Here is a 144,179-nt window from a genome sequence, read left to right as displayed (position 1 = left end):
AACAAATTTTCGATGTGCGAAAGGAGAACAGGAGAAGACAGACGATATCAGTCTCCAAATAGGTGTCCTGGGAATTTGTTAGATAAAATGCTCAACTTCATCCTTGGAAGTGACATACGATTTGTTGTCCAGGAAAGCGTGAAATCCTCAGGGAAAACCTCTTCCCCCTGTCTGGTCACCACATTAATCACAAACAGGAAAAGACCAGCAGGAGGCAGGACTCAAAGTCCCACTCTCCCCATACCACTGAGTGGCTCACACTGTGGTCTATGCCTGCTGCTTCAAAGGGGGAAGTGAATAAAGCTCAAGAGCTTTGTTATTCCTTAAGGCTGTAAAAAACTCTTCCCCAGCCTTGCAGATGAGCAGCAGAGCACTGAAGCGTGGAATTAATTCTATACAGTAATTATTTATTTTGACAGAGCAACAAAGACCTGATAGCAAAGGCTTTATTCAGTCAGTTGAGCTTTTTGAAAGGTGCTACTGCATTCACTGAGCTCTATCTTGAAATAAAAAAGGTTTCTTACTACTACCCCAATTAAAAAGCAGCTCTAGAACCTTCACTACTGGGATGACTTGAGCCTCCTGATACCAGCCTAGATTCACTCATACTTGTCACATACTCCTGTGATGCTGCATAAAAACTGCCCTTAAATTGAAACAAAACCTTTTCTTTCTATTGATACGTGTTTCCCTGGGATGTGTTTAGAGAACTCTCTTCAGTCTCTTTTGCTAAGTTGGCTTGACATTTTGCAAATGGCAGACATCAGCACAGACAATCATCCTACCAACCCTTTTCTCTTCGTGTTTGAATCAATGTTTTCTGAGCACAGATGTCCCTCACAACCTGCTTTCATGGAGGAGGGAGATGGGGCATGGCTATCCCAAAGAAACAGAAAGGTTGTTTGACTCTCTGTTTCTTTTCAGTCCTACTTTTACGTGTGCAGAGCACTCCTATAGCAGAACAGGAGTGTCTGGTGCCCTTTCTATGGAGAAACTGCAAGGCAATGGAAAAACGCCCTGCACATACGAAAGAGGCTATTCACAAGAACATGTAGGGGACAAGGGAGAATGGCTTCAAACTGACAGAGGTTTTGATGAGATATTAGGAAAAGATTTTATACTGTGAGAGTGATGAGGCACTGGAATTGGTTACCCTGAGGAGTTGTGGATGCCCCATCCCTGGAAGTGTTCAAGGTCAGGTTGGATGAGGTCTTGAGCAACCTGGTCTAGTGGAAGGTTTCCCTTTCCTAGGTGGGGGAGGTAGAACTAGATAATCTTTAAGGTCCCTTTCAACCCAAGCCATTCCATGATTCTATGATACAGTATAGATTAACCTGTTACAGGTCCAAGATTTACACTAAGCACAGGAACAATTGGGGTTTTCTGCTGGTCTTTTCTATAAGCATGAAATTATACTTTTTTTTTCTCTCTTTGCAGAGAACTAGTACTTATAAAAAGGCAAGTAACTAAAATTAATCATGTTGCTGTTGTTCGTACTTCAGAAAAAAATCCATTTTTAAAAAAGTTTGAATTGAAAGAAAAATATGGAAAATATGGAAAAGGCATGGTCTTGATTACATCAGTATAAATCTATTCCATCTGTAACAGTGTCTGTGGAGTTTGTTGAAGGGTTATGTTCTTCTGACCTCATATTTCTGATGACCCCAATGTGTGCATCCTTCCGTTCTGGCTGGTCTCTCTCTCTCACCTGACCTATTCTGCCTTTCTGTCTCTCACATTCTGCTCTCTTCCTTTTTTCCAGTGTGCCTTTCCCTATGGTTTCCTGACTGTAACTTCTAAGAAGCTAAAAAATTTTAAATGTAAGCATGTTGTAAAGTTGCCCTAGTATAGAAGGTTACTCTAAAATATGTCCAAGGAAAAAGAGACTATAATATCCTAAGGTAATTTGTCCCAGGATTTTACCACTATAGATCCATGGTGTCACACTCAGTCTTCTTTTTTTCTGAAATTCAGAAAATTTCTTTTCTTTGGTTGTCAAGAATTTTGGGGGCTAATACTGTTAAACAGTGTATATACAACAAGTTTACACAGTGTATACTGTAAAGGTGGATCATGTAAGAATAGTAACATCATGTGTTCACTGGATCCAGTGAACTCCTTTGTTGTGTGAGCACTTTCACACAAGCATCTTCTGTCAAGCAGATCACCCTATATTTATCTCCTAGTTGGAATAAAGGTAAATTGGCCCATGTCTTCAGAAAAATAACCACCAATCTGCTTCAACTAGAATCCACAGACCTCTGTGTTTATAATCTACTGTGTTAATTCCCTCTTGATGTCAAAATATTTGAAATCAATTTTTACCACCAGATCCTATCTTATAGGAGTACATTAGTGTTCAAGAAGACATTCTCATACACAGAAATGCTTTTTCAGAGGTTTTTTCACCTTTTTGTTTTCTAGGAACCACTTATGTCATATGCTCATCTGCATGCCATAGCATGAAGTTTTCTTGGAAGTTTCTAAAAGAATAAAGGAAGATTCCTCCTATAAACCCATTGGCACACCATAGCTTATAGATAATTTTATGTTTTGTGTAGTGATAAAGCAGGAAGTGTTGGTTTCATTTAGCCATGGTGATTAGTCAGCAAGTATCCGCAATGTCACCGAGCAAACACCTAAGTGGAACAGAAATGTCTATTCTGACTAAAGTATGAATACTAAGATGCAGTAATTTCACCATTAAATGCAACATGTGTGTTTAACAATTTCCCAGAAAAGTAAAACCATTGGGGTAAATGATTTTTGTGAGGAGAGGGTTTTTTTCTTGATTTTAGTGGGCTTGTCAGTACTCTAGTGAGGGTCTACCTTAGCAGAGACACCACATACATGAGCAGTGTTCACTGCCCTTCAATGAGAAATTAAAATAAAGCAAAATCAGGCTTGCAAGATGAATTGTTCTCTTATGAGAGTGTTACTGTTAGTAGGTCTTTCATAATGTGTTTTTTAACATGCAAGCAAGGAAACTTATCTGCTTCACAATAAGGAGGGAATTTGTACGAGACAGTTTGTGACATATTTACCCATGAAGAAACTTCTCTCATCTCATCAGATGAAGAGCAGAGTGGCAAATGTCGTAAATGGATGCTTTTGATTTGAATCCTTTTCTTAATGTATGATTTCTGAGAATACAATCAGATCTGTTATAAAATAACACTCAAGAATATAGGAATTGTTTGGGAGTGAAAAATCAACTCAGACAGTCATGGAGCTTACAAGTAAATGTTTTTCCTGATATTTCAAAGTTTCTGACTCTGTGATGAGCTTCTCCATCTAGTTAAGATATTCGTAAATTTATTATTAAATAAATGTTATATATTTACATTTCTGACTACTAAATATATCAATTACTTTATCCAATGGTTAAAAATTTTGTAATGTAGTGGGTTTGTGTACGTAGTTTTGGCCATTCAAGTAATTTCACAGAGCTCTACTGTGTCTTCACAAAATGTTTTTATCTAGAATCTCCAAAAATTCTTGTCAGAGAAAGATGCATATAAAGCACCATCAGGTTGATGGTTATCTTTCAGCTGCAGTCAGAACTGAACTAATTTCTGCTGGAAAGCAGAAATTTTCTTCCTGGACAGCTTATTTTCACTGGATTATTAATTTTCTGTAAAAGGACAAGGGTTATGCAGCTGGATTGCTTGCTCCAGTGGGAATACAATGGTTTAATGGTCATGTAGCAGGCAAATTTGATTTTTCTATTACATTCAATTATTTTTTCCTTCCATATATTTCATCAGATTTCTTTATCAGCTCAAACTCTTTGCTACACTGTTAATAAATACACTGTTCAAATAAATCTCCAACTCTGGAAATGAAAACTGACTCTAAATTTGTTCTTTAATTTGCCTCTTCACCTGAGCCACATATTTGCTAGAAAATGCAAAAAAATACTCAGTCGTACATAAATTCCTCCCATCTCTCTACCTTGAAATTCTGTCTGCTGATGAACAGAGATTCCTGCAACCAGGTTGAATCCAAGCCAAGACTGGCGGTTTCCTCTCTTGCCAGAGTCTGAGGAGCGCTGTCCCCGTATGCTCCCAACTTCTGACAATACTACAGTGACTTTCTAATGTCACTAAGTCAGGCTCTCAGCCAGGGGAGGTTCGTGCACACCTTGATGTACTGCACATTATCTGCTAGCCTTTCATCCCTTCAGTCAAAGCATTTCCTTGGAAAATTTTTTTCTTTTTTTGAAACTGAAAGATAGCTTACACTTTTTTTTATTCCTGTGTGTCTACAGAAATAGTGCTGCAATTGCATTTTCATGACTTAATATGCATGCCTTAATTGACTTAACTTGGTGAAAGTACATCTAAATTCAAAAGATTACGAGACTGAGTAGTCAAATGCAGCAATTGTGGGAATTTTTACTTCCTTCAGGTGTAGATACTGTAGCATTGAGCAGATGACCTTGCAAGTTAGGTCTGTGTACAGATCTGTGTGGCTGGGACCACGAGCTCAAGAGCAGAGATGGTCACACAGACACTGCAGAAGAAAATCTCTGCAAGACACTTGGGAGCTTTTTATTTACTGACAGCTTTAATTTAAATTTTTTGAAGAACAATGATGAAATTTACTGAACCCAAATCACAACTAACTCATCTGTGTGTTCATTTTAAAAGTGATGTAGTTTAAACACTATATTTTCCATATTTTTAAACCCCAATTATTGTTTAAAGCATTGAAAATATCTTTCATTTCTGAACATATCACATATGTTTCGGTTCAGTGTTCAAGTTTCAGAGCTGATGTTTGCAACCCTAGCTCTCAGAAGGCTCTCTGAGGTCCATTTATTTCATTTATTCAAATAAGACCTATGAAATACTGGGCAGTGAATAGAGATGTGGAATAGAAAAGCAAGCACAGCACAGTAAGGAAATAATGGATGTATCAATGTGTTTTAATCCTAGATACTAGCCAATTAGTTTGTGCTGCTCAAATATCAATTTTGTAGCTGAAAATCTTAGAACCTCCCCATATCGTCATCTTCTTTTTTCTCTAAAAAATAAAGTTAAATGAATTTTAGTAGCAACAGTTTTATCTCAAGTGATAGCTTCCTCTGAAAAATATAAACTACTTAGCAGAAAAATTTTCGCAACTTAGCATCTCTGGAACTTAAAAGATGTTCAGGAGACTAATAAAATTACTATGTGGGAAAGCCACAGCTGGTATCATGTTCTTTCAGTCTGATAGATTTTGAAATTTTCAGAAATGTGAAAATTAGCTTGCTTTGTCCTTTATTTTTCAGATCACTACATTTAGGAAAAATTAAAGTCTTGATCAACCCTTTTGTATTCATGAGTAATGTCTTGATAGCATTTAAAAGTAAAATTTCTATTGCTATTTTTATTTCAAAATACTTTCCCCATTAACTCTTTGGAAAATATTTACTTTCTGCTTTATGAAAACACACTTGAAGGTCGAAGCACAAATAAACTCAGTCAGGGTTGAAATCCCTCCATCACTCTCTCATCACTCCTGATGGCATTAAGCAAGGGACAAAAAGGCAAATGTTAATAATGTTGTGTCAGCCTGGATATTTGTCACTAATGTTGAATGTCCTTGCTCTTGTGTGTGTACTTTTATTAGTGCCCTTACATTATTTTAAAACATTCTCTAGGAGAACAAAACAAAACAAAAAAAAACCAACTGAGAAAAACAGCACAATGTCATCAAACAGTGTAATCATTTTGAGTTCTTTGTGAGGACTCTGAGGATCTCTTCAGATCTTTAATCAAGCTCCAAGGTTGCATTCATCTGTCCTTGATAAACCCCTCCCTAAAGTTGGACAATTCCTTGATGGAGATGACACTAAAAGGACAACACCAAAGGAAAAACTAGGGAATTTATGACTTATATGTTTTTCTGGAAACCATCAGAGATACTGGACATTTTCACTGAAAAGGTCCATGTCCCTACTAATTTTTGTGGAGGTCAGAAGGGGCTCATCCAACAGCTATCAGTGCACTTCCACTGATGGCTTTTTTCATTTGCTGTTTAAAATTTCACCACCAAGTTCACAAAAATAAAATATGACTAACAAGCAGTAGTGGGGATGAGTTCATCAGATCATAGCAACCTGGTCAAATCACTACACTAGTCATGTCACTTAACTAGTCAGCCCAATTGCAGCTGTCATCAGACCTCAGATTCTGCGTACCAGATGGGTCCCAGGGGTGCCAAGAGCAGAGAGCAGCTTGTCATTTCTCCGAGCCACTGCTTCAGGTCTGCTCCTTGCCTCTCCTATGATGAGCCAGTTGTCTCACAGCCCAATCTCACTTCTGCATGCTTCTCAGTCCAGACAAAATCCCCTGCCTAGAGTGGGTGGGCAGCTGAGCTGACACACTTTGCTACAGGGTGGGATCCTTTGAGGAAATGTTCTGGCCTGCACAAGGCCTTCAAAGATTTTGGCCACTGGGACAGGGAACAAATTGACACTGGCCATATTTCTCTATTAAATGCCGTACTGGGGGTCAAACAAGTTAGTCTCTTCTGCTGAGCCTGTTAGGGATTGTCCCATAGAAAGGACACTACTGGAAAAGGGTATCCAGACATGCCCAGCATTTCCTCCATCCCATTAGACTTATAAAATCAGTGTCTACGTAGTTGTCTACAAAGCATTCCTCTTACAATACAAGCAACCTCAGAGAAAAAGTTTTACACAAAGAGAAACTGCACTTGTGGGAATGGTAGTGCTACTGGAGACAAACTTAAGTTTTAGAGTGTGTTAAAGAATTACCATACGTTGTGTCATTGTCCTATCTTGGAGTATGGTAGAGATTTAGGGTTTAGAGTTGCTACTGCTACTGCAGCTTTGATGAGCTGGCCATGGGTTTTGTTTGTTTATCTCTTTGTTTCTGTGTGCTTGCACTGGCTGATTATTTTTATTTATTGTTTTTAATGTACTTCTCCAATCTGTCTCCATCAGATTAACAGAAACAAACTGACCTATGAATAGCACATGATAGAAGAAAGGAAAAACATTTTCCTTAAAATTCAGAAGAAAGTGGATTGTTTCTTAATGTGTAATAGACTTTTGAAATGTGGAATGGTCAGTGCAGTCTATGGTACATTATGGACTAATATGACAGAAAACTCTATGAGGTGAAATGAATCTATGGGAGAAGAACAAGTGTGCAGTTGTGGAACAAACCTGTTCAGTCTGGATGCAAAATGGTCCAAAGATAAACACAGACACGGACTCTGCTTTGAACGAGGGTTGAAAGCTCCAAAACTTCCCAGCCCATGCTGCGATCCCATTCTGTGCATGTGTCAGTTATCTCAGAAATTTCTGTCACTGGGAATCCCTGGGATGCAGCTGTGGGGTCTCCCACCACAAGCACCAGATGTGTTTATTGAGGGACACAGAAGGAGCTGGGGGGCTCCCACACGTGTGGAAGGGCACAGCAAACTTTGTCCTGTGGGAGCAGCACTGATCAATGCGGCTGAGGTTCTGATGTGAGTACTGATTCCTGTGGGTGCTTTTTTACTTCAATATCATAAAACTAAAGGATAATCGAAAGACAGTTAAGAAGAATGAAACTAGAAAAAAAGAATGTGTCACAGTCCCTTATTACTGGTGGAGAAAAATCCTAATCACTGCTATGATTCTGGAGTCAGAGATGGAAAGAGATGAATGGGGCCATTAGTATTTTCAAAAGAAATTACAGTTCCTGCAGCTGTATGGCTGAGTAGGATAAATTTATTCAAATATTTCAGTCATTTTTTACACAGGTATTTACTCTTCTGAACCATTCATCTAAGTACTTCTGTTCAGCAAGTTCTACAAATGAAAGAGGGGAAAGGAGTAAAATCGAACTGGAAAAACTATTTGTTTGGTTAATCATTTTTAACCCCCAACATTTCAGCCTCAAAATCTGTTCTTGTTCTACTAACGTTTTACGATCTCAAACCTTTACTAAAGAGAATATTTTTCTTCTTTTTTTCATCTTACTTTTGGATTCACACTACAGCAAATCAATTTTCACATTAAAGGCATATTAACCATCCCAGGCTCCATTCTCCTCCATGTTGTAATCACATGTTCTTTAAATTGTCCTGACCTGGAGACAAATTAATTTATTATTTGATTGTCAAGCATTTTTCTAATGCTGTATACTTGTTTTTGCTTCAGCAGCATATTTATGACAGGAAATCCTCCTGACTGTTTTCTTTCATGACCAGCAGAGCAGTTACAGGCAGCACTAATGAGAGTTCATACCACATGTTTTCTGATTAGTTTGTGGAGAACAGCCTGGTTCATTACTCATGATTTTACTGTGATTTCTGTGTTTTGGACATCTTTCTCATTTTATATGGTGGCATTTCTTTTTTAAAAATGATGGCTGTTAAAATGCCTTAAAATATACAAGCACTTAGTTTATTTCAAAGTTTTAAAGTAATTGAAAAAAAAAATCAGAGGCTTTTCATTATGTGACTTCCTTAAAGTTCACTGAAATCGTTGTAGATGACTAATGATTCCACCAACCTTCTTATTATGTCATATCTCCAGGATAAAATAGGTGGTAATGGTACAGGCAAGCACCAGTATTCTGAGAGGTCCTAGTGAAACTTGCACTGATTACCATGTAAGTGTCTATCAACCTGTCAAAACTCATGAGCCAAGAAGGTTTGCAAAACCATATCTGAGTAACTACAGATGGGGGGGGAAAAGGTGAAAACTCTGGCAGAACTAGTTAAAGATAGCACTGAAATATCTCAGACTATGAATAATTTATTTTTTAAGGCATGGGGATTTTAAGCAACACAGTTTAGAGATTTACCATCACTTTGCTGCCATGGAAACATCAAGTAATTAGTGTCCAAATGAAGTCATCATCACAACAATGTTGTTAAGCAGATTTCACCTCAACACAATGCTGACTATGTACACAGTGTAAATATAAACAATTTGGGAGGGGGATATGTATTACACCTTTCTTAGAAACAGAACAGGTTTCTGTCTTGAAGTAATAACTCCTGAGGAATGAAGAACCCAGAAAAGCAAGATTCGGATCAGCATGGGAAGAGGTCTTCTATTTAGCTTTCTGACTTTCCCATTTGGAGAGCAGATACAAAGGTTATTGCATTGTAAACTGTCTCTATGGCATTATAATAAGATGAACAAAATTTGTTCAGAAGAAAATATATTCATGGATCTCTTCATGACTTTCTTTCTTCACAGTGAAAACAAATGATCTTCACCTTCCAAGAGCTGCCAGCATAGTGAGTTACTGGATTACTCCTGAGTCCATACTGAAGAATATAGTACATTGTGAAGATTTTCATCTGCTTTTGCAACTATACCAAGAAGTCTTTTTTTTTTCTTTTTCTTTTTTGATTGTTTAATTGAAACCACACTGTGTCCCATCATGTGGTAGGTTGAGGTAAGGCTCACGGGTTGAGGAAAGGACAGAGATCACTCAGCAATTACTGTCATAGGCAATACAGACTGGACTTGGGGAAAACAATTAATTTATTAGCAATCAAGTCAGCATAGGAAAAATGATAAGTAGAAACCAAATCATAAAATACCTTCCCCCCACCCTCCCTTCTTTCTGGGCTTAGCTTCATTCCCCTTTTTCTCTACCTTCTTTCTGCAGCAGTGCAGGGGGATGGCAAAGGGGACTGTAGTCATTTCATCACACATTGTCTCCTTCTGCTCCTTCCTCCTCAGGGGGAGGAGGGCTCACACTCTTCCCCTACTCCAGCATGGGGTCCCACCCATGGAAGCCACCCCTCTCCATGTTGAATGTCTCCAACATGAGTCCCTCCCACGGGCTGCAGTTCTTCAATAACTGCTCCACCTTGATTCCCTTCCTTGGGGTGCACTCCTTCAGGAACACATTGTTCCAGTGTGGGTCACACAGAGGGTTACAAGTCCTGCCAGCAAACCTGCTCCAGTGTGGCCTCCTCTCTCAATGGGGCCACAGGTCCTGCCAGGAGCCCGCTCCAGCATGGAGGGTCACAGATTCCTTAGAGCACATCCAGCATGGGCTGGATTCTAGATTTTGTGGTTAGTGCAAGCTCTTAAAAAAAAAAAAAAAAAAAAGAAAAAAAAAAGGTAAAATGGATATTATTAACTGTGAGAACTCACTCTCTTTGTCATGGTTTGATTTGGCCGCTGCCTCTCTGGGCAGTCTCTGCCCGCATTCTCCACCAAAAATGTTGTGGGTTTGCTCTGGGTCAAATTTCCTCACCCCCCACACAATTGCTATTAGTTGAGAGAAGGTTTATGCAAAAAAAGAGACCTGATTGGGGAGAATAATATTAAGATTTATTACTAGCAAGATAAAACTAAAGAACTATATCTACAACAATTCTAATTACGTAAAAGTACTATGTATTTACAAAAATACCCCTTCCCCTTTGTATCAGTTCAGGAGGAGAAGCAGGATCTTCACCACAGGGTCACAGGGAATAAGGGACTCCACCCCTGTTTCCTGTGGGATCCCTTCCCATGGAGAACAGTCCTTGATAGACCTCTCCGACGTGGGTTCATCTCTTGGGTAACAGTTCTTCCATTCTCTGCTGTCCCTCTGGGGTCACAAATTCAGTTACACCAGCATGGATTCCTCACCAAAATCCTAAACCTACCTGGGCCGTCTCACTCCAGGGAAGGTCTCTCTCAGGGTCACAAATTTAGCTGCACCAGCATGGATCTCTCACTGAGATCCGAAAACTACCCAGGCTGTCTCGCTCCAGCATAGGACTCTCTCTTTCCTTCATGCATTGCTCTGCTTCGGCAAGGGTGCTTTCATGAGCTGCAGAGGGTAGTCTCCGCTCCCCAACAGTTTTCCACAGGTGGCAGGGATTTTAGTTTTCAGCCTCTTCCCTACTGAAGGAAGAGAGAGTAAGAGGGGGAGAAGAGTTCCCCCACCCTTAGCAACTTCTCTCCTCTCTCCTGCTGCTGCCAGCTTTGACCTTGGATACTTCCTTATCTCTGCCTAGAATTCTTCTGCAGCACTCTTGTCCAGGCAGTCAGTCCTTCTCTAAAGTTTTTTTTTCTCTACTCTCTTACAGGAGAGAAGGGGGGCTTCAGTGCCACACCTGCCCCCGGCCCAGGGCCGGGGAGGAGGAAGGCCTGACCCCACTTGGGACCTGTCTCTCTCTCCCTACATGGCTCCTAATTTTATCTGCGCCATCACCTTCTCTTCCATTTTCTTAAATATGTAATTGGCAGAGGTGTTACTAAAACTTTTGATTGGCTTTTTCTCTGGAAATCCACCTGGGCAAAACCATCCTCAGCCCCAGGGGCTGGCTGGGGGGCAAACCCATGACGCTCTTCTTCATTGTTGTCAGTTAATCTCATAAGAGACTAAATCAGAAAGAACTGTTTTTCTCCTAATTTTTATATTTTTGTTTAATCATGAAGCAAAAAAATCAGTGTTATTCATTAATATTTTGTTTCCACAGAAACATTCAAGAAAACTAAACTGAATTACCTAATAATTTAAATTTAACACATTCAGAACAACTTACCCTAGACCCCAGTGTGGCAATGTTCAGAAACAGCTTTCATTTATGAAAATTTAATTTGTTTCTGAGCAAGTCAGACTATTTCATGTTGAGTGAAATTTTCTGAGCAGAAGTCTAACGTAGTTTAACATGTGCCTCATATTCATACCTTCGGGTAAAAAGACTTTTCTTTCTTAAAGAAGTCCTGAGAGATTAGATCTTCACAGAAAAGTTTAGGTTATTTCTGTGTCATAGCACAGCTTCATGTCACATTCTTTATTTTAATATATCCTCTGAGTGATATATTTTAATATATAGTTCAACAAGGGAAATACTAGTGAAAATGCTACATGTGCCCAACATCATTGGGTTAAAAATTCACAGAAAGAAATAATCTCATTAATACTACATGGGTAATATGTTTTACGAAACACTGGGGGATGAAACATAAGACGTTTTAGTTAAGGATTTACTTTACAATTTCTGTATGGGGTAAAGCAGCATTAGAACTCCTTTGGGAGATTTCTCTTGAATTTTTTAGCATTTCATGAGTTATGTAAAAAGTAAACTGAATAAGTTTATAAGGATTAGTAATAACGATTTTTATGTACCTCTTGCAGCAGGACAATGATCACATTTTTACAGCCATATGAAAAATTTAACTACTAGTGAGACACTAAGTGAGAAAATGGAAATGGAGTAGGATGGACAAGCAGAAATGATAGTCAAAACCATGACTGCTCGTGTGCTAGAAAGTATGAAGAACTGAAGAGCACTCAGAAGGCCTTGCATAGCATAGGTCTTATAACTCAGCAGTCTTTTAATTTCTCTCCTCCCAGTGAAGAATATTTTGCTTGGAAACTACAGAGAGATTTTAAAGCAAGATGGTGATATTTTCTTTTTGAAGAACTGGTTTTTCTTAATGACTATTTGTTGAATATACAAGGGGAAGATGTCATTATGTTGAACTCTTAATTTTAAAACATTTGAAAATTAGGAAGATAGTCTTAATGAAAACAGGTTTTCTGCACAACCTACTACACAGCACCAAAACAATTTCTTAGGAATGTATTATGAAAACTGCACAAAAAGCAACTATTTCCCAAAGTCTTGGGGCCCGTTTTGAGGACAGTAGGACATAATTCTCTGAAAATCTCATGGTCTAATTTTTTTATGTGAAAGGAGGAAGAGATGAAGAGGCACTCCCTTCTTCGACAGCAATTAAAAGTTTTTACACAAGAATGGAAAACAATGTAAATGGGTGGGGTTTCACCTATGATTTATATAGATATATATCTTTACATCCATTATCCAACATCTGTTTTAACAAGAAACACTTTACTTATTAAGGTGTAAAATGAATGGGTGATTGTCTATATTTGCCACAGGAGAATTTCCCTTGTGTTGGGAAAATCATTAAAGACGGAGTACAGATTTTTCAGCTGATTTAAGGAAGGAAAGGGTTGCTACTTCTCTGTCAACTGCTAACATCAAAAGCCAAAATGAAGCTCATGAACATGGTAAAACTTCTGCATTTTTTGAAAAAGGGTATTCACAGCTGTGGATATCCTGCAACACAATGATCAGTAAGGTTCTTATTCTCTGTGTAATGGTGTGCTCCTTTCACCCCAAACCTGACCTTTGTTTCCCATATATCTGCTCAAATGAAAACCACCAATGGTTGTTGGAATGGATGCCAATGGATGGTGGACTCAAAATGGAATGTTGGCGGCATCTGACTCAGTGGATCCATGAGAGACAGATAACAACACAGTAGCCAAGGACTAAGCTGAACAATGCACTGCTCCTCCCCAACCACCCCCCCAACTATAGTATTGCTCAAGGTCTAACTCGAGTTTGGAAGAAACAAACTTCTGTAGTGGGCATGCAAATATGGCTATAAATCAATTATCTCATCCATAAACAGTGGATAACTGTCACTGCCAGAATGGAAACTTTGGACAAAGTTTGTCAGGAAAGCCCTCCTGTTGAGTCAAAAGGTTCAGAATGGGTTCCCTTTCTTTGTAAAGCCTTTCTCAAGGAGGAGTCCAGGCATGCTTGGATCCAGTCTTAGTCTCAGATTTGGACAAAGATTTATTTCCAAAGGATTACACTGGTGTAGTTAATCCTTTATACTACTTTGTCCCACAGGATTAAGGACAGCAAACCAGAGGTATTTATAAAGGCAAAAGAAACTTTGTATTTCAGTTGATCATGGTAATGACAATTATTAGACTGAAGAACTTCAGAGTTATCCACTACAGAGTATAGACAGTTATAGGTGCTATTAGATGGTACTATTTATTAAAAGCATAGTTTTAAAGCTAGCTTCATAATTGTTCAATAGAGATTGATGTTACTCACCCATACTGATGATTATAGGCAAATATTTTTTGCTAATTCCTCGAGGAGTGTCCCCATTCAAGGAAGGAATCTTGATACACTCTCCCAGAAGCGGTGTGCTAGAAATCCTTGCCAGTAAAAAGTGGCACTGAGCTTTTGTATTATAAAGTGATTGGTTGTCAGTCATATGTTGCTAGAATAGCTGTGCTAGCTCAGCAGAACATAATTCATCTTTAAATAAGTTATCAGTGCTATCACTTATCGGTTCCTCTATCAGGAAGTGTCTGTCTTTCACATCCCTGCCAGCACAAGTTTCTGCCAGGAAACACATGTTCTTCACATTCTTGTGATGTTTAATTTTGGCATTCTTGAGGAAGGCTGGTCTCAGCATTCTCTAACATGCGAACCAGCGTGACCTCCCCCTCCATCACTGGTAATCTGAGCAATTAAGGTGAAGTTCCAGCTGTTCCACCCCCACTTAGACAGAGTGTCCTACTGCAACAGTCCGAGGCCCATTGAACCCTGCTGCACAGGAGCAGGCAGTACATCTGGATCTCCCCTAGAGGAGGGATGCCTCTCAACGCTACTCCTCCAGGCTGAGCAATTCCTTGTCACAATGGATTCGTGGTAAGTGATTAATTTCATGTTTAACTTTGAAATCTTAGCTAAGTGGTATAAAGGATTGATTGCGTACATATAATTCTTTAGACATAAACCATGAACCAATTTTGTGGCTAAGTTTGTATCCAACTGCACCTAAACTCCTCTCTGGGAAGCAGTTTAGAATGCAGGAATTTCACCATGCATCTGTTCCTGTAGGACATTGTAATGTAAACTGGCAGCGGTTTTGGTTTGTTTTGCTTCAATGGCTGTGACACTGGACAGCTCTGGAGCTGACAGACCTTCTGGTGTTAACAGTGTTAACAGTGTTAAGGTGGCAGCTCTCAGAGACAGGCTGTGTGGGCAGGTTGAATAAGTTAGCCCATCACCTGGTCCAGTTTAATCCACACTGTATTCAAGGAGATACAATAGAATCACTCAGTACTGCTTCCTTAGCTGCACAAAGTCATGTTGACTTTAGCAAAACTTTTGCAGGCAAGACCCCTATCATGTTCATCTGAAATAGGTTGATTCTGCACACTGAAGCTTAGGATGTTTGAAAAAAATATGAATGTTATCACTGGCAGAGACCGAAGGACAAATGAGAGCTGAAATTGTGTGCTGACAGACAGTAACTAGCTGAAAATGGAACTTCTTTGCTTCACTTCTCTTCATTTATTCACATAATACAGATCATACATTTTTCATGAGAAGCAAGTGCCTATGCAGATGAATGTCTGCTGAGAGTGCAACTGGGATGAAAGTACCCACTTTGAACTCATATATGAGTAACCTTTTGAAGCTATTGACTATAATACAATATTGTAATGGTTTGGAAGCTATATATGGGTTCTGCATCCTGAGTCTCTAAAGATACACCAACCTATTGACTCAAATGGGAAAATAGATCAAGAACAGAGAAAGGCATTTCTCATTTAATCTGATCCTTTGACTGATACTTTCAAAATTACAGTAAACTTCACTTTTTAGCATATTTTACTGGTTTTATGTTTGCATTTCCTATTTCTACAACAGAACAATGAAGAGTAAAGCAAGTGGCTTTAAATGTCAAGGGTAAGTTCAAAAGCTTTATTTACTTCTGTTCATGTCAATCTTCCGTCCATTTTTTTGAAGATATGTCCCATGTTCCCACAGAAATGGTTGCAATTTTCAGTGTAGTACAGAGTATTCATATCGCTTGGATTTATATATGAGCTATAAGCACAGGTGACAGAAACTGTCAGCCTCCAAAGAACACAACAAAATCTCCTATGAATTTAAATAATATAATAAATCTACTTAAAATTTAAAATAATATTCATAAACATTCCATTATATCTTGACAGCAGTTTCTCAAAAGGAAGGGATAAAACTTGTTTACAAAATACTCCCAGAGTTTTGAGAAAAATTGCCAGCTCCTCCTGTGCTCCTCACTGTAGAGACAGACACTTGTCTGGCACTGTGGACTTAAAGTGCATGATTTTCCAGGTTTGAGCACACAAAATCCATTTCTGAGACAAGTCAATTTATTATTGGAATATTCAGTTAGGGAAAGAGGAAGGGAATAGGGATTAAAAGTTTATTTGCTTGGTCCTGATATTGATCAGAGTGATTGTCAACATAATTTAGGGAAACCTAACACAATATTTGAATCTTCCCTTATGCTCAATCACCATCAGTCTTGCAAATATTTCCTTCCAACAGTGCTTCTATTGGTGATTAAAATGGGCCTAAAAATCAGCCCATGCAGAATCAGGTCACTGAATTCAGAGGCAGGATTTCGCTGCAGTACTAGGCTGGACACAAAATGGATTCCCTCATACTTCCCAAGCATTTCAGATTTTTATTATTATTATTATTATTATTATTATTATTATTATTATTATGTTTTCCCTCTTATTATGCTTTTTCACATTACAAAGATGGCATAAATGCAGGACAGAATAAGATTAATAAGATTGTTGTTCTTAAGTAATCATATTTTAAGATTGTGTGTGCAAGGATACATAATCAGAGGGAAAATAAGAGAAGCCATTGAAACCTTCCAGGTCTATTAGTTATTACAGCAGGCTGAAATCTCTTTAATTTTCAAAATTACTTCTAGAGCATGGAAAAAACAATAGAAAACAAAAAGAAAACAGTCTATAGGACCTGTGTAATATGTGAAGGAGTGTGATAACCTTCCAAGAGTTTTAGAATCATATAATGGGTTGGGTTGGAAGGAACCTTAAAGATCATCTAGTTCCAATCCCTCTGTCATGGGCAGGGACAGCATTACCAGACCAGGTTGCTCAAAGCCCCATCCAATCTGTCCTTGAAAACTTCCAGGACGGGGCACCCAAAACTTCTCTGGGGAACCTGAGTCAGTGCTACAGTAGCCTCTGAGTAAAGAATTTCTTCCTAATATCTAACGTAAATATCTCCTCTTTTAGTTTAGAACCATTCCCCCTTGCCCTATCTGCCCATAAACAGTCTACCTCCAGCTTTTTTGTAGGCTCCCTCTAAGTACTGAAAGGCTGCAATAATGTTTTCTCCTTCTCTTCTCCAGGCTGAACAACGCCAACTCTCTAAGCCTTTCCTCATAGGAGAGGGGTAGTTCCAGAAGCCTTGATATTCAGTGGGTATCACCATGGTTATTGCTCTCAGACAAAGTTTTGTCTTCACTTTATTCTCTGACCATAAAAGGAGGTAATGTGCATTGCATCAGTATTTATTTGCTGTGGTCCCCTGGAAACTTTTGTAGGAAATATAACAAATCAGCACTCCAAGAAAATTCATGCATTCAGCATCCAAATTATATGCATTCACTTAACGCAAAATAAGATCAAGAAAAGGAATGCAATTTCTGGATTTTAGTTTTGCCTCTTTTTGATTGTAGAGCTTTAAAATCTGCTCCTTGAAATAACAGGAGAGAGCAGTTCCCAAATGATGAGAATTACACTATTTCATCTAAGAAACGTTTTGAAAACGTGTCCACAGGAATACTCCCAGCTCCAGGACTCCTAAATGCTCCATGGAGCATTTACTTTGGCAAGATTCAGAGAGGGCTGTAGCTCAATGCTGCAATAGCTCTGATGTATAAAATGGTGGGATGCAAAATAATTCCAGGCATGCTTAGAATGAGGGTGCTATGAAGCCACAGGTCAGAAATATGCCAGGAGACCAGGAGGTCAGCAGAGACCTTTCTGCACCATACAATAACATGATGGCAGCCAAAAAGTGCCTTGGTAGTAGTGTCACTGGCTGATTGAGCTTTCCTTGGATACAATCACCTTTTTTTTCATCAGGAAATTTTGTCTAGGAGGAATTATTTGGGGCTCCTGAGCATCCTGTAGCATCAGTGGGATGGTGTCCCTGACTAAGTTCAGAATATCAAGAAATTGATATCATGAAATCACAGAGCAATATCCCTGGTGTGTGCCCATGAGGTCCAGTGTATTCTGTGCATGTTTAAATAATTTGTGCAGCACATGCATGGTTAGGCAAACATTAGGAACATCCCAAGTTTCTAATTTGTATATCTTCATGTTTAGAGTTATATATGTACGTGTGTGTGTGTGTGTGTGTGTGTGTGTGTGTATGTGCACACATGTATACGTAGGTACAGGCCTTATTGGTGCAGAACTCGGGATGTTTTGCACAAAATCCTTGTTCCCTAGTAGGTGCCCATGTCCCTGAGTGCATTGATCCTGTAACAAGCTGAATGATTTCACCCAATAAAGCAGGGCAGGCTGATGAAGGAGGTTGTTATGCAGCTAAAGATAATGCAGGAGAAATACTATTAGCCTAAACTCAGCCTTCATGCCCAAGCAATTCTTCGAACCATCTATGAGTCAAGATTTCATTCAGATCTGATTATTTCTAAATGAAAATCAGGTCTCTACTAGACCTGATTGAGCCAGAGTCATAAATTGTTCTGTGTTTCTTCAGCTAAAATTGACCTGCTTTGCTCTACTTTATTTGTGTCATCTTTTGTAATTCAAAGCACTTTACCTATAGGCTCCATGATCTGTGAAACCTTTTGTGTCTGGGCTCCAGTAATTCTTTTTCCAGCACCTCTTAATGCATATTTCTTGCCAGGGTACTTTATTGCAAGATGCCTGGGAATAAGTGGGTACAAAATAATATCAGTTCCATAGAAAAGTCCGTGCAAAAGCATAAGACATTTGTTGTAGTATTTAAATTACCAAAATTATTGAGTTAATAAATCACTTGTGACGTAGAAAGAACAAAAAAAGATTATGGTCCACTTGAAACTTCTCCTTTTTTCCCCCCTACTCCTTTGAGATAAATATCTTTTCACTCTTCTGAGCTGTTCTTTTATTCAGGACTGACTAAACACAGTATGATTAGCTCCTTTCAGCTCAGGGGTTACGTATTTTGCATCCTTTTTGAGGAAAAAAATAATAAGCCACTCAGACTTTCCAATATTAGCCAGAGAGCACAGAACATGGTTTGCAAGTGCTACTGAGATTGAAACAGAATGTAATTTCCAAATGCTCATTTTGGCTTTGCAATTAACAGAAGATTTTTTAATTATGTTATTTAGTGATATAGGGTTTTTTATCAGAGCTTTTCCCAAGACTCTCTTTTGTTTTAACACATTGGTTTTAAAGGATACAAGACTTTCTTGCTCTGACTGAAGTTTTTACTTTGTCAATAATTTAAAATAAACTGCATGTTTATTGTAATCAAGATATTTACAAATTATTGATGAAATTCTATGCTTACCCATTTTTACCTTGTTTTCTTTCAAGATTTCTGTAGGAAATATCAGTGACTGAGGTTTAATAGCACATTCAATCACCTCATAGCTATTAAAAACAAACATACTATGCCTCTTATATCAGACATGGAGTCTGACACTGAGCCATTTAACTTCGGACTGAATTATTTCTGCTTTCTGGTTTCACACGTTTGCTAAATAGCAGATTCAGACCATGAGCCTTTATTGTATTGGACACAGTCCCTATAATAAATATACAAAGTGCTGTGGACTTAAACAGAAACTTTCTTTTAAGTTCCAGATCTAAATAAAACTGAGTAATAAGGGAATGTAAATGTTCTTTCTTAATGTTAACTGAGAGGAATTGATCAGCAGTTAATCAAGATGAAGTGTAATTGCAGTGGCTCAGGTTGGGAAAAAGGTCGGTTTCATTTTAGGGGATTAATTTTTGTTGTACTTTTCTTCATCAAACGTCTTCCTAACCTGAGTACTGTGGGTCCTTTACTATTTCTGGTAGAACAGGGTGGTGCTCTTAATGATGCTTGAAGGTAGAGCTTATATTACTAATATATGTGTATCACCTTTTCCCGTCACTGAATATGTTCCGCTCTGGACTGAGAAACACCAATAAAAGTATAATTGCCAGCTGAAGACTCTGGTTCAGTCTTCCACTCCTGGGAATAGAGAGGTTAAAGGCATGACAGAATCACATACCGTTCCCATGGAAACTTTTTTTTTTTGCATTGGTGATTCTAGGCAAATGACAATACCGGTGAATATTTAAAGATCAGGATTTCAAATGTCTGTTTGAAACCTCTTGTTGCCTCAGAGAGAAAAATAACAATTAAAAAAATACTGGTATTAATAATAATAATAATTTTCTCACTCCTGCACATTGTGTTTAGTTCAATTTTTAAAGGACTTGATATCGGTTTAAATGAATGTCTGGATTAATTTTGAACTGGGCACTATAACTGCGTCTGGTAAAGGCTAGAAGGATGGTTTTTCAGGAGTATTTTTGGTTTGTTTTGTTTAACTTTCAGTATTTATTTTAAAATCACAAAACTGTTGCTTTATATCTGGAGACTGCCGCTTGCCATAGATTATTCTGCTAGCCTTCATCAGCCTGTGACAGAGAAAGAGGGGTGTTATTTCTTCCTAAGGTGTGTGTTCCAACACATGGCATTAGATAACCCCTTCTTGTGTCCATCCTTACAAGTGTTCAGGTCCAGCTTTTTAGGATTTGTAGTGATCTCCTGGGGAAAGCTGGAATGTGCTTCTTGTCACTGAGGCTGGAGCATGGAGGGAGAAGAATTTTCTCTGGCACTGAAGCATCATCTATTCACTTGCAGGTCACTAAGTGAAAATCCCTAAAAGTCTGCCCCCAAAGAGCAGACTCAGGTTTTGCAGGATTATAAGGAGAAGCATTTCTACCCTGTTTTCTTAGAAATCCTACAAAATTGGACAAGGACCCTACATCCTTGGAGGTCAGTGGGAAAAACTAGCTCCTTCCCTATGCTTCTGGGCAGTCCTGCTGCCCAGCCTGGGATGAGCACCCAGTGCAGAACCCTACCTGCAGCTCTTCATGCTGATGGAATACACAAGGGCCACTACACCAGCAGCATTTTTTTGTGGCCTGTTCTTTACTGAATTAATGCTTATTATCTTTTGTACTGCTTACTTGCTAGCCTTATTAGAGAAACTTCACTGATGTGTTACCTGTCCTCCTTGAATATCACAAATTACTTTTCAGTTCATAAGTTATTCTCCTCCAAGAGTATAAATGACCACTTTTCTCCAACAACATTGGATGCTGCACAGAAAAAAAAAAAAAAAAATCCCACAAAAACCTTACAGTTTTTCCTCTTCTAAAAATATCCCAAAATACAGAAAGATAAGCAAATCTAAAAGAGCAATACTTAAGAAATTAAAATGTGCATTAAAGCAAAGAATAGAAAGAAAATTAGAGCTAAATTGTAAGGAACGGGGAGTTACACAATTCTGGGGCTCCTCCAGTAAGAAGTTTGCCACCCATGGACGTGGAGCTGATGCCAAACTCCCCACAGCCAAGCAAAAAGTGACAGCCAAGGTCTAAAAAATAAACAGTGTTAGTTCTCACTGAACATTTGTACCAGCAGTGAAAATGACAGAGACAATTTTGTACTCTTTTTTTAAAAAAGAAGACAATATATAGTATTTTTTTTAATATACCCTTTTTGTTCTCCCAGTGCTGTTCTTAATTGGTGACTCCAAGTGGCAGAGAAATGAACATTACCAACTAAAATGGCATCTGTGAAACAGAATGTCTGGCACAGTGGGCAGATAAAAATGTGTTTTGTCAAACCCCGTGGTTGCTTCTAACACTGCTTAAGAAAAGGCTGTGGGGAGATAACAGCATATTAAAGGAGGTAGTTCTGAAGAGGGCTCTCAGTTACATATTTTAAACTGGACAATTCACCGCACTATCTTCCCTTTCTGAATCCAAGGTGTTTCCTCTGTAAATGTGGAAAAGAGAAAAGGGTTATTCTTATAGATAGAGAGCACGTTGATCCTTCTGGGAAGTAGCGTGATTACAAGACAGGTTTTGCTGGACATTGAACCAAAACCTGTGCTACCAAAGGAGCAGAAACTGCTAATTATTGCTCAGCTTTCTGAAATTGTTTCACAAATGAAAGTAAGTGCTGAATTGATCAAGGGCTAAAGTGATATGTGAAGGAACATGGTACTGTGCTGTATCACTAAAGAAGCATACCAGCAAGCTTCCAAATATTTTGACATCTTGACCAAGCATACATACAAACGTGTCAGTTTGAAATCACTGCATTAATACAGTCCCTGGGCAAAGGTGACAGGTAATACTGAAGCAAAAATACTAATTAGTAATACTTTCATGCAGTAAACAAATACATATAAAACATTGTTATTTTTTCCAGTCCCAGAGCCACTCTTTTGCATTCTAACAAAGGCAAAGTCACCGTTCTGGTGCATCTAAGCTGAAAAGGGGTAATAATATATTATTTATGGCAGGTAGATTGGATGTCAAGGACATTGTTTTCCAACAGGCATTCCACAGCATCACATGGTATGGCATTTTTGTTTTAACACACCCTTGTCACCTCGAACTAGGATTAAATCTATCTGAGATCTGGATGTTATGTCACCTGTTCTGCTAGAAATGGCTGATAAAGAAAAGAAACAGAAACTCAATAACTGACACACAACAATGAAAGTTTTCTGTACTTTGAATTAGAATCATAATGAAACTAAGAAGATTCAAACTAAATATTATCATCTGTATTTTAACACTTTCATAAAATACTTAATAAACACTGATATATGCTATTTTTTGGAATCACAGTTATTTAAAACTCCTGTCTTTGTGGTAATTTTACTTTAGGAAGTGCATGAGATTTCCTGTACTGTACAAGGAGTTGATTTTACATTCTCTTTTTTACACAAATGTTCTGCTAACAGCTCGCCTGCATAAAGAAAAATTTTAAAATATCAAACTAAAGGAGTGAAGTTTAATACTATTGAATAAAATTTCTTCATTTTAGGCAAAGACCATCATGACCCAAGCTCCCCCCAAAACCAAAAACTTTCACACACTATGACTAAATTATTCTATTAAAATAATCTTCACTGTTTTCTGAGTAAAAATGAAACACAAGTCTCTATTTCTGAAGGTCTGTGGGATTTTTTAAGCACTTTTCAAATCCTTGCAAACTTCTGTGTTAGAGTTTGGGCAAGAAGCAATCAAGGAAAGCTGAAATTACAAGAGATTGGCCTCACTCCAGCTGAGTGGACAATTGCATCAGCAGAACAATCTTTCCTAATTGAAGAAGAAGATGAGAGCTTGGTCAAGCAGCAAGAAAGAAGAAGACATCACAAACCCAAAATGTTAATTCCAAATCCAGTGATACAGCTCTGATTCCGTAGAAAGTGAGGAGAGGGGAAAGTCATCCAAGGGTAGCGTTCATGGCATCTTGAAAATTATCACAGAAAAGGAATGAAAATAAAAGGTGATTACTATTCCTGCCTTTGCCATGAAACCATATTCCATCACACACACAAAGTGGGCACCTGCTGAATGAAACCATAATGGAAGAGGTTACAGCAAGGATGGGTTGCAGGGTGATAATAAGACATGACTCTGTTTCTGCAGAAAACCGGTCTCTGATCTTGTAATTATTATGTAAGTACCAGATCTTATTCATGATATGTGTCTATATTCACAGAGAATGAGAGGGACCTTACATTTGAACCTGGTGCTAAAACAGGGAAACAATAGTCATAGATGGGTTTCTAGGTGGACCATACATCTGAAATATTACTACAATTATCAGACTTCTAAATAAATAAGAAAGTGCATGTTGATCACTACAGAAGCCTGTGGTTGTCTTTCAGTTACAAACATTATTTATTTAGCATTTCTGGTATTAGATGTTTAGATGTGTCTCTTTTCTTAGAGTAAATATGTGTATTTTCAGGAGTTTTTGTCTGTACCCAAGCAAAGGAAAAGAAGCTTTGGGGTGGAGACTCCTTGTCTTAATCCATCTCCTCCAGGAAAGTAAATAACCTTTTAGTTTATAAGCTTATAAGTTTCTCTGGCTGAATAGGGAATATCTCTCAGCACAAAGTGATTCTCTTCTAGAGAATGTGGATGATGAAGGTTTTTCCCTTTCTCTTTAAGCAGGCAGACCTGATTCTGCAGAGTTTTTCTGAGTTATGGGTATATGGGCAACACACAGCTGTTGGCAGTAGTCAGATTGTAAGGACAATTCGTTATGGTTCATTTACAATGTTACATGGGGAATTAAATGGACTCTCTGAAACTCCTGGAAGTAGCTGGATAGCTGGCAGAGACAGTATGGACTTGCCAGGGTGCAGGTGTGGGTATGTGCACAAGTATAGATGTGGCACAAGTCCCAGTACTTTTCCTGTACAAGGACATGGTGCCTGGCAGAGGAAATTCATTTTTGTCCACAGATGAGCAATTTCCACACCCAAAGGGAGCTGCAACACCAGTGCTGTAGTGCACACTGCCACAGAAATACCCATTATCCTGGGAAATCCCCTTGAGAGAGGTGTGAACATGGGCTGAATGCACTTGTTACAGTAGTGAAAAGCGAGCCAATTAGAGTGATTGAAAAAGGTAAACTTAACATCTCTGAGGCCTGTAGGTCAGCAACGACGATGCCCACAGGTTTTCACTGAATGATACAGCCATTTCACTCTTAGGATACCCTTGGGATTACAGGAATAGATCCTGCTTCTTGCATCTGAGATAGAAAACCTCAATCCTGACCAGGTGCTCAGATCTGCCACCAGACCCTGTCCTGTATCCTGGTTGGGAAAAGAATCCAGCTCAAATCAAGCAACTGGGTGATACAGTCCTCGGGGCTCCAAGGCTGCAGTACAGTTCATCTGCTGTCTCACTATTGCAGATACTGTGTTCTAACTTCTTTCTACAATTTGATACCAGTCAGGAAGAAGAAACAAAGTAATTAATGCCTTACCCAGATCAACATTTGGGTTTTTCTCATTAGCCTTCACCAGACAGCAAATTATGAAACAGAAGTTTCAGAGAAAGCTTTTGATGCATATTAGCAAACCCCACAGCAGCATGCCTGAATCAGAGGACACTGTCCTGCCATGTTAACATCTGTGCAAAAACCAGTCCCTTCCACTCGCTTCAGTGGGGACAATTTTCCCAATGAGATTTTCTTTAGGCTGCAGCAGGGTTTGTGTTATATTTATCTGAAAGCACATGACAGTCCCTACAGAGGCAGTGGGGATATTATTAGCTTTCTGTGTCGATACATGTGTAATTCTAAAAGAATAATAATATTAATCTGATGGCGTCAGTAAATCTGATGGCATTAGTAGGACCTAATTTCCAAATTCAGCTTCCTCCTAGCAGAGACAGCTTGAAATAACTTATGCCATTTTTATCTTTTCTTTTCACCTCTCTTGCCATATTTATTTGTCTGTAGTCTCCTCTTCTTTGCAAAAGGCAAACGAGCTCCATGCAAACAGTTTGCAACCTTCCAGACTGTTAACATCCCCCATGATTTTCAGTCTCTCTGAAGCATGCACACAAACATTAGAAATGAAAAGCAACAAGCCCACACACTCCTAGAACCCAACACCCTTAAATACCCTTTGTGCATCATTAAGCTGCAGGAACTTTCAGGTTCCTCCAGTATTTAGAGATATCCTCAAACAAAGCTCTGCATGGAGAGAGCTTGGTCTGGGTCATGTTCACCTCTGTAGATGACTGTTCTAGAAAATACTCACTCAAACATCTGACTATAAAAACCCACCATGCACTAATGCAGTCACGATTGACAGCCTGTTTGTGTGACGTTAATGATGCTTTGCGATGTTCCACTGACATTAAACTTCTTCATTTCTTGTCAGCCATTTCGGTGAAAAGACACCTGCTTAACACCCAGTCGTTATGTTCTAAAATAATTGTTCTCATTTTAAGACAGAATCCTGACATCCCACCCCAAGGTTAGGGAGGTTTTTCTGAAGCCAAACAGTATATTACAGTCCAGAAGGGAACCAACATGTGAGAATCCTGTTTCAAGGTAGTTTGTCATCATTCAAAGTAAATATTAAGGAGAGAGAAACATTGCAAAATTTAAGATTTACAATGCAGAAGAGCAAAAATTTTATATTCTTTCGTCTAAATTAAAAAAAAAAAGAAGAACAAAAAAAGGTTGGTGCAGGAAAGAGTTCAAAATTTCAGCTTTTACTAACAGTGTTTTTTATCTCATCAGAAAGCTGGAGCTGCTGCTTGCACCAGCATGGATTTACAATGATGCTCTGCTTCCCCTCTGTGGTAGAATTTGGTAGCTCACCAGTCATGCAGTGACTTAGAATGCATGGAATGGAGGAGGTTTGTACTTCTGCTTATTAAAGATTTTGAATGAAGAAAAGAAAAAGGAAAATTAGGAATAATTATCAAGAAAATTTTCAGTGGCGTTCATCCTTTCAGTACAGTCATTCATTTTTATTCCCATCTTCTGCCTGTTTCAAAACTATTTTTGTCACCATATATTGCACTTCAAGGCATTCTTTTTAAAATCTTCCTGCTACTGTACTTCCAGACTTCAGGCTCGCAGCTGTGTGTAAGAGGAAGAAGGGCAGGGAGGAGGCTTTGCCCTGTGGGTGGGGGTCTGCAGCACCCCCATCTTGCACCAGGGCACGTGTAGGTCTGAAAGGGCCTCACTGCCACTGTGGGGCTTGTTGATTTGTGCACTGCTGTAGCTGTGTGGCACCGCCGTGGAGCCCAGTCGAGTTCATCCGTGCGACATCCCACCGCGACATGTTGCTGTACCAGCATGATGGGACAGCTGGACCCGCGTGGTGGGACAGGCCCACTCAGGGCTCTGTGCCCTGTGGCAGCCGGGTGCAGCAGACACGCTCCTCAGCTCAGCTCTGTGTCAAAGCCATAAGGAATAAAATGTAGGAGGCAGCCCCAGGGATCCTCTCCAGGGTCTGTGCTGAAGTGTTTAATAGGAGGTCCACCCAGGTGTGCAATTTCCTCTTCACATAAGGAAACCAGATCCCAGGATTACAACTCAATGGAATCCAGGGACAGAGAGTCACAGTTAAGTCTTTCCAACAACCAATTCTTCTCTATAAGAAAAACCCCAACAACCCACAGACAGAAGGCAGAGTAAAAGCTTATGACTAAAACTACTCTAATTACTAATTACTAAAGCAACTCCATACAAACACATTGGCAACCACTATCTCCTTATTTTACATTATTGCTAGAAGACAGTGTTAAACTTTAGGTAAATAAATGTTGCATTTGTATAATCTCTATTTATTTCTTTTACAGGCAAAAAGAATGGTATTCTAATTTCACTACTTTTTTTCAGGCTCTGAGTCTGTAACTCTTTTTGGAGGGGCAGATTCTCATAATTTATTAAATCAAATTTCTCTAACTAATCTGAAAGCATTTTATGGCTTCAGACAATGTATATGACCATAGCCTAAAAGCTAATTATTACAATATCTCTAGAAACATAATACATTGGTATTTTAATAATGCAATCATATAATTAAAAATTAGGCTGCATCAGTTTTTAAATTAATGACCAGTGAATCACAGAAATTGTATTGCCTTTATTACAGTAATTTACAGAATGGTTTTGTTGCTCCATATACCATTTCTTAATTTCTTACTCTTCTGTATCTTCTATTTACACACTTTTCTTTTTTTTTTTTTTTGGTCTAATCTACACTAGATTCAGTATTTCCAAAATAAGATGTGTCCTGAGAACCCAGAATGGACCAGTCAGACCAGAATGGATCATATTTTCATTGCCATTGCAACAGATGAGGCAGCTGTCGTACCTGGCTAAGGAAATCATTAACTTATGTGAAAGGCAAGGAGAAGAGTTTGATTTTTATCAGTATGTGGTGGGAAATGAGCTTGAGAAAATACAGTGGACATGTTTGTACGGCCTACTCAGAAATTAACAAATCTGAGACATCGGAAATACTCTGTTTTAACAATCTCTTAACTGAAAGGTGTCATTTGGGGATATTCCTGGCTAGTCTCCTGTGGAAAACTTTCTTTTTGGATCCACCTGTATATAAGGAGTGTGTCAGGATGGTACTCTGCACATTCTCAGAATATGGATGGATTTAAAATGAGTACTTAAATTTGACTGTCATGGAACAGAGGGGTAAAGATTTGTACACATCAGCAACAGTAAAATGTAGAAAATATCCTGACAAAATGTGGGCAGCCTGATTGATGCAATGTTGGGAGGGGTGAACTGGAAACTGCTACTGGTTGTACTGCATAGCAAACTTGCCCAAAGTCCAAAGTAGAGGCAGGAGTTTGAATCTCTAGAACTGCAACTCATTGCATTCAAGTTTTTGATTTCTCTGGGAAAGTCAGAATTTTTGTCAGTACCCAGGATCATATCAGTATTACAGCTGAAGCTGAGGGGCAGTCCAAGCTTCTTTTTCTGATCCTTCAGACACCAATGCTGCCAAATCACCATAAAAAACTTGAAACAACAGAACAGCACACTCAAGGAACAGACAGCAAGCCTAGGATTTTTCAAGATGAGCACTGTGTGAGGACTGCAGAAGACTCCTCACACAATCATCTTCCATAAGTCTTTCTATGAGACTAGTTATGAAGCTATAAAAATGATCTACGATCCTTTCCTAATTTCAGTGTATTGAACTCTTCTGTCAAGCAATATAAAGGTGAAACATTTTCCAAGACTGACATAACATAGATGCCAGAACATACATTGCTTCTTCACTTCACTGGAACTAGAAAAGTAATATAATTGTACAATTGCATTGCAGGAGCTATGAGCACAAAGTGACAGTGGGTCAGAGTCGTGAAGCCAGTTTTGTGTCAAGGAAATGAAATTCAGCTGATGACAACAACAGCAGAATCCACAGCAGAGCAGTGCCTGATACCAAGGGTAGGGTAAGGGATGGAGGGGAGAAGTTTCAGCAACTGAAAGGAAAAGGAGTGGTCTGAAAGCATCCTTTTCTCTAAGTGGCTGGGAGCTGACCTGAAGCCTTTGGAGGTATCTCTGAGGACATTTTCCTGAAGCTTTTCTCTGTTACATCTGCCTCCTAGAAATGGAGAAAGAATAAACAGAGCAAATATTCCTATGAACACTATCCTTGCAGCTTCTCAGCTACAGGGACAAACCACGTTTTTCTTCCTAAGCCTGTGCCTGAACAACTGGAGCTATTTCTGCCCAGGACATGTTCCATGCATATCTCAAAAAGGTCTCTTAAATGTCATTCTTTTCCTCTAAGAAACAGCTGAATTTGAAAGTAGTACCAGTTTTGCCTGTTCTCTTTTCTCAGTAATTTGTTTGCTGTGCTTGACTTGGCTTGGTTAGTTTAAGGAAGTAACTGGTGCTACAGAGACTGTAAGTAAAGGGTCTACCTGTGTAAAAGACTGAAGTTCATCTATAGTGATCCCAGTCATGTTTTTTATGAATGGTTTAAATAACTGATGAGAAATTTGCATCAAACAAGGGAAATAATAATCCAGTGAAAAATCAGTAAAAAATACTGGAATTCAGGTCTCCCTTGAAGTTTTATTTCAGACCTATTTTTTTTGCCTTGCATTAAGGTACAAGCATCTACTTCCACAGTCATCCTCTGTTGATCCAGGTGTATACTTCCACAGTAATCTTCTGCTGATCTAACCTGATTCTCAGAAATGCTAAATGTTTATGGCTTTAAAGAGAGCAGTGAGATCTGTGCTTTAACAATGTGAAATCTTCTGTAATACTAGGGGATCCAAAACCCTGGCAGAGGGCTTCCCCACAGCTAGCTGGAACTTTTCAAACTTAATCTCACACGCTTAAGAAATTCTGAGAGGAAGGGATTTCTGAATGTTGCTAGTTCAACCTCCTCAGAGGGTGCTCAAACACCACTGTAACCAGCTCTAGATCTGTTTGCTTATGGGTTTGTCAAGCCTGATGCTGAAAACCTCCCAGTCTGGAAACTCCACTACCACATCCTACGCACATAGTGAGGAAGCTTCTGCAGAAGCCTTTTGTTGCACCATCTGCCACTTTCAAGAAGGCTGTAACCCTGATATCTCTGTAGATATGCTTCAACTGCACTTTAGCCTTCTCTTCTCCATGCTATAAGCCCAAGTAACAGTAATAGTAACAAGGACAGTAATAATTTCCCTTGATCTACTGGCCATGGTACACCTTGCATGTGTCTTGCCTTTTTTGCAATGAGACAGTGATCCTGGTTCATATTAAGGAGTCCACCACAAGTGTACTTTTCCATAAAAGGGATCATTCTTTCACCTCAAAAGAAAAAAAAGAGGTATTGGAACACTGATTTTCTTTAAACGACTCCTTAGCACTCATTGAGTGACTGTGTGATACTTTAGAAATCTCAAAAAGAATAAATTGCAACAGGAAAAATGTAGGTAAAGCTTAATCACATTGCCAGGGCACTGGAACGAGCTTAGCCAAATTGATAAAGATATAAATTCATGCTTGTTTTTATTTAAAGTTGCCATTATACTGCATTCTGAAAGGAATTTTCTAAACATATTTCAAAATTTTCTAAATCAAAATGCAAGCAGGGAAGAACAAATTGCTGTCTGAGCTCAGAAGCCAAGTCAGTCCTAGAGTCCAGGCTTATAGCCCAAAAAGGAAAAGCTGCTAATTCCCTGCAATTTAGACCTTTCAGTGCTAAGTGAAGGACACTCTGTACCTCTAGATAAATGCACTCCTGACTCTGCTTCTACTGTCTACAGCACAGAGGGAAGAAGCTGAAAGTTTATTGAACTGCTCAAATTCACCTAACATCTGTCTACTCCTTTCCCAATTAATTTTCTCCCACCACAAGTTTCTGCTTTACTAGCATGCGGGAATATACCTCTAACTGAGAACAAAAGAGGAAGTGGCAATTTGGAAATGTTCTGATTTTTAGATCAGATATAAATCATTTAATGCCTTACAACAAGAGAGAAATTGAAAACAGATTTTGTCTTCAAATCGACTTACACCGTCATAGAAATTGTTCCACAGACTTGTTCCTTTTGTTTTTTATGCACAAAGTATTTGAGTCAACTAAGGCCTCCTAGAGAAAATAGAAAATTAGGATTGTCTCTGAAGTTTCAGATGTCTAACAGCTTTATTAATAAAAAAAGACTCAGAAATATACGTTTTATACCATCCACACAAAGAAGGGAAACTCAAAAATTACTCTTGACAAAACCATTCATACATCTGGGACAAAACCTGGAACTTTGTGATTTAATCTTCCTTTAAATTCCTATCCCGAATTTTCTTCTGAGGAACTTCTTTATGAATCCACCCCGGAAGGGTTTTTGAAGTGCTCAAGCATTTTTAGTTCTCATTAAACACTCACAAACCCTTCCACTGTAGCAAACACCTGAATATCACAGTTTTGATTTAAGTCAGACCCCATAAAATGCTTTGGGGAGTCTTCAAGACATAAAAAACCCCTATTGTCACCTGCATAAACACCAAGGCTTTCCACTTCCGAATATATGGAGGAAATAGCGTCTGAGCCCACTGCATGTCTTTACACAGAGGATCATCTGATTTTCTATCTATAGCAATACAATTACACCCTTTGATTAATGTTCAGAACTTTCAGCAAAAACAAATTACTGAGACAGTGGGAAATGGATGCAATTGATCATCTCCAGAGCCTCAGATGTTCTGTCCCCTCTGTAACCAAGGGCACCATAATCGTGACATAGGAAAGCTCAAGTCTCTCTGTCTTTTCTGTCTGGGCAGAAGATTGTCAACACCAAGATGCCAAGTCCCTGTATTTTAAATTATTTATTGTCAAGGCAGCAGTTTAAAAGGATTACTACAATGAACCACTTAAAACTTAAAGGTTATGATCATATTGTTCTCAGGTAGCCCCTTGCCCATTTCTATTCCATACTTGTTGAAGGCAGAAGTGTTAACAAAAGGCACAGAATACGATATTTTTAATGTTGTTCAGATCTTTGCATTTGAAAAGGTAAAGAAAACTCAAAATCCCTTAGTGGTTAAAAAAAGGGAGGATATGAGAATATCTGTACTTGTCAAGAATTTTAATATTTAATACAGTGAAATAAAAGGTTTTTCCATTAAGAGAAAAATACTTCTAGAGGTGCAGCAAAGACTGAACCGTTGATCCTAAAGATCTTTATTTTATATATTTGTTGAATTTTTTAATAGTGTCACTCACAAACTAGGACATGGCAGACAAATACAGATGAGTGGGTTCTCCAACACTGAAAAACATCTTTGAAGCATTAATTGCTCATTACCATTTCAAGCAAATTCCCTGTGCTTTCTCTATTATGCATTTACAATATAATACTGAAATATTGAAGCATATGAGAGTTTTTTATTTTTAAATAATTTCTGTGCTAATGGATGTTAGTTCAAGTGAAAAAACCAACCAACCAACCAAAAAAAAAAAAGCAAACAAACAAACAAAACCCCACAAACAAAACCAACAACCAACCAACCAACAAACAACAAACCAACTAATAAAAAACACAAACCAAAACAAAACCTAAGTAACCCATCTATGCAATTTTGCAGTTTTGTTTTAAAAGCTGTATGAAATACCAATGACAGACATTTTCTTCTGGGTTGTCAGTGTGTCGTAACCATGATTTTTCATCTCATCTATGAAATTAGCAGACTAAATATTTTATCTGAGTGACCTTTGACACAGTCCCCCACATCATCCTTCTCTCTAAGCTGGAGAAGTATGGAATTGATGGGTGGACTATTCAGTAGATGAGGAATTGGCTGAATGTTCCCATCCAGAGGGTAGAGGTCAGTGACTCAGTGTCCAGATAGAGCTCAGTGATGAGTGATGTCCAAAGGACAGGATACTACCCAGAAGGACCAACAAGTGGATCCACTCAAACCTCAACAAGGTTCTACCACACAACAAGGCCAAGTGCAAGGTCCTTCACCTGGGTTGGGGCAATCCCTGATATCAGTACGGCTGGGGGATGAACAGATTGAGAGCAGCCCTGCCAAGAAGACTTGGGGGTGCTGGTGGATGAAAAGTTGGACATGTGCTGACAAACCATGCTTGCAGTCCAGGAAGTCAGCTGTATCCTGGGGCTGCATCAAAAGCAGCATGGCCAGCAGGTCGAGGGAGGTCACTATCCCACTCTACTCCACTCTGGTGAGACCCCACCTGGAGTGCTGCAAACAGCTCTGGGATCCTCAGCACAGGATAGTGGACCTGTTGGAGCAGGCCCAGAGAAGGACGACAGAAATGATCATAGGGATAGAGCACCTCCCCAACAAGGAATGGCTGAGAGAGTTGGGGTTGTTCAGCCTGGAGAACAGAAGGCTCTGGAAAGAACTTCTTGCAGCTTTTCAGTCTTTTAAGTGGGCTTGAAAGAATGATGGAGACAGACTTTTTAGCAGGGTTGGGTGCAATAGGACAAGGGGTGATGGTTTTAAAGTGAGAGGGAAGATTTAGACTAGATATATGGAAGAAATTTTTTCATTGTGAGAGTGGTAAGACACTACCACAGGTTGTCCAGAGAGGAGGTACATTCAAGGTCAGGTTGGTCAGGGGGCTGAGCAACCTGATCTTGTTGAAGTTGTCTTGCTCACTGCAGGAGGGTTGGACTAGATGATACTTTAAAGGTCCCTTCCAATACAAACTATTTTATGATTCTATGACATGAAGTAATCTCAATTTCATTTCCAATTGGATCCCCCTCTGTCTCTCTTCTTTTCCCAGTGCCCTGGACATGTGATGCAAGCCACAGAAATTCAAATCACATTCCACAAGTGATTAGGGTGATAGAGTTTAGGAATTATTCATGCACTTTTCATGCCTTGACCGCAATTTTAGTAAGAAGGCTGAATCTCAGTGCAGTTTCAAAAATGGGTAGAAAATCTTCTTATTTTTGTTTTTCAAGTGACCCAGCAGATGAGGATTGAGGAGAATCACTTCTGTCTTTCCCACAGAAATGGTGATAAACTGGAGGCAGCAGCAGCATCCTAACAGTTTTTTGTAGGATATTTTTTGCCCTAATTCAGTTTCTGTCTGTGAAAGTGTTAAACATGGAAACAGAAATCCAGAGGCTGTTATTCAGTAAGGATTTGCCTCTGATGACCCCAATAACATGTATGATGATGAAACACCTCCTTTAGCCCAATTCCAGAGTAAGAAGATAGACACACAGAAAAGCTCAGCCTAGTCCTGATGCAGACAGTCACCAGTGCAGGAAGTGCCTGTGATGAACGTGGACCAAGAAAGAATCAGTGATTCAAAGCATTTCAATTTATATTGAGGACAGCTGTCCAAACAGACAATCTTTTCTTTTAAAGAAAAAAACAAACTCCCCAAACTTAACACTAGCTTTATTTTCTTAACTTCTCTTCATCTCCCAAAGCAGCTAAGGAAGTTAATTTTCATTGCACTATAAGTATTGCACTTAAATAGGTGGCTATATATAATTAACAGAAGGAATTACTTGCACACATAAATAACAACTCTCAAATTAGCTCTCACTTTAAAATTAGGATGCCTGTCTCTCTCCAGCTCTTTTTTTCTGCTGCTGTTGTTAGACCTTCTGGTATCTGGCAAGCAAGGACACATTTACGTTAGCTTTCACAATGGGAGTAATTAACAATCCCTGCAGCAGAAGACTGAAGGTCGGACTGTAGCAAACAGATATTCTTCAGAACTCCTTGCTTTCATTTTGCCTCAGGTTTGAGTAAAGGGAAGTGTAGAGAGCAGCGCACGCCTGCTTTGTCTGCACAGCTGGAATGTTGGGGACACGGACATTTCTTTTTTTTTCTCTGCTCCACAGGCAGGAAAGTGACAGTTACTAGAAGTCCATGTGGTACAAATTAAAGGCAATGCAAAGAAAGCAATAATATTACATTTTAATACTGTACTGGAAGACAGTTGTGGAGAAAAGCACTGCAAGTTACCTGCAAAAGGCTGAAAATCACTTTTTTTTCCTCCGTATGAGAAATGAACACAAAGGACAACAACTGCCAGTGACAGAAATAAGAAAAGTAAACCACAAACAACTTCAGTACCAAGAAGCTGATAAAATATTTGTGTGCTCTCTTTTTGTGGCACAGTGGCCAGAAAGAGCCTGCAAAGGTATGATGGAGCTACTTCAAGGGGTCCCAACATGTTGCTGCAAGACATAATGTTTCCAGGTAGAGATGGAACAGCTCTCATGTGCAAGAAAAGTCAAGACAGAAACCTGTTCTTTGTTATCTTGAAGGAAGATCAAATTATATCAAAATACATGTAAATTTATATTAGCTAGAAGACAAGTCTTGGTATTTTAACAGGAGTGCATTTCAATTACCTAAGCAATAGTAAAAGCTTTTTGATTTGTTAAACTAAACTGATAAAAATTTGTCTGGTGGTAGATCTACATTTTAAGAAAGAACAGAAAATGGTGGTGTTGGGGGAGGGTGCATAACAGAGGGCCTCAAGTCATGCTTAGGGTAGGTGAAAACAAATATATTATTTCCATGAGACTGAAATGTACAAGCTGTTGAGCTGATAGAAGTGAAGGAGTTGCTCCTCTACCAGTATCAGTCATGAGCAAATAACCTGAAGTAGCAGGTGGTTATATACTTAAAAGCACACAAAGTTTGAACATACAGGTGTCAGAACTGACCTTATTCATATGACTTACAGACGCAAAACCTCCATGAAATGAACATGCACAGAGACATCATGGGAAGTTCACACCATGCCTTTCCAAGCTCGTTACAGATGTCCACAAATTCATGGGATAAATTTCAAGGAGCCTGAAAAGTGCTACTTAACAGAAAGTACATCACCAGTAGCTTAAACCCCTTGCACAGAAGTGTGCAGTTTGAATGCAGTATTATACAAAATTAAAAATACAAGAGGAAGTGTGCATTAGAATAATGGAATCATTTAAGGTGGAAATGACCTATAAGATTGAGTCCAGAAATTCAAGAGTGTTATAACAAGCTCTCAAACTGCACAGGAGCAACTAAGTGCAGCCCTCTGGACCAGAACCTAGAACTCTGTGGGCACCCTGTTAACTAAGGACCTGTGGCAAAAATGGGTGGAAAAAAGGTGAAAGACTTTGATTGTGAAAAATGAAACAGGCATGTAAATTCAGTCACCAAGCTCCTTTTAGCTCTTCAGGGCATTCATGAAAAGACAAAGCCCTCTACTGGCCTCGCTTCCACCTGCACCAGGCCCTTTGGTACTACAGATCCAAGTGGCAATGCTAAAAGCTTTTCTGGCATATGTCATGTTCTTGATATAAATCTACTAGGATGGAGTGCAATTTAGGTTCTAAAAGCCATTGTTAAACATGCATAAAACTATTCTGTAAAAGAAGATGAGAAGCTTATCAGAATAGTAAACAGATCTGGGTCAGTTCAGTCCTGTAGAAAATACATGTATACAAGAAATACTTTTGCTAAAATAAATAAAAATCTTTACTGCTGATACAAATATTTCCAAAAGATTTAGGTATTATTCCAGCAAATTATGGGAAGCAGGTTAAGGCACTTGCCTTTCCCCTAGTACAGATTTCATACATATTTGATCCCTTTATTTTAGTTGAACACTATCCCCTGGCTGAAGTAGAATGTGCGCTACATTCTTTGCCCTCTGCAAATACAAACACACCATACCCACCCAGCCTGGGTGGAGTTCAGATAAGAGGAGTGCAAACATGACACATTCTTAACTCTATAATAAATAAATCCCTTTGGAAGAAAAATGAGTGGTTTTAAAATGTAAAAGCCAAATCTGTGAAGTTTCTTCTCTGACCATTGCCCTAACAGAACTATTTATTAGCATGTTTGGTTTTCATTTAAATCACAGCACTTAATTTGGAAGAATTCCTGTAACTTGGAGTAATTTTACTCAAGATGTATGATGAGTAAAGAGCCACCAAGCTTAGCCCTACAGCAGAAGCGATGGGCACCCACTTTGCAAGATGGGAAGAATTGCTGCTCCTCTGGGTTATGTCTTCCCCAAGACACCCTTCAGAGCATTGTGACAGACAGCCCTCTCCAAATTCCTTACCTGGTTAGATCACATATGATAAGGGGTTTCAAAACATTTGTGTACAGCTCCTGTGGCATATATTGCTTAAGCCATACAAGTCACACCATCCTGAATGATCCTGAACTGTCCAGCACATCAGACAGTATAATGGCATGATCCCCAGCTTGTTTTTTGGCCTAAGCAAACCAGATCATCCCAAATTATTTCCCAGGCACAGTTCAGTAGCCTGCACAACCCCAGGACAATTCTTAATGAGCAGTCCACGAGCAGCTACCCTGTTTTAGTCTGAAAGTGTTTAGCAGCAGATACAGTGTTAGTGCCAGAGCACAACTCCAGGCACGCTAAAATGTAGCTTGTGTGAATACTGACTGGACTGTACTGGCACAGAGGCTGCTTCGTAATTTTGGTTTCTACCTGGGAAAAGATGAGAATCAGCAAAGCACATCAAGGCCAGCATTACCAGGATGACACACAACTTCATTGTACGTCCAGCTCTGCACATATTAAAGCATCTTTCAACTTATTCCATGGTTTCACTTATGAAGAGTGGTCCATTATTAGAAAAGGGGCTCATAATGGTACAGTTAAATACCCTACTCATACTATTCTCACGGAAATGTGAGACTTGAACGGAATGAATTAACATAATTAGGAAGAGACCTGGAGATGATGGTGGAAAGAAAACTACTTCAGATCCAAGGAATAATACTGTACAGGGGATTTCTAAGCACTCCTTTTCACAAACTGACCAACTTTCAGAGTAACACACCTATAAAAACAAAACTGGTGGAGATCTTGAATTATATTTTTCATGAACTTGGGCTGGACCTGTCAATAATGATAATCCCTCAAGTAGAAACTCCACAGACATATGGACATAGCACAGCTGAAGCAACCTGACAGGCATTACTGGAAAAAGAAAAAAAAAAAAAAATCACACAAAGATATTTGGTTCACAAAGAAACAAGAAATACCCAACAAAAAGACAAAACATATAAAACCACCACCACAGACCAGTATTTTCAGAGAATTTATTTATAGAATTATTTCAATTTGGCACACATTTGGAAAATGCTAATACAATTTGGTGGGACAACAGGAAAAATGCTGGAGTGCTGCTGGTCCTTTTGAGAGAAAAAAATGAAATGTGAATTACAAATAAGGAACAATTGGGTTAGGAAATAAGATTATCTGAAAGTGGGGTAAAGCAACTGTAGATCATAAAAAACTGAAAGACTCAGAATATCTGGGATGATGTTTCAAATGTAGATTGAAGCGGCCAGACGCAAGTTTAACACAACCCAGGTTGTTTGCTCTATTAAAAGTTGAGCTTTTTAGAACTTAATTTGATTTACTGTTTCTGTTTTATCTGGCTTGTTTCTGCTCACAGTGAGTTCAGTGGGAATGCTGCTACTGAGTTCAACAAAATCAGGCCTTTCACAGAGGGTCAATGCAGCCTCTCTAATAACCAGTGAAGCTCTACACCCAGGAGGCCACAAATGTCAAATGCTTGTAACATTACAATGAAAAATTGTTTTATCTTCTTTTTGTGTGTTTAACTTCCCATTAGTCCATTTGCATCTTCTCTGCATGTCCAGTACCACTAATCACATGAACCCCTCTAGGTTGCCATTATTGTGTTGGCAACTATTGCCCTTGTGGTAGAATCAGCACATTGGATGTTGGTCCCAAACATTAACAGCTCCAGGATGAACTGGATAGTTTACTGTTGGGGCCCTCTCATTCTGTGATTGTCTTCACCTTTGATCTCTCACTTTTCCATATTGACTAAGGAAGGGGTAAGGATCAGAAAGGAGCAGAGAGGAAGAGCAAAGAGGGAAAACTGGCCACTAATTACCAGCTCCAGAGGGAGCTCCAGTAGGAAATCAGATGAGCACTTTCAAACTTCTCCCAGAAGAGCTGAAAGAGCTGATTGATGTGGCATCTGAAAACCATGAAGTGTAAGGCTTCATCAGCTTCTCAATATGAACCATGAGTAGCACGACCTGCTTGTAGGGTGGGAAGACACTTCCAGCAGGTGCCAGCATTTTGTTGTAAGAGCTGCAAACAGAAGTTGTGGTTCACAAGTCAAGCAACTGAGTCCTGAGAGTTGGCACATTCATGTCTCATTGAGTTACATTACGGTGAAGGGGCTATAGTGCAGTTTTATCATTGAGGATAGCAGATCAGAAGATACTACTATCAATGACATTTTGGCAAAGTCAAATCTGTAACTGTTTGTGTGAAAGGGCCTAAACATCTAAAACAAAGCATTGAAGAAAGGCTCAGCATGAGTGGCCCGACAGAAAACCATCCATTCAGGCTCACTTGATTACAGGCAGTCCCTTGCACTCTCACCAAGCTTGGGTTTAAAATCCCACAGGCATTTATTTATGGTTCATTGAATCTTAACTGTATTACTATCTAACCCCTGAAAGACAAGGGAAATTAAATGATCAATGCAATTTAAAAATCAAGGAACAGAAATAAGTGTTCTGTGCTATAATTTCTTCAGCACAGCCATCTGCTTCTTTTCTCTCCACTTCTCTAGTTTGCTCAGGAAACAGATCTGTGAAGAGGTTGGGCATAACTGGGGAAACAGTACCCTAGAAAAGCAGTTTTGCTCTGGGAGAAACTGCAACTGGAATGACATGTATGAGACAATGAAGCAGCCAGTCTCTGCTGGCATAACACAGCAGAAGTGCAGCACAACACTCAGTCACTTCTCATTGCACTGTTCTTGGGGGATATGGACTCCTGGTTTTACACTGCTAACCCACGAGTATACAAAATTGCACCACTGTTGTACAGTTCCAACAGACAACAGGATGCTACAAAGATATTGGAATACATGTATTGATAAAAAAACCAGCAGAGATAAATTCCAGTGCTGACTCCACCCTCCCCTCCCCTGAGCTCCAGCCACTGGCCATTTAAAAAAAACAACAAACAATAAACCTCTTCTCCACCTCTGAAGCCAATTAGAAAAATCTTCCCACTCTAACAACCATGAAGTAAAAGCAAATGTACGAACCAACATCACTAGATGACTGCAGCTTCACCTATACGGTTAATTCATTACCCATGTAAGCCATTTCTGCTAAGTATTTTCATTATTATTATGTGCTCTGTAGATTGGAACAGCTCTTATATAAGTCCATCTGTAAAACTCTGCCAAACAGGTTAATCTCAAAACCAGTTAAGTACAATATTCAACCCTTTTATTTCCATGTCCATTTATTTAGAAAACATTCATTCAAGGAATGAAAGCTAGGACTCTTGGTACAGTACTAGGTATCATTTATGCTACCATACACTCTTTTTAGCAGAATGAAAAAGAGAAAATACATATGGTTTTAGAATAATTTCACTTTCAATTACCTTAACCATAATAGCCACTCAAAAATATCCATCACTGGAAAATCAATACTAAAATAATACATTCTCTTACTTCTCTTATTTGGAACCAGGATGATACCACGATTTTTAGAAAATATATACTTGTGTAGGACCCACCTAAACCATGCAATTGTTTTAAGTAGCATCCCTAAAAATTGAATGACAGCTTTATGTGGAAATGGTTAGGATGCAAAGAACAATGTTCTAGCCTAGCAGTGAAATACAGGTATGGTATGATTTCCTATCCCTCTGGGCATAAGCTTAAGTCACATCCACACTGCTGAGACCAAACAAGTATTTAAGCTAGAATTGCAAAATGTTTTAGAAATGAGTGTAAACATAGTCAAAGAAATAGGACATACTAAGCATTAACGCTATACAAATAACACAGTGCACTGGCACACGTGCACTAAGCCAGCACTTCTGAATACCTGCTGGTCTGTGTAAGAGTTACATTTATTGCAAAATGACATCAGAAACTGACAGTCACCAGCTGTTTACCTATTCTCATACCAAAGCAGCTACTTTTTCAACTAGACTCAGAGACCCCAAGCACCACATAAAACCTCAGCTGTGGGAAAGCTCTATGAGTTCAGGCTCTGCTGGAAGTAATCAACTGGGCACTGCACTCTCACCTTCTCTTCAATTTCACAGGAAGTGAGATTAGGCCAAAAAGGGTCTCCTGTGAAAGGTACTGAATGCTGTGATCCATTGCAACAGAGCAATTTAGGACATAAATGGGTCCAAACAAGCACAAGTCTTACTAATGGAAGACTAGGCTCTTTTAGCTAGCACATGGGAGGAAGGGAAGGGCTTTTCCTAAGGTATCCTCTTTTCCCTCAACTAAGATGCAAGTAAGCCCTGACACATTACATAACAGCTATTTTTCATTTCCCATACAGAAGCTAAGTCTGATCACAGCTTATGCAAGAAAGTGACAGAAGCATACCCAAAATAAAAGCAGTCACATTTTCACAAGGTAAGTTTACACATGATTTCAGTCTGAATCTAAAACCACAACCTGCCACAGCCTTTGTCTTAATTGCCTATTTAAATATTGTGCATTCAATCCCTGTGACACAATTAGGTTTTTATACTAGGCTAACTAGGGCTATTTCTCATATTTAAATTTTAATCTGTCTTCTTAAATAAACAGAAGAGCTTATTTTTTTTTTTTAATTAGGCTCTAAGACATTTAAATCAGCCTTAAAAAGCTGCAGTCTTCTTGTGTATTACTAAACCCTTGATAAACATCTGGCTTTTTATTCTTCACTGAGCTTTGGAAACTAAACAAGTTTTTTGAAATAGATCAGATCCTTTTAAAAAAAAGGGTATAATCACTTAATTGTCCTAGCATATAGCAGTTCATTAAATTTAAGAACTGGAAGTAAAGTTGCTTTGTGTATTATCTACATATGTAAAACCTATTTTCAAAGAGCAGCAATAGTGTTAACATTAGAAAAAACATTTCCTAAACAAACTACCCGTACCAAAAGGTTAGTAGAACTAAGCTTCAGTCTACTTTGCCAGTAAGATTGAGAAATAAAAGGCTGTATCTGTAGTGCTGCAACAAATGAGAAGATCTTCTGGAAATGTGAACTTCAGCTAGAAGTTAAAATCAATGTCTAGACACGCTCCACTACCGATCTAGGGTGAAAAACCTCTTTTTACTCAGAACTGCAGTTCTGATCAAAAGCATGAAAGAAGTCACTAAGAATAAGGTTTAAACAACCCAAGCTTATACTGATTAAACTTCAAATAGAAAACATCTGTAATTAAAAATTTTAGTTTTCTTGAGGAGAGAGGGAAGCTTCTTTACTGATAATTCAAAAAACGGGTACATTTTAACCTTCTGAAACCCCTGACGGGCTGCAGAGAACAACAATGCAGATGGTTACGTTTTTGCAGGTAGAAGTCCAGAGGTTTTAGAGGTGCAACAATTTGTCACTTGATATCAAAGAACTCACATTCTGTTGTGTATACACTGGATTGAAAAGAACATTTTTCAGTAAAGTTTTGCAGACCCTGCTGTACTTCAAGTGCCCCATGTTCTTCAAACTTTCTTACATGTTCTTCAAACTTTCTTAAACAGATTCAAGTTCTGATGCTCTCTCTCTCTATACAGATTATCACAATGCACAAGCTGTTTGGGATGGCTCAAGAGCTTTCTGCAGAAAAGAGTGCACCTTAAGCTAAAAAGACAAAAAGTTATTTCCCGGGCTGTTGAAAAATTGCTGGTTTATATCTCATGTTGTAAACAGAAATAACCAGTCAACTTACTAGTTCTGTTAAACCCATTCTCTACAACTCTGTTCAATTGAAAAAAAAAACAAACCCACAACAAAACAAACAAAACAACAGGTACTGAAGGAAGAGGCTGCTTCTATCGGCACAAACACCAAATGATGAACAAGTCCTACATTAGAGAAAAATCTAGCATGCATCTTCAACACTGTACACAGAAAACAAGGACAAGAAGTAACTGCTAAAAACTATACAAGGAAATGCTGCCCTCTTTTAAAAAGCTATATGGAAATAATTACACTGATTAATAAAACACCAATATTCACAACCCATCTGAACTAAAACTGGTTTACATCTCCGGGAAAGAAGTCAAAATAGTACAGAACAATTTTTTTTTCCTCTTAAAAAGCAGGAGTGCCACACTGTCAAAGATAAACTGTTGCTGCATATAGATTTGAATCAGCCTTGTGCTTTCCATTCAGGGGATACAGAACATGAGGTCATGTTTCCTGATCAACTGTTCAGAGTTATCAGAAGCCTAATTCATCATGGAGTTTCTACAACTATAGTGAGATGTAAAAGGTTTCAAGAAATTCCTGTGAGAAATACTTAAGTTACTTTATGAAAAAATTTGGATTTTTCTTTAGTTCACCTACGTTCACTAATATATATGGTATATGCACCTTAAGTATGAGAACTGCATGAAAACAGTCTGAAAAAAATAAAACATAGAAACTGATGTGTGACGCCATCCGTCCCCTTCCTACTTCTGATTATTTTATTTTATTCTTTTTTAAATACCACCACTGACGAAACCCGATGCAGGATATAGTCCCCAAACCCACACCAAGCTGCTTTGCTTTGCTGTGCATCTTCCCCAGCAGGTTTTCATACCTGCTTCTTCAGACAGAGCATCTGGAAGCTACAAAAGCACAACTTGGTACTTCTCCATCAGTCATGTTTATTTGTGTGATGTTTTTTCCAGATCTGGAAGTTTTTCAATTAGTGCTTTATGGTTCATGTTGATACTGGCTATAAGTCCTCCCTCATTGCCATCTGAGCCAGTGTAACTGATTTCTTCACCAGTCAGGGTAGTCATATGGCCACCCAACGCTCTCAACACTGCATTTCCAGCACATATGTCCCACTTCTTAATGTAGGTGACATGGATATACACGTCAGCTTCTTCTTGGTTCTTCTCAGGCACATCAAGGAGGGCCAACACTTTATAACCTAGAAGAAATGGGCAGAAGTAAAAAAGAAAAAAAAAATTAAACCAAGTTTTCCTGTAGAGACACATTAAAAGAACAAGACCAGACACTCAAATATAGTTCTGCTCTTATATTTATGCACTTATCTCTCAATCCCTGTATCATGCTGAAGTCTACCTTTTTCTTCCTGGTTTTTATTACAATTGAAAGAAGAGGCATGCACCACTCTAATAAAGCAACTCAGTACAGGGCATTCCTCTTTATCATTCATTATGCAGTACAAAGCCATTGCTCAAAACAGTATTCTATCTTTTATGGAATATTTTTAGTTTTTCAGTCTTTGACCAATATTCTTGTTTCATTAAACTGTTCCTTTCTTTATCTCATACAGAGTCAAACCCCAAAGAAGATCTGCTATGATCAAATACACTTACACTTTCTTTGTCATAAGAAGACTTGCTCAGATTCAATAAAGAACCAATGCAAGATATTCTTGACTAAAGAATCTCTAGGGGAACTCTGGCTTTCCACATTAAAGACACAGTAAGATACATTTCTGTAAAATTCAAATTTTGCGTGGCTTTTCTCAGACTTTAAAACTGCTAATGCTTCACACTAGTGCCTCACATATTTGCATTCTGTCAGTAACACGTGCAAAGATATTGTGTAAGTCAAAAGTATGCTAAAAATCTTTTTGAATTCAGTATGAGGCAGATAAAAACGGACTATAGTGACACTAGTTTTCTCTTTTGACATAAGCGCAAGAAATAGCACCAAACTTTCATGGGTTTTTTCTTAGTGTTTTTTTAAACAAACATACTAATAGTTAACTGTTAACAACCAAGAGATTCTCTTCCGTGATTCTGTCTGTGGTCACACAACCCTTTTTCTCCCACTGAGGCATCAGTGACTTCAAAGAACACACATTAGTCTGTTCAATAAAAGGACCACAACAATATCACTGGTCCAGGCTAAGAGTCACTAACATGCTGACTTGTGAATAGCCTGAAGCCTAAACTAAGGTTGCATCTAGGTCCCTAGACACAGGAAAAACTGTGTCCCTTTTGTCAAGTGCTTGCTTTTAGGGATGTGAAGGTCAAAAGGCAAGAGGAAAAAGAGGAGATGCCACAGATACATCCTTCTCTCTGGTAACAGCTACAGTGTTAAAACATTCAGAAGCAATAAAATGGATAGGATGCTTAAAGAATCAAACCTGCTCCACCAGCGGGGATTATCACAGTTTTATTTCCAAATGTCTGACGTGCAACCTGCTCAACTTTTCCTGCATGGGAGCGGGACACAATAATCCTTGGAGTTTTCTCATTGTAGGAGGAACGAGCTTTTATATTCGATCCACCATCCACCATTGCCCATGCTACAAAAGAAACACAAATTCTGCTAAGATTTACAAAAGAGAATCTCTGTTAGGTGTGGAGATAAAAGGATACTTATTAAAAAAAAATATAATTGATACCTCTGACTTAGTATTTCTCCCTGCTGTAAAAGAGAAAGTTAGGGCTGACAGAGGAAGGGATGCATACCCACATGTGCACACAGGTGGAAGAGAAACAGCCTCCCACACACACATTTATGCATATGACACCATACCATGCCAGCTTTTCTTATGTGATACTTCAGAAAAACAGACTAAGATGGAAAAATCACAAGTAGCAATCTTTAGAACTCGCAATTGGAAAGCCATAGAAGTTAAAAGGATGGCTCCTTGTCAGAAATAGTTCCAATATTACCTCAAATAACATTTTTATACAAGAACAAAAAGCCCCACTATCCTTCAAAGCATATAACAAAAACGTTATTGAGTCATTCCGCTCAGAAGGATAGTGATGCTAAGGAAGGAAATGGCTCAGGAGGATAGCAATGCAAAGAAAAACATTCAGTGTTGTGTTTCAGAGAACTGAATTTAGAACACACAACTTCCAACTTGTTTCATTGTGAGGTTCAAAGCCAAGCTTGGTAGGTGGCATCCCCCAGCTGTTAATCTGACATTTACTCAGCAAAGGAACCAGCAATTTCATCTCACTAGAGGGTGAGATTGTATGGCAACAGACTGAGCTCTGTGTAATAACAATGCTGACTGCCCTTTATCACTTTGTATTTGTGGGGTACTATTAGGAACAATCCTACGCATAACTTATTGGTAATTCCAGCTTGGAAAATGAATACTTGTCACACAGAATGACAGAATTCATTGCATCTCATCTGATGCCATGCCTGAACATTTCACACTTCACTACTATTAAAGGAGATAAATTACCAATATTACAATGCTAAAACCCTGTTTCTTCAGATAGATATTGATACACAGAAAAATGTTCAAAACCCTCCATGATTCTTGCAGCATACTGGAATACAGCACATACTTAAGTAACTAGAAATTAATTTCATATTTAAAGACAGTAAAATATTTAGCATAAAATATTGAGTGTTCAGTGGGTCCAAAAAAGAAAACAAATACAAAATACATTTATTCACTTGGTTTTTGTGCTAGATCTACTGCACAACTTCAGCACTCTAGAGGTCAGTATTGCCTAAGGCAAAATGTAAACGGAACTTCTTGTTCCAAAGACATAGAAAGACATGAATACTTAAATTACTTTGAAGCTTTCAGAAGTGCACACACATTGCCAAACTTGCAGCAATGCTTGCTGATACACCATTAATACTAAAGAATTAATTACTTCACAGTTGTGGCACTAAAAGCATGGCAGATAATCAATAAGGTTATGCTAGACAGTCTTGGCTGTTACATACAAACAGTTGCCATTAATATCTTTAATCAATCTTTGTTATTCACACTGAATAAACATCAGCTCCTGGGTATAATATCACAGACCCAAGTCATTCTGCTGAATGAGCAAAGAACTCTTTTCTGCTAAAGACTAAAAGAAAATGTAAGACTGGTCAGGATTTACAGGTTTAAATTTTTTTGGTTTTCTATAAGCAGTTTGACTGAAACGATCTTAATTCCTAAACATATTTTCAGTTTGTATGCATTTGTATTAAATGCATCCTTTTTATGTTAAACAAGAACAGCAGTTTCATTTGTGGTTTTATAGCACAGTACACACCTGCAGCCCTGATTGTGAAGTCTGCAGCAGTGCTCTTTTGCCAGAGGTACTATTGTCTCACTGATACCTAGAGATGTTATCTGAAACATTATATTTTAATTAACACTATGACTGATGATGATGGAAATATGTGAAGGCATGAATGTACCTGTATATGACGAGAATGGCTTGTGTATCACTCCTATTACTGGTTTACCATTTACAGCCACACAAACCATTGTTGTGACATACTGTCGAAGATCCTCTGTGGGCAAAACAAGAAAGTGAGCAAGTTTACAATCAGATGCCAAGAACAGAAAAAGAAAACAGACAGGAGATTATAGAAATGTTGTTCTCTGAAGATTAGTCTGCATTCTGCCTCTTGCAATTATGTAACATTGAAGTATTTTCAAATAACCTTGCAGTTTTCAAAAGACTTTTCAGTTTTCCAGCAATTTTTCCTGTTAAGTAGATGTAAACTATACTACCAGATGTAATACTAACAGCTGTGTCTTATGCAGCCCGTATTTTCATGGAAATCTGTGCCCCCTTTCTTTGCCTCACCTCCTATCCTCTATTGGTTCAAAAGTGATAATTCAAACACCAAGGAACATTCACGGGAAAAGGTGAATGAAATATTCACCAAAAAAATCTATTTACTCTGTAGTACTTATCAGCAAGAATTTTAGTTTAGATTGCCTTGAACTTCTTACGTGACATCCTAAAAGATTTGAAAAGGAGGCAGACTGAATTATACATGCCTTTTTAAAAATTATAACAAAAAATTTCTTATATCAGCTTAAATAGAGTATTTTCTTAGTATTCCCCTTAAATAAACAAAACCAAAAATCTAAGATAGTCTTGCCACAGTAATAACTGAAATAAAGAAATGTGTAATTCCAGTAGAATCCATAACTGAGTTACCATTTATTATAGCAATTACTTAGTTGTGAAAAATACCAAAGTAATTTTGAGAGCTGGAATATATAAAAGTAAATGCTGTGATGTGGGAACTATAGAAATTTCATTATGCAATTAAAATCACACTATCTTTGACATAACAAACTTTAACAAGAGATGTCATTTTAAATACTTACTGTTTTGTCTCCAGTATAAAAGGCAGACTCAGAATTACACACATGATTTGTCAACAAGAATCAGCTACCTGTGTATTCTTGTGTAGCATCTAATGGATCGATCCAGACAGTAACACTCTCTGCTGGAACCTCTTTAGGCTGTATTTTTTGCTTTATGTCTTCAGGAATACTGCGATCCCAGGGGACTGTCTCCTGATCAGCTGTATCAACACGCTCCTCAGAATTTATCTGCAATAGGACAACAAAAGTAGTTGCATTAACTTATCTGACACAGTCACTGTAGTATTCGGGAAAATTACAGGTTTGCTCATATTTTCTCTTTCTTCCTTCACCTCCAGCTCAAAGTCCATGAATTACTCATTTTTTTCAGTAACTCACAAGCTATTACCATCATGTTAATAAGCAATGGAAAGCCACAATCCAGAATTTTACTATGAACCACACCACAGCTGGACATTGCTGCTTTGGCTGCAACTCTCCCTACTGAAAATTCCCACACTATGAATTGCATTTTTAAAAAATCAATATTTAAATGCAGTTGCTTCAAAGACCACAGGCAGAACATTTGACTACGGAGAATCACAGAGTATACAGATAGTAGGGGTATAATATCCAATTTATACAGATCAGTAAATGCAGATTGAAATGTGCAGATACACTATAAACAGGTATTCTGCAGACTGTGTACGACTTAGACAAGTAGGAATCTTAGTATATATTTATTCCTGCTGCCAGCATTGAGTTACAACTAGGAATCTAAGCAGCTCAACTGGATGCTACCACTACACAAACATGAACAAATTAGTAACATCCCATATCTGTCTTTAGGGCAGGCTGGGCTAAGGTCCTAAAGATGGCCCATGAAGAACAGTTATAAACAGCAGTCAAAGGTCACATTTAAGCCTGTTGTCACCTGCTGCCTAGCTTAATGAAATTTTTTCCACGCCAGAGGGCATTTCAGTAGGCCATATAGAGATTGGCCCAGTAGCAGAGCACACAGCATCAACCTGTTGAATGGAACAACGTTCTGTAAAACCCAATATAACATCACGGTGACTACAGCAGCACTACGTTTTTGGATCACAAAATACTGTATGTAACAAACTCTCATGTTACAAAATATCGCATAACCTGGCAGGAAGAACCGCTGTTCCACTAATTACTCAGCAAGATGGTGACGCTTATGGCTTAGATGTATAGGTTACATGTCTGAAGTTGAGTGTAACCAATCTGGACTTTTAGGCTATTTTAGAACGTGAAGAACACAAGTTTTTTTATTCTTGCTAAATTTAAAGGTGTCTCCCTCTAACATAATTTTAAAGGGTTGCCAAACTGGGTAGCTCCCAAGCCCAGTCAAGGCAAAACAGCAGGTGCACATGGCATGCAACATATCTGCTATCTAGAACCACCAATTTCCTTTTACTTGCTGCAGATAGAGTCAAGGTGATAGTTCAGATTCAAGTATCTGACTCTAGGAGCAGATAAGTCCCTTCTGACTAAAACAGCTTATTACAGATGTTGTAGGCAGGTGACATTGAAAGACAATGAAAATGAAGCAGCTAAAAGACGATGTTTGAATGTGACAGACTTTGTAAGGCTAAGATTTTTACATAATTCACGTCGTGACAAGAAAAGACATCACACACACCTCAACTGTAACAGGTATTTAGAGAAGAGTTGAGTCACCTTCTCCAAGAGAATTCAAAAAGAAAAAGCAAGCAGCACTGCAGCTACTCCAGCCATACATCATAGGTGTCTTCTCACGTAAAACCAGTATCTGAAGCACTGTATGCCAGACACAGAGCCCTTGAAGTTGCCGTGACATTTACAAATTAAACATCTGTCACTGTACAATAAACCTGATGATTGTGTTTTCCCCTAAGGAAAATGGTGCTGCAAAGTCAAGATGAGTAGTTTCACAGACTTGGCAGCCTCAACACAGCCCCCAGGCAGTTTAAGTTCCACTACAGCACATTACATACCACCGTGAAAAAAAAAACATTTCCTCAACAGAAGAAAGAGGCCTCCAAAAAATTAAAGGGTTGGAATCAATGCTCAAAAGGAAGTGTATCTTGTTAAACCTGTTGTTACAGTACACAGAAAGTCTGAAACTTTCTGAAAGGTATTGTTTTCAGAGAAAGATCTCCTAACTAGTCTAAATTTTGCAGTGGTGGCCATGACACTGCAGTATTTATAATGCTTATGAGAAGACTCTTTCAACAGCCATAATTATTCTGCCAGGAAAAAAAAATGGGGAAATAGTGATAAGGTTGCAGAGCCATCTAGAGAAAATAAATAATAATAATAAAAAAAAAATCAACTGGGTCACTAGTTCTTCCATTTATATGACCATTTACTCTGTAGCTGTGGCTAAATACTCCACAAATAACAGAACAAATAGAAATGCATAGCCTTTCCAAAATATGCAGTTATTAAAATTATTTGTTGTTAGAAAGTTACAGTATAGGTTTTGCAAGACAGAGTTGCCAGAGAATCACCAACCCTTAACATTGGGAAATTGTTTTATACCTCCTTTTTTTTTTTGTTAAATATAGGAGAATATGTTCAGAAAACATGTCTGTGTTAATACAATGTCCCTTCTTACATGTTGTTCTCATTCACTGGATGCCTCCAGAAGCCATGACCTTATACTTGAAACATTTCTGAAGTGACATGAATATGCAGTTGACTGCATTCCCAAATCTTCACTCACAAATCAGGAGCAGCTATGGTAGAAAGATAATCATACCACCAAACATTTTAGAAAATAAAACCTGTTTGAGCCAGATGCTCTGAGTCAATTAAACTGATACATTAGTGTAAATAATTATATAATTATAAAGTTTGCATGCATGCTATCATGTACAGAACTTGGCCTACTCCTAAGAGTCAGATTTAGATAGCAACCCATCATGCAAGAACTCAAGACAGCTAGCAGAAGACAGGAATAAATTGCTATTTGGGAGTTACCTGCCCAACAGCTGTAACTATGCAAGTTCTGGAAGGTGCCCACTGACACCAAGCTTAAGTACATTTCAGCAATCCTCCCCAGTTATGATTAAAGCAAAAGCTCTCCTCACAAAGAACTGCATCAAACACAGAGGTTTAATCCAATATATGTAAACAGGTGCATGGAATACTGCTGAAAGGTTAAAAAAAAATCATAAACCAGGCAGTCTGGCTGCATCTAGACAGCACAGAGCATCCTCAGACTGAGCCCGTGAGGTGCAGGAATTCCATAAGGAGCAAGGGATGCTGCTCATGGGAGCCAGCAGCAGATGTCCAATGGCAACACCAGGATCAGCCCACAGTGCATCTTCCAAAACATCCAGGTGTTTCCAGCCTTCAGAAAACTCTTGCATAGAGAACACTCCCCTCCAGCACATTGGAGGCTGGAATACAGACCTGCTCAGGGACACAGGAAGCAACTTCAATGTCCTGGATAAATGCAGTGCTCTTAATAAACAGTCAACAGTCCTGAACACACAAAGACTTCAGGGAACCTCACAGTGGCTCTTTGTCCTGTGTGGGGATTCTCCCTACCAGCACTTCATTGTGTCTTTGTGGTAGCTCATCACCCAAAAAGCCTGCTTGAATACTAGCTAGGTGTCCGTGGCATGGTGCACAACCTCAGGCTTTTTCCTGGTTTAAAAGAGTAGGACACAACTGCAGTTTTGCCTTTGAATTCACCCATTAAAGACAAATTAAATGGAAAAAATATGCTAAAAAAATAAATAGAAGCTTCTTTCAAACCCATAGGTGATTTTTTAAAAGCATGCGTGAGTACATGCAAATGCAATGCTTTTCTTAGAAAGTGTTTGGTGGTATGTGAATTTGTTTTACATTTAGTACTCCCCCTTCTTCCCCACATACTTTATACAGCCCAACATTCATTTTGTATTTTAATATACAAATAATCCAGTATCTTGAAAAAGACAAGGTTGCACAGCTACCTATTCCTGAGAGCATCAACATCCCTGTCCTCTCAAATCCAAATCTTAGTGCTGTTTTATTAGAAAATCAAACAACACATATACTATCATACTTGTATTATAAAGAAGAAGTACTCATTAAGATACTCAAATTAAAAAAAAAATAAACACAAAAACCCACCCCCACACACAAGAGTACAGGTAACAACAAAAGATAACATTCACTAGTGAGAATATGAATGTAAAAGCATTCCAGGTATTATACTGCAAGAACAGAGACTGGAACATGTTGCCTAGAGAGGTAGTAGATGCCCCATTCCTGGAAGAGTTCAAGGTCAGGTTGGACAGGTCTCTGAGCTACCTGATCGAGTTGAAGATGTCCCAGCTTCTCTTCTGGGACTGACTGCCAGGGGGTTGGACTAGATGGCCTTGAAAGGTCTCTTCCAACCCAAACTATTCTATGATTCAATAGATAAGTCTATTGATTTGAATGTGAGCACGAAAATGAAAAGCCTGGAGGCCTAGACAAAATAGCATGCACAGGGGAGCATTAGTAAAACATTAATAGATGTTTGTCTGTTTTGTTAGTGCAACAATGCTGCGTGACCTAGGCAGGCACTTCACTAATGATGATGCATTGTAAGCATTACGCATACCCAAGAGTCAAACTTAACTTTGCCATCTGTATTCACCTGAGTGGAGATGGAGGAAAGAAGTGGAGAGACAGAAGTAAATCCAAACATTTACAAACAATAAGCCAACGATGATTCCAATTCCTTCTTTCTGGCTGACTGAGATAAGTCCTCTGTGGACAGTAGAAGATATTTCACACTACATATATCCTCTGGACTAATGTGCAGAGCAACTAGTAAGACTTCAGATTTGTGTCTGTCCAACCCGGTGGTCTTCTACAATGGAGTGACTGCAACAGTTGACAAGGAAAGATTAACTGGTGTGGTCTACCAAGACTTCTGTCCCTACCTAGACACGGTCCCACATGACATCATCTCCAAATCAGAGAGACATGGATTTGAAGGGTAGACTATTTGGTGGATAAGGAATTGGATGGATGGATGCCGCCAGAAAGTTGTGCTCAATGGTTCTACGCCCATGTGGAAGCCAGTGACGAATGGTATACCTCAAGGTTGTGTTTTGGGACTGATCCTCTTTGAAATCTTCAACAACTACATAGTAAGATCAAGTGCAAGCACACCCTCAGCAAGTTTGCAGATGACATGAAGCTGAGCAGTGCAGTTGACACAACAGAAGGGACACCATCCAGAGAAACCTAGACAAACTTGAGAATTTGGCTCACAAGAACCTCATGAAGTTCAACAAGCCCAAGTGCAAGGTGCTGCATCTGTATTGGGGTAATCCCAGGCATGAGTACAGACTGGGAGATGACCTCATTGAGAACAGCAAAATGGAGAAGGACTCAGGATTCTAGTCGATGAAAAGCTGGACATGAGCTAACAGTGTGTGCTCACAGCCCAGAAGGCCAACTACCTCCTGGGATGCATGGCCAGCACGTAGAGGGAGGTGATTCTTCCCCTCTACTCTGTCCTTGTGAGACCCCACCTGGAGTATTGCAACCATCCCTCAAAGTGCTCAAGGCCAGACCAGATGGATTTTTCAGCAGCCTGGTCTAGTGGAAGGTGTCCCTGTTAATGGCAGGGAGGTTGGAAGAAGATGATCTTTGAAGTCTCTTTCAACCCAAACCATTCTACAACTCTAGGATACCCACAACTACACACCTTGAAAGTGTACTGACCTATTAGGTGGCTGCAAGGAACTGTACTTGATTTGCTCTTACTTGACTGTGCTTCTGGGATGTCACAACTCAGGGGACAGAGGTTCAACAAGCAGTCTTTGGGCCTTCTCACACTTACAGACCAAGCCTCACCCCTTCAACTCCGTTGTTGCATTACACCAAAAGGCAACATGCCCTTATACCCACTGCACTACCAAGTCAGACTGTTTTACCTCCACTGGCTCTGCTTCTCTGTTTTTTTCCCCAAATGTATCAGAGGTGAAAGCTGTCTCAGCTTCTCACAGCATCTGTACATACACAAATTGTGTGAAGGAATCAGATGCCAAAACCTCTGAATATAAACACCCACTCGACAAGTCAGGACATAAATATGCACAACAGCAGAGCACTCTCCAGGAAAGCAAAAAGCAGTCAAAGCACCATATTTCCACAGTATCTGATGAAAGTGTCTAACCTATCCTGGTTATGAAACAGGGCTCCAAAACCTGTTACAGAAAGAAAGGATGTGCATTCACACCAATACCTAGCTCTCAGGCAGCCAGGACCATTCATGATCCCTCCCTTCCAACTTTTGAACTTGGAGGTGGTGAGTAGCAGTTTTCACTATGAATGAAAGCTGCTTCTTGAAAGCTTATGCTACTTGACTTCAAAATGAATACAAACTTGGAAATCAAAATATCACTTTTTAAGATTAAAATACCTTTTAGCTTGAAACAATTTGAGTAGTAGTGTCAAACACTGATGCCAGTATTATCATGCACAAATCTGAAGTGAGTTTTAACTGGGAAAGCAATAGAAAAGTTTAGATTCAGGACAGCAGCAAAACTCATAAAAAGATGCTCAAAGAGAAAGACTGGGATAGAGGAATACTTCTACCACAGTCACAATAAAAAAAAAAAACAACAAACAAACAGGAACAAACAAAATGAAACTCTATTCAGTATTTACATTAGAAAATAAGACATATAGTTAGTGCAACTATAGAACACAATTTAATGCACTGGTCAAAAATAAGCCAGAACAGCTCAAAAAGAAACTGTAGGACAGAATTAAATCAGAGAAGTAAGACTGAAGTCTTCATCCTGTGAAAATAATGCTAGTATAGTGCAGAATCAAAATTGCAAAATTGTGTGGGTCACTTTAAAATTGGCTTTTTCACAGTAAGAGCACAGAGATAATGTGGTTGAAGTGCAAGTTTAAGGAACATGTTGTCCTCTGTCAATCACTCTTGCCTTTGTGACCAAGTAGGGCTGCTCCTTCAGATGTGCTGAAAATGGTCCATAATGGAAAGTGAACCAGGGTATTCCTAAATAACCTTTATTTTATATTTTCACCTTGGATACATTCAGTTATCAAGCTCCTGACACTGACCCCTGGACAAGCCACGTAAGAGCCTGAGGCATGCTGCTGAGTGAGATTTTTAACCAGGTAATGCCACTGAAACCCCAGTATCATGAGATCGTTTTTTCACAGAAGCTCTTCTGAGCAAAGCACACTAGTGTTTCTGGCCAGCCTCTAATTGAATTTGGAAAGACTACCTCTCCAGTCCACTCTCCCCCCAGCAGCAGGGCTGGCTCAATCATGTCCTTAATCTCCTCACCTAATTCCCATCCCAGTCCTTATTGTAACACCACTGTAGTGTAGCACTAGAAATAAATAGGGCTGCACGGAGAACCAACAAGGAAGGCAGAGAAGTAACCCAGAAAAGATAAACAAGATGAATAAAAAATGAAAAGAAGCAGAGGGGATGATTACAGCTGGATCAGAGCTTTAACTCATTCTCAGCATGACAAATGATGAGGACAACATACTGGTGCAGGAGCAGTAAATACCTCAAGCCTGTAACTGCAGTTAAGAAGAGAAACTGCTGCATATATTTTAGTATTAAGTATATTTTAAAATCAACTGTACAGACATACCTCAGGGAATACATGTGCAAATATTCACTGCTGGATGTTGAGAGCAATCAGATAACACTGGGTAATACCCAAGTTAGAAATAAGTGACTTGCCCCTTCCTCCCTTATCTTTGTCATCCCTGTTTCTGAGGGATATAAAAATAAAACACCACCACTCAATCTATTGCACAGTGATAAAAAAGAATTGATCTGCTCCTCTCTGGTCTTACCTAACATAACTTTGAGAAGTCCTGAACTGCATCTATTTATATCAAACAGAGCAAATGATGTAAGCAGTGTAGTTCTTCTTCCTCTGTACAGACAACACCTTTATTTAAAAGAACAAAGGCAAAATATTTCCTGTGTGGTTTATTTTTCCCCTAAGATTTTGACCGGTTTTTTATAAATCTTAGTATTGTAAGACTTTTCCCAGATTTATTTCAGCTTCTGCAAGTGAGATGCCTAACTCATCTATCTTCTCTTAATAACCACACCTTAAGAGATCTGCTCCAGACAGACTGTTTACCTGCTTTCCCTTTCTGTGTCCAGCAGCACAAAAGAGGGAACCCAAGGCTGCTCACTGACAATTTTATTTCAGCCTAATTACTTCTCCCCTTGGCTATTCTGAAATACTGAAAAGCCATGGTTATTCTTAAGAATGACAGAATAAAAGCATGGTTTGGGCTGGAAGGGACCTTCAAGATAATCTTGTTTAAACTCTCCTGCCATGGGTTGGGACACCTTCCACTAGAACAAGTTGCTCAAAGCCTTATCCTGCATAACTCTGAACAGTTTCATGAAGGGGTCATCTACAGCTTCTCTAGGTAACCTGTTCCAGTGCCTCACCACTCTTGCAGTAAAGTGTTTCTTCTTAATATCCAATCTAAAATTGCCCTCCTTCAGTTTAAAGTCATTCCCCCTTATCCTGTCAGTACGTGCTCTTGTAAGAAGTCCCCCTCCAGCTCTCTCATAGCCCCCTTCAGCTACTGAAAGGTTGCTATAACATCTCCCCAGAGTCTTCTCTTCTCCAGACTGAGCAAACCCATTTCCTTTGCTGTACAGGCATATTTTAGCACCTGACTTTTGTGCTGGTTCGTCTTCTCCCTGGCTTCAGCATTTGGCACCAATTTAAATACTAAGGTACCTCTGTTAGGCTCAAGGATTTCATTATCTGAGAAAATCAGCATTTAGTATAAGTTCACTCTTGGAATTATTTCAATTTTGTTTGACAGCTTTTATTACCAGCATCTTCTTTTGCAAAAAGAGGGGATTTATTTGACTTCAACGTCTTTTATTCTAGAGTGTCAATCTGTACAGGGAGATAAGGCTACAGATATAAAGTAAGTTACTTCTTACGAGATGCAATTTTATATCGCCTCAGAAAATCCTCTGTAATCCTTATACTCACACCAAAACTGCAGCAGATCTGTTCTATGAAAGAGCTGCAGCTTTAGATGTGTTGTTCTGAAGTTACAGATGCAGGATTTGCAGATTGAGATAATATCTTGTCTTTGCACCTGAGAAGTGTATATAGTGTGTATATAGTAAAAGAAAGCTTTTATTTTGGTTTGGGCAAATGTTTATAAATACATCTTCATCATAGACTTTAAGAGACAGAATGTCTTATTAGTATATACAGCTTAGTGAATTACTTTTTAAACAAATGATATAAGTTGTTATTATCCACATCACTGACTTAGGACAATAAACATCCCAGAGCTGATCTGTCAGACTGAGTAATACCTGATCACCTGAAAAATCTGTCAAACACATTCTTCCTAGACATCCTCAATGCTCAAGCTCAGTCAATCTAAGGAGGAGTGGGGAAAAGGGAAAGACATATACCTGGTATTTACCAGTTCCACAGACCTACACACACATTTTTGTCTTCATACTGGTTTCAAGAACACATCTGCATTTTATAAAGTGCCATCTACTCTTAAACACTAGCAGCACAAGTCAGCTGTAAAAAAAATGAAAAGCAGTACTGAAGTTCTTTAAAAGCAGATGTCTGAAGACAGCACCCTCTAAGAGAAAGGCACACAAGTCAGGCTGTCACTGCTAAGAATCCTGTGCACCACAGAGTTCGCACATGTGACCACAGACACAGAACAGTTCACTGAGCTCTTCAAGCCCAGACCAAAACCCAGTCTTCTCTAGAAGTACAGGCAGCTCTTATATCTAGATTAACGAAGTCCCTCTGCCTGTGAAAGGGGAGAAAGCAAACAGGTTGCAGGCTATGACCCACATAAACTGTAATGCCAAGCTCCGTGAGGACACTGAATAATAAAAGAGAACAGGGCCTGCGAAGTTGGTTTGTCCCTGACATACAGAACCTTCATGATTTTTCTGTAAGGGAAGATTCATCACATATCAAGTTCATTTAAAACACTGAAGAATTTGTTGTTTCCTTTAGACTTCATATTCAACAGGTTCTTTACAACACTTTAAAACCCCACCAACTCTAAACAAACAAAAAAGTCAACAAACAAAAAACAACACACTACCCTGAAGAACTTTCAAAACAGCCACTGAAAACTCACTGTGCAATAACTAAACAACCAAAATATAAACTACTTTTTCTCTCAACCTGTCCAGGAGAAGCACGCAATCATCACCTTTTAAATCCAGATTTAGGGGTTTCTAGCCATTTCAAATGACTGTGAAAAACTAAGGAATTTAACATCAAGAGACAGCAGTTTGCATTTACTGAAGAAAAAGCAGAAACAATGCCAACAAAACCCAAAAAGCCTCAAAGTATAGTTTTGGTTTGGGTGCGACTTGAAGCTTTAGACCCAGATTTCAGAAGCGAAGGAGAGCAGGGAGGGGCGTGTACACCTCTGAAAGCAAAGTAAACTCATTTTGCCCACGTAGGCAGTGCTCCACAGCGTGACACAGCTGTTAACTTACCTGCTGTCCCACAGTCACGACAGATAAACACTGTTATTGTGGCGCTATGTTCCTAAACCTCAAATTCGAAATCGCGTCTCCCCGTTCCCGGCTCTCCCTATAACCGAAGGCAGGAAAGACAACTACGAAAATAACAGCATTCTTAATCGCAGCACCTTAACGATACCCGGGATTTGCGCCGTGAAATTACCTGTATCCTTAACCGGAGAGCGCATAATCCACAACGGCGAGACTCGGTGTTTCCCCCACCCCCCACGCCCGTATTATTTCGTACTGTATCGCCTCGCGTGGCTTCGCTTACAACACGCACCAACTCCTTCCCCTGTAGCCCAACACCGGCGGCAACAAGCACGAGGTGGCACTGCCACAAACTCAGCGTGAGGGGAAGGAAAAAACCGCAAACCGAGGGCAGTGCTTCCCGCCAGGGGTTACAGACCGGAGAGGCGCCGGTGGCGAGCAGCCCAGCTGGGGCCCCACACCGGTGCTGGTGCCGGGGGGTGCCAGCCCCAGCATCCCCCGGCGGGAGCTGGGCACCCACCTGCACGGCGGGGAAGGCGCTCTTCAGCAGGTAGAACATCCTGCGGTTGGACAGGAGGTCGCCGGTCGTCAGCTGCTCCTCGGCCCCCTCCCGCGTCTTCCCCTTCGCCTTGGCGTTGAGCACGTTCCCCTCGCGGACCCGCTTCACCTCCTCCCCGCCCCTGGCGGCGGCCAGCACGGACACGGCCAGCAGCTCCCGCAGGTCCACGGCGCCGCCGGCCGCGGAGCCCTGCGGCGTCTCGGGCCCGGCGGCCGCCGGCTCGCTCAGCATGAAGAAGGCGAAGCGGCCGGCCAGGAAGCCGGAGTAGAGGTGGTAGAGGACGCCCAGCCCCAGCAGGCAGAATACGGCCATGCCGAGCGGCGAGAGGCGGATGCCCATGGGGGCCATGGCCGCGGCGCAGGGGGGCGCGGCGGGACGGGCGGGCGGCGGGACCGGGCGCTCAGCACAGCCCCATGGCAGCGCCGGGGCGCTCCGCTCCCTCTGCTGCGGCGCGGCCGGACCGGCTCCACGCTCCCCGTCGGGGCGGCAGCGCCGTCTGTATCCGGGTCAGGCGAAGGCGGAGCCCGCGGCTCGCACTGAGCATGTCCCGCTGCCCGCGGGTGGGGCCCGGCGGGAGGCAGAGGCATCCCTGCGGTACCTGCCGTGGGCAAGCCGGGCAGCACAGCCTGCCCCTCGCGTGCTGGTGCTCCTGAACTGTGTGGTTGGGGGGGATTTTTTTCCCCCCTCTCATCTCCTCCTAGGCAGCAGGTGCGCCACGAACCCAGAGCGGCCGAGCCGAGGGGGCTGCCCCAGCCCGCGCCGCAGGAGCCGGAGCCCGCCCGGCACGCTGGGAAGGAGTTTTCTGCTGGAAGTCGCTGTTGGCGTAAATTGCCGCTGAATTTCTGGAGATGTGCCGGTTTTTAGCGGTGCTGAGCATCAGTACCAGGCATCTCCTGTTACTGTCATGCTGGTTCGGGAATTTCGGGACTCTCGGACCCGGTGGAAAAGGGAAGGGCCACGAAGTTGAGAATTCCTCTCATTCAGTAAAATGAAGCACATCAAGCTGTTTTCTCGGCCAGGGAATGTGCTGAAGGCCTACCTGTCTTAATTTATACTTTTTCTTCGACGTTTTCTTGTAGTAGTGTGAGACTATGTTTGTAGCCATCTGGGGTGGGAACTGGGAAGAGTCTGATTTTTGTCTGTTCTCATTCCTAATTCTTTCTAGTACTTTTGAGTAAGTTAGAAACAAAATAATCAATTCAGCATCATTTGAATTAATTACTTATTGTTTATTCAAGCAATATTCATGTCTGTTGATATTCAGGTTTTAGAAAGAGTCCTCGGTAGTGACTCTAGGAAGAAGTAATTACTAGGGATTGTGCATTATAATTATTTTTCCGGGATTTTGTTTTAATTTTTTTTCAAGTGTTAAACTTATATAATCAAGAATGTGAAAACTAGGAAAGACCAAAATTAAGATTGACTTTGCAAATTGAAGTTGCCATATCATCACCTCTGTGTTTCTGTTTTAATGGCATCTGTAATTATGTGGTTACATACCAAGTGTGCTGCAGGATCACACCCTATCAGAAGGGTACCTGTATGTGCAGGGAGTGAAAATTAAAGAAAGGATATTAGAACAAGAAGACATTCAGTTTGAAATAGGATTCAAGAGGTTGATTTTACTCTTAGCTATGCTGGGATTAAACATTATGTGTTAATAGCCAACAACAGGAATGTCCATGTTTTTCAGCTTCTCATTCTTTTTAAGGTAAAAGTTGTTGGGTTTTGGTGTTTTCCCATGTAGTTGCTTCTCTGTCAGAAAAGGGGCTTGAAAGTACACTTTCCTTAATACTGAGTTCACGATTCAGCATTTCATATAATAATAACTAATGGTAAGAAACTATGCAGCAGTACAGGGTTGGTATTAGACAGAGCTCACTTGTACTAGTAATGAGCTATAAATGCAAGACTTTACAAGCATGCATAGTTTTTGTGTCCCCTTTTAAAATACTGGGCAAAATAGTTAACAGCTGTGCTGCCTGATGCTATCAGTAACAGTTTATGTGTGTTCAGTAAACTGGAATTTTAAACTACTGTTGGAGGAAACCCAACAGGGGAAGGAAGAAAACCTGCAACTTTATGAACTGATTTCTTACCTAATGGAAAGAAAGTAAAATACTAGGCTTTTTGTACCACTGACGTTTGCAAAGACCTTACAGAGGTACAGAAAATTAATGGATTTATTACTTGCTGCTTACATTTTTATGCCTGCAGTAAACATAGAGAGAAAATATTAACAGTAATGTAAGCTGTGAGGAGAACAGTGCACAGAGGGCTCCTTATTTCCGTGATACTGTATGTACCATCTGTGCCATGTTTCAGAATAAACAGTATTCATTACTGAATGCAATCATACCAGTAGACAATATGCTGACATCCTACTTCTCTGTAGCACTTTTATTCTGTAATTAGTGATATAATTTTTAAAGGTCTCAGCCTGGCATTTCCCATGCTGTTTTCCCTAAATCTCTAGATCGGGTTCCTCATGTTTATCCAGGGTGCAGTTGACTTCGCATGGACTCCAGAATGCCACAGAGACCTTTGCAAAGTAATCCTGGCAGATGGTATAAAGGGAGTTTATACAAGGTTTCTTTATTGTTTCAACCTGTAAGATGGGTTTCCAGACACCATGGTGTAGGCATAAAATAAAATCAACTTGGAAAAAAAAAGCATCTGTTCATTCTTAGCAAAAGGAGGGACGAGGTAAAAATCTAATGGAAGTGTTCCTTTGGAAAATATAAAAGTATTCTTTTGGACACTTTAACTAATTGTTGGCCAGATAATTTGATATATTTAAAAAAAAAATGACTGAAACAAACCAAGTTTTTAAGCTTATTTGTATTTTTTCCAGAAAAATTATATCTCTAATACTGAAGTGATCCTTAACTGGTCGAAGAAAAGGTACTCCAACATGTGTTGAAGCTGGGGATGCAGATCTGATGTTAGATATGTTCCTATTGGATCTGTGTCAGCAGCCATTCTAGGAGTCAGCTTTATGTGAAGGCAGCCTTGAGGATCTGAACAACAGGGTGATGTGCTGAAAGTGATGTGCCCCTTTAGCTTCCCAGAGAAACTGTCACTGTGGAATGACTTGGCAGAATTTCTCAGGTGAGTTGCAGTGTGATGGGAGTGAAATGTGTTGCTTTCTGTTAGGTTCATCCAGCAGAGGCTGTGCATGACAGAGGCAACATGATATTACACTGACTCCCTCCCAGAGCTTACCAAGAGAGATGCTTTTGCTGTTCACTGCAGAACATTCATGAGATGAATCAGAAGAATTGTACTTTGAGCTCAGGGAGTTGACAAATGAAGAGGCCACTTGCTCGTAGGGAAAAGGCATTAACAGATGTCCTGAGCACCAGGTGCTGATCCCCAAGAAGCACAGTGAGGAAGGCTTTGTAAGTACTGGTAACCTCTAGCCATTGTCAGGGAAGTCAATGCCATTGGAGAAAGCCATGGCCATGCACAAAACCCTTGTTTGTGCTCTGTGTGTGTGGGGAGAGTGCCAGGGCACAGGGAGTTTGGTGTCTTGGACTTGTAGATTCTGTGGCAAGAATGTATAAACTAGTGAGCTCCTATCTTTGTCCAGGCTAGCAGTTTTTTGTCAGTGATACTTTACAGTGTAGTGTATTACCATGGCTGCTTTGCTAGCATCATTGCTAACTCGTGGAAAAACAGGACAACTTCCACGTGAGCCAGTTAGCATTGATCTATCAGCAGCCACAGAAGTGTTGCTGATTATTTCTCTGTGACTCCTTCCTAACCCTGATGGTTTATGAAGCCATTCAAAGACAACCTTCCTGAGTGCTTGGTTTTTGTCTGCAGCTGCAGTGTCTGTGGGAAAGACAGGGAGCCCCTCAGGCTAAGAGCTGAGCTTGATCTGCAGCACACGAAAAAGATCTGCTGTGTCTGTGCTTCTGAGAGGCCAAGAAAGAGCAGATGGCTGTTGGATGGGACCAGAGAACCTGAGGAGAACCTGCTGTGAAAGTGCCAGCACCAGCTGCAGCCACTGTATTTCCCTGTCAGTGCTGGGAAGGGAGTCCATAAGGTAGTCCATGAGACCATACAAAGTCTTTCATAAGGTGGAGTAGCTTTCCCTTGCAGAGAGTGTTTGATTGGTGCAGTATGTGTGTATGGGCAGCTATGAATAGTTGGTTTTTGCAGTCAGGTTCTTCCTCCTTTCTCTTTTCTCCTTTTATTTTCTGTCCTTCCCTGGTAATTTTGCTTGTAACACTACCTTGTCCAATCTTGTTCACAGCAGCAGTCCCAGTTATAGCTGGCTCTTTCTTATATCCTGACTTGACTCTGCAGGGCTGAGAGCCTTGGGAGGGTTGTGCAGAGACATATCGAGCCTAAGGGTATTTTTTAAGGGCTTTATTTAAATTAGTATGTAAACCAAAAGCAGAATGCTACAAAATAGGTGAAGCATGAAGGTGGACCAAACAGGGAAGAAAAAGGTGGATTAATGTCTCTGTTTTATAGAGTGTATCTGAAGAGTTCCTAAGTACCTGTAGTCCATCTTTTCTCTAAGGTTTCCTCCCATGCTTGTTGGCCATGGTTGCTTGCTTTTCCTTTGTGGAGAAGCAATGGAGCCAAATACACCTGAAGGCTGTGCTGCCATTGAGTGGAAACTCGATAGGCTGGAGAATTGGGCAGAGAAATTTCAGAAATGAAATCCAATGAGATTCAACAAGGGTGAGTGTAGGGTCCTGCACCTGTGCAAGAATAATGCCAAGTACCAATACATGTTGGGAGCTGACCTACTAAAGAGCAGTTCTGCAGAGAAGGACCTGGGAGTCTTGGTGGATGACAAGTTGATCACAAGCTGGCAGTGTGCCCTTGCTGCCAGGAGAGCTAATAGTATCCAGGAAGAGTGTGGCCAGCAGGTCAGGGAAGGTGATCCTTCCCGTCTCCTGGGCCCTAGTGGAACCACATCTGGAGTACTGTGTTCAATTCTGATCTCCACAGTTCAAGAAAGACAAGGAGCTAGTGGAGAGGTCCAGTGGAAGGCCACAAAGATGATGGAGCATCTCTCTTATGAGGAGAGAGTGTGGGAGCTGGGCCTGTTTAGTCTAGAAAAGACTGAGGGAATCTCATTAAACCATATCAATATCTCAAAGGTGGATGTCAAGAGGATGGTGCCAGACTCCTTTTAGTAGTGCCCAGTGACAGGACAAGGAGAAATGGTCATAAATTAAACCACAAAAAGTTCCACATCAACATGAGGAAGAACTTCTTTACATTGAGTGGGGCAGAGGACAGGAACAGGCTGCCCGGGGAGCTTGTTGAGTCTTCCTCTCTGGAGACACTCAAAATCCAGCTGGACACGTTCCTTTGTACCTGCTCTAGGTGACTCTGCCTTGGTGAGAGGATTGGAATAGATGATGTCCAGAGGTCCCTTTCAACCCTAACAATTGTGTGATTCTGTAAAATAAAAATATAGGAAGGGGCTATGCTCTGCAGTCTATGTGGGAATTACATCTGTATTCCTTACCGGGACAGGATCCAGCTCCTGAATCCCCTGGCAGAAACAGAGCTGTCCTGAGTATTCATGAGCTGTGCAGAACCTCTCTCCTGCATTGCTCCAGGTCTGCTTAGTCGTGATACTGAGATGTTCAGCCAGCAAAGCTCCTCACTGATTGCCAGAAGAGATTGCTTTGCCCCCCTGCCTGCTCGCTCCTGTGAGTTTCTCAGTGCACTAGGCTGCATCCAGGGAACGCTGCTTATGGCAAGTTTGGCTCTGTGCCAGGGCTTGGTTCTGGCTTAGTGGCAATGCCAAGATTATAATGAATCTCCTGTGATTCAGGAGAACGCCTAAAGGAAAACGGAAGAGCGCAATCCAAGAGAGGATATCCAAGGTAAAGGACAGATGCAAAGTGTTATAGAAAGAGAGCTGACTGTGGTGAGACTCCAGAAAGAAGGAGCATGGTCCAAACCTGAATTAGAAGAAGAGCATCTGCAGTTAGGTCCTGTGAGCTCAGGAGTCAAGCAGTGGGAAGGGACCTGAAAGGACCTGTGGGGTGATCTGGGGAATTCTGATACAGGTACCTTCTGTTCAATCTGATGTGAAACTGGTTAGCCAAAATGTTTGGAACAAATTTTAATGGACACGGTCTTAAGAAATCAGATCAGAACTTACCTAAATCCAAAATTTTAGTGTGCTCTTTTTCAAGACCTTATGCCATGCTATGGATACAGTCAAATCTGGTGTAGGATAACAGTAAAGAGTAGAATTTTGCTACTTTTTTGAGTCACAGATTTGTTAATAGGCCAGTTAGGTACAGAGCTTAACAGCTATTCTGAAAAAAAAATCTCAAAGGAAATTAAAAAGTCTTTAAGAAGTCGAGTTGAGAAATATCTTCTGAATAAGTAAGGAATTAAGAAGTTTAGAAGGGAAAAGGCTGAATTTGTATGGAACCCTTAGAGGATTAGAAGAGTGAGCTTATCTGTAAAAGCTTATGTGATACATAAAAAGAGGCTCTGTAGATACACTAAGCTATATGGTATGCAGAAGACTACAACCAAAGGAAATGTGAGGAGGGACTTTTTTTAATATTTGATCTTGGTGCAAAAAGCTTAAGTGCTTGTAACTTCTTCCATTTTGGATGCTGTACAGAGAAATCCTTTTGTTTGAATTGTAAACAGCTTGGGAGTTAAATGTAATTGCAATGGTAACTGAAATCCAATACTGTGGAGATTCTGAACCACAGTGTATTTCAGCTTAGGAAATGCCCAGCACTCTGGGACAGGTGAAGTGTATTGAAGCTGTACAGAGTTGTCTGACAGAGTGTTACAAGAATCAGGGAAAGCAGAAGAACCTGCTGGTGACAGCAAGGAAACTGCTGTGCTGACAATAAAGCAATGGGAAGACATCGAAGTGCGGGAATATTAAGGGATTTTGTGGCAGCTGTCAAGTATAACCTACACTTTGACCAAATAAATTACTGAGTTTAGTGTGGAGTAAAGTTTAGGGGTCCAGCATAAAGAGATTATAGTAAATGACCTGATAGTTATTTCTGGTCTTACATGTGAAAGTTCAACTCTGTAAAGTGAGTAAAAATGCTATCAAATTAGAACAACATTTACATATGAATTGAAAATATCCATTACCTGAAATACCCATTTAATTTATAAAGTAATAGATGACATATAAGTACAAGGCAGTGAAATACCATATTTTACAGATTTATAGAGAATCTTCTTTAAAAAGTCTAGTATATATTGCTTGAGGGGTTTCATTGTTGATGGATTCTAATAGCCTTTTAGAGAGGATTGTGATGGTAAGATCCTCTCAGCTAGGCAGAACTTAATTTTAGCACTGTGCTGATTTACAGAGACACCTCTCAGAGTGGTCACAATTATTCACAGATTTTCTGTCTACCCAAAACAAGACAAGATGTTCTCTTGCTTCCTGCACAGCAGAAAGTTTCAGAATTGACACTGAATGCTATCAGTTCATCAGGAGTTGGGTGGCAATCACAGCTGAAGGGGGTTTTTGCTTCTGTTTCCATTCATGACTGCTCATTTCTGGCCCCACACTTTTCTTTCCCTAGTTGTACCAGCACAGCTATTCATGGAACTCTCCTTCAAGCAGAGCCAGAGTTAAATCAGTTTTATGACCCTATGTAGTGCTGCCCACCTGAGCTCTTTACCTTGGTACAAGCTCAAACCTGCCTGCTCTCCCTGTAACAAGCTGTCCCCAGCTGTGTGTTTCCGCTACTTCCATGGAGAGTAGTGTAAATGAAGTGCAGGTGCAATATAGTTTTGCAAAAGAGTGTGAATACCCTCAATAAAACTGCTTGTGCTCATTGAATATCTGAGGATGGTTTCTTCAACAGGAAGTAATAAAACCCAGGTCTTCCAATAGACAATGCCTTTAAAGGAGGCAATCTAAAAGTCTAGGCTGGTTGAATGCTCCTAGCCACAGCCCTCAAAATTTACACTGGTGCAGTGCCGTGATCCCCTTGGCATGTCTTTTGCATCTCCAGTGTCCCTGGAGCTGTAGACTTTGTGATTCTCAGAACCCTAACCCTAATGATAGCTTGGGATTGAGGCTGAGGTGCTCACTGCCATGGATGGCCAAGAAGAGAAAGGTATAGAGGAAGCAATGTTGGTGCACTGCTGTGCTGCTCACGGCATGTCTTTTACAGCCCCAGTGTCCCTGGAGCTGTAGGCTTTATGGCTTTCTGAACTCCTACCCTTTTCTTGAAACCCATGGTAATTAGTTACTTCTGGCTTTTTCCTTTCTGCCATACCTGTATCTTGGTTTTTATCTTCTATGCTCCCTTAATTAAGTTGTCACTGGTTTACCTTGTTGTTAATAATACTAATAATGCTAGTTTTTGTCCTGACTGTGTGAAATATTTAAAGAATTACAGAATCATAAAATCACAGAATCACTAAGGATGTAAAAGACCTCTAAGATCATTGAGTCCAACCATTAACCCAGCACTGCTATGTTCAGCAGTAAACCATGACCCCAAGTGCGACATTCACGTGTTTTTTAAGCACTTCCAGAGACAGTGTTTCCAGCACTTCCCTGGACAGTCTGTTCCAATGCCTGTCAACCCTTTCAGTAAAGAAATTTTTCATAATATCTAATCTAAACCTCCCCTGGCACAACTTAAGGCCAGTTGCTTGTCCTGTTGCATGTAAACTGTGTAAAGAGACCAACCTACAGCTCACTACAACCTCCTTTCAGGTAGTTGTAGAGAGTGGTAAGGTCTTCCCTGAGCTGTGTTTTCTCCTGACTAAACAACCCCAGTTTGGTCAGCTGTTCCTCATAAAATTTCTGCTCTGGATCCTTCACCAGCTCTGTTGCCCTTCTCTGGACATGCTCCAGCATCTCAAATGTCTTTGCTATAGTGAGGGGCCCAAAACTGAACACAGGCTTTGAGATGTGGCCTCACCAGTACCAAGCACTGGGGGATAATCACTGCCCTAGTCCTGCTGGTGACACTGTTTCTGATCCCAGCTAGAATGCCATTGGCCTTTTTGGCCACCTGGGCACACTGCTGGCTCATGTTTAGTCAGCTGTCAAACAGCACCCCCAGTTCCTTTTCTGCCAGGCAGCTTTCCAACCACTCCTGTAGCATCCTGTAGCACTGCATGGGGCTGTTGTGTCCCAAGTACACAACCTGGCACTTTGCCTTGTTGAACCTCATATAGTTGGCCTCAGCCCATCAATCCCACCTGTCCAGGTTCCACTCCAGAGACTTCCTGCCCTCCAGCAATCCATTCTCCCATCTGACTTGGTGTCACTGTGAACTTGGTGTCATTGGGCTAAGGGTGCCTTCGATCCCCTCATCCAAATCATTGATAAAGATATTAAACAGGAATGGCCCCAGTACTGAGCTCTGGGGAACATCACTAGGGATGGCTGCCAAATGGACTTAACCACACCCACCACCACTCTCTGGGTCCATCCAGCCAGCCAGTTTTTTATCCAGTGAACAGTACACCCGTCCAAGCCATGAGCAGCCAGTCCCTTCAGCAGAATGTTGTGGGAGACAGTGCCAAAGGCTCTTCTGAAGTCCAGGTAGACAACATACACAGCCTTTGCCTCATTCACTGCAGGGTCTCCTAGTCACAGAAGATCAGGTTGGTCAAGCAGGACCTGTCTTTCATAAACACCTGCTGGCTGGGCCTGATCCTCTGATTGTTTTGCACGTGTCGTGTGATGGCACTTGAGATGATTTGCTCCATGACCTTTCTTGGCACCACTGTCAGGCTGACAGGCCTGTAGTTCCCCAGGTCCTCCTTCCGGCCCTTGTAGATGGGCATCGCATTTGCTAACCTCTAGTCAGCTGGGACATCCCCCATTAGCCAGTTCTGCTGAAGTGATTGGAAGTGAGTGCTTCTGCCAGCTCCCTCAGCACTCTTGTGTGGATCCCGTCTGGCCCCATAGACCTGTGTGTATCTAAGCAACATAGCAGGTCACTGCTGTTTTCCCTTTGGAGTATGAGAGCTTCATTCTGCTCCCTGCCTCTGTTTCCCAGCTTAGGGGATTAGGTACCCTGGTCTTTTACTATTAAAGACCGAGCAAAAGAAGTCATTAAGTACCTCAGTCTTCCTCATCCTTTGCCACTGTGCTTCCCCCTGAATACAATAAAGGATGGAGATTCTCCCTTAGCTCTCTTTTGTTGATGATGTATTCATAAAAACATTTTTTGTTGTCTTTTACTGACTTAATAGATTTAGTTCCAAGTTAGGCTTAGGCCCTTCTAATTTTCTCCCTGCATAACCTCACAATATCTTTGTAGTCTTCCTGAGTGACCTGGCCTTTCTTCCAAAAGTGATAAAAAATATTTATTACTCACTGTTTTTCTATTATAGTCCTGATTATAATACCTAATTTTAAAAGATGGGGGTTTAATAATAATTTTTTATTACTTCATCTAGGAAAATTAGGATATTACAAGTGAGATTTATGGACTACCCAGGAAGACACAGCTGAAAGAATAATTGCTGTTTTGTCCTTTTAGTACTTTTCTAGATGTTAGACTAGGCAGATGAAAAAGAGAAGTGTGAACAGAGGAGAATGTTAGCTGAAGGATGATGGGTGCAAAGTAGCAGTGTGTGCTGTTCTCAAGTATTTGTGGGAAACTTTTCGTCTCTGTAGTTATCATTAGAAGTTGCAACAAGCAGTTTACTGAGATATTCCTAAGTAAGATCCACTCTGTTGAAAATGCCATCCTTCTGCATGTATAATATTGGGGGGTGTGTGTGATTATGGAATCCCGTTTAGAATGCTCTCCTTTTGCTTTTTACAAGTATTGTGTAGGCAATGCCTTGTTCCCCATTTCTAAAAGAAAACTGTGCACTCTCGTAATATCTTCACATCAGTGAAATATTTGTAAACAGTGGGGTTCTTGTTTGCCTTTGCCTCAAAAAGAGTCAAACTGTTGGTTACCTTCAATTGTCGATTTTTGAATGTGATCATGTTGTTCCATGATGTTTGGAAATAGTAGGCTAAGGAGAGGAGCTGAACAAACTCAGACTCTCATTCCCCACAGAAGCACAAAATGTGCTCTCAGGCATCAGGCAATGTTCTCATGCTCATAAAAAAGCATATTTGTGTATTCAAATAAAATTTCTGTTAAGCAGAGTAGAACTACGTGCACGGATTGCATCAGTCAAGTGGCTGTTTTTTCAAAGTATCTTTAGATATTAATCAGAAAATTGTTCCAAAACAACTGTATTTTGTTTGAACATTGCAGACTGGCATTTTGTACTACAAGACTACCTGTAGTTATGTTCTCACAAAATATTCTAGAATGGAAATATAGATTTTTATTATTAATATTCTTCTGGGCAGTAAGAGTAATAGTATTTTTTTAGAGAGACTAAAATTTGATGCCTTAAACATTTTTTTCTGGTTAGTCAAAAAAAATGTCATTGACTGATACAAGTATTTGGACATAAAAGAGCTTGAAAAGTCTATTTAAATTTTTTTTCCTCATACAAATTTATTCCTTATTTTGCTACTGCCTTAGTTATTTTCTGCAATCAGTCCATTTGACTTTTGCACCTACGAATAGCTGCAAACAAAATTTGGCAAATTTTCTCTTAATGACAATGTTTCTCTGGAATAAAATAAATGTCTTCCAAGGCATTTAGACCCTCAAGCTCATTTGATCCAACGCAGTAAGGATTTTCCCTCTAAATCCCACCTCTTGCTTCCTGTTTTCTTGCAAGATATGAAGAATGAGCAAGACAGTTCTTTGAAAGTAAAAATCTTTACACAAACACTCCTCTTCTTCAGCGGATAATCTCAGGAAGACCATGAATACATTTAATTCAAAACTCCAATTGCAAAATGTTTCCAGTTCCCTGACGAGGAGGGCCTCTTGTGATAGCTCTTCAGTCACAGTGTGCAAATGTTGAGTTTTGAAGCAGGTTAACAGCCAGGGAGGCATGAAATGTGTGTCATGGTTTCAGAAGGAAAAGAGACGAGTTTTCATGTGGCTGATGTGGCTCTAGTTTCCATAGAATTTCACTGTGGTTGGTTAGCGCACACTTGGCAAGTCTCTAACCTGCCAGATTCTTGCATTAACCTCAGAGATGGGTGGTGGTGGTGTTCAAAGTCACAGAAAAATGTTAGGCTGCATTAGAACCGAGTACAACCAAATATGTGGGTCCAAGTTCGAGGTGTATCTGGAATATCTGAACAATAACAGATGGAGACAGACTGACAGTGCTGTTCAGATATTAAAATGCATTATACACCATAATCCTGTTTGAAAAAAATCTGTCAGCCTGGAATCAATACCTGGTGGTTTTTTTCCCTATCCTATGTACATGAGACAGTGTCACTCAAAGATACTGTTCAGCTTTCTTCCTTACAATCTGTAAATAGGGACTGCAGAATTGGGCTCTCAGTGCATACCTTGCAGCATAACCTTGAACATTTGGATACTGATGACAAAGTGGTAGGGAAAAAACTTTTTCTTAAAGCTGGACCCTAAAGGCAAGCTTATATTTTTATACATACATATATATATATATAAAAGCTATACCACTCAACTTTTTTTTTTTTAATGCTAAACATTTAGATTGACATCTAGAAACAAACAGTTAAAATAGGTCTTGCTGTTCTCCCATTTAACTTTATCAGTGCCTTTCCACATAGTAAGAGATAACCTTACAGGATGAGCCAGGAATGTCAGAAGGAAATTAAACTATATGCTTGATTTCTAATCTTTACTTAAGCACAAAATATTTGTGTATATGTATATATACATATATATATATGTAAAAAAATGCTGTCTTCCAAACAATTAAAATAGTACTTTGCCAAATGTGACTGTGGTCCTACTGCTGTGTAAGTATAATCTCCCACAAAGTTTATGTCTCTTCCTCTGTAGTCTAAGTAGTATATCATTTCCAGGAACATTTAATTTCTTACTGATGCATTTTAAGATATTGAACCGTATTTCATCAAGCTGCAGGTTACCTTGTTATTGTTGATCCCTAATTTCAGGACACTAAAACCCTTAGGTTGCAAACTTACCAGTCTGCCAAAGAGCTATGTGTTACTGGTGTTATATTTCTGGTTTAATGATTACTGTCCCTATCATAGCAGCATTCTTCAGAACCTCTCTTGGTTGATTGCTCCCAGAGCTGTTGCTTTGTAATGCACAGCACTAAATAAATTGATATTCTGTACCCCAAAAGGCAGTAGAGTAGAAAGTTAAACTGGGATGTCATCATTGTATTAATTTTCCAGGGAGGGAACAGTGAACTTAGTTGAATCAGACTGTCTGCTGTTGCTAAGATACTGGCATATGAACAAAACTTCATGGTCAGAAAAATAAAGCTAACACATATGAGAGAATCAGCCCTAGGCACTCAATCTCTTCCCACAGCAGAGAGCTATCATCCATCAACACAATCACCAGAGGGTTACATGCAATCTGGACAAGTACTTTAACATACTGGTGATGCAGCTCAACAGAGGTGAATTTGTCAAGAAAGTGTTTAAAGCAAATGTCCATGTGTAAATTTGTCACACTACATTGTCTGAGCCAAAACAGGTTCAGCTGGTGCTCCAGGGATCTCCCTCTCTCCCTCTCCCTCTCTCCCTCTCTGTATGTATATGTCTATGTATGTATGTATTACATAGACTATCACTGATGCTTCCATTCATTGTGTATTCAGATTTGTTCCACAGGGCAGGCAAGAGGTGTTGGAGCAAGTTAGAGTCCAAAGAGCTGACTGAAAAGCCTTTATCTTGTACCATTCACAATTCTCCAGGATTCTTAATAATTAAAAGCTTGTAGTTATTAGGCTACAAACAACACAGTTCATCACAAAAAGATTCAATAATCCATGAAGTAAAAAACCTTACAAAGCTGTCTCTTTGCAATACAAGCAAAGGCAATAATGGATCTTGTTCAAGCAAACACATGATTAAATCTGACAGTGCACATTAAACATTTGATGTGGGCAACAGTCAATACTAATGGAAGCCGCTAGTGGAAATGTTCTCTGAAGCATCTCGTAGGTGAGGTGGATTGAAAGCAGTGAAAAGATGGATACATTAACAGTCTAGTACTGTGTTGAATTCTAAATCCCTTCACAACAGCAGGAAGGATTAACAAAAATAAAAGAATCACAGGCTGTGAATGAATAGGACTTCAGCAAAGATAGCTGCTAAAATGACTGAAGAGGTAAGCTCTTTTGGGTTTTTTTGTTACTGTAATTCAGTAAATTTGTTTCTTTCCTCATGCAGCATATCTAGCCCTGTGTTGTTAATGGTGTATGTAAGAGCTCTGTTTGATGGGCAATTGAATTGACAGGGAAATCCAGTCACAGAAATAAGTCTGTGTTGAATAAACGGACATCACACTAGAAAACAAAGAAGATATAACATTCTAACATTCTATAATTATGGTCTGAACATTCTAACATTCTAATATTTTAACATTCTCTGAAGGATGGTCTGAACAGTGAGTAGTGCGTTTGACACACTGGAAAGGATGGGATGCCATCCGGAGGGACCTAGACATGTTGCAGAAGTGGGCCCATGCAAATCTCATGAGGTTTAACAAGACCAAGTGCAGAGTGCTGCCCCAGTATCAACACAGGCTGGGGGACAAACAAATTGAGAGGAGCTCTACCAGGAAGGACTTGGGTGTGCTGATGGATAAGAGGCTGGACATGAGCTGGCAGTGTGCACTTGCAGCCCAGAAAGCCAATTGTGTCCTGGGCTGCATCAAAACAAGAGTATTCAGCAGGCTGAGGGAAGTGATTCTGCCCCTCTACTCCACTCTCAGGAGACCCCAGCTGGAGTACTGCATCCTGCTCTGGGGTCCCCAGCACAGGAAGGGCATTGACCTATTGGAGCAAGGCCAGAGGAGGGACACCAAGACAGCTGGAGGGATGGAGAACCTCTCCTACAAGGAAAGGCTGAGAGAGTTGAGATTTTTCATCTTGGAGAAGAGAAGGCTTTGGGGTGACCCAATCGCAGGCTTCCAGTACCTGAAGAGATCCCACAAGAAAGATGGAGAGGGTCTGTTTGCAAGGGCATGTAGACAAGCAGGAATGGCTTCAAACTGACAGAGGTTTAGATTAGATATTAGGAAGAAATTCTTTACTCTGAGTGTGGTGAGGCATGAGAACAAATTGCCCAAAGCTGTGGATGCCCCATCCTTGGAAGTGATCAAGACCAGGTTGGATGGGGGTCTAAGCAACCTTTTCTGGTGGAAGGTGTCCCTGCTGATGGCAGAGGGGCTGGAACTAAATGGTCTTGAAGGTGCCTTTCATCCCAAGCCATTCTATAATTCTGTGATTTTATGATAAACTATATGTAGTAGAAGTATCATTAAATCTGCTTCAAACAGCATTCTTCAGTGAAGACACTGCTGAGCTAGACAAAATTTAATATTACTTCCAAGAATGGGCTGAAATACATACAGAAGTTCAGTGTTTTTGAAAACCACCTGTCATAGAAGTGGAGATTAGTTTATGCATTGCAGTAGTTCTGTGTTACCAGTTACTGGAACATCCCAGACATTCATACTCAAGGGCATACTGATGCTGTGCATCCTTAAGGTCTAATCCTTTCCTGTTTCTGTGGCACTAAGGAACTATACCCTGCAAGAGTGGCTAGCTGAGAGATGCCTCTTGCACAGAGGAATTCTGCTGGTGGAAGCATAAGTCTTCCCCTTTTTTTTTTCTGCAACTCTGTCCATTATCAGGTACAAACACTTTGCAAGGCTTAGAGCATGCATAGTATAACTTCTAGCTGCAGAAATCCATACTTTAAATAATTTGTGTGAACTAGTGGTCATATTCAAGTGTGGCTGGACATCTCTGACTTTTTGAGAAAATCTCCTCCTGTGATCCAGCCCAAGTTCTTATTGTGTTCCTGTTTGTCAGGTGTGTTTCATGGGTCTGAAATCAGTCACTGGAGCATTGTGACCATAACTGAGCTTTTTGTATTTCCCATCTGACTTAATCATACTTTTTTTCCTGAGCCCTTGCAGGATATCACTTATTTGTGAGAGGTATGCGAATGTTCAGATTGCACACAGAATACACATTTAATGAAATATGGATGGAAATATATCATTATTGGGAGCTACAATAAGTTATATTCACAAGAGAACGTTACTTCTCCTGTTTTGTTATTGCTGGTAATTCTAACTATTGGTGAAGTATCATTGAAACGCAGATGTCTCTCTGCATATCCCTTGCCGTGGGCACCTTGCAAATTTAGCATCACTCTAGAATGTTACTTAGGTAATGCTGCCATGTGGACACTTTGGAGAGGCTTACTTCTGAGAAAAGACTTATTCACTCATGAGAAAACAATTCTTACTTGTGGAGGCTCAGCTCATCACCTTTGCTGAGATGAAGGAGGCTTGTAGCTCAGTAACTGATATGTCTCAGAGCTGTAAATGCAGGCTGCGGAGTCAGGCATACCTCAAAGCACTTAATATGCTCAGTCCTTGTTCACAATTTTTTATGATTTAAGCTTTCATTTTTTTAAGTTTAATAGAATTATGAGATTCCAGGATTAATAGTCAAGCCCTAACCCGGCCTCCTGGAAGCCTCTTTTGAATAAGCTTGTCCTGATGTCTTCTCTTGGACTGGTTGTTCAACAGTTTACTCAATAAAGGAAAAGATTAATCTCACTAAAGTCACCCATTTAGTGGTGTTTAATCATGCTTCGCGTATTATTCAGCTCTGTGGCATTGCTAGGATTTTCCTGTTTTCAGAATAGATAAAAGGAAGTGTGAATAACATTTGTATTATGCACTTTTTAATTATTTTTTAAAACTATATAAAGCCTATATTCCAAGTTATCCTGGTTAATATCTGGAATAATTTCTTTGGGGCTAATGAAATTGAAGTAGTGGAAAACAAAATGTGATATTAGAATCTACCACAACAAGCTTAAAAAATATTGGAATAATTAATCACAATGATTCATCACAAAGATGAATCAAGTGTTAATTTTCTTTCACAGTCACTAAAATGGTATTCAAATAAACATTAGCTTAAATTAGAAAAATAACCCCATTCTGGATGAGTGGTTGGAAGCAAGCTGCTTCAGTAGGAGCCATTATACATTCATTTGAAAGTGACTTGTTTCCACATTCTTGGTCTATCTTCCTCTTTAAATTACATTAGTTAAAATTCTCCATAAAATTAAAATGTGGTGTTAAAGGGAGGACTAACAGTGCTTGCTGGAGTGTATTTTGTTCCCTATTACACTGCCTTGAACCTAGAATAATTATAGCAATGAAATAACTTCAGATTTATCATTTATTTTATTCCACCTTCAGTCAGAACACATTCTGAATTTAGAAAGTGTGATTTTGATGTCATGTACAACTTTCTCATTGATATTAAGAGACACTGATGTGTCTCAGAGAAAATACAGCACAGGCAAGACTTGCTGCTATAGAAAGTCATTTGTGCTTAATGCGTTTTTGAGATGTCACGCAGTCTTGTTGAAATATTTTCTACATAGAGACCCTCAGACTGCTGGAATTCTTTGTGTGTGATTCAGCCAGGTCTCTAGTCTTTGTCTCTCCCAAGCAACTGGGAAGTGGATCATTGGGAGGAGGGTCTCCCCTGCCAGAGGGAGTTGTTCGGCACAGGACTCTGCCAGCACTGCCACTAATAGCAGATGAAATTTGTGATGGGAGAGCTGAAGGATGAGAAAAGCATACAGGAGAAGAGCATAGTGGTATCTGGGTAGATAATTATACAGGGAATGGGTAGAACTGTTCTGAAAGTTGCTGTTGGGTTATACTGCTTTAAAGCATTGTGACTGATTGCAGCTCTGAGAAGTGCTTTTTGGTACTTTCACACATTTCCCAAATTGACTAGCACTAATTCCAAGGGCCATCACTGCTTTGTGGGAATGGAAGACTGTTTCAGAGACAAATGGCACTTAGTTTTATCATAACGACAAGCATTTTGGGGATAGCAAGAGACAGGACTGAGAGCTTCATATATTACTGGGAAAGTTAAGCATATACATTTTATAACAGGCAAGAATCTTGCACTCAGTTTTCTAGGAAGTGCGACTGTGTATTTCTAAAAACTGCAGAAACATGCCTACATTCACCACCCTGCAACCTGATTTTAAGGCATCTCCTGATGCATCTTAGGTTTTGGAGAGCTGTACCAAATCCATGTATGTTTTTCAAACTGAGACAGCTTGTGTGGGATTCATCCCACCTACCTTTGTAAATCCCAGTAACTAGGTTCTGTCCATAGTCAGTGGAAGCAGAGTGAAACCACTGGATTGCATTTATGTGCTCATAGGATAAAGTGAATTGTTCTCTTGAGCAACTTGTTTTTCTCTATTGACCAGACAGGCAACATTGAGGACAAGCTAGCTTTTACATAGCTGAAGTCAGCTGAAAAGTAGTCTGCTCACATTATACCACATCCCAAAGCAAAAATGTGCCCACCCACTGCCTCAATATCTTTCCTTCATAATATTGAGTAAAAAGTATTTAAACTATGAGGAATCTTGCATTGGCCAGAACCTTGAGGTAGAACTGCACTACCTCTTCTATGAAGGTGTTGGCCAAAGGGTTCTTAGTCTCCATGGGCTGAATTCTAGGACATAATGTCTAAACTAGAACAAAACCCCTCCCATCTACTTGGTGATGCATTTTAAGTGTAAAGCTGTGAAAATAAATTTTCCCTTCCTCAGTAGATTGTGCAGCCAGGGTCTGTTAAAACTTCAGTTTTGTTTTCTCTTTTCTACACCTCTAATCCCCAGAGAAAGAGTGAAACTAAACTAAATTCGGGTTAATTCAGGCTAACATGACTGGAAACCCTGGAGACCCATGGAAGTGACTGCTGAAGTGACAGACCCTGGCCATGCCCCTGACTCCAGCCCCCCTGCTTTCCCACAGCCGACCTGCCTCCCCCTGCCCACTAGCTGTGCCTGCTTGCTGCCCCCCAGCCCAGACAGCACAGCAGAACCAAGCATTATTCGCATCCCAGATGGCAGTAGGAGAGTAGGATTTCTAGAGAGAGTTGGCATACATACCTGAGAATATTTTCCTATCAATTGCATTCACTTGCATGCTATCTAGCGGATGTTGCTGACTTGTGGCCTGGCAGGTTTGTTAGCTGTGGAAAATGTCACCATTACAACTGGCTTCAGTATATCATCTTTGTTCCTGAGTTCAGCAGAGAAACGAAGGTCCTAAGGATTTTCCTCACAAAATCTGTTCAGATTAAAAACAGAAGAGTCAGTCAAAATGGTGTATCAAGCTTATTTATTTGGTTTTTAGGTGCTTGATGTCTGACTAAGGAGCATATGTAAACCTTCTGTATTCTATGGCCATTGAAATGAAAATACTTCTTCTTTTATTCTTTCTCAGACCAATATTTTCCTTGCTTAAAGACAGGAACAATCTGCATAGATAAAGTTCATGCGTAGGTAATGAAAGAAATAGAGTCAGAGATTGCTATAAAGAATGATGTTGCTGTTATTCATTGTGTTTAGATTTTCTGTCCTATTGCATGGGAAACCTCTGTCTCCCTGCAGAGGGAGTTCATAGGGTGAGAACAGCTAGCTAATGTTTAGCAATTAAAAACAGAATTGACAGTAAATAGAACTCTGAAAATCAAAAACAAATATTTGAGCATTTAACTGTTAGTAGAATTGCTTGCTATGAAAAAGTATATATATAAACATAAACTTCTGTCTATATTACCCTGTGCTGAAATCACAAATAATCTCTCATATCATGCAGTTATTAAATAATTCTTACATCATAGAGTCAATCACAGAATCAATTAAAGGATCAATCACAGAATTGTAGAATGGCTTGGGTTGGAAGGCACCTTCAAGATCATCAAGTTCTAACCCCCCACCACAGGACACCTTCAACTAGACCAGGGTGCTCAAAGCGTCATCCATCCTGGCCTTGAACACAAGAGTCACTCATGGGGCACTCGCAATTTCCTTGGGAAACCTGTTCCAGTGCCTCACCAACCTCAGAGTTGAGAATTTCTTCCTAATGTCTAATCTAAACATCCTCTCTTTCAATTTAAACTTGGTGATATTTTTGGATAAGAAAAAATATTTACAACTTAAATGCACATTGTTCTACTCCAACAGTAAAACTACTGGAGAGAGTAATTTAAATCAAGTAATTTAAGATGCTCAAACACTTGTAAAAAAGTAACTTGACACTTAGGAACAAATGCAGTAGAAAGCACTGGGATGGAGTGTCTTTTTCCAGGACTTCCACTTGCCCTCATGGCAGACATTTTGATTTTCTTGTGAAACTTGACACATTAGTCATGATCAGAAGGGCTGCTGCCAGCAGTACCTCCATATACAATGTGGATGTAGTGGTTACAGGTAAAAATGCGTGGGCATGCAGCTTTAGGGGAAAAAAAAAATGTTTCTTCAGTGCTTCAGCAACATGGAATGGGCAGCAAAATCCGTTTTGAAACATAAAGCACCTTTTGCTTAGAACAAAAATTTGTACTGTCAAGTGGCCATACTCACACTGCTAGATATCTATCTGTGGAAGTTGGCAGCTCAGATAACAGAAAGGTTTAGCATTTATATCTATCTGTGGAAGTTGGCAGCTCAGATAACAGAAAGGTTTAGCATTTAGTGCAATATCAATCTAGTGTCCAATACTTGAGTCTAGTCAGTAAGCATTAGGGTGAACCATGGTAGTCACCGACGGTTTCAGAAGGGCAGACAGGCAGAAGTTTATCTTATGGCTCATCAAGTCATCCATGTAAAGGTGGGTTTCTTACTGTCTCAATGAGCACAACTTTTACCAGAAAGTATTGTTGTTGTTTGTTCATTAAGGGGTTTTTGGTAGTTTGGGGTTTTTTATTTTTATTTTTAGCTCAACATTCTTACGAATAGTTATCAGGAGCTGTTGGGACTTTCAGTTGTTCTACAACAGTAGAATTTCATCTTCAGTATGCATTTCATCTTCAAAAAACAGCTCTTAGTCAGAATCCAAAACTTGAATCTCATCCTATCCAAATTCCTTTAGAACTTCTTGTCAACTGTTTATTTCATGTTGCTGGGTCCTGAGAGGGCTGTCCTGGACAGTTTGCTCTGAGACAGCTGATGACTGGGATACCCTTAAACCTTATCATAGGCTGAATGGCCTGTAGAAAAGAGGGAGAGGAAGGAAGAGAGAGGAAGGAAGAGGGAAAGAGAGAGGGAAAGAAAAGAAAGGAAGGAAGAGAGAGGAAGAGAGGGAGGGAGGGAGGAAGAGAGGGAGGGAGGGAGGGAGCGAGGGAAAGAGGGAGGGAGGAAGAAAGGAAGGAAGGAAGAAAGGAAGGGAGGAAGGAACTTTCTAGAAAGAGGGAAGGGCTCTGCTGGTTTTGATCCCCTCCTCCCTGTCAGAGATGCAGGTGCAATGCTGTCTCAGGCTTGTTTTTTGAGATAGTTACCCAAGATAAGAAAGTTGTCCCCAGCAAAGCACTATCCCGCCTTTGCAAGATCCTCTTTTCTAACCTTATCTCGTTGGCATGGTAACATTCTTTTCCCCTTCCAAAAAGCGTTTGAGACATTAACTCTTTTAGATTTTCGGTTTCTCTCACAGGTTCTTCTCCTGTAACATTAGTTCTCATCACTGAAGCTCTCTTCAGACTCTTCTCCATCACCATCTTCCTCAGGTAAAAATTCACCTTCATCAGATGTCATTGGATAGTCATTTCACCAGTTATTTTCATCACTTTCTTCATCTTTGTATACATCCTCTGGAACAGGATCATCATCTACCAGTTCATATTCTTCCACAGGGCTGTTCAAAAAGGATATTTTGGATCTAACCAGGGGCTGATGTTCACACATAGTAGATATCATAAATGAGTTCACCTTCTTGCTCACAGTGTTCTTTTTTCCATCTTCAGAAACATCTAAATGCTCACGTGTCATCTCTACTGCATTGCAAAGAATCACATGTGGATCAGTCTTCTGTGCGTCTGCAGTGGTTATGCTGCTGTCTCCCACCATCTCTTCTTGTACAGTATCAGACAAAGGTATTTCCCGTAGAATTTCCCATAGCAATCTGAATTCTTATCAACAGCACCACTCTCCTCCTGTGGAGCATATTCTTTTGCTTCAGATTCTGATATGTCACCATCAGTTGAAACCTTGCCATTTATGACAGGTGTGACTGTTTCAGCACAATCAGGTCAATAGCTGACTATTACATGGAAACAGTTTTCCTTCTCTTTCAGTTGCTTGGAAGAACAGAACTCCTGAATGATTCGCTGAGTGCTTCCCAAAGAAGGTCACAGACTCTGAGCTGCTTTGTCTCCCATGACGTGTCTTTAACATATTTCTGAACTGGTCCATTCTCGGAGGACACCGTCACCACGAGCTTGAAGAGGCTCCTCTCTACCATCTGGGCACCACCACGCTCTGTGCACAGCTTCTTGCAGGTGAGGAGCAGACCCTCTGCTGGCTCCATCCCTCTGTGCTTCTGCTCAACGCACAGCACCACAGCGCACTCCGTGGGGATCCACAGCTACATCATAACATTTGATACACTTTCAGTAGGAAGGTAAAACTTCCTAATACGTATCAGATGAAACCACATGCTGATGACAGCATAATTTAAAAGTCCTTGCAGATGCTCCTTGGGACATCATGACTACATGCACACAACTGGTTTGGGTTACTTTTTACTCTTTTTGTGTCCAATGGGAGTTCTTTTTCTCAACTTGACCTGCAAAATTTGGAAAGGAGGAAACTTGGTTTCATGAGGCATAGGAGGTTTCATATCACGCTGTTCATAAGTGTGGGTAGGTTAGTCTTTAGGTAGACCCTGCATTTCCCTTATGAACAAGTTTCTGATCTCAGTGTCACGTCCATGCAGCTGGAACTCATGCTGACAATCTGTGAAAGAGCCCTGGTGGGTTTGACAGAGAAAAATAAGGAGGCCCAGCTGCTTACATCAGGTCAAGCACAAATTAGAGTAAACATCAGCAATCTCAATAGAGTTAACAGCATATCAGCTTGCAAACTAGAGATAGAAAAAATATTTTGAGTTAATAAAAATTGATGGGAAAGCCCCATAACCTCAACTCATGCGGTGTCTTGCTGAATGCAAAAATCATTATCAGTTTCCTTCTGAAAATGAAAACCCAGACCATCAGGTTTAGACACATGTATGCGTATGTGGCTAGAAGCCTCTGAAAAACTTCCCCCAAAGCGTGGCTGAAACCTGCCGAAATTTTTTCAAACTGCAAGAAAAACGTAAACAAACAAACCCTAATTTTGAGTGCAGCAGATACTGCAAGTGAAAGTGCTAATTGACTCTCAGATTCTGATAAACAGATGGACAGAAACTTTTCAAGTAAGTCTTCTGGTGAAAGAGGCTCAGTCAACCCACCAGGGTGGTACCTTCTCCTTGAACTGCATTGGCCCCAGTTGCACAGTAACACATGGCAGGGAAGAGGCACAAGAAGGCCTCGAGGCTCTGTACAGAGTGAGAGTGAAAGCAGTAGAACATGGAGCCAGACATACATTGCATCTGCAAGATAGGAAGATAAGGAAAGAGTCTTATTTTCACCATACACAATACAGCAGCTTGACTTCCTCCCTGGGTAACAGGGGTAACACAAGTCTCAGCTATTTACCTGAAAACTTGTGAGGCTGTAGAGCAGAATCTTTATTCTCAGTTTTAGGCAGTTACTTGATCACTATTTAATCATCTGAGGTGGTTACCAAATTCCTTCTGAGGAACTAAATTAGGGATTATTTAGGGAGTTTTTCTCCCTGGATATAGCTTTTATGAAAGAAACATGCATGACTAGTTACAAAGTAATAAAAGCTGGAGACTGAAATTTTTGAAAAAGCTGGGAAAAAAATCTTGTCTTTTGGTTTGGCTTTTTGTTTTGGTTTGGTTTTGTTTTGGTTTTTTTGGTTTTTTTTGGTGTTTTGTTTTTTTTTTTTTTTTACACAGTAAATAGCAGATAACCAAATGCAAAATGAACTTATGTCATCTTGAATACAGGCAGTTAGTGTGGTGATGTTGATTATCGTGTTCTTTTGCCTCAAGCTTTCCCATTTGCACTCCAATTTTGCAGAAAGCCCCTGTTTGTGTTTGTTACCTGGGCAATGCTCAGAGCTGCAGGCTCAGAATCAGCCTGAGATAGAGATCCTCTCCTCTGATTAATGGGGTCTTGTAAGCATCTGCTTTCTACATTAATGTCCCACAAAATAGCAAGGCACACAGCAGGTTTGATTTTGCCTTTTAGCTAGTGTCTGGGACCCAGCATGTGTGAATATTACCTAGACTGAACAGGTTGACATTTCTGCTCTTGAGGCAAAATGGAAACTCTGCTATAAAGGGAAATCAGAGCTATTTTGGAGACACCGAGATTAATAGCAATATTACTGCCATTTCTGCTGCTGTCTAGAAAATATCTCAGGCCCCCCTGTGATGACATCCAGACAGCACAGAGGAAAAAGGAATCCCCAGTTTGTATGCACAGTAGACTGAAACTTGTTTAATCATTGAAAGAGGAAATAGACATGGAGAGGGATGCTGAAAGCAGCTGGCAACTGGAAATGGGAGAGGCAGCCCTTAGACACTGCACTGCCATATCAGCATTGACCACTGTGGTGACATGAGGCTCAGCCCAAGGTGGCTACTAGGTGTTTACTCACTGCTTTAGCAGGTTTTCAGTCCCAGTTTTACTCTTAATACTTCCTGTGTTAATTAGTTTGAAGCTAGCTTGGGTATATTAACAAAGGCTCCATCTGCTGAAGCAACTGCAATGTCAGTCAACCTGGAATGGGTGTACAGGAGTTGGAGACCAGATAAGGCTGAACTTGACTGAGAAAATTGAGACTAAGATGAGAAGACTAAAAGGTGCGGCCAGGAATGGATGAGATAAGAAATCTGATGCAGAGGAGAACAGACAGGAATGGGCAGTGAAGAGATGTTTTCTGACTGGGTGTGATGTAGTAAATGTGCGATGATGCTGAGCAATGCAGGAAGTGCAAAACACAGAGTAATTCCTCTATCAGTGATCGTTGCTCATCCAAGGCACAGAGTGCACTCCTACCCTGTGCAAAGAGCTGTATGTGAGCATGTAATGAGAGACTATGTCATGAAAAGTGCACAGAAAGAGGCTTCATTAAGGCTGCACAGGGAATCTTAATCACAGCCTTTTTGCCTTTGAAACAGAGTTACCAACCACTCTGTCCATTCTCACAGGTCTTTCTGTTCATTATAAGCTCCTGTAAATTGTCAAGTAAAAATATGCTGTATGTTTTTGGATGTAAGTGAAAAAATCTGCATCAGGGAAGATTTCTACATCTCTCATAGTACAGCATGTGAAAATTGCTGTACAAGTTTTTTGTTTGTGTAATTTTTTCCTGGAAGAGTTCAATACTGGAAATGGCTACAGGCAGAATTGAATGATGATAATATAAGGAAATTTGCTTGTTGAATAAAAGCCCCATTCCTCTAGAAGTTGAATCTTTTTTTTCTGTAATGTTTTGTTGATTTGTTGGAGGGCATTTTGCTTTTGGGGACAAGGGTGGTGAAGGTGAATTCTTTATCTTTTCACCTCCTAAAACAGGCATTGTAGTAGACAGGATAGTATATGCCTTTCTCATATATCTTTTTTTTTTTAATGGTGAATTAAGTTGGCTGATCAATAGTTCATTGAGTTCAATAGACAGATTTGATCTTTATCTTTTGGCTGAGATGCTAAACGCAAACTCCTTTCATTTATATATTCACAGTTAATGCAGATAGTCTGCTATCTACTCTCTGATAGCCTGTGCTATCTACTATCTAATAGTCTATGTGAGAATAAAACCTGATCTGATATTACACATAACACCAGCATTATGAGGAGTTGTGATATTCAAATGAAAAATGAGACTGTTCGAATGCTTTGAATAGCTTGTAGGAAAGCGCAGTATATATAAAATAAAAAATAAGAAATTTACCCATACATTTCTAAAACTTTCCTGAGATTTAATGCCATATAAAACTTCTGGCCTTTATCCCCAAATATTGTCTATGTGAAAATTCAGCTAAATCTCTTGACGTGGAAGTCAACAAAATATGACATTACAACTCATTATGTTTCCTTTCCAGAATTTTGTGAAAGACCCTCCCCAGAAGACCCTCAGCAGAAGACAGAACAGAAATACAGAACAAGTTGCTCAAACAATTGCAATACCCAGTTCCCCATTGCCACAGGAATCCATCATACATTCATGAACTTACTTTGCTCCAACTTGAAAGTCTCCTGGCCTTCATGAGACTATGCCGGTACCTCAGCCTGATCTAGATGCTGCCAGTCATCCTGGGGAATGACGGTTCTAGCAAGACCAACCTTCAGAAGTCCAGGAGACCAGCAGTCACCCGAAGACCAGGGGGAATGTCTGGAGCAAAGAAAATGTACCCTTAGTGATAGAGGATCAGGTTAGATCAGGTACATCAGGATCAGTCTAGACAATACTTAAGCCTTAGGACATGCTGCCTCTCCTGAGGGACACAGATCATCCACCAAGAGGATATTCAGCTTGTGGCCAGAAGGAGAGCCTGTCAGGAGCTGAGGGAGGCTGGCAGCAGCAGTGGGGATGTCCATGTGGGAATCCAGTCTGCATGCCTGCTGTCATCCTGAAGGTGAATCCTGGGTCGGAGTGGCACAGAGAAGCATTTCTCTTGTGTTGGAGCACTTGCTGAAGGCGCTAGGGCTTGCTCCATGAGTTTCTGATATCAGAAGGGGAGAGACATCACAGCACCCCAGCAAAGGTCGTCCCTCTGTTGTAGACCAGGTGTGGTCAGAGAGCCTTCCCTTGATTAGGTGGGATTAGGTGAAGTGAGGAGCTGGGAAACCAGTCTGTGCTGCTTTCCAGAAGCTCAGGAGCACCAAAAGCTGGCTGAGGGCACGTGAAAAGCTACGCAGCACTGCTTCTAGCTTCCAACTGCCTTAGGAAAGCCTGGGTGACATGTGTTGACAACATCTAATTTCATGGATAATGCAAACCAATCCAAGTGCTTTGTTTTTAAGAGTAAGATAGAAATTTGGCGCAGTATCTTACTACTCCCGATTGTCATATGTTAACTTCCACATTTTAATTGTCCCTAACTTTGATTCCAGTCACTCCAAAAAGCATGGTAGGTTTGCCTCTATGCTTTGAACAACTGAAGACCTTGTTAGAGGAAAGAATGAGTTAGCTTTGACTAAAGAAAGAATTGATTGAAGTTTGTTATGGCTTTACCTAACAAATAACACTATTGCATGGATGGGTTTGCAGGCCCTCCTCAGGGAAACAAAAAACCGAACAAGCAGAAAGAGAAAACAGACCTGTGAAGAGAGGAGTGAAAGCCAACCAGACAAGAAATGAAGAAAGAGAAAAAAAGAATTTTCGGGTGTCATCAATGTAAAAGATACAAGAAGGCTTAGAAAAACAAGAAGCCCAAGTAACATAATCTGCTGTTCACCTTTCAACACTTTGAGTGTTACTCTAAGTACATGAAATGTCTCTATGATGCACAATGATAGAAACATGCACCTGCATTTGGAAGAAAATGTGTTTCTGGAGTAAAATGCCACTCCAAAGCTTTGCAGTTGGTGAATGTCTGCTTTTACAAATGTAAGTATATACCCTTAGGCGTGCAAGGTCACAAGAATCACGTTTTTTAGGTCTTTTACCTGCTCCCTTAATGAAGAGGCAAAGTCTCTTTTTGTATTTATGTCATTTGGCAAACCTTGTGCTGGCTTGTATTATCTGAATCCCTAATACACAGCAAGGATTTCTTCTAAGTAGTTTGAGACATGAAGATTCTGGCACTGTCTAAAAGAGGTCATATTTTCCTTGAGGTAGTTTAGAGAGACATGAAAAATGAAATTAGAAAAAAAGAAAAGACAAAACCATCATGGCCCTGTGCAGACCTGATCTAGCATGGTGCTTTTGTGTTTTTTCTCTGCACTGCTCCCTAGTGAGCAAAGCAGTTCAGGCTAACTCAGTTCAAAGGGATCAAATCAGAGCACTCAGTGAAGTGTTTTGCAGAAATAAGGACTCAAGCCCTGGAAGCATCACAGTCCTGGCCAGCTCAGCATCTCTGCCTGTGTTTTGTCTCTAAACGTGGGTTACCAGAAAAGAACAGTGGGGGATGCTACTGCTCAGGCTTAGGAAATTACCATGTAGTAGCAACCCTGGGGCTGCCTCTGAAGCCCTGCAAAAGGGCGCTGTAAATCTGTGTAAATGTGCAGTATCTGATGTTATCACACATGTTCAGAAGGTGACAGAGCAATCCCACAGTCACTGCCAGCAAGAGTTCTCTCTTCTGTGCTATGAACAATTATTTTTACATTGTATTTGCCAAAGAAAGAGGAACAAAATCTCACCTATTCCTGCCCTTATGATGCTGTCAGTCCTTTTTGATTCTATCTTATGGGTGCAGATTTATTTTTAGCAGCTGTGGCTGAGCTATGACTCCTGGGCTACCAGGGGTATGATGTGGCCTCAATACTGTCAGTGTAGAGGTGAAGGGAGGTGAGTTGAAGAGAGAAAAGTCCATACCCTGCTGCTCTCGCTGGTGGATTACATTCAGATAGGACTGAGAGAGATCAAAAAAAGGTGCCATAGGGCTCCTGCCTACTGGGTGCCAGGCCCAAACATCTCTTGCTCCCTTCATTCTAGGGCAATTCCTGCACCACCCTCAGAGCCACCCTCCTGTGGAAGGGAAAAAGTCTCTTAGAGGACAAGTTGGATACGAGGGCAGCACTGAGTCTTGTGCTGCATGTCCTCTACCTTGTATGGGGTGAGCAGTAAGTGCAAGAGGCATCTGTCCTGGCAGGAGGCTTTGTTGTGTTTTTTTCAGCCCCACAAGCACATGCTCACCAGCTGGCAGAGCTGAGAGGTGGCTCCATGTCCCATGGAGGGCACTGGGGACCTCAGTTCTTCAGCACTGGATCACATTTTAAAAATTGTTAAACTACTTTGAAACAAGGGCTAAAGTGATTAGGACCCTGACATATTTTCCATTTCAGGATTGATTCTGGTCCTGATATTATTGATTCCAAAGCTTTACGAAGAGTTGAAACAGCATTTCTTGAGCAGGTCATTACAAAGGCTAATATTTTCAGTAGTTTATCTGAATTGGTCCCTAATACCTACCTTATAATTGTATCCTGATGTAGGATTTATTTCCAATGCACTGAACACTGCTGACATATGGACACTGGAACCTTGTCTCTTCTTTGGGATCTTGGAACACATTGAAGTGCTTTTTAGATTAGCAATGAGTGTAAACCTCTGCTTGCATATAGAAGGGCTTCTATAATCAATTCATTAATTAAAGACAATAGAAATACAGAACTGCATGTGACAAGAAGAAAATACTGCTAATAATTCTCTGAGAAGCAGCACATTGAAGCCCATGCCTTTGTACACTAGGGCCTTATTTACCTTGCAACTGAGATTTGATCATCATTTTAGTGTTTTTGAGAACGAAAATATTCTTTCTGTATACATAATCATTTATTTGCATTTAATACAGAGCATGAAATTCTACTGCATTAATGATAATTTTTCCAGACTAATGTAAATTAAAACCAAAAGTATGCCTGCTAAAATAAGTCTAAGCTTCTGTTACTGCAATACAAACCAGTAATTACTGCAATTGCATAAATTTGTAGCTATAGCAGTTGCAGTGTTGTTAACTACCATACCCTGACGTCCAAAACAAACAGACTTAGCTTGAAAATTTTATAAAAATGTAGTGATTTTAATATGACACTCCTTTAAAATAATAATTGCTCAATGGTAAGTTTGTAAATGAAAGCATAAAGGTAGAAATGTATTCATGCTTGGCAAACTGAAAAGCACAAGGAGGTTAATAATTCATCTGCTAATGTCAGTATTTGTTGCCATTTCTTCTGTCTCTTTTCCTCCTTGCTCTTCCCTCCATATAGTCTTTTCAGGATTCCAAATGCTTATGTGAGATACTTCCATTCACGAGATTGCTGTATGAGTTTTCCTGTTTGCAGCTAACAGTGCAACTGCACACCTCTGTGAAATGCTCCTTCAGGAGTACATCTGAAATATGGATAGACATAGATAGACAGGGTCTGGTCCAAGGCCAGATTATGGGGTTGATCCTGGATTCTCTCTTCCACCAATTGCTCTGTGAGACCAATTGCCCAAAGCTTTGCCAGAGGGTCAGGACTGGGCTCATGGCCACAAAATGAGGATGCACAAGGGCACAGGGTATCATGGCCACTCCTTCCCAAATGGATGGGGAGCACACTGAGTTAGGGCTAAGGAAGGAGCAGTGGTCCCTGAAACCCTGCCTCATAAATCTTCTATTTATAAAGTTTTGTAAACACACGCTTTATAGAATATGGCCACAAACATTACTGAACTCTCTGCATTGGTTGGCCCTGAAGTGAGGAACACATCCAGAGCTACCTCGTCAAACAAGCTTTAAAATTACTCGTTAAATTTAACTTAAGTGCACACCTCCTTTAGTTGCAGTGCAGCTCTTCTGCCCATGTCTTTCCACAGCAGCTCATATACGCTGTTCTTTGTGCAGTCTATGTCTCCATGACAGGAACTACTTTTTGCCTGCCACCTGCTTGTACCTGTAATACTTTCCTACAGGAGAGGATTGAGAGGGCTATTAATGAAATCCCTACTAAAGGTGAAGTGAGTTCTGTGATTTTTCTGTTTGGAGAGTATCATAATAATGTTTCAGGATATCAACAAAAATTCAGCTGTATGATAGAACAGGAACTTTCAGGCACCCTTCTACCCTGAAAAAAATGAGCAGCAAACTATGGTCCGGGAGCACATCATGGTCTTGACCACAGACAGCGTGGTGTTGCATGGACCTGGTCTAAAACCACTCTAAAAAAAATCCATACTCACAAAAGAAAATAGAGGTAGATAAATCTAACCAGACTATGCTTATAAACTCAGTATCTCTCTTCACAAAAGTAACCATCAAGATGATGAATTTTATTTCTCTACTGGGCTCTTTTCCAGTTGATCATTGTTTCAAAATTAGGTCATTGTTTCAAAAATTGAAGGTTTTATTCAGGAGAAGATTCATTACAGAAAGTAGCCTTTATTTTAAGTGGTCAAGAGAAGGCACAGCATAAGGTTACATCTGCTGGTGTGTGAGCTTTTGCCCACTGGAGTCCCTGGGCAACTTCACCAAGACTTCCATCCTGAGATCATTCCTCAGTGGCTTTCAGTTGATTGATGAATACAGAGTCTGTCTGCTGAGTGTCTCTGTCCAGGGCAGCATATTTGTTCCAGGTGTTTCCTGCTCTTCTACCTATCTTTCTAAGGGAAAAAGTATCTACAATGAAAGTGCTTTTATTTCTAACTGGGACATAACAAAGGTGTGATGCTGCACAGCTTTTCCCTCTCAGGAAGCATTAATTTCAGGCAGTACCAATAGGATTTTAGTCCCTTACCACAGCCTAGGGACACCTGTGTCCAGTTCTGTGGTGGTCTTTGCATCGCCTGTGGATTCAGGATTACACACCAAATAGGTGTAGGATTCACTTTTGGTTTTTAATACTATTTCCAAGACCTAAATATTATTAGGTGAGGATAGAGCCTGTAAGACCAATACTCCTCCTTACCATAGGTAGCCATTTTTTTTCAGAATAGCCTTTTAGCATACAAATGATAGCCCATACATTATAGTCTTTCAACCCAGCGAACACTTTAAGGTACTTAAGTGATGTTTCATTTACAGGTTGTAGTCAGACTAAACTATCCTTCTTTCAATGATTCCTGTTTCTTAATTTCCACATCATCTCCTCCTGAAGAATCACAACAATGCTACATGTCACAATGTCTATGGTCATGCATTTTCAGTCAGAGGCTCCAACAATACCTTAGCAAAGGCATCAGTGGTGCCTAGAAGCTCACTTCTGGGTTTTTTTGTCACAACAAATTGCTCGAACTTTTGCTTTCTGCAATTTCTACCTCGTGGTTTGTTCCTTCTTGAGAGAAGACAGCCCCATCAGCTGCAATCAGATCAGCCACTGCCCTTGTGGCAGCAGTGAGCACAGCAACAGGAGGAGCTACGTCTGTCCTCTTCTGCTGCAACAGCTATTTGTGTCAGACCCAACCCAGCTCTCCTTAGGAAATGGCTCCAAATAAACTGCAAGGCAGGATGAAAATTTTTATATGTTTAAATAGCTCTTCCTACCTCAGCCAGAAGGTCTCCAGAGAAGCTGGGGAAGTCCAGTTTGCTAGGATATTCACCCACCACCCTATGAAGTAGCTTGTGTAAAAAGAATGAAGCTTGGCTTTCACTGACAGATGTCACACAGCAGATCTTGACTGCTTTTTCACTGTGAGAAACCACACTTGATCACACAGCTATTGGGGAACAGAGAACAGAGATACGGTGTAGAGACAGCCCCCAGCCATTCATTTATCTCCAGTAACTTCCCCTTACCCTGTGCTCTACTGTTCTGTGACAAGAAGGTCCATGTTTGTCCCTGGATCCTGATGATGATGTTGCCTTCCTCTTACAACATAACTTGTTGAGGCTTTGTTTTGAGGCACAAAATATGCCAAAGAATTAATAGGAAGAAGCTGAGAAAACCAAGTTTAGTGGTGCCCAGAAATCCTCATCAAAGGCTACAGCTTATGCTAAAATAAGATATGTGTGCTCCCCTATCCCAGAGCTATCTGACTCTATCGTTGTAAGTGCTGATTTATTTTTGATAATGGGTGGCTGAGCCGTGACTCTTGAGCTACCAGGGGTGTGATAAAGTACTGGCATCTTCTTGGTGGAGTAGAGGAGAGGCAAGGGGAGGAGAGAAAACGAGAAGGAAAGCACCCATGACCTGCTGTTCTTTCAATGAATTTAATTTGAGGTTGAGTGAACCAGAACAAAAAGAGACACTATGGGGTGCTTGCCCACTGGGTGCCCTGGCAAGTCTGTGGCCATTCAGCTTGATGCAATCCCTTTCTCCAGAGTGAAAATAATCAGCCCTTTCTCTGCTTTCCTGATGATCCTGCCTACCATCAAACCCCGATCCAGTTCTCTCATGGTTTCCCATGCCAAAATCCCAGTAGTCACTGCATTGCTTTTCTTCTAAGCTTTCTTGAGAGCTAATTTTTTCTGTGATGCCTGCTGAGTGATCAACACTGCTGGGTTGCTGCTGCTGGTTTGTGGGGCGTGAAAACAAATGTTAGTAGTAGCCCTGTAAGCAACTGAGTTTTCAGTTTCATAGATTAACTTAAATTTAAAAAAAAATTAACTGAAAGCAAGGCTTTCTAAATTTTCTGAACACAGCCAAACCAGAACTCAATTTCTGTCTGAAAACAGATTTTCAGATCATTTCGGGACAGTGATAAGTGGGGCTTGTGTTCCCTGAAAGTATCTTGATGTCTAAGAAAAAAATATTTAAGTAAAGTATTTCAGAATGAAAAAAGTGTGACATATGCAAAATGGCAAACTGGCACATTTTAACTTGTTTTGAAGTTGTATTTCAGTTCTTGGGAGGCCAAGCCAATCTGATAAACTCAAAATAAAAGTTTTCCAAATCAGTCTTTCCATATACTTTCCAGTGTGAAAAGCACTCTATGGAAAATTTGAGTCAGCTGGAGTTCATTGGTGCATTTTCTGTTATCCACCATTTATCTCCTGTTTTCATTGTTATCCCTTTGAAGCAGAGCTCTCTATACCATGGTTGGATAGCAGACAGAAAGATGGGGTATTGTTCTTTTACAGTGGCTTAGATGGGGTATTGTTCTTTTACAGTGGCTTGTATGCCTACCTAAAAAGAAACAAAGGCCTGGGATTTCCAACCCAGTGTTAGAAATGCTCTGTTTCGGGTCCTAATTTTTACTCTGTGTTCAGTTTAGCTTGCTAAGGCACTACAATTCCCCGTGCTGCATTGCTGGACTTCTCATCGCTCCCTGCCAGCCTCACGTGAGAGGCAGCTGTTCTTCCTCCCAGCCATGTCACTGCATAAATTTCCAAGCATCCAAAAAACATCTCACATCACAAGAGTTTTGCACCTATGCCACCAGGGGAAGCAAGAAGCCAAGAAAAACACAGGAGTACAAACTGCATGGATAACGATCACTTTTGCAAGGCTTGTCCAAAGTAGACAGTACTAATCCCAATTTACTGCTTATTATAGTAACATTTTTTTTTCCTTCTTATGCAGTAATTATCAGACTGGCTCCCAGCTCCTCTTGTTTTCCTCATTATTCTGATCCTGTATGTCTCCCTGCCCATCTGTAGGTGGATTGCCAGAGTCTCAGTTATCCTTCACTTTCTGTAGTCATTTACAATGATGATACATGCCCCCGAGCTCTGCTCGGTTTATAATGGTACAAATGTGGCAGACAAGGGTGGATTGCCTTTCACATCTGTTGTCCAGGTGTCGAGCAATTCTCATTCCCCCTTCTGAGAGACTAAGGTCAGATCTGATAAAGACATCGATGGCTTTACTTGTAGTGCCAGTGAGAAAACTCCATCTCATTTGTCACCCCTGTCCAATTTCCACGCTCACAATGTGCTGGCGGTGAGTGTCCTTTACGTGGTAGTGGTGAAGGGCTGCTACCCACACAGGTGGTAAAGCCTGGGACCTTGAATGGGCCTCTCACAAATTCTGTGCGTGCAATAAACCATTCCAGTTTTGCTCGCTTGTGGCTTGGTCTGCCCTCATATCTTGTGTGCAAAGCTTGTATCCAGATAAACAATCTCAGAATATGCCTAGTCCTGCAGGGAGGCACACTATTAACGCTGCATCTCTACCTTCCTGTTCTTTCACTAGTGAAAACATTTCCAGTGAGAGACAAACTGCTGAAATTGTTGCATTTAGGGGTGCTCCAGAAGGGTATTTTTTCGCTGTAAAAAAACCTGCTCTGTTTTGCATATGTAATTGCATACTTGTTAGATCAGGGACTGGAACGTGACTTTACCACTTTCACCCAGTAGAAGTCACTCTCTCCCCAGTTTTTTTTTCTCTGGGGACAATTAATATTTAATTGAGTGTATCCAAGGGAAAAGCTCCAAAAGAATAAATTAAAAGAAATCTCTTTCAGATGACCTAAGCTGATGACAAGGGCACTTTTCTCAGAGGTGGATAAGCCAAGTTTGTGTTCCAGTTCTGAGTTACACAGAGGGGACTTGAATGAATGAGCATGACTAGATGGAAGAAGAGCAAAGTAACTGTAGGAGATTGTATATTAACAGGCAAATTTCAGATATTACATCAAAGTAGGTTTTGATTCACTAAAGCCTTTCTCAATAGTGATTAATGACAACTTTTCAGGAAAAATAAAATAAAATTGAAAAGCAGTAGTATTTTGGGGGAGGGGGGAGCGGGAAAATAAATGTCCTGTGTTTGAAAGAACTTCTTTTTTCTTCCTGTAAGGTGTATGTGACATCTTTGACTACTTTAGGAATGGAAGTTTTGGAAAATAAATCAATATATTGGAAGGGAGAAGTAGAAGAACAATTTTCTGTTCCAGAATCCCCTAGGGAATATTTGAGTTCAAATTGCTTCAGTCAAAAAGCAATGCATTTGATATTTAATTAAGTGAAGTGAAGCCCACATTACAAATAATCTTCCAAGTCTCATCTAGAAAGGCCAGTTATCCCAATCAAAATAGAGCACGTAGGTATACAGGACTTTGAGAACGGTATTAGCTCAAGGAAATTCAAAATTGTTAATTTGATTCTTGCCATGAAAGTTACAAATGAGTAATTTTTTTAAAAAAATGAACAAATTAGGTAGTGTCAAAGTTTGATTAGAAGTTATGTACCTGCTCAGTTTTTGATGGCAATAACCAAAAGGTTGTAGACTAGGAAAAACAAAACAAAACAAAACCAAACAAAAAAAAAAAACAAGAACAAAACAAAACAACAACAACAAAAAAAAAACAAAACAAACAAAAAAAACCACCAAAACCAAAACAAACCACAAACAAACAAACCCAAAACACAACAAAAACAAAAAACTGAGAATCCTCAGAAAATTTTACATAAGTAGAATGGCTTTACTGTATGCAAATGTTTAATCTCAGTCCTAGCCGGAGCATCTGTCACTCACCTGTCACTCATGCTGAAGTTAATCAGTGTGTCAGCACCACAGAAGCAAACCTAAGGGGTGGGAGATGTTAGGAGTCATCACCACATCTCATGTTGAAACAAAGATATCCCTGCTTCATTAACAGTGCTATTCCATGAAAATAATAGTCAACCCTTCCTTAAAAAGATAGAACTGTTTTTGAGTTTGGACATATGTCCTGGTTTTGGCTGGGATGAAGTTCATTTTCTTTTTAGTAGCTGGTACTAATGTTGTGGTTTTGGGATTTAGTATGAGAAGAATGCCGATAACACACTGATGTTTTGGCTGTTGCTAAGTGGTGTTCACCCTAAGTCACGGACTTTTCATTGCCTCATGCTTTGCTAAGGAGCTGCACAAAAGGCCAGTAGGGAGCATGGCCAGGACAGCTGACCAAATGTATATCCCATACCACAGAAGGTCATGCTCAGTATGTAAACTGGGAGAGCTCCCTGGTAGGAGGATGATCACTATTCAGGGATGGTCTGGGAATTGATCAGCAGGTGGTGAGAATCTGTACTGCGCACCTTTTTTTTTTCTCTTGGGTTCTGTTACTCTCTCCCTCTACTTATCATTATTATGAACGTATTTATTAAAATTATGTTTTGTTTCAATTATTAAATTGTTCTTAGGGCATGAGGTTTAGCTTTTCCTTCTGATTCTCCTCCCCAATGGGGGCAGGGTTGAGGGGCAGTGAGTGATCGGCTGTGTGGTATTTTGTGTCTGGTTAGAATGAAAGCATGACAACATATGATCAAACAACAAAAGTAACTTTGGAATTTTTTATTTTCTTTTTTTCTTTTTTTTTTTTTTTTTTTTTTTTACTGGGATTTTAGGATTTAGTCATAATGGGAACACAAGAATAACGATAACAATGATTACAATGGCAGCACAGGAAGAAGGAGGGACAGAAAAAGATCATATGACTTTTTTCCCACTACTCTTCCACCATCTGAGCTTTTTGAGCTCTGGGAATTTCCTGAGTGCTCCATGAGCCTTCTGTTTAATAACTGGTAACGGATCTCTCTTCAAAGTTTATGTCCAGGCTCTACTTATATCCACATAAATTTCTCACTTCGTCTAGGAGTGCCACAGGCCTGCTACACACTGAGGGATGAATAGCCTTCTTTTTATACTTTCTAAACTGGCTTCCACTGGCTTCCTTCAAGGCCTGTAAAAATTGTACTTGGCCTTTGCTCTATTGGAAGAAGTTTTGGTGGTGGTGGCCACAAAAATAGGGAGATCTGGCTTGCTTGTAATATTTTCCTTTTTTTTCCTCAGGAATTAGTTTCTATCAGAATAATTCTTTCACTCTGACTAGGGGTTATTTCAGAATACTATATATTTTTTTGCCATCAGACTTGACCTGATTTCTTCCAAACTTCATTTGACAGAAGAAAAAGGAGCATGCTACATAATTCATTAGACACCAGAAATGCATTAAAAATGTATTTAACAAGAACTAATCCCACCAGGAAATCAAATAACAGCTTATTTCCTCAAAGTAGTCTTGATGGAGCAGGCCCATATTTAAACTTTTGAGACTTCCTTTATATTAACTGGGCAAAAAATGATTCATCATACTGCTTATGCTAAAAAAAAATCCCCAGAATAAAACAAAACAGAAAACAACAAAAAAGAACCACCAAACCAACAAAATAAATCAAACAAACACACAAACAACAAACCAAAAAAGGCAGTGACAAGTTCAACTGAACAGTAGGAACTTAATGAACCCAAATAAACAGTTCTGTGCTCAAACTCAAAATACATGTACCTTCAGGCAGCAGTCTAAATAAAAACTAGCTTGTTGAATTATTTAATGAACATGGCAGATCCTGGATAAAACCCTTTTTCATCTGCTCAACTCCAAATAAATGGCATGTATAGGTAAACTGTGCTTGCAGGTGAGTGCTTGCCCTCCTGCTGAAAGAAAACATACAGAGAAACAGGTGATGTGGCAGCTGCCCCTGGTGCTTGTGGTTAAAGGGTGAGCTTTCTAAGGACAGAGGGTTTACTTTTTGATTTCCCACAGTGGAACAACATTGCCTTATGTCAGTGAAGATATTTATAGCAGTTCACTGTATGCTTTGAGCGAAACTGTCAAGAGATCTCCGGAACCCATTTTAACGTCAGCCAAACATAAAGTATTGATTGCTCTGCTGTTTAGATCTCTTCTCTTTAGTTCTTTGGATTTAACAAGAAACATGCTACTGTATGAGATCTGGAATACAGTCACATAGAAATTTTCAGATGAACTATTTCTTTTTTCTAGGTTTTTTTTTTTCTCTTTTATTTCTGTCACGAAAAGTCGGTATGGAAGAAATAAAAATATCTTGCAGAATTGTGTGAGTTTGTGGATCAGTTGAGCAGAGGCAAGGGTATTTTCCTAGGGAAATTTTCTCTGTTTTCCTTCTAGTCTGACATGCTCTCCTCCAGCCTGTTAAAACAGCAGATGCCAAGCCCAGAGCCTGGCAGCCATGGCCAGGAGCCTCAAGGTTTCTTGTAATGTGCAATAGGGTGTCTCTTAGATGTGAAAAGAGAAAGAGGTCACCAAGGGTAATCTCATCCCATTCAGATTAAGTATAGAATATATCTGGGATTTTTTTTTTCCTGTGGTTTTTGTAAATGTTCAGGGTGTTTTGAACTATTAAACTTTTTAATGTGTGAAGTTTTTAGGTGATGGCTGGGGAGGAGAAGATGCTCACTGAAGAAGGCAGGAGGAGAATGGGGAACATATTCCTTATAGCCTAGCAATTTGAAATTCTTAATGGATAAATGATTTCTTTCCTGTCCCAAGAACATGTCCTGCAGTACACAGTGCTCTGTAGTATCAATAGTCTCAGATCAATGGCCTGTCTAGAACAATGTACATTTTCAAATCCTCAACCAGATATTTAATTAGAAGGTATTTCCATTTCAACTGCCTTCATGCAGCCCATCAATACTCCTAACATTTCATCAATATTTCCTTTCCCACTCAGTCTGAGAAGTGCATGCCTTTACAAAGAGTTATTTTGGCAATTAGACAACTAAAGGAAATGACCAGAGCTGTAAAAGTGCTTAACCCTAAGTCTTACCCATTAAAAGCAATGATAGCTGCTATATATTGCACAATGATGAAACCTCCACTGATTGCCTGCAAAGAAAAAGTTCCATCCTTACTATCTATGATTAAGATAGGAGAAGGAATAGATTCCATAATGAGGAAGACATTAAAAGGACAGATGCTTAAGACAAAACTAAAAAAATTAATAGGTTTGAGTTTTTCCTAGGCCTGTTATCTACTGTTTAGCAGAAACTGAAATATAAATTTGAAGTACAAAACCAGATTGCACAACTGAAAAAAAACCTCAACCATGGAATACAGTTCTAATTCTACATACATTTAAATACCTTTATGCTAATTTTAATACATTTTAATCACATGTATACTGCAAGTAATCAAAACTACTTAGTATGAGTAATATTTAGGGCCTTTATTGTTTGCAACATCTCTATCACATGAGTTAAAATTAAGGAGTCCTTGTTTTTAAGGGATGCATCAGATGTCGAGGCATTTCTTTCCATAAGAAATTTTCCCATGATCAGATTTTCACTGAAATTTGATAGTTTCATATCAAAAGCTTATTTATTTGGAAGAAGTTTGTCGCTACTGAGGCTAATTATTCAGTGTAAGATAAGAGAGCTGAGTGTCTTGCTTTGTAAGAGACATGTTTCTGAGATCTATTAAAAACACTGTTTAGCTCACCACCAGATGCCATATTTTTCTTACTGTTTACAAATCTTTTAAGTAGATGACATGACATTAATGAAACAGTAAAAATGAAGTACTGTTTGTGAAATTTTATATATATATATTTATTTAACATTTCCATCTCATTTTCCTCATAAAATGTGTATTTTCTGTTCCCAAGCTGCAATTCTTGGTCAGAGAATTGGTGTTTGTAACTCTACATGTTGTTACTGAAGTTAGTCAAGAATATGACATGTATTTTTTTTTAAAAAGTAAAAAGGGATATCTGTGAATTTGAGATATGATGGAGAGAACATTAAGAAGATGTAAACTTAGCCTTACACTAGAATCAGTCTTGGTGGAACATAAATTTTCAAATGAACTACATTTATTGGCTGTAGCTTCACATTTTAATGTGAATTATATCATGAAGATATATTCATGATTCATTTTATTGAATTATATAATGAAGATTCAAATCACATTAACCAAATTCCTCCTTGGTCCCCATCCTTATTCGGTGAGTTTGGGCCTTCAGGGTCACCTTACTAATAGACTGGAACTTGACTTATGTTTCCAGTCATGCAAATAATTAGTATGACCAGTGCTAATGAAACTATTAAAAGAAAACGAATTACTAGTTGAAGTATTCACAGGAACAGAGGCCCACATCCTTAGATATATTACTCAGTTTCCTCACTGTATTATTCAGCCTTCTCTTCACTAATTTTAACTGAAAATATGGAGTTATTTTCAGCAATGGAGTATGAAATAGAGTGTTAAGAAAATCCATATTTTCTTTCTCTTGGTCTCAATTTTTAGTTTTTAGCATAAATCACATATGAAGTGAGATCCATCAGAACACCTGCAGCCTAGTCATGTCCCTGACCATTCAGTAGTCTATTACATCCTCTTGCAGAAAGTCATCTGATTTCTAATGGGCAACCACAACACTTTCTGTGTCTGAGAAGCAGAGCAATTTTCTTATATGCTAATTGTGAGAGTCCAGGGAGAGACAGATTTCCAAGACCAACTGTCATAGCCCTGGAATAAATTTAAAATGTTTCCATCAACACCTACAATTGATACCAATTTGCATAGTCCACCATTTGTACTTGATGTCCAGAATAGCACTGTAATTTTTTCGTCTTATATTTCAGAGGTTTGCTAGATGACTGACTGTGGCTGTCACATGATATTTTGAAATACATAGGTTTTCGGGTTGTGATGAATTCTAGTGGAAGTGGTTTAGGATCATCCATTGCCTCAGAAACATTTACAGTGCAATCAAAAATCTTAGAATGATTAGGGTCAGAAAGGACTTTTGAAGGTCATCATAGAACCATAAAATGACCTGGATTGGAAGGAACCTTTAAGATGATCTAGTTCCAGCAACCCCTTTCCATGGACAGAAACACCTTCTACCACACCATATTGCCTAAAGCCCCATCCAACCTGGCCTTGAACACTGCCCATGATGGGGCATCCACCACTTCTTTGGGCAGCCTGTTCCAGTGCCTCACCACCCTCAGAGTAAAGAATTTTTACCTAATGTCTAGTCTAAACCTACTCTCAGTTTAAATCCAAACCCCTTGTCCTGTCACTACATGGCCTCCTAAAAAGTCCCTCTCCATCTTTCTTGTGGGCTCCCTTCAGCTACTGGAAGGCTGCAATTGGGTCAACCCAGAGCCTTCTCTTTTCCAGGCTGAAAAATCCCAACCCTTTCAGCCTCTCTTAATAGAAGAGGTGTTCCATTTATCTAATCATCTTAGTGGTCCTCCTCTGGATTTGCTCAAACAGGTTGATGTCCTTCCTATACTGGCGACTCCAGAGTAGGATGCAGCATTCCTGGTGGGGTCTCCCCAGAGTGGAGCAGAGGGGCAGAATCACCTCCCTTGACCTGCTGGCCACGCTGCTTTTGATGCAGCCTAGGACACATCTGGCTTTCTGGGCTGCGAGTGTACACTCCTAGCCCATATCCAGCCTCTCATCCACCAGCACCCTCAAATTCCTTCTTGGCAGGGCTGCTCTCAATCTGTTCATTCCCCAGCCTGTGTTGATGATACTGGTCCTTCAGTTCAACTCCCCAGTTCAAACAGGGTCACCTAAGAGCAGCTTGCCCAGGACCATGTCCAATGGGGTTTTGAATACCTCCAATGCTGGAGACTCAACAACTTTCTTAGGTAACTTATGCCAGATTTTGACTACCCTTATGGTAAAAAATTTGTTTTCTTGTGTGCACTTGGACTATCATGTGTTCTAATTTATGTCTGTTACCTCTTGTCCTATCAGTAGTCACTACTGAGAATTGTCCAGCTCCCTCATGTTCATTCACTCCCAACAGGTATATCTAATCAATACATATTGATTAGATGCCCTTAAGCCTTCTCTCAGCTGAGGAGATCCTGTTATTGTAGCCTTTCCTCATGTGAAAAAAAAAAGAAAGAAATTTTCAACGTATCATCTGGAAAATTTTAGAAGGCTTTCCTAAATAAGAAATTTGAGACATTATTCTTGATCTAGTTTTCCTCATAAGCTATGCAATTTCAGTTCATTGTGCAAGTGCCAGATTAAATCAGGAATAGGGTGTCAATTTGGCAGTTTTGTTATGAAGCTCATCAGAACTCTATGTTGTACATCTGGAGATTTCTCATGGGTTTCACCCAGGCTGTATGCTTAATAATACTATATTACCAGAGCAATAGCCATGGTTACTGTTCAAGGTATGGGTACATTGATTACTCACACCGTGTCCTGAATTTTCTGATCTCTCAGGCTGTTTTGATGAAAAGCAGTAGAGAAAGGTATGAAAATGGTGCAAGGAATAAATGTTGGAAGAATCTGCCACAGTCTTGCTCTTGGTAGGAAGTTGGTGGTGGTGTGAACTACATTAACGTGGGATATCGTTTGTTGCTGGTGCAGAAACCAAAGTAAGAAGATGCTAACGTCTATCATCGACCACTGAGTGAGGCTGTAACTGAAAGTGTGCAATGATATGCCTTGTCAAAGAAAACTCTTCCTGCACAGTTTCTCACCATAGTAGTCAGGAGTGACATTGTGCTACAGTATTAGATAACTTTTGATGCCTTGCTGGGCAATGGATAAATCTGTGCTGCTTGGCTTGTAGATGACATTACTTCCCAAAATATCAGTTAATAATTTTTGTCCATAGTTTTAGTTTTTGTCCATTGTTTTCTCCTATAAATGGTACTATATCTGATTAAATTATGCCACCAATGTTCAGGAAGCTGCCACAAGTGAAGAAGGCTCTTTCTGGAGACTTCACAATACCCCACTTCACCTGACAAATGTGCTGCATTCCTCTGTTATGTGTTTGCTTATTTTGACTCATACCTTTAGAGGCTCAGGTGTCAGGGACTGATAATTCCTAGCCTTGAAATTTGAAAAGAAATCTAAACCCTGCAATATATTACGTGCACATCCCTAAATCTCCAATCTCTTTGAATCTGCAGAAGGTAAATAGTTGTCCGAAACATTTGTGAACCTGTTTTTTGTCAGTGTTGTTTCTGGCACTGTGAAGCCTGTGAGCATCTGCTATCGATCACGATCAGGACAGTTATTTCACTGATGACTTTGGTGTCCAGGCACCAAACAGAAAGGTGGTCTGTGACTCCAAATCCTGTAGATCACAAAGGCACCAACCTTTTCTCATCCTAGAGAAGTTAATCCTCCAAACACAGGAGGATTTATGTCTCTTTATTTCTCACCATGCATGTGGTAAAATATTTTGTAGTAGGAGGTGGTAAATGGTCTATTTACTACAAGTGATGCTTTTGTTCGGCTGAAGAGACGTAATTCAGAGACATAAACTGGTTTTATAATTTTCTAATAGATACCTGTATCCAGACTACCTGTAAGTAGGTTAATAAGGTCCTACCAAATGATAGTCTGCTTCCTTCACCCACCAACCTTTTTCTACAGAAAAAAGAAAATACTAATGAATAAAGCTGCCATAGCTAAGTCCAAGGAAGAAAGATTTTTTCCATCAGATAAAAGGAATGTCTCTAGTCTCTCTGTCAGGGCCTGCCAACTAATCTAAGAGGGAAGAAAAATTTTTCATGTACTAAACTATTTTCTCACTAATCTCATTTTAAGGAAAGTAACATAATGAGGATTTATTTAGGGCACTCAGTAAACTTTTCTTAAATCCAGACAAAAAAGGAAATCTGTTATTTGTTTTATTTCTACTTTAGCACTTTATCTGACAGCCTGACATGAGAGCAGACATAAAAGCATAGCTTTGTATAAGATATTAATCTTAAACAATCATAAAACAATTTTATTCTCCAGATTATCAAACACAGTCTAATTGGCAAGAATGGATCCTTTGTATAAAAATAGTTTGGAGATGCTATTCTTGTAGCAGGGCAATATTTTTTTCTGGAATCTATTTTAAATGCTTTTATTAGTGAGCTCTGTTGGCTTTTTTTCTAGGTTGCTTTATAAATCTTTGAAAACTCTGAATTCTCAAACGCTGTCTCCTGACAATGAATTCTTGAACAGTGACCAACAAGAAGTGATGCAGCTTGAGTGGCATTTGAGCAAGCTACTGCCCCAGAAAAATAAAAAGTGCTTTATGAGTGTCTCTCACAGTCTTGTACCTGGGTGTTTAGGCAGACTTCTGAAAGTAGTGAGCTCACATTAACCCCTTGTGTTGCCATGATGTCCCTGAGAGTGTCATACTGTGACCCTTTACCATGAGTTTGATCATATTATGGGATGTGTACACTGACATTAAATGTGAGCATTCAGACACGTGAGATATGAGAACAGCCTTTATGAACTCAGTATGGTAACTCATGCAGTGATAATTAATGCTTTTTAACTTGGATCACAACATTCAAAGCCCAATAACACAAGTACAGTTATCCCAGTCTCTTCCCTGATATGTACCAGAAGAAAAGCATTAGGAATAGGTATTAAGCCACTGGAAGGTCGACACAAATGCTACAGTGCTGGGAATTCATTAAAAAGCGACTTTGACATTTTGACAAACGGATTAAATTAATTGATTGTATTTTGCTGTTTTATCTGATATCTCTTAAGTTTTGCATGTTCCAAATGTCAAGTAGATTTCTGAAACCCCAAAGCAAAAGAATGAACTGTGAGATTAATATTCCTTCTCCATCATGTGTTTGCTGAAGGTCTTTTTCCCAGTGGACTTCAGCTAAAGTTAATAATTTCTTTAGTTTCATCTGGAATTGCTACTGTGGTGTCTTTCTGTAGTTCTGTATTACAATACCAAACTTTTCATGGTTTGCTCTTTTTAATAACAGATTCATTGGGGGAATATGATGCTGCAACATCAGGATTTTGTTCCCAATGCCCCAGCATGCTGTTGACATCCCAAGTAATCTCAGTGTATGTCATAGTTCTGATTTCAGCAAAGAATTTTTCTTTCCCTTCCCCCCTGTGTGTGTGCTCTGTGGATGAGCCATCAGGTGAACAAAGAAATCGGCCGGTCCACTAATGGCCGAATTTAGTCTCCTAGCAACGAAGGGGGAGGACTTGGGGGGGGCTACTAGGGTGTGTGACTGGAAGGGGTTGGAGGCTGGGGGAAGCGCAGTCTCTCTCTGCCCTGAGGGGAGCCTGCTGCGGGCTGCAGACACTGCCGGGTTTCTTTGTCTCTTTCCTGTCAGAGGGGAGTTTTTGCTGCTGCTCTTGGCTCAGCTGTGGCTGGCTGCAGGCCTTGCTTATAACGGACCCTAATCAGCTGAAGTTTGTGAGTTTTCTTCCATTGGGAGAACTTTCTGTTTTATTGCTGTTGTTTTTTTTCCTTCCCTTTCTTGTCCCCCCCCACCTGGTGGCAGCCAAGGATCCAACAGCGCCGCCTGGTGACGGGCACTGGACATTACAAGTTCTACTCCTCCAGTGATCCAACAGCGCCACCTGGTGACTACAATAGGACACTACAAGTTCTGCACCTTCAGTGACCCAACAGCGCCACCTGGTGAATGGTACAGGACATTACAAATTTTGCATCTCCAGTGACCCGACGGCGCCCCCTGCTGACTGTGGTTGGAACTGCACCAAAGGGTGCAAGAAATTGAACTATTTTCCTTTTGCCAGTTTATCGGTTTTGTTCTTGAAGGGGATTATTGGTGGGTATAGGAGTATTACTTAGTTATTTTACTTGGGTTTTTCCCTTTTCCATAATTTGTTTTCCTTCAATCGAAGTCTCTTAATTTTGGATTTATAATTGCTTGGAAAGAGAAGTTTGGGTCTTTTCCTCCTAATCCATCCTCAGCAAAAGACCCTTGTCTCATTTAAACTGGGACAGTGTATCACCTCCTTCCAGCTCCTTGGCCCCCTATGCCAGGTACCACTGCCTGGGGCAGGGGACAGGCTGTCCCACTCTGTTGTGAGGTCATGGTCACATTGCTCCTTGACTCCAGCCTCACCAGTTGGGAGTCTGTAAAATGGAAAATATTTAGACAAATTAATGAGCAGCTGCTGTGAGACAGCAAAGTATGGATGCTGTCATGGGGTTGGAACAGTATAGCTAGGAAACAGGCTATTCAAGGTGCAAATCTCTAATCTTTTATAACACCGTCCCTTAAACACCTTAATTATTTTCTGCAGTAGTCTGTTTGTCTCCTCCAGCCACTGTTCAGGAGCCCCATGCCTTCCTGCAGGGAAGGCCCAGCATCTGCCTGGGGCTTTGCAGGAGCCTGCTGCAGGCTATGAGACCACAGGCAAATCTGTGGGAGCACTGAGCTTGTGCTAAGCACTGTGGAAAACAGGGGTGATTGGAAAAGTGGTGCAGAGCACTCAGAATTGCACCAGAGCTTCCTGAAGTCAGTGGGAGTCCCTTCACAGACCTGCTTGACCACACATCCCTGGAGTAATCCCAGTGGGTTATTTGTGTGGAAGGAACTCCATGAAGCCCATGGCAGGACCAACTGTTATTCTTCTGTTGTTACTACCTATTAGTGGAAGGGAGTCTAAGACACATAAATAGCCTGTCTGGATCTTTATAGCCCTGTGACTACTTCCTGAATGGCAGTTCCCTCCCTGAGCAAGGGAAATACATCACCATTAGCTGCATTTTGGTTTTCCTTACAGCAGATGGAGTTTTCAATTTTTAAATAAATGACAACATTCTGTCAGAGAAAGGAGAGATGGCAAAAACCCAACCAAAACACTGGAGCCAAGTATTCATGAACACAGGAAAGTTGCCTGCTGGATCCAAGCTCTGGAGGGCACTGGGAGGCCCACCTATCTCAGAAACAGATGTGAGTAATTAATATTTGATCGAGCTAGCTCATCAATCCTACATAAATTGTTTGAAGATTAATCACAAGGTTCTGAATCACTTTTATTTTTACTTTTACCTGACCTTTTGTAAGATTCTGCCACATGTGGGAGGAATATCAGGACTATGATATGCAAAGGAACTACATGGGGGGAATCTCACTGCCACCATGAAGTGTTTGGTGATGGGACTGATAATGATTAGGTGTCAAAAGGACTTAACAAGTCTGTATACAAAAACGTGTGTTCTTGGACTGATTTATAGCAGAAAAATCAAGAGGTAAACAATTGTCTTATGCACTCCAGCATGAGAATCAATAATAGTGTTACTAATTGGTCCCAGGTAGCTTTATTCAGATTCAAACCTCTAAGTTCATGATTTGGGTCAGTTTTATTTCCCTCCAGGTTTCATTCAGACAAGTATTATCTGAAATCACATGAAGCAGTGTTGTTAGCTAGTACACAGCTATCCATCCATGGCTGAATGCCGATGTGCATGAAAAAAAAAAGTCATTGCATCCTTCATTTAAGTGTACAAATGTGGATTCTCTGAAATAACTCCAACTGCAATGGAGTTACTGTAGCCAGGTATTTAATCCATAAAGTGCACTGGCACTATTTAGAAGCAAAGTTCTGCTTAAAGATAATTCATTATTAATATATTACATTGCTCCTGGCCAATTGGTTAGTTCTAGATATCTCTGAGAGTAAATTATTACCATAGAATACATAGTATTCACTTCTGTGTATGCTTTTAAAATAAAATGAGAGCTAGTTAAAATTCCACTATAACCATGGCTTACTCTATTGTCCTGGGAATTTTGTATCAGTTCAAGATGACTTCTGTTCTGTTTTAAGATTTAGAGTCTCTCTAAATCTTACAGAAGCATCAGATGATTTTTTAATTGTATTATCTGTTGTCAATTGCTAGCAAAATCTTGCAATTAAGTAGCAGGCTGCAAACATAGCATATGCAATGACCCCCTAAATCCCAGACAGGAGAAGGGCAATGTGCCAAAGAGTATTATTCTTACTAACATCTCTCTTTATGTACTTTTGTTCATTAATATTTGTTGAGATATCTATCCTCAGGCACCCATAATTTTTCATGTTAAATAGGATTCCATCAAAACATCTATTGAATGAGTGGTAGACCTGCAAGGCAAAGCACTTGTGTGTCTTGTCAAAGGTAAGTTTACCTGTACAATCAAAGATTTGCACTTTGCATTAGCGAGGCTGTACAATGGTCCTTCAAAGATTGGCACAAGCACACTCTGGTTTTCTCAGAAAGCACCCAGTTTCATCAAGAAGGATAAAACTGGCCATGCTCTGTGGCCAAAGTGGTGTCCAACTATCATTTTTATCCCCTTATCTCCATAACGAGTTGCACAGCTCTCAAACATGTGCAGACCAGGGAATAACAGGGAAAGGTGGGGAAAACAGTGAGCGAGGTGGATGGCGAGTACCATTTTATTTGTATGCTAGGGCCCACACTAAGTACAATATGGCTCCACAAAATGTGGAGTTTCAGCCAGGACAAACCCTCCACCATCTGTGGTGATGGTGAGGCAGAAATGCTGATGTACCTTTTTCACTTACTCCACACTCTGTAATGTACTGCCTGAGCTGACAGCCTGGAGAAGGATCCCTTGGGCCCTGTACACAGAAGCCGGTGACAACCCACATATTTGTGGACAGGCCACCATTTCATGTCCTCACAATCATGATCTGAGCATTGCTGGGTGCCCAGACCCTATGCAGAGGGGGAAGAGGAGGGAGGATGTGAGTTTTGGGAAAGTGCTGGTGCTGGGTCTATGTGTGTTTCCTTCCTGCTGTCTCTCATAGGTTGGCATCCTTTTGCAGGTTGCACAGGAAGAGTTTGAGGCCTGTCAGTGCAGCATAGGACACAATTTTGGGATCCCATAATTGTAATGTTATGTAAGTACATTTAATGGCATCTGAAGCCTGCAATGGTAAAGTAACACCATCCTGCATTTCCTAATTGTCAAAGGCTGCTGGCAATTGCTCTCTCTTTAGAGTTGAGGGATGATAACCCTCACCACATATGTCTGCAACTTTAAACCACTTATTTGTACTCCACTCTGGAGGTATTTGAATCTGACTTCAGACACTCTGACCCTAATGATCTGAACTCTGATTATAAGTATTATGAGGTGTAGGATCCAGACAGACTGTTCAGGTTTAGCAGTGATTTGAATCCAGCAAGTTGTCTCATCTGAGAAAAATACTTCCTTAATACTATGTTCTTAAATCTAACTAAAGTTTCCCCCCTTCATTAATTACATGTGATTTTATTTCTACTTCATTTTACTCTGTCACATAATTAAACATAACATCTATTTTTCCCAAGCCACTGGGCACATCTGCTACTAGCACATATTTAGTGGTTGTGTTGTAATGGATTCCCAGTTGGCATGTTGCAGGAGACTAAGGCTTGGCTGGTAAATCAGTAAGTGCTTTAAGGAAAGCAGACAAATCTAAGGATCACTTATGCCTATAAATGTAGAATAATCAGGATGCATTTGCAAAAGAAACAAATATGTTCTGGGCTTGTTTTCAGATTGCTGCTCATAAGTTAGCTCATTCATCAGAGTAACTCAGAAACGGAAGGTTGAGTGTCATCTCAGGAGAGTAGCTTATCCAGTCCCTCCATGCTGGGGCAGGATTAGTTATCAATAATGGGAACAGACTGGACGTGGAAGAATATTTTTCTGAGACAAGCAAAATGCAAAATCAAGTAGATTAATTAGAGCAGCTCAGCTTCAAAGGCTCCCTGGTCTTTAATATATTGATCACAGTGTTCAAAGTTCTTCATGATGCCTCCTCTCCAAAATATGTCCCTAATTGAATATTGGACTATATTCTGATGAACCCTCATGCAAATTGCAAATGTTAAGTGAATGTCAGAATTAAAGGCAGTTTCAATACTCAGTGTGCAAGTCTGTGATTTGAACCTTCTTTTTTTTGAAGTGAACAAATAAAGTTGCAGAGATTCACAAGTGTTGTGCATGGTCGGTAAGACAACATGGACATCCAGAGTATTTATCTTTTATGGCTGCAAAATGGAGTCATTCCTAGCAAAGTCAACAGAAAGAGAAAGGGTTTGAGATTTTGAGTTTGTGCAGCGATGACAGTAGGAAAAGAGGTCCAGGACTTTAGTGCATATATGAATTAACAAAGGTCAGGCCAGTGCAGTCCCTCAGGTTCCTTGAAGAAGTAGCAGAGGTCTGTTTTGGTAAGCCTTCTCCCCCTTCTCACCAGGTTTTTGCTTTGTTGCTTCCACAAGACAGACCAGGAAACTCATCATCCTGTAGGATGGGAGGTGAGCAGCAATTCCATTGATTAAAAAGGGCTGTGTAATCTGACCCAGAGAGGGTTATTTGATCTACACATGCTGCTTCAGGCTCCTCAGCATGCAAGGAGAACTAAGGGCTCTATTGGTCTGACACTAAGAGGAAATCTTACTGTGGGTACTGTGGAAGTCGAAATGAAGGGTTAGGCAAAAAAAAACCAAACAAACAAACCAAACCAAAACAAGAAAAGCCTGTTAATTCTGACCCTAACAGTTTATTAGCTAAAGCAAAGATCTTTTAGCAACTCTGGAGTCAAAGTTTTTATGTTCCTTACACTTACTGATAGCTTTACAAAGAGAGAGAGTTCAAAAGCAGCTATGTTGTGTTTCCCCTTCTCACTGTCTTTTCCTCACCAAGCCTGAGGGTCACAGTGACCTGTTGTGCACAGATGTCTGCTGGTGGGCAGCCCCCATTAACTGGGGATGGCCTCAGCAGCTGGCTATGTGGCTCTTCTGACCCTCAGGCTCTGGTACACACCCTTTTTGTCCTGGCAAAAAGTAGTGCACATATGATACCCACCACTTCCTTCTGAACTTGGATCAATAATTTTAGTTAAAAGAAACAAATATGTTAAAAAAAAAAGGAGGGAAAATACCAAAAAAAAGCAGAAGCATTTATTCAGACATTTTAATAATGAAAAATAACAGCCTGTTTATCTTGACATATTCTAGATAAAAAGTTTTTTATTTTCATTTCGAGAGAGCACTGTTTTCATTTAAAATTGACCTTACTAAAAGGAAGCGTAACAAAAGAGCAACATAACTGAAACATTAATTTTACTTTTGCCTGAGAAAAACCTTGAAGGCTGGCCTAAAAAATGTTTATCTGGTACTGGACTTTGTTGTTCTTGGTTTTTGGCATGTGACAATTAACAAAGGAAAGAAGATATTCTGCTGCATTGTTCCTTCATTCAGTTAGTTGCGGTCTCCATCTTCCCTCCCAGTCCCACTCGCCAATCCAGTTGAGCTAACACATTGCTTTGACCAACTCTAGATGTGAATGAGAGCCATTAAGTGACATTTATTCATCATCATTATGCTTTCCTTAAATCCTCACTAAATTCTCAGTCTCTGATAATCTGTTTTTCCAACCAGCTTCTCATGCAGTGGCACTCACCAGAGTCACATCTGCAGATGGGAGTGGAAGGCAGCAGCCTACACCTGGCATGGTCCTAGTAAGTTATAAATAGCCCATAGATGTACTTATAAATAGTTATAAATAGCATTAAAAGGCTGTTTGTTTTCAGTGGGTAGTAAGACTATTCCCCTTATGGGGAACATTGGAGAAGGCAGGTAGTATATATTCCAGTGAAAATTACCTGTGCTTGCCATGTGAAATCACAGAGTACATAACTCAGATGTGATATTGACCTTTTCATCATGTTGCAAAGCAAGGCTTACTTCATCATCTAAGCATGACACGTGAATATATCTCCATTTTATTTCTATCTCCATTTCCTTAGGTAAAGCTTTCAGCTGGCCATGGCTTTAGTGACCCATCTAGAGAGTTCAGTTCTCACTGTTCTTGGTGAAAATTTCTTTTCTTCTTGTTGTCATGGATGACCCTATTATACCAGCATGTACTATTTGAACAGCTATTGTTAGTCACTTGAAACTGAAGAGTATTTAAAATTACATGTGAGTTCTTTCAGTAGTGAGACTACCATAAGCCTTAAAATCATAACCAGGTTCACTGTTTTTCTACCTCTTCTATCCAGAGAAAGAAACCAGACAGTGTGAAAGAGAGGAAGGTATGACTATTTGAGGGAAAGATCTTTAGAACTGTAAATTCTCTTAATAGATCAGAAATATTTAAGTCTATTTGGCTTATACAAGCATTGGCTTATACAGCACAACTGGATTGCACTGTGAAATGGACCACAAGCATATTGGCCTAAGAATGTCAGGGGGGACCTTGGGTGATTTCTGCTCTCATTTAAACAAATGGTCTGTGGTCCATAACCATGGAGGCATCCTTTGTCTCACTGATTCAATCTTGTTTTCCACAAGTACCTATTTGATGACTTTTGTCTTCCCCTCTTTTTAAACACTATTCCTCTTCCAGATGTCTCCTTTCACTTGTCAGTGCTTATCACTTTACTCTGATGGTGTACAACTTTATTTTAGTCCACAGTGAGTTTGTTGAGGAAGGGCTTTTGTCTGTAATTACCTAAGTCTGGTCTCGCAGTGAGCATGAAGAAGTTTAGGCAAGGAGCCCTGATTACAAAGTAGGAATGAGACATTAAATGAGCATCACCAAGTGAATTGATATGAATGTCTAGCATGGCTATTGAAAAAAATACCCTGTGCCAGGTGATTTTGTTTAACATAAGCTTGCTTTGGAGTCACTCGTGCAGTTCAAGCAATTTGGAAAATGCTATCTGGTTAGCACAGTGGTGCACAGCAGCTTGAATTTGCAGAAGTTCACTGCTTCATTAACTATTCACTTAGCAATGAAGCTGCAAACAATATGAATATTAACATTTCTCTGTTGGCCTAACCTAAAAAAAAACAAAGTCTGATAATCTGTTATATGACTTCTGCATCCCCCTAATTGTTAAAAAAAGGGGGTTGGAAAACTTGTCTCTAACAGGTTGTACCAGACTGCAGCAATGCTTTTCTGTATTTAGCCAAGCTGAATTTTGATTATTGTCCAGCTTATTCCCTTTGTGCTGCCAGCACAGGCTTTTTGTCTTTTCAAGCATTTAATCTCTGTTTTGCTGATGCCAAGGTTCAGCTCTTTTTGACCTATGTTTAAAATACTGTTTTCTTCAGAAGCTGCAGGTCATGTACTTACCTACAGATTCTCACAGACACTTAAGGTCAATGCCTTCCTCTTTTTCACCAGTGTACTATTGTCATCTCTCTATTGCAAAGCACTCAGTATGTGTGCAGTCAGTGATGCTAAACTCCTATCTTAGTGGACTAAAAGGTTATTTAGTCCATTTATATAAAATGCGCGGCCATCCAAGGTCCCACTCTAATAAAGACTTACTCTTGAAATCATACACTGACCAGTGCCACTGAATTCAGTGCTTAATTAACCAAGGCATAAAGATTTGCCAAAGCATAAACGCTTGTGGATCCAGTGTCTTTAGGTGACTGGTAACTTATTTGATTATATTTACATAGTCCTGGTGTTCTGGTAGATGAGATAGCCCAAAGGTATAAAATTGCAAAAACTGTAGTGGGGTGGTAGAATATTGTGATTCACCAATAGCTACAGTTAAAAAGTCCCCTTTCAAACACAGGACCATGGTTTGTACATTCAGCATTGTCTGTATGTGGAGAGGGGTTGTTCCAATTGTGCATTACCTACTTATTCTCTGTAAATGTCCAGCGCAAAGAGAATAAAATCCTCTGTGCCCCAGAATTGCAGGTGAGCCTCCCAGAATTCTGTCTTTGAACCTTTCACCGCTGAAGAAATCAATGAATCTCATATTTCCAGTGCTCAATCTCCTTTAAATACTTCTTGACAAGAGAAAGAATGAGCCCATTTTGGCCTGAGGAGCACATAAAGAAAACTACTTTTGTGGGACCACAGGCGAGAAAGCAGAGAGTGTTTGCATGAGTCGGGTGCTGCCTTCGAATTACTGCAGCACCTGGAGTGGCAGATCAGTGCTCCACCATCCACAAAGGGCGTGCCAGCTCTGCAACCCCACAACACAGACCCCTGGGGACACCCCTGGCAGGTGAGGGAAAGAAGACCAGCCGTACCTGCACTTACCCACCTTCTCTTTCCGTCTTTGTTTATGCCTGTAAAGTGGTAGGTTGACACCCAAGTCCTCATCAGCACAGCAGTGGTGCAAATATATGACCAATGCAGGTTTGCTCACCAGCAGCTCCCTAACTCCAGCCCTTAGAAAAGCTCTAAGACAGAAGATAGACGGAAGAACTTTCATTTTCAGTGGGGGTAGCAGAACACTGGAACAGGTCAGCCAGAGATGTGGTAGATGCCCCACCCCTGGAAACATGAGGTCAGACTGGATGGGGCTCTGAGGAACCTGATAGAGTTGATGTCCCTGCTGTTGCAGGGGGGGTTAGACTAGATGGCCTTTAAAGATCCCTTCCTATCCAAATTGTTCTATGATTCTCTGATTATAACAGCAGAAAACATGGGCAAAAGGGAGCAGTTGAGCACAGGAGAACCCTTTGGCCCCAATCAGGGATGCCGGTGCTAATTAGGAGGGCTGGTCCCGGGCTGTGTGTATTTGCGGCGGGTGAGGGTGGTGGGGGAGTCGAGGTTATCCCGGAGTGATCCGGTGGTCCGGCTGGGTCCAGCGCGGGGCTGGAAGCGGGAGCGCGGCAGCGCCCACGAGGAGGAGCCCGAGGGATGCTTGGCGAGAGGCTCCGCGCAGTGCCGGCAGTGTTTATTTATTTCAGAGGTCATAAAAACATGGCATGGCATACGTGTAGAACAGGGTTCAAACACGCCTTTCAGAAAGCTTGTTACCCAGGCAGTACCGTGCTACTCCAAAGGGGTGTCCGTGCATTGTGAAGTAGTAAAATATATGCTGTGCTTTGTAGAACATAAAGCAGTATTAAAATGAAAGAAAGCATATAAAGCATAACTAATAAATGTAATGCCATGCCAGTTGCATTTTTGGATTTCCAGTGTATAAAAATCTGCTCCGTAAATGTGCCTGAATCTTGCTACTGCTCTTTTTGTTAATAATCATCTTAGGAAAATATTGTGTAAATCATGGTAGGAATTCTCCTCCTGTACATCAGTTTAACCAGCTGACTTTCTTGGTCTGCAAATAGGGTAAAATCTTTAAAGAAACAGTTACAGTTAGCATTTTGATGTTCATTTTGTTGTGGGCAGGAAGAGTTTTTGTTAAAGTCTAAGTGAAGCCCATTCTCCTCAGAGCTTTGACTCAAAGCGGATTTTTGTTTGGTGTTCAGGCTGTGATTTCAGAGGGAGAAAGGTTTTTCTTTTTTTTTCATGTTTGCTGCTTTGCTAGAGTTAGACCAACTTATTCCAGCAGGGAAAGAACATTTCTCCCCAGGCACCCAACAACATATTTTAGAGTTCAGGCTGCTGCAGGGTTCATTCATTCAGTGCTGGAGTGTCTTGATTTTGAAATGTACCAGTTGGAAAACAGACATCCTTGTTTGGCTTTTGACAAGCAAACCTTCTAGGTCTTGCTGCTTTTTTAACTAAAGTGAATATGAGAGTGGAAACTGTTTTGTTTTTTTTTTCTTGTAACCACTCTGTACTTATCCTGTTTCACAGTTGGTTACAAACCAAGTTAAGTTTGGTGGTCCATGCACAGTCTTCCTGGGGATGCATAACTGGTGTGCAGGTTTTTGATGATTCCCAAAGCATAATCTTGCCTGCTTGCTCTACAATCACTTTACAGAAAACTTTTGAAAATAATTATAAAGAAAATAAGGAATTCTGGTGCCAGTGATGTGGATCAGGGCATGCACTGAAACAGCTATCTAAGCCAACCTGAGCTCAGAATTAGGCCCGTCAGTTTGCACTGTGGGGAAGGGTATTGTCCCCTCTGGAATGCTCACTCATGAACGCATCTGGTCATCTGTGTAATGTAGTAATCACTTTCACAATGGGATTATAAACCCTGCATATAAATACAGTCTGTTCGTTTGCATGATTTTAAGTCACTGGTCTGATACTCAAGCCCTAGGCTGAGGCACTCATGGGCATGAGTGAGTGTTAGATGTATATTAAGCTGTAATCTTTATTATCTCCATATAATTGCAGGAGGGCATGTGATGCAATTTTTTCCCACCTCCAAGTCCATGTACCTGTTCAGAAGTAACCAAAGAGAAACTCTAAAACAGGATGCCACACATCTTACACAACGGCTCAATAAATTCTGCCAGCCTCACTTTACAGATTGTAAGATAGAGATGCCTTCAGCAAGGCATAAATGAGTTTTTCATTATTTAACCTTGGTGACATGCTATAAACCTCTCCAAGCTGAGTAGAGCATTCAAGTACAGACCTTCTGGAGTAGCCCCAAGACTCATATTTAAAAGTTTCCCACCTGAACATGCTAAGTTTGCAGACATGTATCTCACTTGCAAACCAAGCCTTTTACCCTGTAAACACAATGGCACAGAAGCATGCAAAGCACAACAAAGATTGCCAAAAATCTACTGCACATCATCTTTTTGAGGATCTCTGAAAATGTATTTTTGAAGTTGACTTGCACTATTTTATTTCCTTAGGGCTGAGTCACTGTCAGGAATAAGAAAAGAGCTTTTGTAAATTCATTGCTCAAAAGAAAGATACTCCGAAATACGTTTATGGATGGAAGAAGAAAGGGAAGAAATGTGCAAGACTGACAAAAGCCTTCACAGAGGTTGTGTTATTGAGTCATGTGAAGATAAAAGCAGGGCTGGAGGTGCTGCCTGTTTCCCCAGTGAAGGACAGAAGATGTGCATTCAGGAGATTTCCACCCAGTGCTCTGGGTGTACTGGCTACAGAACCCACCCAGCCTCATGCTATGAAGCCTGCCCATTGCACCCATGAAGACTGAGGAGGCAGAAGAGTTGGGACAATAATCTCTATTATATGTGAACTTCCATGAGGACTCCTGGAAGGCCCTTGAACCAAGAGAGGAGGAGACATCAAGCAAGAAAGAGCAGCATGAAGAGGAAGAAAATCCATTTGCTTCTCTAGAAAAGCTGACAAGAGAACATAAAATGCTAGGAATAGAAAAGACAGGATTGAAAGAGATGCTCCTGGCACCCCAGAGTTCACATGGTGGCAGGCAAGGCTCAAACCACATAATTTCACACAACAGGCACCACATTTCATTATTACCAGTTTTTCTACTGCATTTGTTGACCAAATGTCTAATGCACATGAATAAACCACTTAAGCTGATGGGAAAAGTCCTGTTCTGTGCATTAAAGAAAACTCATTACTCATGTTACAGTAGCAGCAACACCTGGAGGTGCTGAGGAGCACCTAGGTTTGGATTCCTGAGGTCAAGTGTTGAGAAGAATTTTCTGTAGCGTTCTGTGGTACAACTCTGAGTTGGCCTGAAACCACCTACTAAAGAGGCTTCTGACCTATAGCGCTTTAGAAAAAGTGCCGAGGTAGTGGAAGCCTGATTAAATCCACCTCACGATTCTGATGATCATCCTCAGTCAAATGTGGCATCAAAGGTAGGTCCAAAACATTAGCATAGGTTATCAGGTCCCTTTCTGTTTTCTTCTCAGGCAGCAATGTTCAAACTATTTCTGAAAAGAAATATCTATCATCTTGTAATTTAGAAGCTGACTTTGAATCTCAGTTTTCCTCTCCTGCGTGAATATTTGAATTCATCTTGGAAACTGGTTCAACGACATCATTCAGCTGGCACTGACAGCTTCTGAAATACATTGTGGGGCTTGACAAAGACAGCATAAAGAGGATTAAATCAATCTTGGAAGTGTAAATGTCAGTAACATGGTGACCTAAAGGTTGGAAATAATTTTTGTGTACAAGTAAAAACATATCTAATATTTATACACATGTAATAAACACATACAGTAGAAACTGATTTTCAGGGCCATATTACACACCTTGACACTATCCCCTCACATACAAGTCTTGCTGATTCTTTCCTTAGGAAAGGCTTCTAAAATTTTCTCCCATACATAAGCTTTGAATTTTTATTGAATATAAAATGCTAGATTAAAATTGACATTTCTGTGCCACCTGCAGTATGGGGATTGCTGTCAGGGACTGTTAACCAATTTAATGCCATACAGAGTTAGCCACAAGAAGGGAAAATGTGAGGCTTTATATCTTGAAATTCAATGCTGCATTTAGAGGAGAGGGAAATTGAGTTACTTGGCCTCTAGTTACTTTGGTCTTTTGAATTCTCTCCTGGAGGAAAAAAGCAAGCCTTTTCTTCAGATCCTGATCAATTTATCTGTTTAAAAACACTGTAGAAATTTTGAGGGTTTCTTTTTCCTGTGTCTTTTTTAGTTTGGGACACCGTTAAATGCCCAGGGAAGCCTCTTCCTCTGCTGTGCTGGGGCATGGTAGAGCCTCTCGCTTTGGCAACATTTGCTGATGAGAGAAGGATCAGAAAAGAGTGTGCATGATTTTGGGTGAGTGCTATTAGTGCCATCTCTTCCCTTTCTGTGTGAGGAGAACCTCTGAGGACTGCTTACCTCTGGGGCTTGGTGACAGTCACCTTCCCTGTCATTACAGGGACCTACACAAGATCCTTCACTCTGATTTCCATTTATGTTTCTAGTTAAATCCCTTGAGAAGACATCCTTAGAAAGGAAACCCAGCTGAAAGGCAATAATTTTCCCTTCAATAAAGTCACATTTCCTCCAAACTCTGGCCTGGCTGTTTTTTGGTGGAAGTGAAGATGGTGTGAAAAGTTTTATAGATTTTTTTTTTACTCTCAGGCATGAGAGCTGTCACCAAGTCCTCCCTCTCACGTAGCTCCTGACACCTGATGACACCACTCATGTGACTTCTGTCCAGGAGGGGAACTGTGATTGCATGAAACATTGGCGGGTCTGGCTGAACAGGCAGAGCTGTGCAGTCATCCCAGAGCGCTGCCCTTGGCCCAGGTTTCAGCAAATCAGGTAGTCTTTTTAGGCTAGTTAGTATAAGCTAGCAATAATCTTAAAGCCTGATAGACACAGGGTGACTTGCAAGAATTTTCCAAGATGTCAGAAATCTGTTGTATATGATCACCCACACCCCCAATTTACTTGGACAAATGTTCCCTTTAAACTTTGTTGTTTTCCATTTTTAAGTCCTCACACCTGTGTCTACACTGCTGGTGAAACATCTGTTCTCCAGTTTTGCAGCTGGAAGCTGGAGACCCTCTCTCACCGACATGGAGTGTAAAAGGTGTCAACTGTGTTTGGATTGGGTCTGAGAGATTATAGAATCATAGAATCATAGAATAGATTGGGTTGGAAAAGACCTCCAAGATCATCAAGTCCAACTCCTGATCCAACTCCAATTACTATATCATGGCACTAAGGGCCATGTCCAATCTCTTTTTAAAAACTTCCAGGGATGGTGAATCCACCACCTCTCTGGGCAGGCCGTTCCAATGCCTGATCACCCTCTCTGTAAAGAATTTCTTCCTAACATCCAACCTAAACTTCCCCTGGCAGAGCTTGAGCCCATGTCCCCTTGTCCTGTTGTTGGTTGCCTGGGAGAAGAGACCAACCCCCACCTGGCTATAACTTCCCTTCAGGTAGTTGAAGAGAGTGATGAGGTCACCTCTAAGCCTTCTCTTCTCTAGACTAAACAACCCCAGCTCCCTCAGCCTCTCCTCATAGTTCTTGTACTCATTATCATTATCTTTCCTCTAAGATATTTACACCAGGGCTGTTGTGGCCATCATGAACAGATCCATTCTGCCTCTGAGGGAGCAGTGACAAACTACTTGGCTAGAAATAATGTGCTAAGGACTGGGATATACATATCTTAGTGAAAAGGAGAGTAGAAATTAATTTTGTTTCTACCTTTTTGCTCTTTATTAAATATATGACTCCCTTGTCACATCCTTGAACTCTGTGCTTTGCCCCTCAGGCTTAAAAATTGTAATTTTACTGAAAAGGCAAAACTTACTCCAGTTCAAAATCTTCCCATAGACCAGGCTGAAACACTGCATGAAAAAGCAAGGGACCAAAACTAATGGGGAAAAAAATTGTACTTTTTAGGTTTTAACATGGTGATAGGAAAAACTATTTGACACCATGGTCTGCACAGCTGCTGGGGAAAAGTGCTCTTGCGCCAAGAGGAGTGTTCCCAAACTGCTGCTGGCCCTTGATAAAGCTGAATATATTTCTAGCTTTGAGTGTAGTGAATATTTGGTGACAAGTGTTGCTGACAGCTTTTAGGTGTTGCAGCCTTAGAAGGAGAAGTAGTTCTAAGCAAATACTTAATCCATAGGCTAGATCCATCTTGTTTGATAACTGGAAGTGAAGGGGATTTACAAGGAAGGCCCTAAGGAGATGAAGGGTAGCAGGATGTTATGTCTGTGAGCCTTTGGAGTCCTGTCCCTGATTCTGAGAACCTTACTAGATGCTAGTTTCTTAAATATTGTTTTAATAAGAATAACTTTTTGTCTTACTTATGGTATGACTATGCTGTAATTATTAAGTCCTAGTTTTTGTTTCTGTTCAAAGATGAAAGAGGAGGGTTTGACTGGTATTTTGGCTGCTTAGAGGAGGACCACAGAACTCCCAAACTTGGATTCTGACCATAGTTTCATCCTGCAATAAAATAAAATACTAAGTTCCTAGGTGACTAAGCAGAGAAGATTTCAAATAATTTTGTCTTCCTTCAACTTCACTTACTTTTCCTGAAAAAACATTTCCCATCATTATGGTCTCTGAATTACTAAGTCAGAGAAATTGTTTTAGCTGTTTTTTACCAAACATGTGATAGATACTGAAACCTTCAGACGAGAGAGCCTAGCCTTTCTGGCCATGTACATACTTACACAGGTCTCAGCCAGTTTCTGCTAAGTACAATACCATAAACCCACAAAATGTTCAGTTTCCTAGGAAACTGAAAGCTCCACTTTTTGACAAACGCACACAACTTATTACTCATTTCTACTACCACACTACTTTCTGACTATTTTCTCCAGCTAGAAGAATATGTGTTTTCTAACACAAAATGAATTGAGGAGCTGGTGGTTGCTGTAGGACAGAGTTTTTCCAAGATCACCATGGTTTCACCCTAACAGTACGTAGCACACGTTCACTGCCTCTCCAGAAAAGCTGCTTGATGACTGTGGTTCAGAAGTGACCTCCAGAGGAAGTCTGCCAGCTTGGTGGCCCCATGACCTTGGGGCACGTATTTAAGGGTAGGCAGATAAGGACTCAGTGAGGCTTTCAAAAGCTCTTAGGCACCTCTTTCACCTTGAAATCAACTCATTACCACAGCTGCAGCCTGTCAAGACAATGAAGTGAGAGCTAACAGAAAAATCTCTTCCTCTATTACACCAGTGCTCAGCAGAGAAAAGTATGGCACTTGTTCTTTCCACTTCTCACCAGAGAAGTGCTTGGTGCTTCAGAAGGTGCGTAGCTGGATGGCCTGAGAGCTGCTCTCTGCTAATGTTGCTGTCTCTGCCAAGTGCTTTTGCTGAGGTTCCTGTGTCTGGGTGCCCCCTGCTCAGGGGGACAAGGCAAAGGGAGACAGCATGGGATTTTATCTGTTTGCTCAGAGACAGTGTGGGTGGTTCTCACTGGTCAGACTGGGCAGACTCACCAGCAGAATACAGGTCAGGTGATGCGCACTGATTCCCCAAGGCAAGCATCTGCACACATGGCAGCATTTTAATGCCTGATGTGTGGACAGTCAGGACTAACTGTGCACCTGTAGCTACTGTGAGAGAATGTGGTAAGCACGAAGATGTTTTTTGCTGGGTTCTGAAAGCCTGACTTTTAAATGCCGTGTTGTGCCTGAAAGAAATGCTTCAGGCTGAAGTGAGACTTACTTCTATCTCCTGTGACAGTACAGAATGCAACATTTTATATGAGGAGACTTACATATTTCCCATGTGCAGTGGGAAAGGAGAAAGCTGGCACATGCTGCACCCTTACTGGAGCTGCACAAAGATGCAGGGCTGCATTAAGGGCAGACAAAAGAAGGCTATGTTTGTAAACCTCTAGGTGAATGCTGTAGGATCTGCTTACCCTGAAGGATTGAATGGTAAATAGCTAGTACACATTTTAACCAGTATAATTGCTGCAAGTTTAGGAAGCTACAACTTGTTTTTCAGGAGTGTGTAAAATACTGAAGGCTTGGAGGAGAGCTACATTTTTCAGCTGTGTTAGAGTTGGACAGGCATTTGGCTTTAAGCTGAGGGCAAATGAGATCTAAAAGTGGAAATTCAGCTTTTGAATTTGGTTGCTGATATCCAAAAACTAAACCTGGTAACTTCTCAGAGTACAGTGTCAGAAATTAAACATTTATGTTGTTACCTTGCAGGATTGGCAAATTCTGGTCAGTTCTGTCCAAAGTAGGAAAGGGGCACATCCTAAAAACCCTTTAAGTCCCACATCAGGACAGATTCATATATCAGATCCCTATGCTCTATAAAATTAACCTGCTGGGAATTCTATGTTTGGAATCTGGTCTGTCCCCAGTCAGCACGGATTTGAACAGTATCAGGACTGCCATACATTGAATTGATGCTGCTAGATGCTTTCAAAGTGCTGCAGTTCTGATGTAATTTTCTCCTTTCATTCTCATTTCATAAGCTCCATTCAAGCTGTTTTCCCAAAACCACACCACTCAGCTGCATCTTCTTTGTGGTTGATCCTGGACAGCACAGAAAAAAATAGTTTAAGTCTTCACCTCAGGTCCCAGATATCAAAGGACCTGCTGTTCCTGCTAGTAAAGTAATGGCAATTGGCATCACCACAAAATTATTTCAAAGGTAGCAACCATTAAAGAACATCCCTTTTAATACAGATTGATGATTTTACATTTTTGGCAGGTTTTGCTGGTTTTGAGGTTCTTTTAGTTTGTTAGAATCTGTTTTTTCAGTCAGGTTAGTTTTTTTCTTCTTTAAGCTTACACACTGTATTTAATCAATGTAAAACAGGATAAACCCCTGAGTGACTCTGTCTGATGTAATTCATAAATTACACTACTTGAGGAGGATATTGGACTAGGTGACCTTCAGAGGTCCTGAATTTTCCTGTGATGTAATTAAATATGGGAAAATTATGATGAGAAGTCTGAAATCTGAACTCCCATGTCTCACTAATATCACCTCAGTGAAAAAACCTTGCATCCTCTTGTGGCATTGTTATCTTGAAGAAAAGAAAATAAGTTTAAATGGCACGATGTCTGTCAAATGTCAGGTTATTTGTCTCAGTTCATTTTAACATCATTACTTTCAGCTGTGTTTCCTAATATCACATATGATGAGTGTATCCAGTTCAACTCAAAGCAATTGCCTCATGTGTGAATATAGTTTTATAGCAATAAATAGTAACTTCTGGATGTTCACATATAACTATTTCAAGTTATTCTGAAGCCAAATTGAAGTGTACATGCTGTTAGTGAAAATTATTTTGAATTAGCCACATTAGGTGTTCTGGAGTCAGAGGAAATCTGAATTCTGGGGTGTTAAATGATTTGGCTGTGTGGCAATAATTAATCAGCTACAAGACTCTTGCTTTATCGCACTCTCTGACTTTGTTTCTATAATTTTATTTGCCCACTAGGATACTGAATAACATCATAAAAAATGTGTACAAAAGCCCTTTGTTGAGAAAAATCAACATAATAAGACTAGGGACTGTCTGGGACACAAACAAAATTCAAAAATGGCTGGAAAGATATACTTTTTTCAAGGGTAGAAATCCTTAATATTTTTTTTTTTATCTTAGAGAGTGTTCAGATAGTTCTAGTTCTATAGAAATTGATATGGTATCTAGTCTCTTTTCCATCACCACCTTTGAAATTCAAAGCAGATTTTGTGTGAAACTGTTTGTTTATTTTTGGAAAACAGCTAGACTGAAATGTATCGCTAACATAGGCGTATTTTTTGGGAAAAAAAGTAATTAGAATTAATGTTTTTTCATTTCACACTACACTCAGCATTAAAATTCTATGCAGTGTTGCTCAGTACAGAAAAGTTACCTTAGGAGTATCCTTAACTCACTTAGATGTTCTTCTAATTTCAACAGCTTCTAGAGGAGTACAGTTTGTGACCTAGGGAAAAGACAATCCTCTTTACTGGCTAAAAAAAGCTGAGATTTTCCAACAGATCTGAAAAATAGATTTTTCTATAAAACAACAAAAAGCCCTTGTACTTTAACTAACCTATTAACCCTAGATCATGAAAAATGCAAAAACTATCTCTAAAAGTGTTAGTGGAGTGCCCAAATAAAAATCCTAAAAAAACAGTGATTATGAAAAAAAAAAAAAAATTGAAAATTGTATTCAAACTCTTGTTTTCAGTTTGGTCCATTTTTTAAGGACATGTGCCTGAGTTTTGGCATCAGAGCTATAGCGCAGGTTCTTCATGCCCTTTCCACTCCCTGTGGGCCAAGCAATCTGGACTGGATCCTCCCCTGAGCACTGTTGGTTTTAGTAGAGGGGAATACAAGGGGATCTAGACTACCATCCCTGTGATACAGGACAGTAAGCTCATGCAGATTCATGTTATTTTTTAATTGACTTAAACCAGAATGTTGAGCACAAATACGAACTTGGTGGCAAAATGCTTTCTTAGTGGTAGGTCAAAAAGCTATAGAAAAATTAATGTTACCTCTCCAGTCATTTTTAGAAGTGTATTTTCTCTTCAGAGACTCTTCTACAAAAAATAAAACAAACAAACAAACAAAAAACCCACAACAAACCAAACTTGCTGACTAGCTCTCTTTATTGGAATGGAGCACATTCTGGCAACACTTTTTTCCATCCCTTGACAGAATTTAGTCTTGTGCCAGAAACCGGGGTCACATAGATCTATCCATGCTGGTCCTATGCCATCTAGACGTTATAGATGACAGGAGGCTAAATAAGTGCTTTGTAACAGCCTCATCCTGTCATCTGGATTAAGTGGAGTTTATAACTGCATTGTGAATAGTGAAATTAGCTGAAGCCGTGTTGTTTGAATCGTGCTGAAGAAGTTGACTAGTATTATCACAAATGTGAGTGATTGATGAAACAAACAGCAGGAGAATGGAGATGGCACTTCTGAATTTGTCTCTTATTTTTTTTTTTTTGGATGAGGAAAAGAGAAGAAGATGTTCTCCTGCTGTGTAGAAATAGAGTTCAATACACAATCACTACCCCATTTTATGCAAGCCACCAGATTCTTTGGAGGTTTGGTTAGAATTCAGATAATTACTAAAAAGCAAAGGGAAATTAGTATTTTTACTAAAGACATACTTCATTTTTCTGGCTGAAGTTAGCTTATATTGCTGGAAAATGTGGCATACTCAATTTGTTTCTATATAGCAGGGAAGAGAAAATGCTTTGAAGTATTACAAGCTAAGCTTTTCAGTGGGGTGTAATTCTTGAACTTCCTTGGGAAAAAAAAAGAAAAAAAAAGAGTTTTGATAATTTGGAAAGTTTCTTATGAGTTCTGGTTGGTACTGTGAAACTGATGTGCCATGAATAGGTGTTTGAAGCTGTCATCTGATTTTGGGGCTGCACACTGTGTATGAGAGTAACTGAGTCTCCACATTTTCATTTCTGATGGAGATTCATTTCTGGTTTCTGAAACAGGGAATTTGTCCTGAAAAGATGTGAATTTGGAGAATGAGTTCTCTGTCTGAGAGAAACAAGAGGCATTCATGGTGCCCTGTTATATAGTGACAGAGTTTGGGGGATCAGGGCCTACAAGGAAATCAGCCAGGGGAATCACGAGGGACAAGCACCATTTTGCAGCCTAGGGACCTTTTGAGACTAGAATAGACTATTCCAGTTGGGAGAGACCTACAGTGATCATCTATTCCTTTCCCATAGGAGAGCCAGAGGAGATCACATGTCCCCAGCCTGCAGGACAGCAGTGGATGGACAGTTGCATCAGGCTAGACTTGTGTGATATCCTATCACTTAGAAAGACCTCAGAAAAAGTGTAAAACCATGGGAAGGATATAATAATACTTTCCCACAATGCTCTGAGTTGCAGAAGTAAGGTGCATTGCCTCAGGGCAATTCTCCCTTCCAGAAATCTGCTGTGGCCTCATGAGTCTTGGGCACCCATATAGGATGTTGTTATTTTTTATTTAGGCATGCAGACTGCCTACGTCCCCACTGTGTAAAGCCATGGTCCCCAGCCCACAGCAAGTGATTTATGTGGCGTCTGACATTGCTTGCAGAGACAGGAAATAAAGAAGTTAATTCTGAAATTTGCAAAGGATTTCACAGAGAAACTTTCAGGGCAAGGAGGTGCCTGCAGCATGTAATGTGGTCAGCACAAAAACGTGTTGCTCGAGATCTCTGGGAGTCTGAAAGGAGACCTACTCAGCAGTATCTGCTGAAACTAGGCATAAACATGTTTCCAAACTTCTGCAGAGCTGCTCAGTTTGTTTGCTTTCACCCCCACACCGCTCTGCAGAGGTGACTGGAAGTGGAGCTCCAGCAAGGGATTTCCTCAGGCTACTGAGTGGTCAGTGCCAGTGCTGGGAATATGATGGTCCTTAGCTGACACTCTGCATTTCTGAAGAAAGCTACCACTGAGCTCACGCAGTAGTTAAAACAGCAGGACAGAGTTACGGCTACTCAGACCAAGGAAACTGGATCTCATTGTGCTGGGAGGCAAACATAGCTCCCAGTGAAGTGGCAGAATATTTCATTGTCTCTCTTTCTATCTGGGTACTGGGAATGCAGTGCAAAGCAATAAAGTGTTTTCAGGGCACTGAGGTGAAGATTTGCACATAGCGATCAAAGTAGTCCTCTTCAAGCTGATATCAATTACATTATCTCTGGAGAAGAGCAATGGCATTTCTACTGAGCAGACTTCTGCCCTGCACTGCTTGGCTGTGCCTGACTAGTGAATCAGACTTTGTACCCAGTCTCATGGGCTGCTGTTTCTTGCCCACATAAGGATTTTTTATGAAGATTTGAGAAAGGTTGAGTGTTATTAAAATTCAGGGTGCACTGGGCCTTATCAACAGTTAAAAAATTTATCAAGCCGCAGCCCATCAATAATCACAGCAGACAGCGTTGTGGACTTAGCTCAATTTCTGATAATAGCAGTGTTGCCACCCTATTAACTTGAAAGATAGATGGAAATTAGAATATGATTAATCATTGTTAGCCTTGCTTGGCTGATGCGTGTTTGCCTTTTAGGTAATGTATATGTATGATTTTTTTGAATGCACAAATATCTATTATGCATGTACTGCTGCACAGTTTCTTTCAGATTTAGTTAAATAGAAGAAATCATTTTCGGCAGACTCAGGCAGTTTGCATACTTTGCATTGCCGTCACAGACGAGCAAAACTTACCAGTATCCCCACACATCATGTGCATGCAATTTTTAGCAGCATTCATTTCTACTTTCAAAAGTACACCATAGGTGTTTTAAATCACTGACATATAATGAATATTCCTTGTGCTTTTTCTTATTTCTCATCCCATAGCTTTTTCAGTGAAGTGAAGGTGAAAGGAAGGCGAGGGTGTTATGTGATACCTGGATTCTTCAGGATAAATACCGTTGTTCTGATAAATATCTACACAATCGTTGTGGTTTAACCCCAGCTGGCAACTAAGCCTCATTCAGCCACTTGCTCATTCCCTCCCTATGGGATAGGGGGGAAAATAAGGAAGTGTAAAAATGAGAGAACTCATGCGTTGGTATAAAGACAGCTTAAAAGGGAAAGCAAAAGCTGTGTACACAAGCAAAACAAAACAAGGAGTTCATTTACCCCTTCCCACAGGTAGGCAGGTGTTCAGCCATCCCCAGGAAAGTAGGGCTTCATCACATGTAGTGGTGACTTGGGAAGGTAAATGCTGACTCCCCTTTCTCCTTCACCCAGCTCTGTGTGCTGAGCATGGCAGCATATGGTGTGGGATATCACACTGGTCACTTGGGGTCAGCTGTCCCAGGCCCTTGTGCGCCCCCAGCCCCCTCGCTGGTGGGGTGAGATGAGGAGCTGAAAGGCCCTGACTCTGCGCAAACACTACTCAGCAATAACAAACACATTCCTCTGTTACATCAGCACAAACCCAAAAGATTGCCCCATACCAACTGCTGTGAAGAAATTTATTTCTACCCCAGCCAACACTGGTACAACAGTCAATGGCAAAAGAGTGAAAACTGCTTCTTCACGTTTGCAACAAACTGGCAATAAATTCAAAATTGCATGATTATCCATTTCTTTTTGAGTCCTAACATCACCCTTAGCAGGCTAGATACATAAATATGTATTTGAAAGTAAATGTTTCCATGGGGCTGCAGCATCTGAGAATTTTGAAGGCAAGAAAATTTTGTAGAGGTGAAAGATATGAAAAGCTGCTTCAGGCATTGTGGCTTCCACTTATGCAGCCAAGAGATTTTTTCCAGCTGTCTGGATTTGATGTGTATCTTTTCCTTTGAATACAATTCTAGGCAAACTGGTTCTGATCTTTATATTATCAGTTAGCAAAAGCCTTTGAGCAGTTCCAAGGTGCTGTGTAGCTGTTCATCCAGCCTTCTGGTAGAAAACTAAAAGATTTTGATGTGGCTTATCAGAGTTATGTTTCAGGTACGTAAAAGCCTACTCTACCTCCTAAAGGCCAAAATTTTGGGAAAAAAATTATTTGATGCAGCACACTGTTTTGTTTAAAGGAGGATATGTTTCAAGAGAATCTGAAAGGACATCAGAGAAATCTATCTCACCTAGGCAAATGAAAGCTTGAATTACTTAAACTGCTAAATTAATTAAAGTTTGTTTTCTATTGGAATATTCAGGTTTTAAGGTCTGGTTTACAGGATGACAAAGTGACGTTTTCTGTGGAAAAAAAGGTTATTTTTTTGTTGAAAATTTAGGTTTAGGTTGTTCAGGGACTACATCTGAGCCTTGCATTTATAGTAGTTCCTCATGCCTAAACCAATCTTTTCAAAATGGGTTCCATCTTTTGATTTTCTCGGGTACATCCATACCACCAGCTCCTGCAGTCACAGCAGTGAGGCTGAAGGCATGAATGTTAGAGACAGCCACATTCCGTCTTTCTCTGTCTAAGGAAACTCCACTGTCCTTGGCAACAATCCCAAGGCTTTGAGACTTATTGCTGCCTTCCTTAGCTTCAGCTAGGATACTCATGAGAGGAACCACATCATAACCAGAGAGACAGGAACTCAAAAACGCTGAGTTGTTTCATCAGCCCGGAATCTTTATTGCAATCCAACAGTTTCTCCCCACCCAAGTTATAAAACTATTTCCTATTTCTCTCTTCCAAGAGTTGGAGAATTAAATATTGTCTGGAGTTCCTGACAAGATCAGTTGTGAGTTTTAATATCCTTGTTCCACTAAATTTCCATTTCCTGGGTGGAGGCACGAAGTGCAAATGTACATGGGGGTGTGGATGAATGTTACAGTTCTTCAGGCTGTATAGTTCTTCGTGTCCATATGTGTTTAACTTCCCCTGATGTTAATGGAAGCTATGAGTGCCCTTGTGGAAGAACGTTTTAGAGAAGGGAATATTCAACTAGACAGGCTCTTCCTTGTTAATACATTTTATTGCATTTCTAGAAGAAACATTTCTTACTGTGGGAAGTGATCAGAAAATAAGCTTGCTTGATGACCTAAATCCAAAACCAGTAACAGACTGTATAGTCACTGGACAGCTAACAGGACCAGAAATACCTCAGCTTTCTAAATCCATAGGACCCATTTGTTTTACTCACATTGTATTTAAGGCAGCTAATCTCAAAAGAAAGCATGCCCAGCAGAGCTCAACATCATGCACTGGATCTAGTCAATGCCATCAGTAGACATGGGGATGGATGGAAACTCACCATCCTTAAAAATCAGTGATTGTAATAAAGGGATTAATCCAATAGTAGGGGCTTAAATGCCGGATTCACCACTGCAATTTGATGTTGACAGTATATCCATTCTATTCCTTTTGCAGGTTTTTTAATTGCAGTTAATTTTTTAATTTAACCAGTAGAAAATGCTATACAGGAAGAAAAAATGTATTTCTGTCATAGCTTCCTGAAACCAGACTGAGTGTATAATTGTTACTACCTCTGGTGCTTCAAAACTGATGTGGTAGTGATACCAAAATGGGCAAAATTGAAAAGATTGTTTGGGATCTGGAGACTGAAAGAAACGAAACCAAAAACAAAACCAGGACAAAACAAAACCAAACACACAAAAAGAAAAGAGACAGGACATCAGGGAGTAGTACCATCAGGAAGCTGTGAAATGGAACAGGCTTCTGTGAACACTCAGTGTTCAATGTGAAATAATAGGACTTCAGATGTGGTTTTAAAGAGATCAAAATCTTTACACTAAGCAGTTAAAAGAATGTGAGCTAGGAAAACACTTACTTCATACTTGTATTGTCAGCAAAAATACAATTTTCTATAGTCATTTGAAATTACTGGCAATTATAATCACATGCCAGAGAGAACTGGAGGCTGGCTGGCTCAGCGGCAGCATTGCTGTGGTGGTAAAAATATGGCAGCAGGAAAATGCTTCGTGATGGAGCACCTGGAGCTCTCCAGGGAGCAGAGGCAGAAGCAGAGGGATGCTCCCCATGTCCTGCTGCTGGTACAGGCAGCAGCTGTTGTGGTGTGGGCAAGCTTTGCAGGCAGCCACAGCAGCGGCTTTAGCTCAGCACCCTAATGTGAGGTTGGTGCCGTTCATGGTTCCTGCTCCCTCACAGGCATATGAAGCTCAACACGTAGGCTGTGAAGCCCTATGGTAGTCACTGACCAACCTGTGCCATGTGCAGTGCCTGAGGGACAGATTTTGGCATCAGGACATATGCTGTTAATTTTCACTTGGGTAAGGTTCCATTCTGTCTCCTATATCACTCCACTTGTACTGCTGTGCCAGCGTGGTAGAGACCAAGCAATACCTATGACTTTCATGGAAACCTGAGGTCTGGCACTGCCTCCCAAATGTTCATTAGCTGGGATCCTGACTCTGGTAATGAATCTTGCTTTGGTTAGCCTGTCACCCAGAAATAGAATGGGACTTGTTGTATCCTGAAGTCTTACATTCTGAGGAACAGCAACCATTTTGGGAACTGCAACTCTGCTCCTCCACCCTACAAAGCAAACTGTGAGCCCTGACAAATCTGTCCCTCACTTGGTCATGGCACCTTTGTGTCCAAAACAATATATTCCCTGTGCATTGTTGCCTTTTTAACGCCTCTTCACATTCAGAAGCTGTTTTCTGTAATTTCTTCATTGCCTTAATTCACACATTTTTTGTTAGTCATTTCTGTTTTCCTTTTCACTTATATGGTGGGTTCTTTTTCCTCATAGCTACCACTTTTTTAATTGTAACTTTTCCTTCTTTCTGTACTTTTTCTTTTTTTAAATTAATATTTATATTTTAATTAAATCACCAGGAGGCATATTTAGAGACCCCAGGGTTCTCTTTGAACTATGAAAAGGAAAAGGCTTACTCTGTGCTATAAACAAAAAGTTAATTTGAATTAATTGAAGGAAATACTTCGCCTATGATGGATTAGTTTCTGAATAATTAATGATTTCAAACAGAAAAGTAAACATTATGGCCCTGAATCTTGCTTCTGGTCCTACTAGTGTCAGCCTGGAGCAGCACTGCTGATATGAGCTGAATTGATTTCATTTTGTATCGGTCCAGTCAAAAGTAAGCTCTGCCCCCAAATCACCATGGGAAAAGTGCATTTTATTCTGTGTTATATCCAAACACTTTATAGCGCTGTAGGTGCCTCCTCACACCTCTAGAGCCTCATATTTTAGAGAAATGGCTGAAACATGGTGATAACTGGGGTGGAGTAGGGGTAGCTGGGATTCAGGAGCCCATTGGCTTAGGAGAGGGAATATGGTAGTGGGGAGAAAAAATTCATGGCTAGTATGATCTCACCTGGAAGAGGTGAGGAAATGCCCCATGGCCAGAAGAAGCCTTTGGGGAGGGAAGGGGTAGGGGTATATGCCAGCAACTCTAAAGTCCTCTGGTTCCTTAAAGTGTTGGCCTAAGGTAACTCTGGCAGATGTGCCTCTGGCTTGTGATCCAGCTCCTCTTCTGCAGTTTGAAATTCGAGGAATAAGAAGCTTCTGCTGCTTTATTTGTCCTCCTTGAGAATGCTGAAGCCTTGGTACATGGATCTTCATGAGCGCAATGTGTAAGAGGGGAAAGAGAGTGAATAAAGTTAAGGGAAGGAAAGAAAAGACTCTTCTGAAGAGCTGAAAGGTGAAGGCTGAAAGTAAGAACAATTCCAAACCCTATTACAACTTTATCCACTTCTACCCTGCATCTCTTTTGCCAATTATTGGTGATCTGTTTGTTCTTCTCTTAATTGAGAAGCCCTGCAAAAGAGGGGAAATAACACATACCTTTATATTGCCTGCTAATCCAACGTTGAAAGAAATGCTGCTAAGCCAAAAATTGCTTTTGGCCATTACATGCCAGGGTCACACACAGAGAAGGAGTATCAATATAGAGCTAGTGATAAGTGGAACTATCTCAGATATATAACATGTATTATATCTGGCATGTTAATATTATTTAATATTTTCCACAGTGCATGACAAAAACCACTGCCCACTGGATATCAGTTAATTCAAAGGTTCATAAAATTCATAACAGGAGTTGCCCTTAAAGAGACATTTCCATATTACTGTTGTTTGGAGGTATTGAAGATGCTTGACTGAAGCCATTGCATTCATTTTCCTAGTCCTTCCAAAAGCTTCTGCTGTCATCTTCAAGGAGGCACTTGGCAAAGTAGCCTTTTGGTTTAACCCATGACGAAATGTGTGGTCTTACTCATAGCTGTGTATTTCACATGAAACCAAGAATCCTCAGATTCAGTTTATTGCATAACAGCACAAGTCTTCTTGACAGCACAAGGCAGAGGAGAAAAAAAAGTACTTAAAGTATTTCTTAATAATTAAAAGGAATAAATGGTTTTACCCTTGGTACTTTCCCAAGGATCTGGGACATTAAACATTTACCAGTTGTATTTCTAGTCTTTACAGATTCTTCTAGCCCACTCATCGTCTTAGTATCCTGCCCTTTCCAATAAAATTTTTCATAAATTCCATGAGGTTCAAATCACTCTTGGGCAGTATCTACTCTTAAACCATGCTTTCTGGCATAAAAAGAACATTTAAAAACCCCAAACCACAAGGCCTATTATTTAGGTGCACCAATAAAGTGAGTGGCAGGTTAAAATAACCCTTAATTTTACATGTAACAAAACAGGGGAAAAATGCGTTATGTTTTAGAGTGTGTGAAAAACTTTGGAGTGAAATTGCTTGTTTTCACCCAAATAGTATTTCAGTGATCAGTTTTTAGGTTTTCTATGACATAGAGTAACATCAAGATAAGAAAGTCTTAAATTCTATTCAACTTTAATAGAGGAAAAACTATTTAAGCCTATCAGTCTTTACAAGGCATTTATTTTTTTCTGTACGTGAGGTGATTCTTAACAGAGATTTGAAGAAAGGTTGTTAGAGTCTTCTCTCCCTGGAATTAAAAAACTATGAGGTCTGAAAGAAAATACCTGACTTAAAATTTTGGTCATAAATTCAGAAACTGATTGGAAAAATAGATTTGCAGAATAGTGTTATTAATATTGAAATCAGTAATACCTCTAAAGAGTTATAATTCCTCTCTGCTAACAGGACTCTTAAAGAGATTTATTTTATCCCGCTGAATAATGTGAGTCTCAAATATCTAAAGAGTCGTTATTTTTATAGTGAATTTCTGAAGTGTAGCAGTCAGGAGAAAGTACTTGCTTTTATGGAATTGCCCTTTGAGTTACGAAGTTCAACCCTCCATTAATGAATCTGTGCATACTTTTGCCAGTGTATAGCTACTGGTGTTTTGTAGTGTCTTAGAATGATCACATATTTCTATTTACTTGCCAGGTCTTTTTATGCTTCATTCTTCTTTTTAATTACAAAAAAATACGTGCTGGAGAAAAGCTGTCCTTTGTGCTGCGCAGCTGCTGACATACTGATGTCTTAATATTCTCCCAGGAAAAGCACCCAAAGCCTCTAATCACTGACCCTGAGAACCCAGTGAGGTATCCAACCCTGCCGCTAGTTCCTAACAAGCTCTACAATGTGGTGGAAAACACCCAGGAGCAGAAACCCCACCAAGAAGTTAACAGCCTGAATGGGTTCATAGAGCTCATGGTCAGCACACAAGAGCTGGCAAAGGCTTCAGTAGAGAAGTAATTGTCTGCCTGTGAAGGTAGGAGGTTTTTTCTGTGAACCCTGGTGATCTGGTTTAGACATGGGACTTTCCCAACCCCCTGAGCTTGACTCTTCTGCCCTGCAGCTGAATGCCTGACCTGATGCCTAGAACTGCTATTGATCTGCACCAGAGTCAGAGCCACACATCCTGCTTCAGTTTGCATCTCAAAACGTGTCTAGAAAGAGCTACTAATAAATGAAACTTTTCCTCCATTATACAGCTTTTCTCTGGGCTGAATTTTTGAATGATCATTTCCAGATATTTCTTGCTCTTCACTGGTATTTTTTTATTTTGGTGGTTCTTTCAATAACTGTCTCCCATATGCTACATGGATTTGCAGAACATTCCTTAATTCCCTTTTTAATCATCACCTCTCTTTCTCTTTTCTCTCCCTCCATTGTTTTTTAGCTCACTAGTTCTCATGCTGATTATCTCCTTCAAAAAACTCAGGCTTCAAATCCATGTGTCCCACACGTTCCTCCTCCCATGTCAGTGTTATAAATTAGACTGGTCCAGTAATCAATTGAAGCTGATGCATGTTTAGAAAACTAACTCTCTTTTAGTGTATTTAATTAAGAAGTCTCCAAACCCTTAGCTGATTCCTAACAGCTGGATTTGGTCTGATATACAGTAAATGAGTTTATTTGTGTGATTGCTGCAAGAAATCCTGTAATGTAGCAAAAATATGTGGGCAGGTATTGTTCATTCATGCTGATGCTCCTGAGGTGCCTTTTTGGATGAATTGTCCTGCCTTATCTCAGTTTCCTAAACCTATTTTCTGTCTTAAATTCAGCTCCACTAATGATCACCACAGTGTCAGTGCCAAGACAGATAAAGTTGGCTACTTATTGTTCACCACAAGGTCATCTAAATATTGCTCTGAGCTATTCAACATATAGCAGAGGTTCTTCAGATCTGCTCTCATCCATGCAGGTGCAGAAGGCAGCTAACTATTACCATCTGGTCTCTGGCAGTGAGTTTGCAGGGGTAGCCAGAAAACAGACACCTGTTTGGAACAGGATCGCACAACAAATCATTGCCAAATTTTGTTGCAAGAAGGGTAAAAGGGAAAAAAAAACTGACAGAGGAAACAGCTGATTCCTTTCTCAATAGAAAAGAAAAAAAAAAGTAGGGTAAGAGGGACAAAGCTGTTGGGGCTGTAAATTACACGTACAGGGAAGAAATGGGAAACCTATCTGTAAATTTAGTTCAAGGAAAGTGGTGCTGCACTTTCTCCCCAGGTCCTTTGCCAGTTTACATTATCTACCAGAGAAGCACTGTTTGTTCAACTTTGTCTGAACCATGGGTTAAGTCTAAATCAGCTTCTCATAGAGACCTATATCTGGTTTTGTTCATGACTTTGGGTTCAGAGAATCATGGAATGGTTTGGGTTGGAAGGGACATTCAGAATCATCTTATTCCAACTGCTCTGCCATAGGCAGGGACACCTTCCACTAGAAGAGGTTGCTCAGAGCCCCATCCAGCCTGGCCTCGAACACTGCCTGGGATGAGGCATTCACAAGTTCTCTGGGCAACCTCTTCCAGTGCCTCACTACTCTCACAGTAAAAAATTTCTTTCCAATATTAGTCTAAATCTACTCTCTTTGACTTTAAAACCCCCTTATCTGGGCACTATCTGCCTATGTAAAAAGTCATTCTTCCCTCTTTTATAGGCCCCATTTAGGTACAGAAGGCTTTTACAAAGTATCTCTGGCAACTTCTCCAGCCTGAACAGACTTCTCTCAGCCTGTCCTCATAGGAGAGGTGCTCCAGTCCTTTGGTTTATCTTCCTCGCCCTCCTCTGGATCCATTCTAACAGGGTTCCCAATCTCCTACCATTGTCACTTCTGCTGAGTGGCTTCTGTTACCTTTCTTCGCTCTTGTGGGAACATGTCCCTTACACCTGCCAAGTGTCCACCCCACTGCTGACTGCATGCAGCATAACAATGAAAAGGTGTTTGTCAGATTAGAAACCAGATTTGCCTGAAATTTATTCCTGGTTGCCACATGAAGGTGAACTAAAGTTACTTATAATTAGGACCCCACAATTTACTTATGATTAGGAGCCCCAATTGCCTGATTATAAGATTTATCAAGATTTAAATATTGGTAATATAGTCCTTGCTTATCAGGTTTTATCTGCTCAGATTCAAAGCACTACATAAACACTTGTTTACTTTTGAATACCTTCTCACAACATCAAGCTTGTGAAAGTGGAGAATGGGCTTCAGGCGAAGAATTATCCTAAGTGCTGCCTTAGACACAATTTCTTCTGTCCTGTCTCTGTGTTATAAATCATGCTACATCTTTTCAGTCACCATTACTTCTTTGATTTTCTGAAATTAAAATGAAGCAGCCATCTCTCCAAGACATTGTGTCATTATGTTCTGTAAAGTGTATAGTGCAGATGTTTTCCTCTATGTGACCCTATCCTTGCATTTGACTTCTGCTTCTTGACATAGATTTTAATTGCAGATCCTTCTCACAGCAAACAGTAATAAATCTTCAAAGGAATGTAACTGTAGCTCTAAATTACAATGCATGGGTGTACATTTAGTACCTCAGGTTGCCTGCTAACTCAGGATAGTAGGTGATTCAGGAGAGGAAGTCACTAACAGAGCAGCAGGGTTATTTTGAGCAAGTTTCCTTGCATGTGCTTTTCCTTTACTTTGGAAGACACAACATTATGCAGTAATTTAGGCATGATTTCATAAATAACAGCCTTGGCTTCTAGTCTGATTCAGTCTTCCTTTGCTTCACATTTTCTGGGCATTTCCTGCCAAGATACATTTCTTCTTCCTTAGCAGATTGCTCTCCGCTATCTCCTGGTTTCTCTTACACCAAGTCCCTTTAGGCACTGTATCACTTCTTTTGAGCTGTACTTCCCTGTGAACGGTAGAAGAGATGAATGGAAACTACAGTTCAAGGAACTGGTAATTTGGCAGGACACTGCTCATGCCATAAATCAAACTGACAATAAATCACTAACTATTATTTTGTGTGGCTAGAACGGAAATTAATATTGTATTTGGAAGAGTCCTTTTTTTCCTTCTATCCTGAAAAGCCACATGTTTCTATTTTTTAGTCCAAAAAATATTATCCCTGGGTATGGGGAATTAAAACACCTTTTCATCTGTGTTCTAAATTCTATTTGCTTAGGCTAATGTTTTCATAATGCATTTTTATTGTCCCACAACCTACTAGTTACCTAGAGGAGTGTTTCATTTACTTCATCCAAATATTAATAATCCTGCAAAAAAGAGTAACATTGGAAGAGGGCAAGTGATTATCTTTCTCATTAACAATGTAACACTGGCATTTAGGTTTTTGTTTATTGGGGTTTTCTTAAAAGGTTTATTGCAAAGATGCCTGTGGTTTGATGATAACACAAAAAAATTGTGAATATGCATGTATTACTGCTATGTACTTTTAATAATGAGATGCTGTAAAGCCCACTTTGAGAATTTGTTAGCTCATAGAGCAAATAAAAAAATGAACTAGATGAAACAAATTGGGCCAAGCTTCTACATCTTGAAGGTGAAGCAGGAATGACTTAATACTTCCTGGATTAAGAAGCCCTGTTGGGTAAGCAAATGAAGTATGTCCATCTGTGAGAGCTAGGAAAGAAGGAAAAAAGTCCAAGGTTCCTATTCAGAGTCTGTTTTCAAGCCTGTTGGCTTTCTCATACTGTGAGTTAGATCTGGGACTCTGAGCCAGCTGAGGTTGAAACTTGAGCCTGGAGAATGAAAGAAAAATTAAAAACGCTGTTGAGCAGCAAATGCGGGTTTGCTGTGCTGCTGCTGAGATGTCTCTCTGTTATCAATCTTGGATTTCAGGGAAGTTACTTATCCAGAACACATTTTGACTGGGTCAGCAGAAGCAGCCTGGGTATTCAACTGCCCATGACGGGTCAGGAAATGAAGTAATTTCACATGTTAAAGATCTCTGAGAACCCTGGTAGCCTGCAATGTCCCATATTAAGGGATCGCCCAGAATCACCACATTTCACCAGTCAAATAGCACAACAGATCAGCAACGACTTCTGGCTTGGCAGAGGCTGATAATGCCAAACAGAAGGAGGGTTGTGCAGCAAGACTTGGCTCCAAGGTTGAAAAATAATCAAAAATGCAATTGGATTGTCAGGAGTATGGTGTAGAAATGTCTCCTCTGAATGACTGCTTGTGTGAATGTTATTTTTGGTAACTGGTACCATGATTTATGGCATTGTGGAACATTAAGTTTGAAGATGCTGCCAAGTGATAAAGTGGCAGTGTTGCCAGTTTGTGTAAACTCAGCACTTAGGAAGTCAAGATATTAACAGCACTGGTGCAATATGTTCAAGTGCTCATTTGTCCCACAAACTCTGCCAAGGCACCTCCCTCATGTGCTGGTGCAGGGAATCTCTGTGAGAAGTAATGAAGAGTTGAGTCGTACAGATGTTTGGGATATGGAGAAGTAGATATCCAGATACTACAAATTGAACCTTGCTCCTTGTGCTCAGGGGACAGTTTGAATCTACATACAAAAGCTCTATTAAAAAGAGGTGGGAGAATTATTAGACTTAGCAAGGAAAGACTTACAGGCTGCCTGAAATTTGGTTCTTGGCACCAGTTTAATTTCAAAGGCCATCTTTACTTCTATTCCAGAAACATACTTATTAAAGTCAATTTTGTATTCCCAGCCAAGTCCAGTGGAGTCACTGGAGAATTTCTTTAGGTTTCTCTTCACTCTGTGAAAAATAAATGAGTTCTGTTTGCAAAGACTGCAAATACCTCAAACTCCCTGCTGTAGAATACTAATAAATAACTATTTTTATACAGAAAGCTCTCAGGTAAATTGGGCTTTTGTGACAAAATCTTCAAGATTTGTTCTTTCATTACTGGCTTCATATTTTCCAGAATCTGGCCTCATATGTTCCTGTTGCAAAGAAACGGCAAAATACTTGAGAGTATTGAGACTGAGCAATCATTTCATTTAGCTCTTTCGCTGAGTGAGATTATTTGATGCTCCCCAGTCTACAGCAAAACCCATGTGGTTTCCTTCTGTGACATGGACTTTACCCAGTTAACCAGTCTGTGAGTAGCAAATGCCTTTGCCAGTAGTACCAGCCCACGTGCAGGATTAGCTGTGATGTTGCCCCTGTTGTAGAGAGGGTCAGGTTTAACTGAAGTTTCTTCTATGCACCCCTGTATTTTTGAGTTATGAGTCAAACTTTATGTGTTCTCTAGATTTGCAGAGAAAGGCATTTTCTGTCTCGACTAGTCATATTTATTTTTGCCTAAGCCTAAAGGTTTGTAAATTTGGCCCAGCTTCTTTATGTAAATATAATAGAAACATTCAAAAAATATCCCCTGAAACACAAATCCCTAAGCTGTATTAGAATGGATTCTTGTACTCAAACCCAATTTTCACATAAATATAGAAACTTGGGCAAACATTTACTCTGTAATAAGTTTTCTTTTTTAAAAAAAGGAATCAAATGGGTTCTTTGAAAAATATCTGAATATAGACTTAACCAAGAGCCCAGAATGGTTTCAAGAGAAGAAACATCCACTGTTTTTTGGAAAAAAAATATATTTATAGCTGTCTAAAATACACGATGAAATGTTTTGGTATCCTTGGAAAACATATAGTAAGTGCTTGTGGTTTTTTGGAGTGAGAGAAAAAAATATTTACTTTTATCTAACTTGAGAAAAGTCAAGCCCTTAATCCTTGTTTCCTGCTGGTAGTTCTTTGTCATGCTCTGTTATGAGCGAGTGCAAAATGGTGAGTCAGATTTTGTAAATGAGGGGTAAGAAAAATGGGAATTGTATTTTTAGAAAAAGAGGAAAACAGACTGAGGCAGAGAAACAATTTGAAGCAAACCTGGTTTCAAACATACTGGCTGTAGAAAAAATGAAGGGAACACAGATTCTGTATATCAGGCCTATAAAAACTGGAAAACTGTGGAAGCCTGAAAGGAAGTTTTCTTACCCTGATGTGGGCCAGTCTGGAAAAAGTCTTTTTGCCTTCAGAGAGTGTTAAGAAATTGTTTTATCAATATGCATAGTTTAATTGCAGACTGGATCAGATATTGAAAATCATTTCAACTGAGTAAGACTGTGGTTTGGGATGCTGTCCATACACATTAAAAAAACAAAAGAGAGAAAAAAAGAACAACCCCCCCACCCTGTCTTATTTAGTTTTGAATTTGAAAATGAGTGCTACAGTGGAAAGTTGTTATACTTTAAAAGTAAGATCATAAAGCTAGCAAAAAAGTATGGATATAAATAAAGTTCCTAAAAATATACCTAAATAGTTGACTGTCTTTCAGTTCAGGTCATAAATATTTAAATAAAATGTTAAAATCACAAGTTCCAATGATAATCTGCATTAACATCCAAGTGAATATTTATTAGTCCCTTGTGTTAGGTATGCTAAATAACTTGGTTATGCAGTTGTAGTTACTGGATAATTTCTGTAAGAGTTACTGATTCTTTTGGGGAACATCCATTAAAATACGCCAATATGGAATTAAGTACAGCTCATATACCAAAAAATTAGATAACTTTTGCCAAAAAGGAGAATACTTTATGCACTGTTAACCTATTACAGAGTCCCTTTTCATATGGTTAATTTTTATGTGACATGATAAAGTTACAATTGTTGTTGATTACATCCATTAACTTGTATCAAGCTTTTTAATAGTAGCTGGAATTAAATATAAAAAACCCCACCCCCTTACCTTTTAATTAAACGTAGCTACAATAAATATATGGGAAAAATCCATTTTCCAGTATATCTGGCTCTCATTTACAGTTAATGATTTTATTTAATAAATAAATTTGACTCTTCTTTAGTGAATTGAGGCCTTTATTCCCTGTTGCCATGTCTTTCAGAATTTTAGAGATAGTGTATCTCAGCTTTCAATATCTTGTTTTCATTGATAGATTGGGAGAGGAAAACCAATTTTCTTAGCCCTTGTTTTCTGGATGTCATATGATGTAGCTACAGCACTGGCCTAGACTAAATAACTGAAATAAAGATGATTGTTGGTCAAGAGCAGCAAAAGATAAGCTGTTCTTGAAAAACACTCTATCACCTTAACATACTTTTTTTTCAGCTTTTAAGCTTAGTTTTTCACTGGTTTGATGCTGTTAGAAATTTTGATGGAAGATTTGGACAACTTGAATATGATTTTTGTCTAATTATGTGCAATCTGTTATAGACAGCTCAGGTGCAATAAAAATTAATTTGTCTTAAATCTATTTTAAAGCAAAAAGTTAGGTTTTGTTTTGTTTTGTTTTGTTTGCTTGCTTTTCAAGTGAAAGTATATTTTAATTTCTTTTGCCTAAGTATTCACAGTATGGAGAGCTCAAAAGCTGTGGCGCATACTGGACAGAACTGTGAAATACTCCAGACTGAGGTAAATCCAGCTCTATCCAAACCCTCATTCTGAGCTCATTACATGAGACAGGTTTCCCAAACAGGTATTGGAAAACTTGATTTACAACTGTCCTCTCTTAGCATCTTCCATGCTGACCCCTAGAAGAGCAGCATGCAAAGTGCAACGTTTAGTTCTGAACTCTTTCTATTCTACATGTATATATATACAGTCCACAAGGATACATCCATATTCTTTAACATGCCTTAAGCTAGAGAAGGCACTGATTTACATGGCTACATATTGATTCAGACATTTAGCTTTGGGCTCCCTTTTTAAGTCACAAGCAGGTGATCTAAAACCATGAACACCTTTAGAATAACTGCACAATGCCTCTAGACATGTTATGATCTAATTTAACTTGCTGTTGAATAGACATTATTCACCAGTTTTCCCCTCATATTCCTGCTTTTCAGAAATCCTTGCAGTATACAAATCAAATTCCTAAGATTAAATTTAACCTTTGAATATGTGTACACTCTTGTGCTTCTTATTTTTGTATCTCGATCCTAAGGAGACCTTGTATACTATTTCTCAGGGAGCTGAAACAATCCTTGAGGGAGTTGGGTAGCGGCAATCTTGCAAGACAAAGTGGAGAGCAGCCCAGACAATCACTGTAGGGAGGTATGAATTGTTGCTACTGTGTAAAGCTTTGCTTCCAGTTATCTGGTTTGTGTTTATTTATGGTGCATGAGTTATACAACTTGGACAGGTTCTTTCAATTACTTAATAAAATACAAATATGTAAATACAGGTAATATCCCCACACACTGCTTTCAGTTCTTATCTACTGCAGCACATTTCCTGGATTTTACTCCTTCCAGTGCTGTTAGTAGTAAGTGTTTATTTGATAAAGAAAACAGGAAATAATTCTTCATTTCAATAATTCATGGAAAATGAACAGAAACTCTGATACCTGTGACACATGAGAGCACACATCTCAAATTGTGTTATTAATATTCAGTGCTGGGCCTGTAGCCCTGGAACATATGCTTAAAACATTGCTAAGCCCCTTCAGAATATAATTTCAATAGAAATTCAGTAATCTGTTGAAATAAGTCAACACAGAAAATTATTATACAATTGGAGCTGTTTAATTGCCAGTTATGTCCTTTAGTTGATCCCTTGAAACAATGTTATTAGTATTTAATGTGAAATTTCTGCAGTAACAAAGGTGAATTTATGGGGTGAGAGGACAATCTTCCAGTTCATGAAATATAACTGGCAGATGGAAACATGAAATAAAGTGCCTCCTGCCAGCTTTTACTATACCTGCTCATAAAGTTTCCCACCTTGAGACACTAAAATGAGTTTCTCTGGGACACTTAGCATTTACCAAAGGATCTGCTCTTCCCCCACCTTCACAGTGATGCAGCCTTTTTATAATTTTTAATATATTATACAGCACTTCAGTGAAAAGGGTGGTTAAGTTGAATAGTGTAGTTCTCGTTGTTAACACAAGAACATGCCAAAGCATGACAGAGGCTGCTGTGGAGTTTAGATCCCTTAAAGGATAATATTTTACATAGGATTTAAGAGTACAAGAGGTTTACTGCTGCCTGAGTTGAGCCTCTGTATTCCAGTGTGTTTTATTGACTTTCTCCTCAGAATTTTAAATCTATGCTGTTGTGGTTTAACCCCAGCAAGCAACTAAGCCTCACACAGCTGCTTGCTCAACTCCCCACCCACCCCTCAGTGGGATGGGAAGGAGATTCAGAAAGAAGTTAAAACCATGGATGAAGGTAACAACAACTTAATAATTGAAATAAAGGTTGTAATAATAATAATAATAATAATAATAATAATTTCTAGACTTAGGATAAGCATTATTTAGCAAGAACCGAAACATCAGTGTGTTATCAACATTATTCTCATCCTAAATCCAAAATCACAGCTCAATCCGTCTACCAGAGAGAACACTAACTCTATGCCAGCTGAAACCAAGAGATATGTCCAATCCCCAGGCTGAGGCCTCTTCACCTTGCTCCTAGTTCTGGAGCTTTGAAAGGGCAGACATAAGTTCCTACATAAAAGTGTGGCTGTGCTACAAGAAAACGCAGTCTCCAAATAGAGCAGATTTCAGAGCCATGGCATTTCGAGCAATTTCCTTGTAATATATCATGCTTTTATCTTAGATTTTGCATCACTTCCTTTGCTCTCAGCACCCCAGTCCATGGATTTATCTTACTGTCAGGTAATAAGTTTTTCTCCTCCAAAAAGAAAAACTTTTTCTCCTCCTCCACCCCATAATATACCTCTGCAAGGACAACAGCAGGTTGCATTTAGTCCTGGATCCCAAAAGCTTTTCTCTGGAGAAAAATATTTTACAGTTTGAAACTCCATTGTTTCAGATCACGGAGGGATGGAAAAAGAAGTCTTAAACCATCACACTTCCTGCACCTCCTGGAGGCTCCTGCAGAGAGGAAGTGGTGTTGGTCTTCAAGACTGCACTGCTCAGAGCGAGTCTGTAGGTGTCTGGTTGCTCCAAGAGGACCATAAGCTTTCCTTTGTGTCAGGCACAGTTACATGACTGATTCTAACCTCAGGTATTTACATGAAGCTACTGTTGTACATGTGTGCATGCTACTTTGTTCAGTTATCTGTTAACTTCAAGCAAATGGTCAAGCATCCCACAGAACCAGACTGATTCCATTGCCATGACAGCCAGAGAGAGACTCCTATGCTGTCCTACCTCATCAGCAAAGGTTTGTAAGAAAGGACCAAATATGATTTCAATGGAACTGAAAGAATTTTAAAGGAGCTGTTAGTATATTTAAATGTGCAAGGGTTCCTGTAATAAATACAGTCTTGCAGAAAACATAGTGGGGAGTTTGTGCAAGCTGTAGTGCTGTTCCTTTGGTTTCTTCTGAATGTCACTGACATCCTGTTAAAATGTTCATCAAGAGTTCAGTCTGAGAGTGTACTGTTTAAAAAGTAGCCTTCTGTAGATATTTTGGCTGCATATTACATGACACATTATATAAAAATTAATGGTGGTTGTTAGGCTTTCATTGCTGTAATACCAGAATGGCTAATACAGCCTGAATATTTTTTATCACATCATTAAAACTCAACATTCCAGAGTCTTCTTAAGTTTTTTAGGTAATTCAGAAGTAAAGGATGTATTTTCCAATAAGATTTTTAATTTGCTGTGCTTTTGTATCAAGAAATGAAATAAAGGTACACCACCATTAGTGGATGTATTTATTGCGATTTTGTAAATTCTATGAAAAACAACAAGGATTTTAAAATCCAACACAACTGCATTATGACTTTCTCACAAGACTGAGCATCAGATGTTGAGGTCTGCTTTATAACACTCCCCAAAACAAGTCAGAGCCATCAGGGAAGAGCTGCTGACTGATGAAGTCCCTGTGCAACCCAACTGTCCTCACCAAACTCTCTGCATTCACTCGCTTTGTGAATCACTTTGCCTTTTTCACCAGTGGGTTTTTAAGGCAGATGTGGAACAGAGAAGTCCACAGGAAGAAGAAGCCCTCCAGACTGAGTGCTGACAGGAATTTGCAGTGTGAGAGAGATCTCAGAAAGGCCAGGAAGAAATTCTCCTGAGAGGAGTGCCCATCTCACCCCTCAGCATAGCGAGGGGACATGATAAGCATGGTTTCCACCTCATGCAGCAATTT

The 144,179-nt window shown here is 40.0% G+C and overlaps 1 protein-coding gene and 1 pseudogene across 1 annotated transcript; both read right to left on the bottom strand.

Moving 5' to 3' along the window:
- Window positions 1-37,744: 37,744 nt before the first annotated feature.
- Window positions 37,745-59,323, bottom strand: BPNT2 (3'(2'), 5'-bisphosphate nucleotidase 2). Its single transcript, XM_050311994.1, has 5 exons — window positions 58,795-59,323; window positions 47,815-47,974; window positions 46,819-46,914; window positions 44,795-44,956; window positions 37,745-43,603 (listed from the first exon to the last, which is right to left on the bottom strand). Exons 1-5 carry the CDS (start codon window positions 59,179-59,181, stop codon window positions 43,332-43,334), a joined length of 1,077 nt encoding a protein of 358 aa, XP_050167951.1. The 5' UTR covers window positions 59,182-59,323; the 3' UTR covers window positions 37,745-43,331.
- A 20,958-nt stretch (window positions 59,324-80,281) lies between these two features.
- Window positions 80,282-94,895, bottom strand: LOC126646756 (probable RNA polymerase II nuclear localization protein SLC7A6OS; annotated as a pseudogene).
- Between the last annotated feature and the right edge of the window lie 49,284 nt (window positions 94,896-144,179).

Source organism: Myiozetetes cayanensis, unplaced genomic scaffold (assembly GCF_022539395.1).
Source record: "Myiozetetes cayanensis isolate MyiCay16 unplaced genomic scaffold, myiCay2020 scf1, whole genome shotgun sequence".
In the NCBI taxonomy this organism is placed as follows: Eukaryota; Metazoa; Chordata; class Aves; order Passeriformes; family Tyrannidae; genus Myiozetetes; species Myiozetetes cayanensis.
The sequence above is the reverse complement of the archived record's forward strand: the minus strand, read 5'-3'. Positions and strand labels throughout refer to the sequence as shown.

Bases quoted from the DNA above. Each gene is read 5' to 3' on its own strand.
- BPNT2 (XM_050311994.1), bottom strand. From the start codon at position 59,181: ATGGCCCCCATGGGCATCCGCCTCTCGCCGCTCGGCATGGCCGTATTC. The intron at 47,975-58,794 runs GTGGGTGCCCAG...GTCCTATTGCAG, and splicing joins GCGCCTTCCCCGCCGTGCAG to ATAAATTCTGAGGAGCGTGT. The intron at 43,604-44,794 runs GTTTGATTCTTT...CATTTCTTCTAG, and splicing joins AATCCCCGCTGGTGGAGCAG to GTTATAAAGTGTTGGCCCTC.